Below are 144179 nucleotides of genomic sequence, written 5' to 3'. Positions count from 1 at the left end.
TTTCCCTCCCTTTCCTCTCCCCTTCTCTTGCTAACATTTCAGAGATACCAGGTTTCTGTTGCAACAGAAAACACACATAATTACATAATCCTACATAGTTCCACCTTTTGATTACACAAGCTCAAGTATTTTACAACGAGAGGCTCTGATGGTACATATAACAGAGTGTGGAGTGAAGGTGGACTTGTCTTTGTCAATGCCTTCCATGTTGACAGCCAGAGGCCCTGTTTCAGCCTAATTGTATAGAGGGCTGGGCCACTGGGTCTATACTAGTGCTTAAGGCCACATATGGAGCAGCCCCCGAGCTTTAGCTCGCATTACTCTATATAGTAGCGACTGGTGACTAGTACAGGAAAAAAGGGGGATGGTGTTTCCGGAGGTCATTGGATCTATGCCAAGTGTGCGTGTGCGTGTATGTATGTATGTGTGTGTTGAAGCAAATGTAGACTCGCCATTGTCAGAGGAAGCATGCTTAAATGAGAAATTGGAGAAGACCAAGACCAATTCTCCCTGAAACACTATCTCGTGTGATAGCAGAATATATGAGACCCTGCTGATGCTTTACATACGTAAGAGCCAAATACTGTTACACAGGACTTGCTGATAGGATGCTTTTTCCACACAAAACACAGGGCTGCCTTAGTAATAATACACCCTATGTAAAGGTATACACTATGCAAAGTTCTGTTCGGTGAAATTGTATGTTTGTGTGTCTCATTGCCGTCATTTTTGCCATTTGAAACTGTAGCTACTGTTTAAAATCGGTGAACATATGATGATGAACAGACCAATACAAAATATTTTTAATAACTTACATAAAAGGTTCCAAAACAAGCATTTATTGAGTATTTAAGGTCTTTGATGAGTAAATAGTGAGTTTGTGATTTTGGTTGGGGCAAAAAATGCTCAGGTGTCGTTTAACAAGTCTTTTCACAATCCTGTTATTTTGCCTGAGAAGGAAACACACAGATTTTCCTTATAAAATGGCTTGTGGGGAAAAACTGTTTAAGGCTGTTGACCCATGACAATTCACAGAACCTGAATAGCATAGTTTTTACACTGTAACAAAAAACTAAATGATCTCACATATAAATGTCCATATAGGTCAATTGTTTCACTCCAAAAATACAACCTATTTGGTTCTTTTTACACCCCTCCTCTAATAGTAATACTCACACTACCTGTCAGTCATGTAATTGAAGAAAATCCTGCTGTTTATGAAGCTTATAAAAAATAAATTATTGTCAGAAATGGTAAGAAATGGTAAAAATGTCTCTAGTTTAGAATTCAAATAAGGGTTAAGGTTAGTTTAGGTGTAAATTAAGGTCATTAAATTACATTTGCCATTTTCTTGTTTTTCTTTGATTACAGTAACGTTCGGTTTGCAGATTTGACGCTCAGTTGTGAGTCGACTACAAGAGGAGTCTCCTATAGTCTTATTCCATTTCTAGAGGTTGCATTTCCACTGAACGTAGCAATTACTCGTTTTAAAAGACAATAAAAACAACCAATTTGGTTGATTGATGTTTTCAGTAGTAGATCAGGCTAATACAAACCTTGCAATTATTCCATAATGTCATACTGGGTAGGGTTGCTGTCCTCTCATTGTGTCCTCCCAGCATGATGTGCTGTTTGCCAGGCAAAGAGATTGTAGCCAGGTTAGCCCTTAGCCTTGCTTTGCTATGTGTGTTTAGCTCGACTTTGGTTGTCAGCTGTCTCAGTTCGTTTTTGAGGGCACGCCTGGTGAAAAGAATGCTTGTCCTGTAGCGGATTGAGCTCCCTTTCTGCGAACAAAGACACAGGAAAAGCTGCAGTCATGAGGCATACAGCAACCTGTATTTCCATAACTAGAAGAGTGTGCTGGTGATGTGCTGCTCTCCAGTATCGACAACAACATATTTTCCTGAAGTCGCTGTCATGTTTTGCCACTTGGCCAGCTTCGACTAGGGTTTTCTCTAGTGGGCTGAGTGTGTACATTTTAAGGCAGAATATAAATGTGTCAAAACTGTTACGAAACAGCTTTGAGAGTTTTAGAATTGACCTGTTTTACCGCCCTGTTTTGGTTATGATGAATTATCTTTTGAGGAAGGATGCAGCAATGCTTAAGCTTCACAGTCTGTCACTTCTGTGTAATGAACTGTCATAGTTCATCTATACCAAAATAAATAATAGTTATAATAGTTTACAATTCTAGAGCCCCTGTAAAAGTCTCATTTATTTGCCGTACCACTTTGGAGATGGAGAATTTTGTTCCTGTACATGTATAAAAAATAACATTATATTGAAAACATTAAATCCAGGATAATCCCAGTGGTTCATCCTTCAATACATAACCTACATTTGTTTTATAGTATCTACTGAAAAATAATGTCATAAAAAAAATTATGTAATAAAATGTAATAAAACAAATACAGAATCATTTGTTACATCACATGTGTTAAAATGAAACACACAAGAAGGATCCATTGAGTTTATTTGCTAAGAATTTCAAGCTTACAAAAAATGTCCCACAGAAATGTGGAGAGAAAGGAATATGAAAAAGAAAAAATGAAAACATGAGGGTACTGAGTTTAAAATGAAAACATAGTAACATACTGTGCAGCTCTAGCAGGAAACTGAACAGGCTGTAAAAGAAGAATACACACAGTGTGAGGCAAAAACACATCAGTATGAATCCAGAACAATGCAATGAAATGATTCAAAATTGTCTACTAGGCAGAGTCCAATGGAGAACGTCACATGAGCTACTGGTCAAAGGTCACATGAGAAGCTGGAAGCTCTGACACGTCCAAGAAAAATGTGCTGTTTCTATTTACCCCTATAGCGACGTCAAGAGTGCCATTGTTGAGTGCCTGGAGGATCTTCCTAGCAGGAATTGCGCTCATGGCTCTAACTGGTTTGAACAGCTCAGTCACAACAGAAGCAATAGCCACAGTTTATGTCTCGAATGAATCTACTCTTCCTAAACAAAGAGATAATGAGAGGAAATGTGCCATGTCCTTTAAGTAATTCTCTGACAGTCTTGGTTTTATGAAGGTTCAAATGCTCAAACGCTCTTTTATTCTATCTGTCTCTCTCTTAGACGCTGGCAGTTAGTGCATTCCCACACTTAAGACGTACCACTGCTCCAGCCAAAGGCTCTCAACCTTTCTGGCAGTTCAGTGTAGGGAGTTTGATGAAGAGATTTGTCTTGGATTCAGGCACTCCATTCTGATTTGCCTCTGACGAAGAGTGCTACTTCACCTTAATGAGCGTTAGAAGAATAAGAAACTTCAACCCATGCATGCTTTGAAATGCTTTCCCTAGGTGTTCATTTCAGCAGGCCCAAAAGAATGATAGCAAGGTCAAAGGGACATCTATTTTAGCTCCGCCTAACTTAACCTTTGACATGGCCCTCATGTTAGAAGGTAACAAGAAACAGCTTGAAATCTGAGGTCTTGTTGCCCCATCAGGCCATTCCTTTTCAGAGAACCCTCTCAGGCGCCTTGGGTCCTTGGGTAATGTTTCACTGATGAACCTGTTGTTCTGAGGTTACGAGGCGTCAGGCAGGTCGAAGTTTCCTCAGAACGCAGCCCTCTCAGACACTGGGATCGTGCTACTCAGATGATGATAAAGTCCCTTGCGCACTTCCTCTGCCTCTCCACTTCCTTTCCTGTCACTACAGCCTACTTACTGGAACAGTGTAACAGTGTGATGCAGCTTTCTCTGAAAAAGAGGGGCTTTTGTAAGCTTTTGTTTTTTTCACCCTGTTGCAGACCTTTTTTTTAAAAGGCACTTCAAATAGACCATTGGCAATGAAAATTCACTGGTAAAACGATTCTTCAAAGAACTCTTTCTTTAGAGGTATTTGGGTAGTTGTTTTTTCCCCCCTAGCACTCGTTCACTGGTGAATAATTCACTGGAAGAATCTGTGGTTCCTCTGCTGGGATCACAGGGTCCCTCAGAATACAGTCTAAGAAGCAAAAGATAAACAGGGTGAAGGTGACGATAGGTTTGCTCCAGGTCAATCAGTGAGCAGTGTCTCTGAGGACTGCTTCTAACCCCTCTGTGTGACCTTTCACATTCTCCCACACATCACACCACCATGAGCAGTTTTATAAAACAGGATCTGATTCATTTTCAAAAAACTCCTTTATATTCCGAACACCTTTTTTTCATTGTCAGTGTGGTGTGCTAAAGAGATTCATTTCTGTGGCATCATTATCATCACATGACGCTGTAAAAGTCAGTATTTGGATTAACATTCAGCACGACTGCACATGTAGCACATATGTACACCTGGCTACATTTATCAAAATACAGTAAACAGTTTTTTGTCTGTATGTATTTTGTATTATTTGTCCTAATTTAGTTTCTAATCTGGTCTCTGAGTGGTCTAGTGCACTGAGGCGCTGCCACTATGACCAGAGAAATGCTGGTTCGAAATTCCAGTTCTTGCCATCAGCAGCCAGAATCAGAGAGAGCACAATTGGTCTTGCTCTCTCAGGGGTAGGTTGATGGCACTTTTCCCCCACATTAGGTGTTGTATCAGAGCTGGGGAGCCATGCTCTGTTGTATCGGAAGCATTCTGGCTACCTAGAGATGCTGCATCAGTGGCAGTTCGAAAAGAGGCAGTGGCTGGCTTCACATGTGTCTTCACCCTCCTAGTGTTAGTGATAAGGGGAGTTCACATGAACAGGGATTGGGTAATTGGTCTTCCAATTGGGTAGAAAATGGGGTAATATTAGAAATAAATGATTCATTATGTAAGAATTGGTATTTTCTGGTCCCGCGCTATCCCAACACGCAGGAAGTGGGATTTGCACTTTGAGCCACCCTTACAGGTCATGCTTTACACATGTATTTCTGGACAAGCTGAAAGAAACAAAACCGAAAGAAAAAAAGAAGCATGTGCACTGAGTTATGCAGTTCTCATGAGCCCTGTCCTGCCAACTTCACCTTGCTTTCTTCCTTGTTACAGCATACCAAGCCTAATGTGGGAGATGCTATTCCTGTTGCAGTCAATGGAGCATCACAAAGATTTTAAAGCTGCCTTTTTGAGGCTGCTATTTTACGGTATTTTCATGGTGCAATAGCATGTTTTAAATTTCCAAACTCTAGCTAATCTGCTACAAGTTGACCTCTTAGAGTGAGTCAGGGTCTACTGTGAATAAACCTGGGGTGCAATTGCCTGTTCAGCTGTGTTAACTCAAATAGCACACACCTCTTTCTTTTTCTCTCTCTCACTGCTCAGAAAATGACTACTGACACTGGAAACGGAATTAGCGATGAGCCTTGTGGTGCTGAGAGAAGCGTTTACAACATAGAGTAAAGGTGGCAGTAGAAACTTTAGGCCTCATGAATATTCTTTGCAAGTGTAGGGTGATTGTGTGCTTACTTCGTAAGTGCAATTCTGTCTGTCTCTCTGTCATTCTGTCTCTCTCTCTTTTTCAGATAAGACCAGACGAGTTTTAGAAGAACAGCAGAGTACTGAAAGGCCCTGATGATCAAAGCCTCTCATTACGTTGGGACTCCCGTGTGCTTGTGTTGTCTCTGGCAAGTGTACCTTCCACTCATCCTCCCACACAGGTTCTCACATGGCATTTGCTCCGTCTTCTTCTCATCCTGTTTCAATTACGTCATGAGGGCTAGTCACCCAAAACAGTGTGGAGAAGGGTGAGTAATAGTCATGGAGTACACACAGCACCTTCCCCCCAAACCTTCTTTCTTGTTTTCATGTTAGACTAAGGACTGAAAGAACTCCAGAACACCAAACATCTGACCGAATCTGTCAGCTCTGCTGACCCGCTGCTATAGAGTGTGAAGGACATCATCTGCTGAAAACCTCTTCAGTCCACTTGTATTTATATTTGTACTCCAGTTTACAGTACATTCGCAACACTCTTTTTGGCAAGTTTTGTTAGCAGGTGCTGCCTGTGTCATGTCAGAGCCTTCAAAAAGCTCTGTCTTTACTGTCAAAGCCATTTCAGATGACATTTGACTCCAAAATGATTATAAAACCATATCATTTTAAAACAACGTTCATGCTGAAAGTAATGGAAAGGGACAACGACACAAACAAGGAGGCCAGGAGCAGTGTAAGAGAGAAGCACACACTACTGTCGATGAGGTCAGCCTATGAATGCAAAACAAATTTACCTTGGTACATTCTCTAAAGTTGTCTCTAAAGCATGTTATTACAGACACCCTCTTTCAGCTCCAGTGTCTTTTGTGTCCACAGAAATTACAGTTCCAGTCTGGATTTGATGCAATTTCAAAAAGACTACATTTTAAATGCTTTTTGAAATCTTCTGGCTTTAAATGTTTTGAACAAATATGAATGTTTTCTTTATTAGTATACAATGGCAAGTTTTGCCACTGGCCTTCGTTTCTGAACACCCTGCAAAAGTCTGTATATTGACTGTCTCAAGATGTTAAGACGTTTGGCAATTTAACAGAAAAAAAACACCTTGTTTGGTCCAGACCTTCGGACCAAAATAGCAGGTGGGAAAGGTGCCTCAGACCACAGTCCGGACCCAAGAACCAAAATGCGGTGTGACCTAAAAGAGGGTGGTCACGTTTGCAGTGTGAAAACATTTGGATGGTTGGGACTTTTGGACCAATTACAAGAAGTTGTGGCGGGCTATAGTCACCTTTTAAACAATAGTAGAAGAAAATGAAGTAAACATGCGCCAGTAGCGCATGGGGAGAAATTTGGATGAACAAATCTCTTCTAAAAAAAAGGATACCTGGCAAATTGACAACACCCCAACGTCATATGCACACCCTTCTACAAACCAATCCATGGCAAATATAGAAAGATGCAACCCAAGAAGGTGACAAAGACGGGACGTCGGTATATCTTTAGAGTCCTCACAGCGCTGTGAAACCAAAACTAGCCAGATCAAATGTATACAATGTACAAAAATAAAAATAAAAAATAAGAAAACCTTGGTCTGGACTTTCAAGAGTGAAAACATCAAAGTAACTGTGAGAGATGGGTCATGTAGTACCAATGTCTGCAATCAATTGAACTGCTTTGAAGGCTCTAAAACAAAATAGTTTAATATCTCTGCAACTTCACTTTAAAATCATTTCATCATCAATTGTTTATAGACAGCTGAAAACCTGAGCTTGACTACTTTACAGCGTCACATAGATTTATAAATCAAGGCCAGAAGGAGTGACGCCATAAAAGAGCCACTTTTGGACACTAAATATCCTTTCATTTGTGTTGTTCCCAGTGTGTTTTTAAAAGAAACATGCAGTGCAAGGTTTTGTCGGGCACAGTAGGTTTTTTGCCCTTCTTGAACACACTCACTCAGTTACCTTTGTTTGCATGAATGAATCATCCAAAGCAGGACTATAACAAGACCTACTGTCACCTACTGCCTTTCTCCACTCTCTCTCTTTTCATCCTTCCCTCTCTCTTTCTCTGTGCTCCAGTTCCTCCCTTGTCTCCTGTGCTTTTGGGGCTGAGCCTTGGCGCAAGCCGCGGATGGATGCTGTGACAGACGGAGAGAGAGAGAAACAGAGCCACAAATAGACCCGTCCCGCGGGCCACAGGGGAGTGATAGCCCCACTTCTGCACGCACTTGCCTCTCATTCCGCCTGTGCCCCGGGCCAAAAGAAGTTAGAGGAGAACCGCTGGGAAATTAAATTTGGAATTATTAGATCACCATGCACAACACAGCCAAAGACAGACACTCATGCATAAACACATTTTTTAAAATAGGCTGAGTCCAGGTAGGAGTGTTTCTACTCTAGTTCTGTCAACTTTTAAGGACTACTTTAATACTGTACTGATTCCTAATTCATGTTTGTTTTTTCTGATACAGTAAAATATTTGCATATTGCCAAACCTGTATTTCGCCCTGGGAATAAATATAGATCCCCTGTTTGACAAGTACTAGTTTAGTATCTAGAAGGGGATTATAAAGTGTTAGAGGAGCAAAAAAAAAAAGCAATTGAGTATCACCGAAAGCAAAACTCCATGTGACGATAACGAGGAGATAAAAAGATCCCTCGGCTCTCTTCCCTGCCGGAAACAGACAGTGCTGGGATTAGGTTACCCCTGCTCTGGGCCTCAGAGACAGCAGCACACCATGATGCTGATCCAGGACCAGTATCCTCATTCCAAATTCCAGGCTCATCTAGAATAGTGGGGAATAGAATATAATAAAATAGCAGTTCCTTTATTGACTTTAATTGAAGAAAATGAGAATATGTTATAGATACGACAGAGATACTGGCTCCAAATGAGAGCACGTTTAGACTCAGCAGACTTATCTGTGTCTGGCAGGTCATCTGGAGCTCCTGCTGAAGGAGGATGATGTGGGAGCTACAGCCATTAGCAGTGAATGATAAATCTGCAACATGCCAGTTGTGTGTATATTGTACAGGGGACCAGATCATGATTGACAAGCTAACTTTCTAGCATGTCATTCCATGTCACATATTGTTGAAAGAAAAGTGTGTGCATGTATGTGTTCGGTTTCACACATTCCAAGACAAAGAATGTTCTGACTTGATAGGAAAACCAGAGAAACTGTGATACTCTCCAAAATAGGAGGGAATAAAATGTTGCTTTGTGGCTTTTTTTTTTTTTGGAAAACATACTAAGACATAATGTTAATTGTTTAAACCATTTTTCTGATTAGAAAGTGCACTGTCATTTAAAAGCACAATTACAAACAAGCATACATCCAGTGAAGGTTTTTCAAATGTGCAGATTCGGTTACTGACCTCTTCGTGAATTCCGGTCACTGTACTTGTTCAGTTCCACCAGCAGCTCATCTGATTTACTTTAATGATGAACTGATTAGATAAACAGGTAGGACGTCTGGGAATCATTAAAGAGTGGTATAGTTCGAATAATGAGAGTTCGGTACATGGAACTTTACACAATGTAAACCTCAAACACTGCCTGTCTCCTCCTTCAAAAGAAAATCCAACCTAAGTGAAACTGAGCTGTAAAACGAGCCCATTCCAAAAGCCCAAAACTGTTACATAACAGTCGTAACTTGTTATATTTCCGCCATAAACCCAGGTGAAGTTGGCAAAACGGTAAAACATGGCAGCGACTTTGGGAAAATATCCTGTTGTATATACCGAAGAGCAACACATTACTACCAAACTCTGCTAGTTATGGGAATACGGGTTGCTACATGAACCAGACCTTGACCTTTCCTGTTTGAGTGGGGAGGGGGAGCAAAAGCCAAGGGGGAGTAAATGAGAATCTGCACTAAGCTAAAAGCTAAAGCTAGCCAACTCTAACTTTTACTGTCTCTTCTCTTCAGTGTTAAACTGGAGCTAAACACATATCAGAAGATACAAGCTTATTTTTAACTAGTAAGAATCAAGAAAGCCAAAAACAGGGAAGTGGGTGGGAGCAAGGCTAAAAGCTAACCCAGCTACAATCTCTACAATATCTTAAGACAACAACACTTTTGCAGACTTTTGACCATGGTACGGTGGTACTGTTCTTGCATAGGTTGTTGCTTAACCTATAGGTAACAAAGATTATAATACACATGGGACCTCATGTCCTGACATTGTAAAAAACAAACTTGTATGCATTTGCATCTCTGTCTGCCTGTGCTGTATGAGATGTGCTCTTCTCACTCTGTTTGTTTGGTAGGCGAGTCGTGTTCTGGCAGACTGGCCTCTCTGACTAGACAACACAGCTACCCTGTCCTTGAGATGGCCTTACATTTGCTTGCACACACACATATACACACACACTCTGCATCCTCCGCCCTGTAGTCTACCACGTGACCATGCGAGAACCCCACACTGAACAGGCTTTGTGTGTATGAGAGCACCTACTTAGTGTCTGGCTCTTATAAGGGCTGTCTGCTTTAGCAAGGTAGATAAGATCGAGGGTCGTGTCTCAGGTTACCATGAAAGGATTAAAAAATAAACACCTGAGGATTCGAGCCAATCTCTCTTTAGGCAGATACGCCTCTGCCGGAGCTGACTGTATACCTGTGTCACTGTGGGTCTTAGAAATGATACTGTGGGAGCGAGCTGGAACCCTACATTTAATACATCTGTGCATACATGTGGGCTGAAGAACATTAATAAAGAACTTCATAAGGAAATTAAACATGTTCCTAGCTGTTTTATGACATGGAAGTATGGCTGTAGTAAAAACCGATAATTAAACTTGGTAGCTGAAACTACAATATTTACAGTAATTCCCAGGCTGGTGTGTGAGTGTGTTGCACCATTAGGTGGGTGATTGGCAGGCAGGCTGATCGCTGAGGCAACTTGGCCTGAGGCTGGAAAACTGACAGGGCAATCCAGAGGGAAGGGAGGAATATTCAGCACCAGCAGCAAGCGGCTTCCAACCTGCCTTACTGTGCATTATTAAAAGCTTCCACAGTACCTGCACACTCGCCACAAGATGCAACACGCTCACACAGAGAAGAAACACACACACACATACACACATATTTGTGTAGCTTGTAGGGTAGAATGTAGGGTCATATATATATTTCCCATATGTACTAGACAGCATGTGGAAGCATCTATATTTAATACGATTACCCCAAAAGGAATCCCTAATCCTAAAACTAAAAGGAAATTATTTGAAAAATGGGTCATGTAGCTAGCTTCTTTAAAAAAAGCACATATGAAGCCAGGACCATTTTGTTGGTGCAGATATTGCAGAACGTTGTAAAGTCAGGACATTATTTTTAAACATTGCCATTACCATAAAGTTAGAATATTATGCAGGACATCGTCAGAACTATAAAGTCAGGACATTTGTCAGAATGAGAATGTCAGAACATTGTTTAGGACACAAAAATAAGTTCAGGAATTTTTTCAGGATCATGGATGTTTCAGGTCATTGCCAAGATGATAAAGTTCAGAAATGTTTCAGAACCTTGTAAGGACAAGAATCTGTTTTAAGACACACTATCAGGCTAATAAGGTCAGGACATTTTACAGGACAATATCAGGACAATAATGTCTAAATGTGTTCCAGGTCATCACCAGGATGATAAAGTTCCAGTAAAATCCAGTATACATTTCAGGACATCAGTAGGACAAAAAAAATCTGAATGTGTTTTAGGATACCCTCAGGATGATAAGGTCCTGAAACATTTTCAGGACATCAACAGAAAGATAAAGTCTGGACATGTTTCAGGACATCATCAGGATGATATGGTCAGGCCATTTTAGGACATTGTTAGAACAATAAGGTCTGGACATGTTTTAGGATGTAATCAGGATGATAAGGTCAGGACATTTTTCAGGACATTGTCAGGATGAAGTCAACACATTTTTGCCCTGAATATATATAAAAACAAATGCAGACACAGACAGCTACCATACACACACACACATGCATTCATAAGAACAAGTACAACGAGCTCACACTTCAATGCACCCAGACAGATACACATATGCAGACACACACACTTTCATGCCCTTCCCCCATGCATACACCTGAGCAGGTGTTAAGATACACATCCCAGATACAGCTGCAAATGAAGTGTGAAGAGGCAACCAATTATAGACATGCATGTAGCCGACTAATAACTATCTGGTGCAAATCCAAGACTTCTATTGCCTGTAATATATTATACACAAACGCATAAGTTTGTCATCAGCCCTCTAATTAATGCAGAATAAAGGCTATCTTCATTACAAGGTTTATGAGGGATGTCTAGACAACTTCACATTCAAGCAGCCTATTAAATTATATGAGGAGTGGTATAAGATGACACTGCAGCCTCAATGTCTACTATTATTTCCTGTTTGCATCCTGCTCTGGAAAAGAGGCCCGTATTGACGTGTGTGTGTGTCCCAATGGACATCTGAAATTACCAATCAGATCAGATGGCACATTTACCTTCACTCTACCTTCCCTCCTCCTCCCTTCCTCAATGTGTGACGCCGCCCCCAACCCCAATCCCAAATGCCCCCAACAGCTCTGTCCTACATTCTTCTCTTTCTTCTATTTCACTCTATATTTTCTTCTAAAAAGGATTTTTTCAGTTCTTTGACAGACAATGGTTATGTATGTTAAATAGGCCATATCAAAAGGAACTATTTGTTTGTTAGCAGTATGTGACAGTAGTAGTAGTGTTATAAGTAGTAAGAGTAGCAGGAACAGCTGTAGTAGTAGTAGTAGAAATAGTAGTGTTGGTGGTGTTGGTGGTGATAGTAATAGAAGTACTGATAGTAGTAGTAGAAATAGTAGTGTTGGTGGTGTTGGTGGTGATAGTAATAGAAGTACTGATAGTAGAAGTGGAAATAGTAGTAGTTGTGCTATGAGTAAGCTCCCCTGCCAAAAAAGTAGTTACCTTGTGTCAGACTAGCTGCCCACTCACCAGATTGACCACCAGGCTCCCCTACCACCTGTATCAGACCATCTGCCCACTCTCCTGCCACTGCTATCTGCCTAACGACTATGTTTAAATTGACATGGACTCTAATTATCTGCCACTATTATTATTATTACCACCATTAACCATTATTACTTTTATCAGTAATTTAGTAGTAATTTAATTTAGTAGTTCAGCCCAGAGGAGGATGGGTCCCCATTGAGAGTCTTGGTTCCTCGCTTGTTTTTTTTCTTCAGCTCTAAGGGAGTTTTTGGCATGCTTACTGGGGGTTTTAAGTTTTGTGTCTTATTGCTCTCTTTTCCTCTTACTGATTCTGTAAAGCTATTTTGTGACAACGGCAATTGTGAAAAGTGCTATAAAGATACGTTTTATTTGATTTGATTTGACAATGGCCTTTAATTTGCCTAAATGCAATCACTCCTTTTTGCCAATCATTACCTTCTCAATCATCCTTGCACAATGCATCTGCAGGACCCTGCATTTAAGACAAACAGATCTTACTACCACCTTAAACACGTAAGGTGACCCATTTTTTGACTGGGGGCTTAGTGGGGGTAGTAGTAGTGGTGGTGGTGATAGTAGTGGTGGCAGTCATAATACACACCAAATTCGACAGTGTTAACAGTGTTAGCACAACTGTACTACTAATGTGTGTGGTAGTAGTAGTGGATGGTAGTGGTTGTGTTGGTGGTGGTGGAGGTAATAGTAATAGTCATAGTAGTAGTAGTGGTAATGGGAATAGTTTAGGTGGTGGTGATAGTAATAGTCATAGTAGTAGTAGTGGTAATGGGAATAGTTTAGGTGGTGGTGATAGTAATAGTCATAGTAATAGTAGTAGTGGTAGTAGTAGTAGTAGAAGTGTTGGCAGTGTCTAAGCCAAGAATTTATTTTTTTTATGGTAAGAGTGAAATAATAGTAGTGTCTGGACTATCTTTTCTTATTGTTTGTTATCTCCATGATGGGGAGGGACCCTGTTGTATGCATCTTTTTAAAGAATAGGGTTTTTGGAAGCTTTTTGGAACTGTTTAGAAAGCGTTTTTGCTGAGAGCGTAATGTATACGCACTGCACTAGGGCAAAGAGGATGGGAAATCTATCACCTATAACCTATCCTCGCAACAAGAAGGAGAAGGATAGGCATTGTACAATATTGGTTCTGTATTGTTGGAGTATGTGCCTTATAGAGCAGCACGTTTTATATTTCACCACTTGGGACATTCTGACCCTCCCCCCGTTTCAACCCTCTCCTCAAACACACTCCACTCTCCATTACCCTCAGCTTCCTCCCTGCTATCATCTGATCTTCCACTGAGTGAGAGAAGCACTTTCTGCCGGCCAGACTTGCCCTATCAACCACTGGCACCATGTGCAGCTCTAATTCAGCACAATATGTACACACAGTGACACATACATAAACACGTATATACATACACTCACTAACTCGCCCTCTCCCTCATACACAAATCCACACACACTTCCAGATACCGCAGAGCTATTTTGTGTAAGGAAAAGGCCTCTCCATCTATTTGTCTTGAAAATCCAAAGAGCAGCTTTGGTTCTGCTGCGGCAGCATGGCATCAGAAACTCAGCAGCCGGCACGGTTTATTGATCACAGATCAGTGTTGATAATTACTAGTTTTCCTGTGAGCTGATTAGTGATACGGCTGTCCTGTTTCTCCATAGGTTTCAAATCAATTACTTATAGACTCTGGATAGATACACCAAGTTACACCTCAATTTTGAGACACAATATTTGTATTATTTTAGACCACTGGAATCTATTTTATTAATAGAAACATTTATCATTTATTAAACATTTAAACATACTATTTCTATTAATTAAAATAGTGTTTATAATTGAGGATATTTAGATCTAATCTAATCACACAATACAAAAAAACATTTATTTGTATAGATACTGAAACAGATACAAGTAAACATAAATACAGTGAAATGTAAGATGAATTTATCATTGAAAAGAAAGTATTTGAGATCTTACAAGCTAGTTTAAAGAACAAAACTTGGTACCAGCTTGATTTTACCTTGGCAATTCCACCATCAGCTCACCTGGTTTAACATCATTTAGCGCTGATTTAATCATTAGATAACACCTGTAATCACTAGATTCCCATGAGGAGAGCTTTGACAATGATTTAAAATTAGTGTTTTATTGAGCAGATCAGTTTCTACTGCTTAGATACTGCTTTTTTTATTCTAATTCTAAGACTTGTGCAGCACTGTAAAAGCAATAGGCTTTTTTAAAGGGTTTAGGTTTATATGAGAAAGTTTCCATATTTATAGTTAACACTGTTACTATTGTATTGCATGAATATTACATATCACAGGAATACACAATACATCTTAAAATCTATATAACAATAATATACCATTTAAGTGTGGGTTTCATTACAGGCCTTCAATATAACAGAAGAGTGAATAATGCTTATGTAAGTATATTTTCTCCTTTACATACAGTACATTCCTTCAAACCGCAGCCAATGGATTTTAATCAGTATGCGATGTTTTTGCATACTACAAAACAACTGATTAAGATCAATTAGTCTGCTTACAATACCCTATTGTCTAGAGGGTTTCATCAGCATCATTTGTCTTCAAAATGAAGACACAAATTTTTAAAATGAGGCCTTGAAAGTGAGCAGTGATGGACATGACCGGCAGAATTGAAGTGGCATTTTATTTGAAAGGAATCAGAGAGGAAACGACTGTAGCTGTAGGAAAATAATGGTGAAAAAAGTAAGCCATCACCGTAGTGTCAGTTGTCACAGCTTGTTTGCTTCAACTGTGCTTGGAACAACAAGTGACAATTAGTTTCAATATTCTGTATTAAGCCAATCAATTTCATTAAACCATCCCACTCTATTGTTCCTGGTGCTGTGAGACTGATCTATCTGGTTTACGCTCTTGTGTGCTCTATATTATTGCTTTGCTTCAGAACGTTATCTTATAAGTGCACACTGTCTATCGATCCTTCATTGAATTCCTGTATGGCTTAAACACATAAATTGGAAATTATGTTCACACAACAGGTAAAAGTGACCCAAAAAAACACACCTTTCAATTCCAACTTGGGCCATTTTCATATCCGGTATTGAACTCTGACATATATCTGATATGCTGCAGTGTGACTGAACAGCCAGATCAGAATTCATGTGACTTTTCTGGCAATCTTGCTCGACATTTACTGAGGAGAAAGGAAAAGAATGTCTAAAGACAAGGCCGAACGTGGCCACAGGAGGATGTACCTGCAGCATCAAAGGAAAATAAAACCCCTAAAAATGAAGTTTAAAAAATCCAAGGGCGCAAACCAAATAAGTGACCCTGGCCGAATAACGTACACTGTCAACCAGTGGAACTCCTGAAGATGAAACCGAAACTTATTGTGCAGCATAGATTTTCTGTGCATGTGTGTCAGTTTAGGAGCATGAACTCTTCAGCTGAATGTCAGATATGGGTCCCATTAAAAATAGTGTGAACAACCTAAAACAAACTGCGGATTTGGTGAGAAAATCAAATTTGGGCCCCTGTTGTGTGAACGTAGTCTAATGCCTGGTTTATACTCGATGCACTGCCTGGCTAAAACAAAATCACACATCCAGACACACCCCCTAGTGTGTCAAGACAATGGAGACTTTCCATACATTCTTGAATATGTGCCGCAAGTTAGCATACACACGTCTTTGGCACGAGGAACACACACTTCTTTCCGTCATCATTCGTGCATCACTGGTCATGGAAAGTATAATCCAGCCTTAAGTGATTACTTTTTCGTACTGCTTAAGAGGAGAATGGTCATGATATATTTCCAGAAAGGTAAGACATTCAAGACATCACAGGATCACTCGAGCAGTATGATAATCCTCATATATTGCCCTTATGATTATAAATCTGCCCAGTGTCTCCGCCAGACAAGTGGGCTGTGTCTGCAGGACTGTGGCTGTGTTTTTCCTGGCCTTCTAATTTCTACACAAAGCTTTACGCAGAATTCATCTTGTATGACAGACAAGCGCACTGTTTGATTTAGACTGGTTTTACCCCACTTAAACCAAAAAGAAAGCAGACTTGGAAAACCATGGAAGAAGAAAAGCTGGCACTGAAACACAGCCTGATGTTTGAGTGGAATAGAGACTCTTCAAAGCTTTGAGGCGTCTCTCTGAGTTCCAGAAATCTATTTCACCTCACACTGAGTACATCTATTCACTCCGCACCCCCTACAATGAACAGTGATATTTTACACAGGCATTAAACCCTACACAGTTAGATGCCAAAAGGGTTCTTTTGAGCGGTGCCATAGAAGAACTACTTTTGGTTGCCTAAAGAGCCTTTCAGTGGAATGGCTTTGTAAAGAAATACTCCAGCATTTTTTATCTAATCTCTAGCTGCTGCATCTGTAGCACACAACTGATTACCACAGACAATATTTTCAGTGCTTCTCTCTGGACTTTAATAGGAAACCTGCTGACTACCCAGACCATTTTCTTATATTGTTATTATTAGTGTGTTCTGAATTAATATCTTATTAAGTTATTTTACAGTACAGAAAATTGTGTCTAAACTATAGATTTATATAAGTTTTAGTTTGTAAGTTTGAACCATGCCTTCATGATAATGGAGAAACAGAGTGTATGCATGAGGAATGAACCCTTCAGGCGGCTTCTGCTTTGAGCTAGAAGGCCAGATCATCTCTGATGGACCTAGAACTGAGAGACATGACTTAGTTAATGGAAGGTGACGGAATGGATGGTGATGGGGTGCGGAAACTTTGGCACACAAAAGGTAAAGGTGAAATCTTATAAGATGCTGAATTAGGCTATGCAGGGGTTTGAGACTGTACCTACTCAGGCTAAAAAGCAGAAGATCCCTCCTTTAAAGAACCATCAAAAGATTTTTTATTTTAAAATAACTTCATTTTGGGAAGACAAACATGCCTGAAGCCCGTCCTCCCAATCCATCTTGGGCTCAAGAGAAATTTGTACATATCTAAAGCACTAAAACACTTTTTTAGGATTCGTACAATTTACTGTTTATTTAATATTTTTTGACCCTCGTACATATGCAAAAATTATTGACGCAACCCAGACATGCAGAAATCAAACCGTTTGAACAGTGTTACCAAACAACCAGTGAAATTTAAACCCAAACCTACAATTAACCTACTACACCTACAATTAACTCCAACCCTTACCTAATCTAAACTTAACCTACTACACCTACAATTAACTCCAACCCTTACCTAATCTAAACTTAACCTACTACACCTACAATTAACTCCAACCCTTACCTAATCTAAACTTAACCTACTACACCTACAATTAACTCCAACCCTTACCTAATCTAAACTTAACCTACTACACCTACAATTAACTCCAACCCTTACCTAATCTAAACTTAACCTACTACATCTACAATTGACTCCAACTCTTACCTAATCTAAACTTAACCTACTACAGCTACAATTAACTCCAACCCTTACCTAATCTAAACCTAACGTACTACACCTACAATTAACTCCAACCCTTACCTAATCTAAAATTAACCTACTACACCTACAATTAACTCCAACCCTTACCTAATCTAAACCTAACCTACTACACCTACAATTAACTCCAACCCTTACCTAATCTAAACTTAACCTACTACACCTACAATTAACTCCAACCCTTACCTAATCTAAACCTAACCTACTACACCTACAATTAACTCCAACCCTTACCTAATCTAAAATTAACCTACTACACCTACAATTAACTCCAACCCTTACCTAATCTAAAATTAACCTACTACACCTACAATTAACTCCAACCCTTACCTAATCTAAAATTAATCTACTACACCTACAATTAACTTCAACCCTTACCTAATATAAAATTAACCTACTACACCTACAATTAACTCCAACCCTTACCTAATCTAAACTTAGCCTACTACACCTACAATTAACTCCAACTCTTACCTAATCTAAACTTAACCTACTACACCTACAATTAACTCCAACCCTTACCTAATCTAAACCTAACCTACTACACCTACAATTAACTCCAACCCTTACCTAATCTAAACTTAACCTACTACACCTACAATTAACTCCAACCCTTTCCTAATCTAAAATTAACCTACTACACCTACAATTAACTCCAACCCTTACCTAATCTAAAATTAACCTACTACACCTACAATAAACTCCAAATCTTACCTAATCTAAACCTAACCTACTACACCTACAATTAACTCCAACCCTTACCTAATCTAAAATTAACCTACTACACCTACAATTAACTACAACCCTTACCTAATCTAAAATTAACCTACTACACCTACAATTAACTCCAACTCTTACCTAATCTAAACTTAACCTACTACACCTACAATTAACTCCAACCCTTACCTAATCTAAACTTAACCTACTACACCTACAATTAACTCCAACCCTTACCTAATCTAAAATTAACCTACTACACCTACAATTAACTCCAACCCTTACCTAATCTAAAATTAACCTACTACACCTACAATTAACTCCAACCCTTACCTAATCTAAACTTAACTCTTACCCTGACCCTAAAAACCCTCAATCAATTCCTTTTAAAGAAGCTCCACAATGAAGAAAAGCAGCATGTATGTACATAGCAGACTGTGGTTATACAGACGCTGAAGTGTGAGTAGTACCATAGAAGTACCCATCTGTATGTCTATGAGTAGTTCAATATGTATAATTATCTGCAAAACAGCGCCACCAGTGGACGAGAGATCCTTTTGTGAATTGTAAAATATGTACAAAATATTTTCATGAAAATGTTTTGTTTGTCTTGAGGTACACATTTAGTTTTATATGTGCAAATATGTGCAAAAAGATCTTGTCACCCAGTCTAGTCACCCGTCCTATAAATTTAATCTCTACCTTGTTCACAACAATGTTTTTGCAACTCACCACCACCCTGTTTTATCCCAGTAGTCTTAAACCTATTTATCAGAATGGGGTCTGGACTTCTACTACAAAGTAAAAGCCAGACAAACTACAGCTTAAAGTTTTTCCACTTTTTCCCACTCTCTCCTCTTACATTTACATAATGCTGATGGCATGGTCCGAACCCATGTTGTGGTCATGTTTGTATTGATATTTACATTTTATGTTTTACCTTTATTGGCCTTTGTTTTAGTCCACATCATATCCATATTAGGAACTCTCAGGCCTAAGCTGGAATTCACTGTGAGGCAAATCAATGGCATTTTCAAACATTGCCAATGTCATGCCCAGTATTTTCACTGGACTGTCTGAATTATGAGAGTCATGAAGCAGTCGAAATATAAATATTGCTACATGCATACTAACGCTACTGTGCACGGAACTGACATCAGACTGGGAATCTCACCAAAATACACAAAAAACAAAAAGCTTTCACAACTGAGGAGATTAAGCTGCTTTGATAGTGCTACAGTAGAGTTTGAGTACCTGGTAATAATAATAATAATAATAGTGTTCAGTAGATTTACTTTCATACGTCATTTAAGTACGCAAAACTGTTTCGCAAAACCTCATTGTTGACTCCTAATGACCTCAATAAGTTAAGAGGATCAAGTAACATCCCTTAAATCCAATACAGAATACAAACATACTGAGTTTGGAATATATTTGTTCCATATCTGCCTTTTCCAAAGATGCCATTCGTTTTCCTCAGAGAAATCCAGATTATACCTGACAGATCTGACACAGGCATGACACTTTCACTACCTGAAATATCTTGTTTAATATCACTAGAAATCAAGGAAAATCACATAAAGCAAGAGTTAATCACTCCCTTTAACTCCTTGCCACCTATCCCTTTCTCCATCTATCAAGAGCCCCTCCCTCCATCTCCATCTGTGGGGCCTTCACCTGTGAGGTTTAAGTGAGGACAGCTCACACATAAACACATACATACAAACACACACCATTAACGGCAGTGTGAAGTAATTTACGACAAGGACACACAGGGCACAGCCTGCACGCTTGTGTCGCCAAAAGTTTATGAATCAAGACAGATACGTGAAGGCCTTCTGAAATATTTAGGAGGCTCAGTGCACAGATGTGATAGGAATGACGATGGCTGGAAGAGTGTAAAAAAACAGCACTGATTCCTGGATGACATAAATCAGCCCCCTCCTTTTCCGCTCAGCCCGTGAGGCTCACTACAACGTGACTTCCCACCAACATTTCTCCAAAAAAAAAAAAAAAAAAAAAAAACAGCTTGTGGCCTCAGCTGCCTTTGCATTCCACCCAGGAACACAGAGAGAGAGGGTGAGGAGAGAGAGAACGAGAGAGCGAGAGACTGAAGTGAGAGGGTTATGAGAGAAGGTGAGAGTAATGAGAGAGAGAGAGAGAGAGAGAGAGAGAGAGAGAGAAAGAGATGTGTTAAGGAGAGAGTGACATTGAGAGTGACAAGAGAGTATGAAGGTGACAAGAAAGATAGATAGATAGATAGATAGATAGATAGATAGATAGATAGATGAATGGACGGACGGATGGACGGATGGACAGATGGATGAGAGAAAGAGAAATAGTGAAAGAAGAGAGACTGAGGTGAGAGGGTAGATAGATAGATAGATAGATAGATAGATAGATAGATAGATAGATAGTTGAACGGACGGATAGACGGATGGACGGACGGATGGACAGACGGACAGATGGATGAGAGAAAGAGAAATAGTGAAAGAAGAGAGACTGAGGTGAGAGGGTAGATAGATAGATAGATAGATAGATAGATAGATAGATAGTTGAACGGACGGACAGACGGATGGACGGACGGATGGACAGACGGACGGATGGATGGACAGACAGATGGATGAGAGAAAGAAAAATAGTGAAAGAAGAGAGACTGAGGTGAGAGGGTAGATAGATAGATAGATAGATAGATAGATAGATAGATAGATAGATAGATAGAGAGACAAAGACAGAGTGAGAAAGATAGACAAATGTGAAAGAGACAGAACAAAGAGAGCGAGAGAGAGAGAGAGAGATAGATAGATAGATAGTTGAACGGACGGACAGACGGATGGACGGACGGATGGACAGACGGACAGATGGATGAGAGAAAGAGAAATAGTGAAAGAAGAGAGACTGAGGTGAGAGGGTAGATAGATAGATAGATAGATAGATAGATAGATAGATAGATAGATAGATAGATAGATAGTTGAACGGACGGACAGATGGATGGACGGACGGATGGACAGACGGACGGATGGATGGACAGACAGATGGATGAGAGAAAGAAAAATAGTGAAAGAAGAGAGACTGAGGTGAGAGGGTAGATAGATAGATAGATAGATAGATAGATAGATAGATAGATAGATAGAGAGACAAAGACAGAGTGAGAAAGATAGACAAATGTGAAAGAGACAGAACAAAGAGAGCGAGAGAGAGAGAGAGAGAGAGAGAAAGAGAGAAAGAGAGAGAGAGAGAGAGAGAGAGAGAGAGAGAACATAAACTAAAGTAGGCCTCTGTTAGACTATCTCTTCTTTTCATATGACATATTGTTTCTGGAGTGAGGAAAAGCATGTAGCCTTTGTGCAGAGGGATCTTTAGTAGTAGCTGTGTTTTCTGTTCATACACACTCTTCATATACACAGACAGGTTAAATAAAGATCACACAGGCCACAAAAAGCCACAAAAGCCACTCTGAATCCTTTATTTGAAAGAGCATTAAAAAACAGCTCTCAGAATACAGACTGGAACGTTTCTCTCGAAGGAGGACTGACATATGGAGGCTTGTAGACTGCATGGTGGTTTCCACTTGTACACATGTCTGGGAGGCGCTATGCTTTGCCTGCAGGCAAACTTTACATCACAGACTAAAAATGTGCAGAGAATGAAGACTCAACCCTAACTTTCACATTCACATGCCAATTTTAGGACTTGGAGCAACAGCTCTGACGCACAGCTATAGGGGAAGGACAACATTAGATGCTGCCAAGTGCCTATGCCCACATGTGGAGACATACTAATACTCATGTCTGCGGTTGGAGCTATAGGCAGCTGGGCGTACCTCTGGAGACCTACAGGAAAACAGACAGTCCAACCCACCTGGAACTTGTAATCCCACGCAACTAATTACACATGGCAAGTGAAAAAAGGCCTATGTGAAGCACAGTTTCCTTTGAGACTTAATCTAGAAATTCTGAGACTTTATTCAAATGTTCTCAGAGCACTTAGACCTTCAGTTTCCCGCCTATTGGTTTAGACAGGGATAAAACTGCAACAATCAGATAGTAGTAGAGATACTCACCAGCTGCCTTTACTGTGAATAGGGAATTTGTGATGAATGGGTCAACAGATATTTAAAAGAAATCACTTGGAATAAAATTTTACAAGAACAGTGCTCAAAGTAGGCCAGTATGCACTGATATGCAACAACAACACTTCGATATTTCACCTTCTCTTCGTACCAGGACTTTCGTACTCACATAGATTTCACTTCTACATTTGCATTTACATGTAAGGCATTTAGCAGATGCTCTTCTCCAGAGTGACTTACAAAAGTGCTTCGCTAGTTTGTATAGGCTAGGATCCAAAAGATACATCAAGCTAGATGCTGCCAAAAAGAAACATCAGTATGGATACCTAGATACACAATAGTCAATATCTCTGCTGTCCACTAAAAAACCTGTATCTCTATTTTTGCCCGTTTTTAGTTTTCTCTATGGTTTGAGCTGCTCTGTACACTATGTAAATAATTCTGGATGAATGGACTAATAGAAATGCTCTAAACTACATGGAATGTAGTTATTATTTTACATTAACATTAACATTTTACATTAATCAGTAATCAAACACACTGCATTACACACAGCATTAAAGCCTGTAGCACACCTGTAGGAACCATTCTCAGAGGAATCTCTTGTAGGCGGTTCTTCACAGAACCTTTTTAAAATGGTTCTAAATAGCACCAAAACAGGATACACTGCTGTCCAAGATGTCCAAGAACCCTTTTCTGTGTTATACAGGATGTTTTGTTTTGACAGTGTCTGTAATTCCAGAAAAAAAACCCCACAACAACTACAAATTAGGATGAGACCACCACTATCAGCGTGCATCTCTTGCCTCAAGGGCCATCTCATTAGAACCAGCCAGCTGCTTCTACTATTTTGTGCTTTCTCTTTGGTCCTTAAAAGCGAAGGCATGTTTAGAGATAGTAGAATGAGAAACATGGGTGATGCCAGAGGCAGTCTGAAACATCTTCCACATGATAGCAATGAGTGTAGTTAATGTAATCTATCCAGCCATCAGCAGGAGATAATTTGGTCACTCTGTAATTCCCCTCATGTCCGCAAGTTGCTATGCCAAACACATGGCTTTATCAGGGCTATCTAAAAAACCTGTGAGCTTTCAGCTTGATTACATAACTCCTGGGAGTGGATTGGCATCAACAACAAAAGAAATACCTGACTGGAAATTTAGGCAAGCACAGTTCATTGAATTGTGTTTTCATGTTTTCATGGCAACTATTGCTCTCTGGAGTTCTTAGGAAATGATAAAGACCTCCAAAAAAAAAAAAGAAAGTTTAAAAGATCTCAGATACCTCTGGATACAAGCAGCCTGAGCGTGCTGATAATTTACTCTCAGCATTCATAGGCAGACGTTACATAACCGGCTCGGGCTCCAACTGTCCCTTAACAACAACTTTACATTTACTTAACATTACTGGTGTACTAAGTAGCTACAGGAACTCTTACTGGTGTATCTTTCCACAGGAAACTTGAATGTATGGTATTTGCTTACCTTCACACTAAGACAACTGAAGTATGTTATTTTAGTCTCACGTCTCTGTTTGCTGAAAAAACAGCTCCAAAGAGAGGACATCCTGAGGATACCGGCTGTAGAACAACTACGGTAGACCATAAGTCTTTCCTTTAAGCATTTGTGAAACAGAACTAAAAAAAATACTGAGGAACTTTTATAGGTAGGCAGATGTGGAGGTGCATCGAATAACTTAAGTAGTTACAGTTTGGTAATGTGAAACGTGTCCATAAGTATTTAGACAATGATGCAATTAAATTAAATGCAAAAAATGCAAAAAAATAACATTTTCATTTAAGCAATTGAAATGTGACTGCAGGCTAAAGTGCAGACTTTCACCTACCGTCATTACAGTAATTTATTACGTAGTTCCTCAATAAAAAAGACTGTCCTATCAGCTTGTCTTATCAGTTTTACTGAATCTGAGCAGAATGTATAGCTCCATACGCTTTCACAACTTCTATCAACAGATCAAATCAGATCAACAAAGTTCCACCGGCAGCCCTACATGCCATAACACTGCCTCCACAGTGTTTGACAGTTGTGGTATACTTCGAGTCATGAACACTCTCTGTCCTTCTCCATACTCAAATTCATTTAGGTTTCATCTGTTCCAAACAGCCTTGTTTCAGAACTGCTCAGATGGTTTCTAGCTGTCTAATCAGACCGCTCTGTTCTGGAGCGTTGGTTTACAGTGGTTTACATCTTGAAGTGTATCTAAGTCCAGGAAGGCTCCTCTTGCATGTATTTTCTCTTGTTGATTTTGATCGTGATAGACCTTATGAAGGTGCTTTTCCCCTAAAGTCTTCCCTGCCTTTTAGTGTTGCTGAGCTCAGTGCTTTCCTTCTTTTAGAAAACTATAAAAATCTGTTGATTTGGCCACTCCTAGTTTTTGTTTGTTTGTTTTTTTCTTTACTTGCATTGACTCATTTTTGGACTGTTATATTGAAGGTTGCCCTGAACAGATATCTTGTACAAATTCCACACTTGGAATCAACCCCAGACCTTATGTTTCCTTATGTAATAATGCGAGAACAGTTTGCACCTGGTCACAATACCCTGTGAAAATAGAAGAACTGTAAAAACGTCTGTAATTCCTTTACATTTAATGCAATGTTTGTTGTGAAACCTCTTGAATTAAAGCTGAGAGTCCACACTTAAATTACATCTACATTGCTTCATTTCAAATCCACTGAGATATACAGAGGTATACAGAGGCAAAATGCAAAAATAGCACCAGTATCCAAAAGCTTTTAAAGACCATCTTAGGTCACAGTACAGAAGAAGCAATGTCATTTAGCACTTACAAAAAGTGCTTCACTTGCAAATAAGTAAAACACTGGAGATGTTAAAGATCATGGCCTAAATGAACAGTATAATTACAAGCAACAGGAAAAAATATTTCTGAGATTTTAATGCCAACACATCTGTCGAGCTATATGAGAAAACAGCCTGGAGCTTGCAGTAGATCAGCTCTGCACAATGCCTGCAGAGAACAGGCAGGAGGACAGCAGTGATAAAAGCAGGCGCTGGATGAGCCTGCGTGCTCCGGTGCTGGTAGTCCACAGGCAGGCTGGATGTGGCCGGGAAGAAGCGCGTAGCGCCCCCCACCAGCAGTAGCGCTGCAGTGCAGCCAGCCAGCCTGCCAGCTAGCCTCGGCGCGGTCACGTGGAGCACGCAGACACCGGCCAACCTACTTCCATACGCCTCAAAACTCTTTTACATAATGTTTCTAATCCCGTGTGTGGCGCGGTGCCATCTCGCCCTGAGAGGACCCCGGCCGCGCGCGCTCACTTCAGGTCACTCCAGCGCGCCGCGAGGGAGAGAGGCTGCAGACCGAGCTCCAGCGCCTCTCTGCTTTCTGGACGGACCGAGCTGGACAGCAGAGAGGGAGAGATGGTGGCCAGAGAGCTGGGTTTGGTCACACATCCCCGAGGAACCGGCCTGGGATTGCGGCCAGTGTCTACAGAGGCCTTGGACACACAATCTACGAGTAAACCTGAGGTTTAATGAATTACTGTCGACCTCGCGCGACGATTTATTTGCCATGAAAATGATCTGTACACATACATGTTGAAGTTATTAAATAACCATATATGTGTATAATATAACAATTTATTAGATTATATATATTTTTGCAGGTAGTACTAAAGTAGCCTATTGTAAGGGCTTGGTTTGAGGAGGGAGTGGGAAGGGATGCCAGTTTCCTGGAAAAAAATCAAAATGTAAAACTCCACATCAATTGGATTATTGTTCTGATACTTAAGATGCCTATAATGACTTTTAAATGCAAATTTAAGATTTACATATCAAGTCACATTGTATGAGCTGTACATTCAAAATGATACTGATCGAGGAAGTAATAACAGGTAACAGGGTTCCCGGGCTCTGCAAGCTACCACTGTTGGGCCCTTGAGCAAGGCCCTTTACCCACACTGCTCCCCGGGCGCTGGAGTTGGCTGCGGAGGACACATTTCGCTGTACAGTGTACACTGTACAGTGACAAATACGTGCACCTTTACATCCATTCATCCAGTTTTACAATTCTACCACTGTATACAGTGTTTGTGCAGCATAACTAACTATTGTAATTGTCTGAATTTACTGTAGCAGTCTGATATGGATTCCTGTAGAAACTCTTGTAGTATTACTGTAGTTCTTTCCATTTAAGCATGGACAATATGACAGGTTATAGCTTGATGTTCCTGTATTCATCTTCTATGAAGTAGGTGGAGAAAACGAAAGAAGATTCCTTTACTGCGAATTAAAACAAGACCGGTTCAAAGGTCGGAAAAAACATAGCATTGTGTTAGAAATCTGAGTATGGCCTTCTACGAAGTTACACAAATAATGTATATTATGAACATTAATGAATTGATAGACCCTCTTAAACTACTGACTTAATGTCAGGCATTTTCATTGAATAATATTTACAAATAATTTGAGGCATTAAATATGTTTGGAGTGGAAGAAAGTTTGAACACCCCCTATGTAGTCTGAGCTTTGGGATTTTCCAGGTCTACACTGCTTTAATTTTTGAGTCTGACAGTTTAAGACAAAGGAAGACACTCTTTACACATGCTTTTACATGAACGAGTCATGAAACACATTTCTGACAGGATCATTAAAGATGACTGGTCCAAAATACTTTCAAAGCCTTTGATGGCAGAGAAAAAATAACACTGCTGAGAACCATTTGACTTCATTTGAAATGATAATGACGCCGTGATAATACAATTACAAAAAAACAACACCCATACAAAAGAGAGATTAGAAAAAAACTACAATTTATATGAAAAAGAAATGTTTGAGGTGCCAGCAGGTCGCCTAAGGGATTTTATTTTCTGCTGAGAACACACCCCTGGAGCTCCTTCCTCAGGAGAAGATGAGGACTTTCTGCAGGGCCCTCCTGATGTGCAGCTTCTCCTCGGGCCGGCTGTCTGGGATCATTCCTGCACTGCGCTCGGCACTCAGCCGCACACCAGGTCTCTTGTGCCTGACGCCCTGCAGGCCCGTGTGAGTGATGTTCCGGCAGAAATCCACTCTGACCTCCAGCAGGCTGGTGCCATGGGTCACCACCGCCTGCAGTACAGTGTCCGTCACCCGGCAGCAGTTTTCCAGACACAGCTGCTGAAGCCGCCTGCAGCTCCGGAGCACGCCGATGACATCGTGATCCGTGATGTGTCCGCATCCGGACAGGGTCAGAGACATCAGGTTTGGACACCTTAAGAGAGAGAGAGAGGCAGGTGAGAGGGTGATGAGAGAAAGAAGAAGAGGGAGAAAGAGGGACCTCAAGAAAAGGGGACAAATGTAGAGAATCACTGGGAGAGAGGCAGCATTTTGCCTATAAGCAGAGGCGCATGTAATAAGAAATTACACTGGGCTGCACAACTCAACAATTCTGCCAAAATACTTTATTAATAAATTTTTTAGGGCCCCTGTCAGGCACAGATCCTTAAAATCGCCCATCTACCCATTCGACATCCCTGCCTATACGCAGAATCAGATGAGAATAAGATCAAGTTGAGTGTATGGAACTCTACGTAATAGAGGGTATACCCTGTAGCAATCACTGAAGTGGGCCTGTTTATTTCACCTCATCGGATATGAGGGTTGTCAGATTGTATGGAGAGATTATGGAATTCCAATAATATACGGAATTCTTTCCATGTATGGAATTGTGTGGAATTACTTCCTAAAGGATCCTAATCAAATCCAATCATCGTGGGGTTAAAAGTTTAGGTCCCTACTGTATCATATGAGTGGTAAGTATAGCGTTGTTTATAATGCTGCTGTCAATCCCTGCTGTCAAACTGGGGTTTAATTTCCTACCTGGGCCAGAACACTGCACTATATCAATGAGACCTGTTGGATAAGTCTCCTAACACTACATTTACATGGAAGGCGCTCCGGATGAAAGCATCTGCTAAATACTATAAATGCAAATAAGCTTCTACAGCTTTAATACCCTGACGAAAGGGCATAATAGATCTAGAGCAGTCATGCAGGAGTAACTACAATAGACTGGTAATCATCACAGACAGAACACTGTATTTTAAATAGTGTAAGTAGCTGAGGAGTGTGTTTGCATGAAAAATAAGTGCCTGAGGAGCTTTGGCTTGGAGTCCGCCTCTCTGTGTGATGTATAGTTGTGAAAGACTACATTTAGTGTGTTCTTCTTTTGTCCTCATTTTGAATGTGAGCGTATCTGCGAGTTCTTCTCAGTGTGAGAACACTCTTCTGAATTGTGTTTGTTTGTTTTTTTGGGGGAGCTTTTTAGCGAGAACAGGCTCGTGAGCCGACTGCATGATGAAAGCTCTGGGTTGATCAGTGGAGGCATCAAGTGACAGGCACTCCGGCTCAGACAGGCCTGATCTAAGCCAGGCGTCAATGGGACTGTAAATAACACTCACAGTGACATACCATCTGATCCCTCTGACAATAGAGACATTTCAGACAGTAACCTGAACTAAGCACAGAGATAGCGGTGGTTCACATGAGGTTTCGGTGTTGAGCACAAAGGTTCTGCTGATGTTTGACTATATAAAAAAAAAAAAGCCCCATTAGGTTTGTACTAATAAAGCTGGTCTAAGTGACATACGTCTTATCAGTGACCACAAAATGTGTTGTTTATAGAACCTAGTAGTGTATGCTTCCGCCATAGTGGTCAGTGGAAGTGCTGCAACCAGCTGGTGGACTTCCACAGGGCTAGTAGACACACACTGACAAACATAAACACAGACACACACACACACTCGGCTGATGGCTGCAGCTTTAGGATGTCATTCACGTTTACTGATGTGGATTACATAAAGGCTTACATAATCTTACCACTTAACCACATGTGAGGCCAGCACATTCCAGTAGCTTCAGAGTGTTATGGTACTGTCCCAATAACCCTGGACGCAGGGCGGCGCACAACACGTGCCCCTCCTCTTATTACTACGGCTGGCTACTGATGGCACCAGAAAGCCCAAAAAGGGGTTCTATCCACACAGAGAGGAAGGAGGAGTTTAGACTGACAAGGATCTAAAGCCGGGGGGATTTTTTAGGTTAGACAGGGTTCATCCAACTTGGTTTTGGTCATTGTCCTGTAGCAGAGGCTGCGCGTTCATGTGAGCAAAGTAAACAAGGCAGATATACGTGCCTCGTTCCCCAGTTACATAACCATGCCCTCCTCTCTCATGGCACTGCCCTCCTTTTGTTTTGCTCTCTCTATCCTTTTTTTTTTTTGAAGGCACAGGCATTTTTCCAACAAAGCAGCCTGACCGTCAGGCAGTTTCACACTTACGTCACTCAGTCTCATTTGTTCGCTCATTCTCTGTCTTTCTTTCTTTCTTTCTCTCTCTCTCTCTCTCTCTCTCACACACACACACACACACACACACACAAGCACATAGTATCTCTCTCTAGATCTCATTTTTACTGAATTGTGAAAAAGAGGCTTGGTGTGCAGGACCAGAGCTGACTAATAATTTCCAAAACACACACTATGTATGTTTTGTTCTTTTGGGTGGAGGCTCAGTAAAAACACACTGTACCTGGCCCATTGCATCGCTGTTTGTACTGTATGTAGCTTCAGGCCGACCACAGCTGAATGCAGCAATGACTAAAGGCCACACCAGTTGATCTCCTAGCGCTCCTGTTTTGTTTATTTATTTATTTTATTTTTTCAATATTTCTAGATACAATGGTGATGTAACACACCTAATGCCCCGTAAAGGATGTTGCTATGGCCTCTGGAATAACTGAAATACACGGAAAAGCACACAGGCTGCCCAGCTCGGGGCCAAGCTAATGACCGGGCCGAGCCAAGAGTATCACAGTACAGCTGTGTGCAGCAGATGACTGTGGTCGAACACAGTTAGGCTTTTTATTTTCTTTTTAAATGGTCTGTTTGGAGTCATGTCATTTTTCATTTGACACATCGTTATATAATATTCATCAGTCATTCTCTCTGCGGTTCCCTGGGTTGGTCCGCAGCTCCACATCACATCAAAAAGTATGCCTGCCTCCAAGTAATATTTGTGAAACAATAAGCAGAGTCAAGCCACATGATCCAAAACACAGAGGAGTGCATTTGGAACTGCAGTCCTTGCATACTGTCTACTGGTCTAAACTGATTAGCAGGACTGCGGTGAAGTTGTTAAGCAACAGTCAACTAAAGGGAAATGGATGTAGACACTGTTATGAGGAATAAAATTGGATCTCTACATGAACTTAATAACACCATCTAAAGCTTGCTTCCCAGGGCACTCAATGTTTTATAGATTTTCCTTTGCAGATGAAATATGGTGCCGTAATGGTATTAGTCTGTGTGAGTATGAGAGAGTCAACGAGAGAGAGTCAACGAGAGAGAGAGAGAGAGAGAGAGAGAGAGAGAGAGACTGACTGCGACACACATGTGCATTCCACCCGCGTCAACAAAGGGCCGATTGTAGGCTCCTCCTGCCAAATGTAAATCTTGGGAGGAGAGCAGGGTGGGGGAGGGGCTAGACACTGTAGACACATCTCTCCTCTAATTCTTCTTTCTCTGCCTCTCTCCATCCCCCTCATTCCAGTTATCTTTGGCAATGTTTCAGACACAGAAAGCTATCCTCATCTCACTCTTGCCCTTCTGCGACTCCACACAGTCAGCAGAGGGTGTGGGTCTCTCGTCTTTGAGTCACAGCTGCACTGTGGGAAGTTTTTTTTGTAGGCCCATCCAGCGTCTGGAGCTTCAGTGGAGAGATCAGTGCTCCTCTGAAGCCATCATCTGTGACAGCACGATGAAGCTGAGCCACAGAGTCTTACAGTGTCTCCGGTCATTACAGTCTGCCTAGGAGAAACTGTGCAGAGCCCTCATTGAAGCTCCAGTGGCTAATTCATCTCTGAGTACTGCATGCTGCTCCTCGGACCTTCTGGCATTCAAAACCATGAGAGACTCTAGTCTATTCTACCTCTCAGAGTTAAACAAGCTGGAGAAGGGCAGGACCTTTCAGTAGCCTTCTCTGTGCCGACAACATCTCCTGGATTTTCAGCATGCTTGTGATTAGATTTTGGGAGAGAGCAGAGGAAACCGTTAGGCCGTTTCTGGGGGATTACATAGTTGAAACGGACCAGCTTTCATGCTCAAGTCATTTTGAGTTTCCTCTCACTGAAGTGCACACTCCATTCCAGCAGACACTTAAATGACTTCCACGTGCCGCTCCCATTCAGAGGTGCTCCTCTAAGACGCAAATTGATTGTTGAACGCTACGGCGGAATATGTTTATCTATACCCGCAGGCAAAGTCGCTTGTTTACCATCTCGCTCGTTTAAAAACGAAAGAAATGAGTGGCAGCCATTTGCATCCTTCTCTCCAAAACCCTCTCGAGGAAAAAATAATTGAGTTCCTGGGGTGATATGATATGAATCCTTTTTCCCTTCTAGAAAAAGAGGGAATTGGCATCCTGTGGATTTGAGTGACAGTCTAAGAACTACTTGTTGGCACAGAGGGGTCTGGGGTGTGTAAAACTGGGCCACAGGCAAAATGTTACATTTGCTTGTCAGTGTCCTTCCATCAAAATGCAGTTATTACTCACCTAAATAGACACCTGAGATTTGTCATTGCGGGTATTCTAATGCAGTGCATAAATATGCATTAGAATACCTGTAATATGTCCTGTACTAACACACTCAATTTGGCTTAGGCATTAACCTACACTATGTTTAAGAGTTTGTGGACGCCTCTTCTCAAAAAAAGTATTCAGCTACTTTAACTTGCGCAGATGTGCAAATACACACACACAGCTGGTCTAGTCCCTGTAGAGAAGTATTGCCAATAGAACAGGACTCTCTGGAGCAGATATTAATAAACCTATTGGCACCATGCCTAATGTGGGCTATATAGTGGTATAAAGCCCCCCAGCATTGAGCTGTGGAGTTCTCTGGAATGATGGTGCCCCATTCAATTCTTTTGGGATAAGTTGGGAATGAAGTAGGGTAGTGATCATCCAACCTGTGGACTTCACTAATGCTCTTGTTGCTGAAGGCAAGCAACATCTAGTAGACAGAAGTTACTCAAGATAAACTCCCTAAATACCCTTGATTTCAAAAGATTCAATAACAACTTGGTCAGGGACAAATCTGTCTACCTAGCATTTGATGTGTTCCCAGAGCACAGATTCTTGAAATTGGCATATATCTTTCTTCAGCTCCTGTCTCATTTATTTATGAGTTGTGTAAACAATGCATGAAGTGTAAACAGCATGTACAGATGTAAGAAAGACTCGTAAGACATTTAGTCTGACAACTAGTGCAACGAGAGACTAAAGGAAAAATGCATACCTCCAGTCACAAAATCCGATCCGTAGGTGGTTACTAGAGACGCATTCGAGATGCATGGAAACCCCTAATTGAAACGGCTATACATCTTACTGTCTACTTTTGACCAGACCACTAAAGATGGATGTTATTACCCTACTGTCTATAGTCCACTCTCAAAAGCATTCTTCAGTAGCAACTATAGTGAAGTTGGACAGACTTTACAGAACACTGAACACTACAGAATCACATCCATCCTTATAAATATGTAGGGGTTTAGAGTTGCTACACCACACTGATGTTCCACTTAAAGCAGCATTATGTAGAATTCTACCTGAAAATAACAGCTTCAAAATCATTGTGATTCTCCACTAACAGGCAGAACGGCGGCGTTGTCATTGGGCTTGACACGCTGCTAACTGCAGTATACAACTTTGGAGAAGCAGCCAGGATAACGCTCATGAAAACTGTGTAAAGCTACATAACCACAGTTATATAAGTGTAAAATCCAGTCATTTGTTGACTGTACCATGTCAATTACTGTACACATGCTTCTTCACTTTCAGTGCAAGTTCTGTATCTCTCAGCTCGTCCTGAAAAACGTGTCCTTTACTTGTGGCTCAAAGCGTTAATTACACTTCCTGATTGTGGAGGAAGCCCAGGAGCAATAAATGTCAATTTCTCCATAATGTTGCTTTAAACATCAAATGTTACCAAGCTAGACTATGTCAATGAGGTATTACAAATGTTATAAATGCCTTAGAAAGCAGTTGTTGTTTTCATGAAGAACCATCTTTTAACCAATTAACTAAATTTGGGGCACAGCAGTTAGACAGGGTTGTGGGTTTGATATTCAGATTCGGCAAGCTGCCATTGTTGGCCCCTCACCCCCCCCTGCTCCCCAGGCACTGCAACAATGGATGCCCACTGCTCTGAACATGTTCGTTTACTGTGATTGTTTGACCACTAGTATGTCCAACACAAATGGTGAATATGGATGTCTTATGACCGCTTGTCATTTCTTCTACAAACAAAAAGTGGTTCTTTCATGGATCGCTTGAAGAACCCTTAGTAGCACCTTACTTGTTAATAGTCTTGCTAATCAAATACTAGGCAGGTTGGAGACAAAAACAGATTTGTCAGAATGCTAATGTTAGCTGACACTACCAAAACTCTACACCACAGGGTGACCTTACTCTTGCATTGAAAATTAAGCATTTCTTCAAAAACACAGCTGAAATTTTCCCCAGATAAACAGCATTTCAGATATCGAATACATGTGAGAGAAGGCCACTCTTTCTGCTACTGCTATTTTTACCTTCTCAACACCTGCGAGATCAAAGGCGTGACGAATGAATATGGGGGATGAAGTTCAGACCAAACAAAAAAAGCACTCACATGTGGCAGACACGCTCCAGGAAGTGGCTGACCAGCCTTTCATGCTTACTGCACAGGTCCCTCTGGAATGTCGTCTTCATCCAGTCTTCAATGTTGCACACTTTGACCCTGCTGGAATGCCAGCAAATGTTGAGGTGCCTGAGAGACGGCCCCAGAACAAAGTTATCCCTCCTCAGCTCACACGGGGAGAAGAAGTGGAGCAGGGACCATAGCCGGGGGTCCAGGAAGGCTTCTCTGAGACGAACGCAAGTCAGAGAGAGGTTCCTCCGACTGTCTTTATCCAGGAAGGAGAAGAGATGAAGCAGGCACTCCTGGTTAAGATCACTGAGATGCATCATGAAGATGAAGAGCAGAAAGTCCAAGAAAGGACTAAACGAGTCAATCGAACCAAAACTGAGATCTGGGCCTGTTGACACACTTGCACAAACTCATGCACACACACACACACATACAGCAACAGCACCAGAAACAGGGCTGCAGTCTGCTCTGCTTAGCCTGGATACATGATTGCTTCCCAGGCTTCCCCTCACACACAGTAGCCCTGCACATATAAGGTCGTCAGGAATGGGAGTTATTTTGAGAGGACAACAGCAGGCATAGTCAAAAATGGAAATGTGTAAAAGCATGTGCTCTCGCGCACACACACACAGTGCTGCTCCATCTGTCTCTCCTGTCTGGGCAGGACTCAGACAGATGTTTGGACGGCAGCGGCCTGTGTTTATCACTCACAGTAGAGGCTTTTTATCAGGGGAGGGATTTCACATTCACACACTCAGGAGGTGGGTGAAAGATGGAAGGACAGCAAGGTCTACACCAATCAAGATGCTTTCCCTTGTGGCAGCCTATATTAGGCTGATCTAGGGGTCATAAAGCTATGTTAGGCTTTCCTAGAGCACTTCGGCTGCAATGTAGTTATGAAGACATGACATTATACAGAAAATCATTGACGCATATTGCTGCTGTCCAATGAAAAATTTGTATCTTAGTCCATTTTTAGTTTTCTCCATCATTTGGACCCTGTAGCTGCTCTGCACACTCTTACTTGAATTCAGTTTAAAGTTGAGAATATTTTTGCTTGCTCCTGTGAAATCACCATTTTGGAGATACATGATTTTCATTGGACAGCGACTATATGCTGTAATGTATGTTAATTTCACTTAGCAAGATTTTATTTTAACTGTACATATAGTCAACAAATGGAAATCAAATGGGCTCACTTTGATTCTGGTTATACTGAAAATAATAATAAATATTTTCCCTAAGTCCTACACAAGTCCTGCACATGTCCTGGGCTAAATTTCAAATGTGGACAAGGATAATAATTTAAATTATGAATTGATTATACTCACAGTAACGGCTTGATGCTCTTATCCAGAGCAACTTACATTTGAAGCATATTATACAGGGGTTTGGAGTGTTGCCCAAGAATTCTTGGTGTACTGATGTACCATGGGGGACTTGCCTGGCCAGGGAATCAAACTCTTGCAATGCTGTTACCCACTACCCTACACTACACCAGCTGCTTATCCTCAAATAAATGAAAATGTATGAATTTTAATCAATTTTATCTAAACAAATAAGATTCTACATTTGACAAAATCAACAAAAATAGTTTAGTACACTAAGAGCAAACATCCAGACTACTGGACAATAAAGAAAATGTGTGTATGTTGAAATATATCCACTACTTTTGCATGTAAAGCATCTCATGGACTTGGCTTAAACTCATTCACTCTTCTGCTCGCATTTGCTCACTCAGTTCCTCAATCACTCCCTCAAAGGCCCTGTTCACACCTAGCATTAACATGCGTCCTGGCTGATTAACATGCGGCCAGGTGTGTCTCGAGGACTCATTGTTATTCAATCACTTAAACCCCATTTAGAGGTGGTCAGAGGCGCATATGGCCACATGGTGTAGTGTAAATGCCAAAGCGTTTAGATGTTGTCCCTGACAGCAAAGCACCACCCGCATCAACAGTGTCCCTGCCCCGGCTGTAAAATACATAATAACAATGAAACCACACCGTCCACTTTCTGCATGAGTTAGCTGAGCACACCACAACAGCTTACTAACAAACTAAGAACCACTAAACATTTCATTTAAAAACTAAAGCAATGTGCGCCTTGCCCCTGCTCCAGGTGGTCCGAGTAGACACATATAAAATACTAGGTGTGACCGACTATGCGTATTGACAGTCATTTGTGATCGGATCACCCGAGACGCATATTAATACTAGGTGTGGCCTTTGTTCAGCACAAGACTAAAGAAATAAATAAAGTGACTAAATAAATAAATAAATAACCAATGGGGAAAACAGTGCTAACTGAACTCTGACAACAGCAACGATCCTCAGAATCAGTCCTTTCTCAGAGGAAACATGCTCCTGAGTGGTGACCAGACGTGCAAGGCAGTGTGGTTTAACCTCAGTTCAAAATGTTCCCTAAATCACTATAATCACTACTACTAAAGTAACAGTGCAATTTGCGTAAACACCATTTGTGCTCACACTACCTGTTGGTGAATTGTGAGATTCTACGAGTGTGCCGAGTTCTCAGCTGTGCACTGAAGTCAGCTGTCAGCTGCCAGCTGCCTTGCCGCCCATGCTGTTCTTGATGTGTCGGAAAGTAAAAGCTCACTAAATATGGATGAGAAGTGGGGAAAAGTAAAGGCTAGATTGTAAGACCTAATCAATAAACTAAACATGTAAAGTCATTACTAAAGTATATAGAACTATATTTTCTGTAACAGGCCTGCATTCTACCTTCATTACAGCCAGCTGACCAGGTTAGCAGAGCTAAACTCAGATTAGCTTTTGTAAATTACAGCAGAAGCTTTCAACTTTTAATGGTTCCCTAGAAGACCTATATAATCTAAAGTAACAATAAATGTTTGTATGGGTAAGCTCAGCAAAGCTCAAATTATTTATATACACCAATCAGTCATACTTCCATCTGCTGAATATTGCATAGGTCCCCCTTGTGCTGCCAAAATAGATCTGACATTCGAGGCACGGATTCTGCAAGACCTCTGAAAGCGTCCTGTTGTATTTGACATCAAGACGTTAGTAGCAGATCCTTAAAGTCTTAAAGTTGTGAGGTGGGGCCTCCATGTGCATCAATGAGCCTTGGGTGCCCATGACCCTGTCGCCGGTTTACCGGTTGTTCTTCCTTGGAGCACTGTTGCTAGGTACTGACTACTGCATAACCCAGGAATACCCCACAAGACCAAGCTTGGTGTTTAGAGATGTTCTGACCCAGTCGTCTAGCCACCACAATTTGACCCTTGTGAAAGTGGCTCAAATTCTTACGCTTGCACATCACCTTCAAGAAATGACTGTGCACTTCCTTTCTAATATATCGCACCCCTGCCAATGGAACAAGATGCCATTGGAACAAGATGCCAATGGAACAAGACCATCAGTGTTTCTTACTTCATCTGTCTCATAAGAGTTTTGAGCATGTGTTTGTGTGTTATTCACTTTATGTTAAACTATGTTAGCCATGCTATTTATGGCTAGCAACATAAATTGCAAAAAAAAAAAAAAAAACAGCCTTCTCCCACCATTAGGGGCTGGACCACCCTAAAGAAAAAAAAAAAAGCTGACACTTAATAAGTTGGCAGCCCAGTTAAGTCTATTGTGAGTCTTGTATACTCTATATTATTTATAGTCCTCTTGTGAACATGACTTGCATGGATTGTTTGGTAACCATACAGCCCAGTGGGATTAATTGCTTTAATGATCTGTGTGTCTGTCGTCACTATATGTCCAGAAGCATCCAGACACCCACCAGCATGAAGTATAAGGCCCACCAGTACTGGGCTGTGAAGAAATGGAACTGCGTTCTCTGGAATGATGGCGCTCCATGAAATTCCTTTGGGGCAAACTGGAGTGGTGTTATTAGTGGCTACACGCAATCAAAAAACCTAACCGCAACGTTTCAACATGTAGTGTAGAACCTTCTCAGAAGACGATCACTGCAGGAAAGGGGCACTGCAGACTTCATATGAAGAGAGGTGCAGATGTCCTGGACATGAAAGTGTCCAGAAATCCATCACAGCCGCAATGAAGCGCGCGTGTGTGTGTGTGTGTTCATTTGCTGACCCTCTCTTAGGCCCATCTGATAGCATTAGGTGCACTGGTACGTGCCACACAGGCCTTGACGAAACATTCCCTGGGAGACGCGAGATTACAGCCTGTACCCAGTGACTCATTCTCACTGAGTCATGACGTGCCGAGGCAACGAATGAGGCGGCAGCACACACTTGAACACAGGGCAACGTGAGCTTATCGGCAAGCAGCTCCTGGGGCGGGGGGAGTGTGGTGTGTGTGTGTGTGTGTGTGAGTGAGAGAGAGAGAGAAGAAAAACAGAGAGGTGGGTGGCAGGGGCTCAAGCTGTATACTTAATGAGTGAGTGTAGTGTTGCAGCCTTAGACAGACACCTGTGTGTGGCTGGAGAGAGAGAGAGAGAGAGAGAGAGAGAGAGAGAGAGAGAGAGAGAGAGAGAGCACATAAGCCTCACTGAGCAGCTGTTCCTCCTCATAACATAGAAGGTTCTGTTCCTCCAGCCTGTCAGGGAGGCTGCCTTAGTGGCACGTGAGCAGAGGAGCCCCTGTATTTGTTCTGGCTCTAAAGGCGGTCTGTGTGCGTGTATGTAGGCGAGTAGCAGCGTTTCACATGAAGAAAAAAAAATGCAGGGGATTTAATGGCTCCCTACCACTGCTGCTTTGAGTGGTTTACATCATCAAAGCTGCACGTCATTACCATTCCACCGTGAGTGCTATGGAAATGAGTCCAGTCTTCAGACAAAAGAAACACTAGTACGAGCGATCAAACACGCGCACACACACACACACACACAGACATGTACCTGTCACTGTGTACTAAATGTTCCGCGTGAAAGTGGAACATGGGACTATACAAGGGAAACGCTTGCATCAGCACTGCACACATCCTGCAGACTCACCCGCACGTGCGGTTTGGAACACGAAGTACATTTCTAGGGTTGCCACCTAATGACGACACTGGCGTTGTGCAACGCAGCGATACGACATCGAGAAAACCTGCAGGTCTGTGTAACACCCGGCGGTGTTGTAACAGTGGAAGGTCATGGGCAGCGTTTGGCCCTTCAGGGACACTGTACACGAACATGGCAAACCCGTTTCCAGATTTCGTCGCTGTCGGTCACAAAACAGGTGTCTGAAACTGTGCTCTGTTCACTATCTAGTGCAAAACGATGAGTGCACTATAATTGTTGACTCCCTTCACTTCTTTACGATGCTTTTTCCATAAGATAGTGCCTTATACGGTCATCTAGATTTTTGTATGTAGGGGCCCTTTACCCTCTCTGCTCCCCGGGCGCTGGAGTTGGCTGCCCACCGCTCTGGGAGTGTGTGTACTCACTGCCCCTAGATTATTAGTGTGTGTTCACTACCACAGAGGGGTTAAATGCAGAGGACACATTTCACTGTACAGTGTACACTGTACAGTGACAAATACTTGCACCTTTACCTTTTACCTTTATTAGTGAATAGGGCACATTTTCAGACATAGCTCTTGTATCTCCAAAGGTTTCAAGATGAGGCCGGCTGCCATCACCAGTGTTCTGAGCACTGTTTTTCTTTCCACCACTTCTCACACAGTCCTACGTCTAAATTCTGACTTATTTTATCTTATTATCTCTGATCAAAGCATTTTACTACTAGTCGACCAATGTATGACTGTATCCCAGCTAAGCTGTCAGTGTGAGGCTTCGTTGTTGGTGAGTGGTTAGCGGAAGCCTCAGCCTCAACTGGCCCATGTTTCAGTAGAAACAGTGACTAAAGTGGCACCTGCTTTTAGATCTGTGTGAAAGACATCAGTAAACACTAGGGTAACTTGTCCAATTACCATGATGCATTAGTGCCAAATGTAAGAAAAACAGCTGAACAACAAGAGCAGCTGTTTCACAGGTGACAGAGGATGTCTAAGCAAGGCCTGATTAGGGTGTCAGCATGAACCATCCCTCCACAACTACACAAAGAGCACGGTGTGAAACACAGGGGGTCCTGAAGGGTGGGGAAGGGCTTTCCAATACTGGCCTCCCTTCAGCTCCAAAACCTCTCCACAATTGAACTAAGCAAACAGCTAGCAGTTGCGCTTTATTGGATTTTGGGAGTGGATTAAAATATGTACTTCGGGAGCTTTAGAGCAGAACGGAGAATGACTTTTTGGCTGTTAACGGTTCTCTTCTAAGACTTCTTCGATTAATCAGCAGAAAATGAAATTGTTCTTAAGGGTTCATGTAATGTTTTGCAGATGTGCCACATGGGCTTATGAGTTGGCAGCCAGACAAAATTGAAGGCTAAGGACCCTCTGATTGTCATAGAGTACCTTCACACAAAGAAAGGAATATTTGTGCTGTTCAGTGCATAAACCTCTTATTACAAAGACAAACACACACGTGAGATGTACAGTGATGTTTAACCACAGGCACTGCTCTACAGCCATTAGGGGAAAAAAAAGAAAAAGAAAGTAATCTGGTCAGATAGGTTATCTTTAAAGTGGGCGAGTGCATGTGTGACATCAAGAGATTGGTACAGGCTTGAATTCCGGCCCCTTACAGTGAGGGTGTCCAGTGGCTGTTGCATGCTGTTGGGGGGCATTTTGCTGGCATGTTTTGGGACCACTTATGTAATTAGAGAGAAGCATCACTATGAATCAGCACAAAGTTGTTCTGACTGAACATTTTTATTCTAAGACATCTGTTTTGATGGGAGTAGTCTCTATCAGGTTGTCAGTAAAGGTCACTAAAGGGTTTTAGTGGTTATGAAAATAACCACTGAAAGTAAATCAATGTAAAAAAAAAATAAATAAAAAAAAATCAAAAACTCACCAGGTCAGTTTCCTGGAAAGTGATTAGTCCTGGTCATAGAGGGCCAATTTCCTAGACAGGTATTATACCTAGTCTTGATCTACAGAGCATACTGAATGCTAAAATTAGTCTAGAACTAGACCTAATCCCAGTCAGGGAAACTAGACCAGACTATATTTTCCTCTAAAAGTGGAAAACACAGAACTCTGACTCATTTCAGAGTGCTGTGTAGACCAGCAAACCCTTTATGTTAAGCAGCTGATTTGCGAGGAACCTTTTTACTCAGCTACTTTTTAGTAATTAACATTTAGCTACTAATCCCATATGAAGACTGGGGTATCTGCTGTAGTGGACTGATGGTCTTTCTAGCAAGAGATTGGAAATGCTAAAGTGGCAGATTTGTAATTTAAGTTTCTATTAGATCTGCATCTAGACATCTTTGTAATTGGTTGCTTTTGAGGCTCATCATTTCATTTTAGACAAAGAGTGCATCAAAAAAAAGAGAATAGAACATCCTCCAGTTTTCTTGCTGTCAGATGCTGGACATAGTGAGAAGTCCCAGTGCAGTTCTATAAATTACTTACTAAAGTAGTTTTTGAGCTGCTGTTTTTATAATATACATTTTATAATAAATATACTTGTGTTTTTGAACCAGAGTCATTATTTAAACTTTAGCCTAAATCTGTAAACTGGTATAAAAAAAAACTTTTTATTACTACTCAACCCACCTCTGCAAATACCTTGCTACAAATTAAATTTCACCATTTACACAATCCTGCATTTCCAAGAACACTGGCCGGAAACAGTCTCTGACTCACTTCTCCCAAGATTTACTTTCAAACAGTTTCGTAATAGTTTAAGGGAACGTCCTTTTGATTCATGGTTGGCAAGCCAAGAAAAAATCTAGAGCAGATAAAACACTGATTATGACCAGGACTGATTAATGAAACTTCAGGTCAAAGCCTGACTGTTTCCCAATCCAGTCATTGATGGAACCGGACAGTCTGTATACTGTGACCTGGTACAGCTGTGTGGAATAGAACAAGAACAAGAACAAGAAGGAAACACGTCTGCCAATCACATTCAATCACCTCATTCAGACAGACAGATGAATTCAACAAAGTTAACACACAAAGTACAAAATCATAACACTCAAAAATTCCATTAACTGGCATCTTTTTTTACTTTCTCTGTAAGTGACAGCATGAAATGATGTGTTCTCACATGTCATTATGGTAGCATCAGGTTTAAAATCATGGGCTATACTCTCATTAAAACAGTATAAATAAACAAAACATGTCCACACATGGAGAACATTTCATGGGCTTGCAGACCCTGGTTTTAAGTCCTTTTCACATTTATGAGGTGGTGCTGTGTAAGAGTAAACTACATGTGTGCCATACAACTTTAACAAAAATGCAAATATTAATGTATTTCAAGTTTTTGAATACCAACAAACAACAGGAACAAAATATTTAAATGTCAAAACATTGTTAGTTTACTTCAATTATTTTCTTTGCAAACTAACTGAGCTGGTTAATTTGGTGTCCAGTGCCTGACAGAGACATTATCGGCATAATGGTTAGGAGAGACCAACAATTCTAAAATAAAATAGTAATAAAAAATAAAAAAAATCTTACCATTTACAAAAGTCCTTGGCTCGGTCATTCCAAATGACCCACTTTCAGCAAGAACAACGCATTCTCCACCAATACAACAATTAACTTTGGACTCTGAACAAACGCAATAGGAATGTTTCCTTAAAAGATAAGAATCAACACAGCAGCAATTAGATTTTACTGAGGTTTTTTCTGTTGTTGGTATAGGTGAAATGACAAGTGAAGCCAAGTGTGGACCGGTGTGCACGTGAGGTGGGCTATCATTCTGAAGGCTTCTTGGTACAGTAAGGCTGATTAAAGCTTAGGCTCAGTCTCTGTAATGTCCTGCTTTATCTGCTCTGTGTAAAAGAGAATATAGGCCTTTGCTTTGGCCACAGTCTCCTCACTGACCAGAGTCACAGTGCTGTCATTGAAGTGATACCAGCAGCCTTTGTTGTGGCCATATGCTGTGTAATGACCTGATCCCACACTGCATGAGACAGAAAAACAGAAATATTAATAAATGTAAATGTATGTACCTACTAAACTACACTACCATGTAGCACAAGTAGACATGTGAAGCAGTAAGGCCTCATGATGCAATATCCCCACCTTTTGGTCAGATTAGGGATATAACAATGACATGTATGCAAGGGAAATGTCCCCTTATCCAACACAGTCTAATTACAATAATGGCAAAAAATAAAATCAGGTGACAATGCATTCAAACAATTACATTTTTACATTTTAAAGTCTAAACTCAAAGCGCCAAACACGCTTTTTCTTACCCAGATCCATGATGCACCACTACTGCAGCAAGGTTATACAGGCCACTTTCAGGCAGACTGTTTTCAGGCTGAAACCACAAACACACAGATGGAAGCCAAGATCAATGCACATCTATATAAAATGAAAAGGAAAACAAAAAGATTAAAGGACTAAGTTTAGACAGACTACATGTCTAGCTCTCACCTCCAGTAAATAGCGCTTCATGTCAAGGCCTCGCAGTGGAAACTCCACATAAGTGTCAACCTTATTTCTCAGAAAAGCTGTCCAATGGAACCTCTTTAGGTGTAAACACAGCACCTGGAGCAAAATAGGAAAGCATATTAGCCAAATTGTTTTCGTGGCATCCTGATAAACAATAGTAAAGCCCAGTTATTAAGTACTGGAACAGACATTCCTACCTTAGGCAGTTTCTGAACCCAGAATTTCTTGGTGGACTTCTGTCTCTTTTTACACTTATGGCACATGTAGAGCTCGGTTTCATCAAGCTCCTCTAGGTCAGTGAAACTAGAAAGGCAGTCTGAGGAATATAACAGCAGAAAAAACTGAATTTTAGTTACTTCTCATGTCAGCAAGCCACAAGATTTATTAACCCTTTCGACCCCAACAGAAATCTGGCAGATTGTGAATCACTGACAATCAGAGGCTAATTTGTCACACAGTACATAAACTAGACATTTGACATTAAATGACAATTACAAGATGATTTAGTTAAAAAGGTAGGTAGCACTTCTTTAAAATAAACTCATAACCAAATAAAAATCAACACAGAGCAGGGAGCACAGAACTGAATAGAGGAAAGTATGACAAGCTCTGTAACTCTCATGTCTCAAAAGAAAAAAGGAAAGTAATTTTATTTTAAGTTATTCCTGCATCCAGTAAACTAGCTAAAAACACACTCAACACTGAAAAACTGAGTTTAATATACTGAATCTCAGCCTTGTTGGGCCATCCACTGTGTAAAACTAACTGAGAACACAGCCACCCATTGCTGTTACAGTGAAATTCAGAACAGCAGGCAGATGGAGTCTAGAAGGTTAATTTTCTGTTACACTGAAAAAGAGGTGCTTACGGTATAAGTTGCAGATTGGCCCTGGCTCTTGGTCCTTTGTCCGTTTCACTCTAAACTGGCTGGGAATGTCCAATGACAGGTCTGGACAACAAACATTTTAATCACTTAAGTTTTTAAATATAAAAATTAAAAAAACAATATAAACAAACAAAAAACAGTGAAGGTAAGCCTCACCTAAAAATGGGTCAAACTTCCTGGACTCTGTGCCACATATCAAACAGTTGACTTCATTCTGCAGCACACCACCAAATACTGAGGTGACCACTGTGGGAGTCCCATTACTGAAAGATTAAAGAAACAGGCACAATCAGTTTCAACACCATTCTAAATGATGACAGTGTGTGTGGGTTAAATACCTGGGCTCGGCAAGCTGCCACTGTTGGGCCGCTGAGCAAGGTCCCTAACCCTCTCTATGATGGCTGCCTACTGATCCGGACGCTCACTGTCCACTGTGTATGTTTTGCTTACTTATTGTTTGTGTGTGTTCACTGCACGGATGGGTTAAAGGCAGAAGCCAAAATCAAATACCATCAAATAGCCAAACACAAATAGTGAATATGTCTATCTGTCTTGCGAGTCATGTGTGTGTACAGTTGGCACAGAAGAAATATGGGCTTTTTTGGGAACTCTGTGAGGCAAGGTTTAGGTCTGGTGTCGTGAAACCTCCTATCCCCATGGACACAAATATGTCCTAGTAAGCAGTTGCTTTGGGTCGTTGCTCACTGTATTGGTTCCTAAATGGTCCTTCTGTAAGATGACCACAGAGGGGATCGGATGTCACAACACCAGCTACTAAAACATGACTGATCTAGTAGCCATGTGGATCCATAAGAGGTTGAGAGATACAGGCTCAGTGGAATTGAGAAAAACAGACACAAAAAACGATTTCAGTACACAGCCACAGAGGGAGACGAATGAGTGAAGTTTACAGCGAATCCTGTGTCCTGTGGTCATGCCACAATAATTGTTATTGTTGTACACTATATGAACATGACTTCAAACCCTCATCAACACTGCCCATTGTGTTTACTTGCATGTTTGTTTACATAAAGACAAACATTACCAATATGTTAGCCAGTTGCGCTAAAATATTATGTTTCTTCCCTGTCCGAAGCGGGGCACAAGTCTATGAGCAGCAGCGCCATCTATCGCAAGAAGAAGACTAACACATCAATAACAACGCATCCATGCACACCGGTGAAGACGTGTTACTAATAGATGTTTTCTCCCCCAAAAACTGCATAATTCCAAATGGATGGATGAATTTCTCAGCTCTGTGTGGAAACATTTTGGATTTAGACTGAATGAGAGCCCGTTAACCAGATTGAGCCAATGCTCAATCTATTGTGGCAATACAATGAACCCAAAAGCTCATCTAAATCATAACCACCCCTTTCTCAGTTGCAGAGTAGCCTTCATGACTGTTGGTTTTTATAGGTGCTTATGTTTGACAGTGGAAAAATTAACACGCTCACTATAGTGTAACTCGCTATATAGCCAGAGATTTTTTGGAATTAATTAAAAAAAGCCATTACTGAAAAGTTCACTGCTTATTAATAGGATGGAAATGCATGAGTATGCTATTACATTCAGTGGGGTTAAATGGTCTTAAAATTGTCAAGTTTTACAACAATTATTTCTGGGAACAAATCGTGACAGGCCTAGTCATGACTGAAGTGGAGTGGGTTTGAAAACTCAAAAAGCCCATTTGTATCGCTATAGAACACATACAATCAAACATACACAGCACCTTTAAATAAGACAGTAAGCACTACATCCAGTACGTACATTTTCTAGCACTTCCCCAGAACCTGCATTGTTTAAGGCATGTCTACCCGTCTGCCACAGCCTCTCTTTCAGAACAGGATTACTCTGCCATATCGCTCCACACAACTCAATGAACACGCCACAACACAGCACTGCTGTTTCAATACGCCCAACAAATCCACTTAGGCTGCTTCTCGGACTGGAGTGGGCTTCACTCGTTCAGAATGTCTAATGCAGTACTGGTAATGTAATCACAACAGGATGGCTCTGCTTCCAGCATCAGGTTTTGCTGGAACAGCAGTTTATGTACAGGACAGGGACAGCCCCTTGTGCAATGCAGTGTTAGCTTTACAATTATTAACAAAGGAACAAACTTACTAAATGAGGGACGCCCTGCTGAGACTTCCTGCAGTTCTCCACTAAGCAGTACTGATAATTGCAACTGTAATAACTGCTCATTACTAATCATATTTCTTACAAGTTTATAATGGGTAAACCCCCACAAAAAAAAGCCCTAAAAAACAAAAAACAATAGTGTCTAGCTGCTGCCATGTGCATGTGTCTTCAGGACTTACATGCAGCATTTGCCTTCAGGGGTAAGGTTTGGTCTGTCAGAAAGCAAGCTAGGGCCAGGCAGCCCATTCTTACTGCCCTGCAGCTCTCTGTGGAGGTGATCCAGCAGGTACCGCAAGAACTCATGAGCATCCTGCTGCTGGTAGCCCCTGAAAAAGGTACACAGTACTATCACTATACAAGCATTTCAAATATACATTCATTTATCAAATCACAAACCCATTAGATTGTTTCTAATTAAATGTATAAACTTTTAGAAATGCACAAATTATGACAATGAGCATCTGAACAAATGATTAAAGTTAAATGATTCATTTGTGTGTGTTTGAGTTCCACAAAGAGCTTGGAGAGATAGAAACCATTTTACAATAAAAATTGCGGACATCAGCAATTGCACATTACCTACTTGAGTGCCATTTTTAATAAAATAACAGTTAATATAAGGACGTTAAAAAGGTGAAAATAAGGCAGCTTTTGTTTCTCAATCTCAGAAGGCAGTACCATCAAAGGAGGCAAAGCCTAAAATAGATTTGAGAAATACTATTGCACTATAGCGTAACTCCTAGAATCACAAAGACAGACAAAGGAGCTTAAACTAGTGCAATTCGTTCACTTGAACATTAGTCATGTTACCTGAAACTTGGCATTATTTTCCAAATGACATAGAATAGGGCATCTGGGCTAAAGGCAGTCTGATTCCCCTGCCAAAGAGAACACAGGGTTTTCCTGAGCTCCTCTACCAGGGACCTGTCAATATACACAGGAAATGTGTGTCAGTTCAGAAAAAGAAAAAAAAAACAACTTATTTTAACAATATAATTACCCACATCACCCACACTCTGGCATAGTCATGTATTTTAGTCTATAGGGACTTATGAAAGATCCTACACAAGCCACAGGTTCCTTAAATGAAACTTGTGACAATTTGCGATTAGTCAAGAAAAGCACACTGTTTGGTTGGATTTCTTCATACTGGTGCGATTTCACACTGTTGCTAAATTCTGAGCTTTGGAGATGCCCAGAGGCTGACAGTCCCTCTGGATTATTTGAACCCCTCAGCCAGTAAATGGCTAAAGGCATGCTGTTAGGGTATGACTGCAGTAACTACTACACTGTTGACTCATTCCAGTAACTATTGCAACAAAGGCAGGTAACGATCTACAACCAAACAAACACTTCTGGACTATTTTATAGCAGTGACTGTGAAGGTAAAATTAATCACCAGGAAACACCGCAATACACCAGTGGTGTAACAGATCACAGATAATGAGTCGAAATTCACCATTATAAACAAAGCAGTTCAAAATACTCTAAATCTGAACACTAAAATTAGAGTTGTTTTTTTTTCCTGATCCCAAAAATTATCCAATTCGTGACTCAAAAACCTTGATCCGATTCAAGCAGTGTGTTCGCAATCTGTTACATCACTACAATACACCAACAACAACATAAGCCTGGTTCACAAAGACATCCACGAGAGAGGACCTTACACACTGCTGTCCCCCTGGCTTCTGGTGTGGTACATTCTTCTTCCAGCAGTTTTCCCGCTCCGCAGCGCCACTGCTGGCAGGTCCTTAAAGTAGCAACTGAATTCTGGAATGTTACTGGAGGAGGGAAAAGGGTAATATTTAATTAGGGTCAACAAAACTTTTTAAATTTAAGTTTAAATAAATGTTTTTTCAATACCTAAACTGCTGCAAAAACCTGCATTGGAAATATTTTTTCTGGGAATAAGACTGCATATATGTAGTGCCATGCATCCAATTTCCCCTCACATTCCAGCAAACACAAAGGCTTTCGTTAGCATAGTGGGTAAAGAAGCCCACTGCAGAATTTACGACATACATGCAATTAGAGATGGAAACAATCAAACTTTTTTATATAAATAAACCAAAACTTCTATCAATAAAACTAAACTGCTCTTTTAAATTAAATGACATGACGTAAAGTGATTTTATGGGAAAACATGAGCCTGATGGAATCGAGCTGATGGGCAAGAAAAATCACAATTCTTTTTTTCGGCATTTTATTTTATTGCTTGTTAATCTTTGCTAGCTTATGTTAGAAAAGATAGAGCCAAAACCTTTAGACTTGCAGGCTTTTGGTATTTATTCGTTTTATACAATAGCTAAGTCCAGAAGTTGCCAAATACTGTTAAAGCTTTGGCAAAGTTTACTTTTCCATGGATTAGAGAAAGAAAAGGGGAGCCAATAGAGGTATCTAGTGCAGAATTAGTGTTCTACCACATGCGTCTTTCTAGAGCCAGAACAGTACGGGTTGTACAAGTACACTGCTGCCCAGGCAACAGCACCCTGTGCCAGAAATAGCCTTTAAATTGGTACTATACTGTCACTCAATTACACTGAATAACAGGCTTTTATGTACAGAGTAGGCAGTGCTTTTCTACCAAACTAAGTGATGGTACATTTATTGCAAGACACATTTTTACCCAACTGATGTCCTGCTTCTATCTTAAACTGAATGACTGATGTGAACTCTGGCTTATACCACCGGTATGGTTTAACAGTCAGGTCAGCTAGTAGGAGTCTGGCTGTGGTCAGCAGGCAGTCAGCCCAATGCTCCTGGCTGCTGCCCAGCATCCATTACTGGCAGCTGACTAGCTAGAGGCCATGCTCTCCATCTGCACAGCTCCGGCAGCTCCACAAGGGAAATGGGTTCATTTTGGACACAGCAAGCAAGGCCACCCACTCCCTTCTCGCCTCGTCACACATGCCTTGGTGCCCTGGGCTCAGGACCAACAGAAGCCCTTACCTGAGGGACTGGAGGATGGCATTCATGAAACATGTGTTCCCCAGGTTGCGCAGACCAGTGGCACACAGAGCCGGAGAACCATGCTGAAAAGACAGGAATAAAAGTGTTTTATAGTCAACACTGTTTGCAAGACTAAATGATCAAACAACAACTGTTTTAAAGCAAACAATAAAAATAGTTTTGCTCTCATTACAAAATAAGCACTAAAATTTACTGTACTTTAAATCTGAACGCTCAGTAAACCAAATGAGTGAATGCAGTCTGCTGAAGAATTCTGAGCAGGGTTTCACATTACCCTTTACACAGTTTAATAAAGTGGTTACGCAAGTAGGAAGAAGCATCAGTTTTGCCAGATCGTCTAGCAGCACAGCCAAGAACAGAAAATGTCCCTTACAGACTCAGTGACTCTTCATTGTTAATATGTTTGTGTGCGAGAACTTAAGACACTGTGCAATGTAGGTGGAGCCATTCTGAGGACCCACAATATCAAAAATAAAGAATCACAGACAAAATGTCTTTAATATTCTAACATTGAATGTAGCATTACGACAATAAGGGCTAGAGGGTATACCAGTATTAGAGGAGTTTTTAAACATCTCAGTGCCACTGCTGGACTGAGAATAGCCCACCACCCAAAAAACCAAAAGACTGTCTAATAGAGTGGACAGTGAGTGGACACAGTGTTTAAAAACCACACACACACACACGATCAGTTTAAGTATAAAAACTGACAGTTAATAGACAATATAGATTAGGTTTGGCTGAGTTGGGAAAAAAACTAAGTGGGCTGGAGAAAGGCCTTCAAAAACTGAACTCAGGTGTAGTCCTACCAACACCCATTAATCCCAGATAGCTAATTATATAAAGCCAAGAACAGCATCTTCAACAGTGGCTTTATTTGGGGATAAACATTTATAGCAACTGAATAATGGTGTAATATATTAGTCATCTACTTATTCAGGGTAATATTTAGCATTTTACAATTAATAAGTACCCCCCACCCAGTTTCCATGAAACAAAACTGCAAACATCAGCAACTTCATGTCATTAGCAAGTCAGCATGGACGCTAGAAAGCATGAGGTAAAATTTACAGACAAAATCTCTAAAAAGTAAATGTTCCCAACAGGCTACATCCTTGCACTGGCTCAAATACAATTGCCTACTCTGATTTCCAAACCTCATTTTAACGATGCACTGGGGACCATTTACTACCCACAACACTTAAATAATGTCATTCACAATCCAACCAATCCAATCATGAGATTCTGACAGTTCATCTCTGCAGTTTAAGACAAACCTGCAAACTTTTAGTATAAACTTACACCATCCTCTGGCACCCTGTCAGGAGAGGAACTACCTGAGAGCTTTCTTTTTCTCGGCCTGTCAGCATTCATCACAGAGCTGAAACAGAAGATTGATAGTGACGTTTAGATACAAAAGGTCATGAACTTTTCACTTATCAGTACACCACCATGCAAAGCTCCATTAAACGGAAACTGGACTAGAAACCAGATTTACACTGCCTTTCATTGTCTGAAGTGGCTCTCTATATTCAATTAGATTCGGATTAGAAATTTCTGAGAGTTTGCAGTTGCTAAAAAATATTTTCAAAGAGGGCGTAAATCAAGGGCACAGTAACCTACATAAAAAAAAAAAAATCAAAACCACTGAACTCAGATAGTGAATGAATAAAGTTCAGTCTGTCCTACTTTATCACAAAGCCGCATCAAACTACAATTTGCATGTAATGATTTAAATGTTGGTCCAAATTATTTTCACGTAATAAGAGTGTGCTCTCCTCCAAGAGAACAATCAGAGCTCCTCAAAGAGAACTGCCAGTACTCACTTTTCTAAGCTCTGAAGATGCTCCCTCACCCGCTGAACCTGGCCCAGTTTGGTATCATTCACCACAAAGTCATCACATCTGTAACTGAACAGCATTCAACAGGAAGATCATGATGAGGACAATACATTCAATATTCTGTAATATTGTATAATTCTAAAAATTCTATCATTTGTATGACTGCAATGTAAATGTTACAAACCAATATGTGCTATAGCTGCTGCAGTCCATACACACAGAGTGCTGCTGAGACTTCTCCTTCTCTGGCTTCCTTTGACCACTTGATGGACTCTGAATCTCTTCAAAATGCTTCTTTGCGTGCCCATTGACATACCTTACACAAGAGATTTGTTCATTTATTAAACCTGTGCTGCAGATTATCTAAATAAAGGTTAAGATATTAGTACTTGTTATTTTGTGTCACCACACCATCATTCATTGCACTGTAAACAATTTGGCTGTGAATAATGAATAAAATGAGAGCATAGACAATTGGGGAACTTATGTTATCAGTGAGTGAGCACAAGCAAACACTTACCTTCCACAATGCACATTCAGGCAGGTAAGGCAAACCCAGGGACTTTTGTTTGACCGGCAAACTGGACAATTCAAAAAGAAAAGTGACTCAGAAATAAATCTCTTTTGGACAACACAACACTCGGTCCACCACCTTCAAGGTTTATGTTGCTACATCAGTCAAACTATTATTAATATGTTTATTTTGTTGATAAACAAAACAACAAAGTAATTAAATACTATTATAATCAAATGCTGTTGAGGACTCAAAATGGCAACTGATAATTAAATAATTTTTTTTTTAAAGAAAAAGAATACTTTCACAACATTGGGCATAATCATAAACGAGAGATCAATACATCAATAAACAATATGGCAAACCCTGTAGCCTAAAATGTTACCAGCGATTCAAGACAAACATTCAAGATCTCAGTAATGCAGTTTTTCCTCTAGTAGCAAAAATTATGTTTTTCAGATATCAACTATGCTATTTTCACTTATGATATCAGATCTACGTATAAAGCCATTCTAACTAGTCACATTATTAAGATGACATTTGCTCAATATAATTTTGATTAGTTATCTATGTTACCTTAGATTTACACTTCACAACTTCTTATGGATAATTACACTTTAGTCAAAAATCAAACCAAAGATATTTACACTTATTCTACAAGCAGATGATGTAATTCCCAAATATCTAAGGTATATCAAGGTATAAACACCTAGCTCATACACCATCCCACAATAACGTTTGACAACCTGACCACTGCTTACAAGATCTGCTTCTTTAGCAGGAGGCCTAAACTAAGAGCTATGGCAAGACATTTTAGCCTAAAATGCCATCAGCGATACAAGTCATATATTTTTTTTTCTTGTAAATGCTCAAACTTAACATAATTTAAGACAAACTATGAAATGTTTCCTAGTAATCAAATGAGATCTGCAGAGCTATAAATCATTGAGACTTGTAACACTGGCAAGACGACATATCATATGTAATGTAATTCTGTTCAGTCATGTGCAGAATTACATTTCTACTGAAAAATAAATAAATAAATAGTAGAAGCTGCAAATCCAGATAGCTACAGTGTAAAAACCCCACCTACACACACACACACACACACACACACACACACACACACACACACACACACACAGCTGTATAACCCATAGCTCACACCACCACGCCACCATGTCCCCTGATGTTTTGCAACCCGTCCGCCCCCTCAGCAGGCTATAACAAGCATAACCTAGAGCTAAAGTTCTTGTCTCTGAAAGTTAAGGCAATAAAGCCATGATTGAGTAGGAGAAGATTAGTTTCCTACTGAAACATCCGCATGAATCACTAAATATATTTTTAATATATTTAACGAGCGCTCTAAAATACTTTGATTTACTATGAACTTTGTAACAGCGCCGTCCACTGGGATTCACCAGCATCGCCAGAAAATCAGAATTAGCTAACAGAAGAAAAACAAACCATCTGGTTCTACTTTAGTCAACCACCATGTGTAAAAAAGAAGAACTACTGCTATTTAAAAAGTTACAAACTGGTTAATCCTACTTTGGCTATCTTAGCTTAGCTCATTTAGCACTAGCCAGCTCACCGGCGAAGTGCTGGCTAGCTATCCTAGCTACCGAGCTGGCTAGCAGCATGTTGATGTAGTAAGCTGGTGTCATTAAAAGCCAGTTCACAAAAAGTCAAGAGTTTAACTTGACAGCTTAACCTTAGCGATCACACGTAGACATTAACTAGCTAACACAACTCACCGGTACAACACCATGAAGAGGGTGATCCGCTGGGAAGCCGAGCTGGATCCACCGCCACACACACGCTGGAGCTGAGGTGAGGACACTCCATCAGAAACGGGCACTGTGGTGCTTAGCTAGCTAGCACTGATATTTTACTGCAGCGGAGCAAAGCAGCCCAGCCTAGACACAAACAAGGAAACGTCCCGCCTGCTAACGTTAGCTAGCTGCTAGCTAAATTGCTTCACTAAACAAAGTCAGTCTGTGCGGTGATCTTTTCGATATAAAAACAGTAAACAGTCAACAGAGAAGAGCGCAGCTAAGCTAGCTAATTGTGCTAGCTGTGCTAACTCGACCGGTCGCTAACGCGTTAGCTAGCTATCTAGCTTGTTAGATAAAAGGTCTGTTTCCCAGCTGCATGATCGGAAACGCAGACCTGCCGCAAAAGCGCCTTCGTTTCAACGGGTTCGCGGTCGCTGATGAACATGAGAGGAATGTAAAGAGACAGGCCACTGGTTGCTCGGCCTGGCCGCTTGGTGCTGCTCTATCTTTCTGTAGATGAAGTGAGCGGAGAAAGCGGAGAAAGCGGCTCGGCTGCTCTGGAGGAAGTGGGCATGCAGCGCGAACGCATGACGTCAGAGGTTCAGTTGGGTCGTAGGGTCTAAAGGCGAGATAAATTAGAGGCTTCAGTCTTCTCTGTTAAAACGACCAACCATTTTCTGAAGATAAGGCAGCACGGAGGGCGAAATGCCTCATTATCTTGTGGGGACGGCGCTTTAGGAAACGTGGGCACACGTTACAACGCTTGGTATAACTAATCTAGCTGTCAGAGTCCATCAGCTGTTTTCTAAAATTCCGTAAGTTACAGGTGCCTTGAAATGTGTAGACGTAGTTAAACTGTGGATTTTGCTTAACATTAAAACATTAAATCCGTTTATACGCAATGAATGTAAAAATAAATAAATTTTATATATATACATAGTTATATACATTTATATTTATTTGTGCATAGCTTATATATCGTGGCTGTCCAATGAAACCCATGTCTCATCTCCATTTTTTGTCCATTTTTATTTTTATCCATGGTTTGAACCCTGTGGCTGCTCTGTACACTGTGTAAATAATTCTGCCTGAATGGACCAATAGAAATGCTCTAAATGTGCTTGGATTAAAATATTTTTGACATTTTCCATTGAAAGTTAAGAAGGTTTTTTCCCTCCTCCTGTAAAGTTGCCATTTTGGAGATACATGTTTTTGTTTAGTTTTTTTCATTGGACAGCGACAGTATGCACCTATGTTCTTCACTCACGTTTACACCTGTGTTAATGTGACATGCCAATAAAAGTGAGTTGATTTGTTTTGATTTGATCATCAGATAAACTATGGATGTAGCCTGTGCCAAATGGATGTAGCCTGTGGAGTTACATGGAAAACTAAACACCCCGGGTGAAAATAGCTGTCACTGTGAACAAAAGTGAGGGGACGATGATCTGTAAAAGTCATAAAATTAAAGATAAGTAGTTCTTTTCAACAATGTGAGCGATATTAGTGATTAATGTTTGTTTTGTACGATTTTAGAGAGGGCATGTTTGGGCACTCCAAAAGCTTCTACCAGGGTGTCATTAATTGTAATATCAATGACTTTTTCAGTCATTGTACAGAAAGGTCAGGTGATCGGATTGAATTTCGAAGATATATTCATTCTCTGACTCCTCAATCCTCGTCCCTACAAGGTAGGCGCTTCTAATCAGCTGCCCAGCACTGATTACAGTAGTTGTGGATAGTTGAGGTCTGAAGCTGAAGATTTTGCTTTGGCCACACAGTCCCCTGATCTAAACATAATCGGAAATCTGTGGTTAGGCCTCAGAAGAGCAGTGCAACCCAGGTTAGCTTTTCCTCCCTTAACTATTCACCATTCACCAACAGACATTTTAATAGGGGGGCCCAAACTTGTGCATGCCAATGAATACTTATTAAGAGTAAACTAAAGCCTCACTCATTTTTTTCACCTTTTTTGTTGTCTTTATTTATCACCACTTTCATTGTCATTATTGCAAATCACACAGGTAACTTGACATAACTTTTTTTCTTAAAAAAAATCTAAATCTTGTAAATTCTGTGACACATTAACCTGTGGTAAACTGAACCTATGAATCTTTTTACTTTTCCTATTCCTTTCCTGAAATAATAAGGGGGGGGCTTCATTTGAATGATTATACAGTAAATAACTATGATTGGAATAGATGGTACAGATTACAAGGAAACATTTACTGGATATAAAAAAAAGAAAACTGAGTGAGGGCTAATTGGGATTACATTAATTACATTAATAACATTATTAATTACTTTCTTTTTAAAGAACTTATGGAGAGTTATATGAACTCTTAGCAAAACAGAGTTGGCCATTATTGTCAGAATAACAAACTAATAATGGATATGCTTGTTTCTGCAGGATAGTTTTAGTGCCAAAGCTGAACAAAATGACCTCTAAAATTAGAATCCATAAAGTGACATCAGCTTTAAACATCAACTTGCATTCATATGCATATCCTAAAGGTCACTTTGCTTGTGTTCCCACATGTACTGTCCAGTGTGTCCACTGTAGTGATTACCCGGAATCTGTCTTAGCATATTCAGGTAGTCATGCTGACTCTAGGTGTTTTGAACTACATTATTTTCTCTTAGGCCATTTCAATCCTTTCTCTCTGAAGAGGTAATTCTGGTCCAGGAGCACTCGGGTCTTGGATATCCTTTGAATCTTCTTTGGCCTTTGCTTTGCTTGTTTGAGAGGTAGGCCTATTAAAACATAAAATCAAAGAAGATCAGAAATTGGGGAAAAAAAGAAAATTATAAAAGAAAAACTACATTTACTGTCAAATTGACTATTTAAGTTTTTTAAATATTAAAATATCACTAACGTTTTCTTCAATGTAAGAACAAGCACGACAATGAGAATGATGGCTCCAATAATGCCTAAAGCAACTCCCAAAATGATACCTGTAGAAACAAAGACAAAGGTTGTGAATAAGTAGTCATATTAGACAGTCTCTTTATGATACTGTGCAAACATTTAGGCAGTAATCTGGGTAGTAAGCAATAACATATAGATGCCTACCGACTGGTGTGACAGATTCCACTTCCTCCTCCTGTTCTTCACCTTCATCTATTCAAAACACACACACACACAGTCCTTAGAGCTTGCTTATAAAACATTATACATTTATTTCAACTTATTTTGAAAGTTAAATTAAATTGGTGTATTTCATGCTCACCTATTATTCCAAAACATGTTTTATTGCAATGATGAATATCCAGGAAGCGGTTTCCGTTTCCCACACAGCCAGTCCAGTAGAAGGTCTTGCACTTTCCATGAGCAGCATCGTAGTAATAGCGCAGGTAATTTCCAAAACAGTCCCCCGGAGCCTTAGGCAAGTGGCAAGCTTGGGATCCTGGAAAAAGAAGTTTGAACTTGAAATGGGAAAATACACTGTATGCTATATTATTACTGTGGTGCTATTTTAGCAGCAGTAGTGAAGCATTGATCTGTATATTCATATTCAATATAATAGTAAATATTTTAAAGATATACTATTCATACCATGTCCTCTAAAAAAAACCTAACCCAAACTCTTACCCTGACCCTAATAGTAAAACCCTAATTTAACATCAACCCAAAACCAATCCTAATGCTCACCTTGGCTCTAATCCTATCCATAACGTTGACCTCAACTCAAAAACCAAGTCCTACCCCTCATCCTGTCCCAAATCCTAACCCTAACCTCAACCTACAACCTAAAACAACTCTCACCCTGGCTCTAATCCCAAAACTAATTTCAATCTCAACCCAAAAACACAATCCTAACCCTAACACCAACCTCAATTTAAAACCTAATCCTTAACACCCATCTCAACTCAAAATCTAATCCTAACCCTAACACCAACCTCAACTCAAAACCTAATCCTAACCCTTACCCTGGCTCCAATCCTAACCTCAACTCACAACCTAATCCAAACTCTCACCCTGGCTTTAATCCTAACCCTAATCCTAATCTTTACCTCAACCCAAAATCTAATCCCAGCTCTCACCCTGGCTTTAATCCTAACCCTAATCCTAATCTTTACCTCAACCCAAAATCTAATCCTAGCTCTCACCCTGGCTCCAACCCAAAACCTAATCCTAACCCTTACCAAGGCCCTAACCATGACCCTGTTCTATCCAAAACCAAACCCAGCCTGCTTATCACATCTTGTTGAGGATGTTGAGACAGTGTGTATTCTACTTGTTACATGTTTAGTGATTTCTCAGGTTAACATCTACAGGCCCAATCCAATTGTTCAAGTGAACAGCTTGAACGGACCACTCAGAATAAAGTGTCAACATTTCTTTTGCCACTAGGTGGCAGATTTGGCTTGTGCCAAAAAAAAAAAAAAAGAAAAGAAATCTTGAAAAAACATATTTTCATCTTGACTGATTCAGTAATTGTGTCTCAGAAGGACACATCAATTAAATTGTTCACCAGACTGCTATATGATGTATATTTTCTATAGAGGAAGGGAAACTCACTAACTGCAGGGTAAAGAAGCTCAGCTCTGGCTGAACAGTTTCTCATGCAGAGATGCTCAGCAGTGAAGCGGTTTTCATTTCCACCCTCTCCCGTGAAGCGGAATGGATAGCACTTGTCTTCGGCCTTGTCGTAGTACAAGTAGACGTATACTTCTGAGCCCGTCCCCTCGTCTTTCGGCAGGTCACAGATAGCTGCAGTTGGAGGGAGTTTTTCCACAACATGTCATATCAAATGAAGCCAAGTCTCACTTTTTTGTTTAATGTGCTTTCTAATGTAGTAACATACCCTTTACCCTGAACTCCCTCAGACTGAACTGGAGGCCTCACAGGTAAAACTAAAACTGGACTGAACTAAATTCAAATAAAATAAAGCGAAATAAATGAAAAACACTTCCAAATACCTTATTTTCCTGTTCTTCAAACTGAAGTGTAGGATTACTGACTGCACACTTGTCTTGAATCAGTAATGTTTAACTAGTTTGGAGACAGTCCACACCTAGTTTTTATTATGGTTGTAAATTTACTGGGCAGCATGAAACTCAGCTCTGGTTCTGGGTATAATAACATTCGGCAGGGTTGTGGTGTAGTTTTTGAGTCACATTTTTATCCAAACACACTGCCTAGCTTTTGATTCCTTACATTAAGTTGAATCAGTCCACTGACATATCAGAAATGTAGTGATATCTTAGAAGAAGTGAGAACATCATATTTTCAGTGTGTTACTGAATGTTCAATGGCTGTTCTGTATACTCTGTATATTGATTCTACAAAGATACTGTAATAGCTAATGTTTAAGCAATTATTTATAATACAAGATAATACAAAATTATATACTAAAAGGACATTTTAATAGTGCATCTTGGAGAATGAATGACTTGGCTGTTGTCCAGAAATATGCCATTGTACTTAAATGTACTGTATTTGACAAACTGTATTTAACAGTTTCACTGTTTGTCTGCTTATGTCTGCAAACCTGCTGATTTATTTAGGGAAACTTGACCTTAAACTCTAAATGAATGCTATTCAACTTTTGACCACAATTGCCCTTTCCTCACACACTTTCATTCTGTATAGACTTGCTCCAGTCAAGTAGTACACAGTTTTGTTTTCTCAGTTTGTTTTCTGATTCAGCTCCTTTAGTTACTGATGTGACTCAGGTGTGTGGGAGATACGTAACTATGCAGTGCAATTGGGTTTTCAAGATTGAATGTGGGGAAACCCTAGTTTAAACTTTAGCTTAGCTCAATCCCAGTAAAGCAGACAATCCCGTTTTGGGCGGGAACAGAACATCGTAAATTGTACAAACAACAACCTTTGTTCTCAGTGCTGTGGGGTTTCAGTATATGAGATTTAAACTTTTGTTTTCTCTGTAGTTGAATAACACATTTGATCATATTTGTTTTGTTGTTTTTTTTATTTCTCCATACTTTAATACCGATATTAATTAATTGCATTATTTTCTCTCCTTTATTCTGTTGAAAGACAGTTGAAGGTAAGGCCCAGGAGTCAGGTGGGAGTGATACTCATAAACTCACTGAAGTCATAACGGACATTGCCCAACCAATTGTAGTCATATCTGCACAATGCAAAATAATAAGTATGCTACATTTTCAGATGTTTAATAACGGAAAATTGATATACTGTTGTATCAAAAATAGCAACATTTTCAAATGTAATGGTAATTCACTTTCTTCATCAAGTTTTAATGGCCTCCAAATAAGTCAGACAGGGAGTAGAGAAAGGATTGCTTTTCAACACAACACTGAAATAAAAATACACACTCAGATACAATGTGTCTGCTGAATAGCTTCAAAATGTGCCTAATTATTTGCGAATCCATTTTAATAATCTGTATGGAAATATTAGTATGTTGAGGAAAATATTTCAGAAACTTACATGATACTGTTGTCTGTCCTTTGGAAGAGTAGAATACAGCAAAAATTAGCACAAATATGCTAAGCTCCCTCATGGTGGTGGTGTGATCTGTGGTGATGCAGCTGAAGTGAATGAGGGTTCATAAAGTACAGTTGAAGAGGGGAGGACACTCTGACCTTTGTACCTTTTTGTGATAAGTACACAGTCACAAACCTGACTAAGATGAGGGAAGATTGATTCAGCTTTGATAAATCCACAGTGGCAGAATGTGTTTATGTAACCTTGTGTCTAATTGGATAAATCTGAGTATTAGAACTGCAGTCGTCTGCAGTCGTCTTAAGCCTGTGCTTTTCAATAGTCTGATGTATTTTACCGTACAATAGATGGTCCTGTTTGAATGGTTTGTTTAACCCCGCCCTATTTCCACCCTCACACATCCAGTCACACATCTGAATATTGACAAGGTTAGTGGCGACAGGGCACAGGCCAATGTCTTTGAACCTACAGTGGCGTTATGGTCCATAATAGGCTCGTTTGCTGGAGGCAGATTTTAAAGCATTATGGTCTTTAAATGGTGCAACTCCAAGCTCTCAGAGTCTGCTTTTCCCTTCCTTTAGAGTAGAGAGTGTAAATTATAATAGATTTATAATGTAAACATTCTTCTATTCATTTTTATTCTCCTCACTCCAGTTGATAATTACCATCATATCAGTGTCTTTCCTTTGTTGTTTATTTTCTAGTGTCTAATTAGTAATAATAATATTAATAATAATCCTCCGCATTATTATTATTGAATAAATAATTGTATTATAATAAATATCAAGTCAAAGTCACAGTCAGTCTATCTGTTTAAAATATATATTTTCTTTATTCATCTAATTCGACAAAAAGTAAACATCCTGAGTCTCTGCATTCCTTCTATTTACTTTAAATGGTTCAGTCCGCCCTCAAAACAGGTGTGAGTTCTCCTTGTGAGCAGTGCACTGTAAGTTGGGAGAGAAGCATCATGTGGCATTTAAAAGAGTGTAACCTTTTTCAAGGAGCCCAAAATCTCTGGTAGCACCCCTGAATACAATAGCCACCCAAATAACAGGGAAGCGATCATGTGCATATGTATGTCACCACTGGAGAGCTTTCTAAACATCTTATATGTAAATGACTGGTGTTAGTCAAACCGTGAACTGACCTATAAAAGTGTCATTAGGATTAAAGTGTTACAGCATCTGTAACAGAACGCACACCACCTGCCCAACTGCTCTGAGTGATGAATCAGTTATGTTGATAGTTTTTGACCACTTTGTTGTATATTTAGTATGGCAATGTGCAGCTTTGGTCACAGCCAAAGGATCTTATTTCTTCTTCTTTGTTTAACATGAACTCTCAAACATTAATCTCTGATAAAAGACTAACCCCCAATGTTCCTCTTCATCAGTTTCAGCTCTCATCTCTCTATCTCAGGTGGATCCATACTGAAGTCCTAAAGTCTTATCTTTTTGAGGACTGATCCCCACATAGCAATACTGATACAAAGTGTGAAGTGGTCTCTATTTGATACAGTGTAAAATGTGAAATGAAACAAATCAGTGATAGTAACACTGCTTACTTTCCTTTTGCCACTCCCTCTGCTCTCATGCATACATAGACACACTGACATACAAGCATACACACACCCACACCACCATGGAGATACTTATCTTTCTGGCAATGTGTGAATGCTCTGTAATAGCAGGTCATACAGAATTACCTCACTCCACTTTCTGTCCGTCGGTTTCTGTGGCAGATTGTTTGTTTGTTTGTTTATAATGTTTTTATCATTTAACATGATATTTTAATATGAATGTATATCTCACATTTATACCTAATACTTTTAACAGATTTACACTACAGATTCCAAGATCATCAGTTCAAACAAAAGCTGCTGCAAACCATAAGGTTTAGCCACACTGCAATGGTTTGGGTGCCGGAACTGTCACCATCAGCAGAGAGGGAATAAGTTTGGATGGTCAGTAACAACCCAAGAACCACCAAGCATTAAGGTCAGATGAGAAAAAGATGTTTGGAGGAGGAAAGGCAAGGCATTCAACCTAGGAACACTGTACCTGTGCTGTAACTGTTAAGCATGGTGGTGATGGCATTATGCTCTGGGGCTGTCTGGACCTGGTACATTGCACAAAGTGGAGGAATAATGAAGAAGGAAGCTCTTCAGCAGAACCTCAAACAATCAGCTAGACAGTTGAAACTTAATTGAGTGTTCCAACAGGACACTGACTCCAAACACACTTTAAATGTGGTTGTGGAATGGATGAAGCAGGCTAACATTAAGGTTTTGGCAAGGCCTTTCCAAAGTCCTGGTCTCAAATATGTGAACTGTGCCGGGTCTAAAGTCGGGTCTGTTCCGAAAAAGCAACCGATTTAATTGACCTGAACCAATTCTGCCAATAAGAGTGCTCAAATATCCAGAACCAGAACTCTACCAGAAACTTATTCAAAAGCATCTGCTCAAGATGTCACCTGCTAAAATTGAGTTCAGATCCCCATCTAAATAAATAAAACTTGTTTTTTCAATTATTTTATTGAAGATGTGTGTTGCACACTTATTGCCATGTACAGGAGCACTTAAACGCAGGGAGGTATCACCTGGTTTTGTATCATTGCCCGTCCCTTTTTTTTTTAGCCCTGCCAGGGAGCCAACTTCTCTGCAATGGCCGGTAAGTGGCCAGCGTGTAACTCCACCTCGTTCCTGCCTGCCTTTTCGTGCCGCCACAACGGCAGTGTTTTTAGCTCTTACCCACTTTCTGTACCCTAGTAAAACCTCACCCAGCTCCCTCCGTAGAAAGCGACTAAAGTAAACTAGTCTATTGTTTTCTACTGTTTGTGCTGTAGGCGTCTGCTGCTCATCCACGATGCCGCACTCCAGCAGCAGCAGCACCGAGCCTGCGTCCCCCAGTCCACTCTCCTTCCCCGCCGCTCCGCATGGACCTGCCGGTCGTGCTCGACCCGAGGTAAGACTTCTCCAAACTCGCTCTCCGGATATAGCGTTTTGCATCAGTGTTTGTCTGTCTTGTGGCTAATTGGCTTCGTATGAAGTCACGGCTCCCAGACTGCCTCAGCTTGGGCTCTGTGGATGTTCCGTCATGGCAGTGACGTCATGGCTGGACAGCGCGCACATGTAATGCTTAGTATAAAAGGCAGCTCCTATTACACTGTGTTATGATTTCTCTTCTGAGGCACCTTAAGGGACGAAGATCCAGGCCACAATGCTCTCCACTCTGTTAATAATGATTCTAATAGCTTTTCCAATGTCCTCCAATGGTAAGACTGTTTTTATATATAAATATATTTAAAGGGGTTTCAAGCTTCAGCTTTTGCTAGTTGTATATCACTTATCAGTGTATTCCTCATCATTTTAATAAGGGTAGTACCTAAAGCTATAGTTTACATAGATTTTTTGCTGTTTTAATATATATATATATATATATATATATATATATATATATATATTAATTTAATTTAGACTATATCATATGTTGCTCTCATTAACCTGCAGACTGGCATGGGCTAGCTGTGCATGTCTTTGGTTTAAGTGGCCCATTGTATTTTTTGTGAGTTTATCTAAATTGAGATTATTGGCATCTCAACATCTCACCCTAGCTCCTCACAGAGTTAGGAATTGGGTGTAGAGGCAGTAACCATGGAGACACAGTTGTTAGACGTATCACTAAATTTAGACTTTTCGGGTGCTGAGACGAGATGCTGCAGTTTGGACTGTTTGTAATTTGCTACAATCTAATAATAACTGATTAAGACATTATGGTAATATCTATGGAACCAAACTCATTAGCATGTTTTATTAGCAGGCTTCTAGTGCAGTGCATGGCCATTGTTGTTTTTTGTTTTTTTTTCAGTACAGACAAAAACTTGGTAGCATCTAGTTCAAAACAATCACTGCTGAAGGAAATTAATTTGTCCTGCTCAGTCAAAGAGTCTAAGTGCTGACTTCTGACTGTGAGGCTAATATCATGCTTGCACAGTTTTCCAAGTCAGGTGAGAGAAGCCACAGCAGCTTCAGACTAAACAGTCAGCACACAGAGTGGGAGAGCTCTGTGAAGGAAAAGGTGTGTGGGTTAAATTGCTAAGGATGCTTTTTATCACTTCCTTTCGTTAGGACGTTTGGTCTGGGGAGGAGCTCATGTTAGACATGTAATGGTTTTCTTGTGCAATTAGAACATATGTTGAGCTCTGCACCTTTTGAGAGGACTGGTCTCAGTGTGAATGAATGCTGACTTGTGTCTAGCCTGTCAGTTCTTTTTTCCCCAACAGGTATATGAGCCTAATCTGATACAATCTAAGGCATACCTAGGCATATGTGGACATAGTATTGCATATATAGTCCTGATGTATCCAACTTCACTTCACTTTCAATGGAAGTCAGTGTAAAACAACATTATTTCTATAGTCATCAAGTCATTTTGAAGCATATATATTGGTCTATTCATTACTTTAGGATATCCAAATAACTGCCAGATTGAGATTATGTCTCAAAAAAAAGCAAAGATTTAAATTGTTGTCCAGTAATGACATGCATTGTAAACCAAACCTTATTCCTTTAAGTGTTACCAGTTTAGATTTGTCAAAAGGGAACTGCCTTGAGTGGACAGCATCTCAGCACTCAGATTAAACATTCTCCATAGATACCCAGTAATCTCTCTGTGGGGAAGACTGGGTGTCAGACGCACAGCTTGAAAGCTGGGTTGACTGAAATAGGTTGGCACTGACCAGAAGAGCAGGCTGGAGCCAGAGAGAGCGTTGTGATGGTGCAATGCATTCTTTCAGCTGATTTAGGACTCTCTGTGTGTGTGTGTCACCCTGTTAGAGCACAAAGAACAATGAGAACCCTTTTCAAAGGATGTGATCTTAACTAACTATGGACTGTTCTTAAAGTTCAAGGTGTTTTACTGACTGTGTTATTAAATGTGTTTTATTCACTACATGTCTCTCTTTGTCTGTTTAAGGTGGAAAGTGGGCATACAATGGTAAGTAAATTGCTAAGGGAATTTATGTTTTATAAGTGCATGACACTGGGGCTGAGCGTTATGGTAAAAAATATATATCACAGTATATAAAGACATTTTCCTGATACACAATAACGATACATGTGATCACAGACAAAATAAATCAATAGTGACAGATTCTTAAAAACTACTATTCAAAAATACTCTCCCATACTGCGTACAGGGTTTCTTTTTCTAAATCAGTGCACTTCATCCACTTAAACTGTTTGTAATGAAACTTGCAGTGTTGTTTAGTCACTGACAATAACCCAGATACCTTAGAAAAACATATTGTGTATCACAATAACAAAATTGGTCACAATACAATAAAATATTGTCATATTGCCCAGCTCTACATTAAGCAAACCTGATGTCCAAAAAAGTGATTTTGGACATTTTTATACTGTACTACACTTGACTTGGGTACAGGGTAATAGGGGACGATAGGAGATGACAGTATCATGCTTCAATCTTTACTTTTATTATTCTTACTGTTTTATTCTTATCTGTTATATTAGTTATGATATATGATTCTATCAGCACACCTGATCAAAACACTCTTATGTGGTGGTACAGTGACTTTGTATCAATAATTTATAAGTAGTTTTGATGAGGATGGCTCCTCCCTTGTGAGTCTTGGTTCCTCCTAAGGTTTCTTCCTTCTTCCAGCTCCGAGGAAGTTTTTTCTCGCCATTGTGGAGGGTAACATTTGTCTAATGTTTTGTTAATCTCTTGTCCTATTACTGGATTCCTGTTAAAGCTGCTTTGTAAAAACATCAGATGTAAAGAAATAAATTTTAATTGAATTTGTCCCATATAGGGCAAAAATAGTGGTCTCTTTTCTTCAGTTCTAAGTATCATTTGGTCAAAAGGCATTGCTGAATCACCTTCGCCTTCCTTTTGTTGGCCTCAGTCCACCATCAAATTCAGAGAAAGCTAATTTAAATGTATCATTCCTTACTGGAAATGTGGAATTAGTTTATTCTGAACGCTGCATAGTTTTGCAAATGAATGATGCTAAAAAGAAAGTGTCTATAAAATGAGTGTGCTTACTCACTCTATCACTGATGTAATTTTCCCAGTTATCTACCTGCCACTTTAGTGAAGCATACACAGCCCTGGACACTGCCCCTCTGCATCTGGCCTATTATGAGAATGGCTGTTTTAATGTTATCCCTAGCATTGCTAAAATGGCATGCCAGTGCGAGACACTCACACTATTTTGGTTGCCCTAATTTGGCAGGTATTAAAAAAAAGAAAGGAAAAAGGAGCTTTGGGACTAGAGGGACCTCATACTGCAGCATCTGACCCTTTTCTGACCCATTGGCCCCCTAAGACATTAGCATTATCTTCAACATCTGTGTTGTCTCGTTTCTGACCCTGCCACAAGCATGCCCTATGTCTAAAGCACACTGCGTCAACAAAATCTCACGTCTCCGGATTTTGCTAAACCATCATTTTTTTTAATGAAGCCAGGACAGCAAAGACACATTTAGAAGCACTTGCATGAACTATGGTGCAACTGTAATAAGTACAGTCTTATGCAAAAGTTTTGGCACTCTTGGCCAAATGAGACATTTTGACATTATGTTTTGAACAGCCTTCAGAGCTATTTATACAGAGTATTCAATATTTTCAGCTAATCCTAATCCTGCACAGTTACTGTGAAAGTTCTGTCTTTCATATAATAACTATGTGCAAATGTTTGGGCACCCTGCAAAAAAGGACTCAGTAACTTATTTTTTTGGCAGAAAGCACAACTTGTAAAGATTTTGTGTGGCACTTAAAAGTCTTGCAGTTGGAGTCTTTTTTAGTTCAGAGATATTTGTGGGTTGTCTTAGATGTACAGTATGTTTAAGGTCTAGGTCAGGGGACTGTAAGAACTATTCCAAAAAAGCATCAGTTTGGGTCTCTTCAGTTAGTCTATGGAGGTTCTGAGGCATGTTTATGATCATCATCCTATTATAGAAGCCATCTTATTTTCAACTTCAGGCTTGTAATAGATTATTTGACATTTGCATTTGGGATTTACTGGTATTTTGAGGAATCCATTTAGCCAATTCCACAGGTGCCTACACAACCCCAAGGCAGGCTTCTGCTACATACTTCAAAAGTTGAGTTTTGGGATGAGGTCACAGGTAATGTTTCCTTTATATGACTCTTCTATGAAGATTGTGTTTTGCAAGCAAAGCTGCACAGTGGAATAGTGTACCACCCTCTTGACTCAGCTAAACCTTCATGCAGGTCTTTTTCATGCAGTGATATGGTGGTCTTACCAGCATACAAGCTTTTCCCTTGTACAAGATTTCTTAGTCTTCCAGATCTATTCTTGTACATCCACCGTTCCTCTGAACTGTAATTTCTTAATAACACTCTGCACCATAGAAACTGCAAGCTGAACATGCTTGGCTATCTTCTTATAGCCTTCTTCTGTGTTAAGACACAGTTTGACGGTATGAGAGATTGTATAAAACTGGAAAATTGATTCAGCTGACAGTTCGTAATCACAGTTGGTGACGTGCCTTAGGTCTGTTCTCCTCTTAATCATCATTAAAGCTCAAAATACACTGTTTTCCATCTCAAATGAATGATCTGTGTTAATATTCGAGCAGTGGTTACCATAGTTAGCCTTGTTTGAGGGCAATTTTGAATAACACTCCAGAAACCATAATTGAGCTGTGATAAAGAACTGCTGTAATTATTTTATTTTGAGAAATATATTGTTCCCCTGACTGCAGGGCTCTTGACTCTAATTTAGTTGGTTCCCTAGACTTGAAACAGAACAATGTATAATTACTCTTATATTATTATATCTTTAAATTATCTAGTGCTGCTTATTGTGCCCTTTTAGAATTTTAAAAGTTGGCTCCTTTGTGCTCCTTTGAACTAATTTACACAAAGACTTTCACCATGAGAAAGATTTTGTCCCCATAAGTACAGAAAACCTTCCATCTCATCAAACCCAACCAGACCACAGCATCTAAGAAAGGACTCAAAAATGTGCACCTCAGAATTCTACCACTTACAAAGTATAGATGCAGATGACTAGATCAGAGCACTATGTATTTTTCTTTTCTCTACCATATCAGAATTAATCTCAAAGTTTACAATATGCAGATTATCTAGCGTGTTCACAATATATCTTGAAGATAAATTGGAATGTACTATGTAGCAATATAATTGCAATATGGCACTTTTATGTCCAATTGTCCATAACAAGTTGTCCAATTTATGTCCAACTGTCCACAACAAAACAAATGAAATACAGCCATGCCACTTTTCATTCCACTTCTGCATAGAGTTTGAGTACATGAGGGGTTGTGCTGCTGGAATAAGGTCCAGCACAGCTCCCCAGGAACACACACTTGGGGGAGCATCTCTGCTCTCATCATGCTAAGCTGAGCTGAGTGGTCCTCTCTGACCACTGGCCCTGAGGCCTCTGTGGTATTCTCTGCTGACTCCAGATGAGTCAATGCCTCTTTTCTTGCATGCTGTGGGGACAAATAACATTTCATTGCCTCAAGACTTTTGGAAACTAAGCCCACAGAAAACACGCAAGTAGCAGGTGGTTTTGTAATTCTGAGCTCATTAAGCTGTTATATCAGCCATTTTGTTAGTTTTGACCTAATATGACTATTAGAAGTGTCCAGATATACTCAGCCCACAGTTCATCGATTCATGATACTGGGTTCACGATTCAGTATGCTTACAGTATTTTGAACAAAATCTGAATGAAGAAAACTTATCAATGCATTCAGTTGTTGCATTATCCAGTAGTGGGACAAGAACTGGGGGGGCAGCGCTCTGAAGCTGGACATGACATGGGTTGTTAACTGAAGAATTTAAATGGTGCAATTTTATTAGCTTACTATTTACACTGTTTTTATTGTATGAGTTCAACTCAACTAGACTACTAGACTAAACTAGACTAGACTGTTAGACTGCAGTTAGACTGTTGTGCCACTCTAGAGCTGTGAGATTACACTACATTAAAGCACAGTTCTGAGTAAATTTACTGTTTCCGTTTTTCTTGGACATAGAAGTGTACATGGCTTTACAGCTCTAAAGTGGTGCAACTGTCTAACTGTCTAAGGAAATGCTCTGTACTCAGCTATTTAATCATTTTAGGTTACCATGCCTTCACATTTTTTACAGTGCATGATTAACATTGTCACATTGCAGTAAAGCCTTCAAGCCATACTTTCATGCATAGCTGTTCTAGCGCTATATACTTTCATAGTCCTTCAAGGTGTTGGCATCATGCGACACATTTAGTCCACAGAGCTGCCTACGATTTTGCTTATGCGTAGGAATCGCAGAATTCATGACACTATGACTATGTAGCATAATGCCATTCACCATGAGCAGTGCTGTCCATGCCAGAGGGCAATGAGGCTTGGCCATGAGCAGAAGATGTGATTACAGTGCTGAAACTGACCTCAATTAAAACGGCAAACAAACTGGACAGTGAGTAATTATGACCAACCAGAATGTGTTGCTTTTAATAGTGACAGTTTGTCTGCCCTCAAACTTCCATGACCTTCCTTGAAAGAGTGTAAATTCACAGATAGTCTCACACTCTGCAGAAGCACTTGCAGCTCAAGGCTGCCTCTTCTCTTATTGTGACCTTAGACTTTACATGTTCTCCTCTTATCGTCTATTTTCGGAGCCTGTTAAAAACTAAGTGAAGGAGACGTTTACTTCTCTGTTGTTTGTTAAGGAAAACATGAACTGTGAAGAAGCATGGAGCTGCCAAGCTACGGCTTTTCATTGCAGCGGTTATAGCAGTGGCTGTCCGCAGAAGTGCGTGTCCACATTTCGAAAAAGAAAGAAGGCTTTTATACAGAGAATGTCAGCACTATCACTGCAAAGCTTTGATGACCATTCTCTTCTCATCCAAACTGACTGAGCAAAATGTTGCATAACATAGAGGAAGGCTTTGTGATGGAAAAATTAGAAGCACATAAGCTGTTGCAACACTGCTGTATCTTCGGGTTGTCTTAGATCATTTTGCTCCAATAGCAAACCTAGCAATTCAATGAAATTACCAATTTCCTTTTAAACATCAGATGTTTGTGGTACTGGTTCTCCTGGTAAGTGACTGCATGGGCCTATAAAAGTTGACCAAGCAGACAAGATGGTTTATCCTGTCCTGCATTACGTGGCTCTTTTTTTGGGGGGGTAAACACTGAATTATACAAGCCTCTCATTTAGTCTCTGTCTGCAACATAACTAACTACAGACTCTTTTTCTGACACTGGCTGCTTCAGAATTAGTGCTGATAGAATTAGTTTCTTAAGGTGATTTTTGTATAATGACCGAGGTTGGAATTTGAGTCATCTCATAACATCTCATAACATAATGCTTGTATACACAAGGTTGTGGCAGATACACACTCTCAGTGGCCTAAACAAACCTTTGGGGACAGCCTGAGAGAAGCCACCATGAGAAACACATGCAATTTTTGGGAATGGCATTGTCCTGAGGGCACTCCTTCTGTGGGGCGGCATTCTGTAAACATTTGTATGACACAGGCACCTTGAGCCTTATCCAAAAAGTAGTTATGGGTAGAGCAGATCTTTCAGAAGCCCAACAAAGGCAAAGTTCAAAAGGACAGCATTTTAGAAAAAGTGCCCAGTCAGAGTAGTTCACTAAATTGGTACATCTAAAATTTAGAATAGAGAGAGATGTAATGCATTATGGCAAAGGATGAAGCTTTTTGGTTTACTGTCTTTGATTTTAGGGCCTAATGGAGAGCATCACTGGCCCAAGCACTTTCCATACTGTGGAGGGGCATTTCAGTCTCCAGTAAACTTCCAGCCAGATATGCTGCAATATGATCCAGACCTGTTCCCCATCCAGCTCCAGAACTACAACCTGTCCAGCAAAGAGCAGCTCACTTTAAGCAACAATGGACACTCTGGTAAGAGCAGTCTCTTCTAAGAATATTTACTTGAGGGCTTTGAGTGGTTTCAGAGGGCTAATTCACTACCACTAAGGGTCGGTGGTTGAATTTAGATTCCGAACATGCCGCTTTGCCCACCCTGGCAGCGATGCATCAGTTGCAGTTTCAAAAGAGGCGGTGGCTATGCATGTATTGGTGGAGCCATGTGTTACTTTACCCTTCTAGTGTCAGGAGCAGTGCTAGTTCTAGGGGAAGTTATGAATGGGCGAGTTAATTATCAGTGCCAAAAATTGTAAGAAAAAGAAAAAATATTCAACAAGCAAATTACAAACAATTATGATTTATATTGTTTACCTTGTGATATATTCAAATGGTATCAGTTTTTAAATTTTGCAACCCCAAGCTAATGCTAAATGCTTTCATGCTAAATATATTCTTAGACTTGACTCCTTCACTACATAGACAGAAAAGCAACAGGATTAACCGTTGTTATACTAATGGGCACACGTGCAGCAGCCACAATGCTTAAAATGGTCTTTCTTCTCAAGGCTAATTCCTAGCTGAACATGGAGAAAATGACAGGAGGATCTTTCTTGCATGTCGACCACAGCAATTTACTGTAATCACCCTCTTATTACGATAACCGTCCGTGTACGCAAAAGCAACAACCAGCTCATATTTTGGGCAAGTAAAATATGGAGTGTTCCTAGCCATGACTCACGCTGCAGGTAATCTGTTAAACAACGAAGCTCAAGCAGCCTCTCTTAAGGGCTTCAGCCGTCGTAATTCAAGTTTAAAACATGATATTAACCTGGCGAATGATCGTAAGGAAAATACACAATTCCACTCGTTATATTATATCTGTCATCTTCTTTCTACTTAGCAAATTGCTTTTAATTGCCTGCAAGCCTAGACGTCTCTTTGAACATAGACACGTTTTGTTCAGACACAGGCCGAGATATAGCTATAAACACATCAGACAGACTGACAGACCTTCGGGTGTTCAGCACATTGTGTCTTGCCTCATCACTGCTTCCTTTCTGCATGTGATAGGCAGCTGAGAACAGGCAGGCGCTTCAGTTTGGCATGCCAGGTGAGGTCCTGAGCGTGTGCCACTGACAATGAAAAGTATGAGCCCCGGGGATGCTGATGAAGCACTCTGTGCACTGCTGGCTGTCCTGACAGGAGCTTGGCTAATTGCATCAGTGACGCTGATCTCAGAGCAGCCCTGTGGTTTCAGTGGCCTGGTGTGTTGAGAAAGCAGAGACACACTCTCTCTTAAGCACAGAATTTAGGAGGTCAGGGAAACAGTAAAAATGAAGTGACGTGACTTTTAATAGTATGTTCCGTGTAGTCTGAGTAAAGAGTCTGAAATTAGTATATTACATTTATCCATGATGGTATATTAGGCACTTTTTTACTGAGCATAAATGTCTGGATTTTTTTTTATATTATAAACCTGCGGTATGTCATATGTAAACTCATATGTTTGCACTCAGATGAGAATTCAACCTCTAAGGCTATCTTCAGGATTTATTCTGTCTATCTTCAGGATTTATTCAGGTAGCCTAGATTGGTATTCTCACTCTTCAGTACAGCCAAAATACTGTTCCCCAGGGGTCAACTTTTGGCCCATATCTGTTCTGTTATACATTACTACTCGGATTAGTGACAGATTTGTGTGGTATCTCTTATCATTGCTATATTATAATGATCATTTCAACATATATCCAACTGTCTTGATATCTTTTTATGGATGAAAATGCACCACCTATAAGTAAAATATATATAATAAAAATAAATCTAGACAAGACAGAACTGATCTACCTACTAGAACAGCACTCGGTGGACATACACTGGATGTTTTGTGATAGTTAATCACATAACAGCCACCTCCAGGTCCTTAGTTTCAGGAGAATACAGTCCTTCCTGACTGCAGAGGTAGCTCGAAGTTCTCGTTGCAAGTCTAGTAATCTCCAAACTTGACTTCTGCAGTTTCCTCCTTGCAGGTCTTTCCTCAATGATATTTCTTTTATGTGAGCATGATGTGGCTCATCTGGTCCATAACCCCAACGTTCTCCCATGTGGAAAAAAAAAACCTTGGTAATCTATCGGTCTGGAAAGGAGCGTTAAATGTTAATGTTAACTGATGAATCGGACAGCCTCTTGATGCCTTTGCATTTGAACTTCACCATATTACAACATTGCTGCTCTTTCTCAAATTATTTTCCGGAACTGCCCTCATGTGATTTAAAGCCCTGAAACTGTCTACAAATCCAAAAATGTACAATCATCTGCCTACTTGATGGCAATGGTTATATTTCACACCACACAACAAGACCCATTTAAGCCTCAAGTGTGGCTCGCCTTGTCCTGCCATCCCTCATTAAAGACAAACCTCAAGACGCTTCTCTGTACTGAAACTAAGATGGTAGAATGAACTTCCCATGGCTGTTTAAACTGCTGAATACCATTATGTTGTCAGATACAGAATAAATATTCATCACTTTAAATTGAATTTTATACACTTTTTGTATGTATTTAAATACTAGCACTGACTCTTGTTTCTGGGTGCATCTTTAGACTTTTTGCACTAGAATCAGGATACGTTATCTGTGTGTAAGATAAGATAAGATAGTCCTTTATTAGTCCCGCAGTGGGGAAATTCTCACAAAACACCCTGGAGTACACTGTCTGCTAAATGCCCTAAATGTAAATGTAAGGGTTAAGATTTCACTGAAGGAGGTGAACTCGGTTTTTCCATTACTCTCAGGGGGGACTATTAAGCCATCAGACTATAAAGGGTTTTATTTCATTTTGGCTTTATGTGTGTGGTTTGTGTTCACAGTGCAGCTGACTTTGCCATCCCATATGCATCTGTCTGGCCTGCCCCATCGCTATTCAGCAGCTCAGCTTCACTTCCATTGGGGCTCCCCAAATGTGCTAGCTGGCTCTGAACACACTGTCAATGGCAAGCAGTTTGCAGCTGAGGTGAGATTCTGTGCTCTCGCTCTCTCTCTCTCTCTCTCTCTCTCTCTCTCTCTCTATTTCTCTCTCTCTTTCTCACTGTCTCTTTCTCTCACTCTCTCTTTCTCTCACACACTCAGATGCACACACACACACCCACAAACACTACATTTTTGATGCTCACATAGAGGATTTGGAAAAGGAAACAGCTGAGTTTTAAATTGTTGGCATACTTTTCGAACCATACATCCTTCGGTAGCGGCAGATTGTGCTTATAACGCATTTAGATTTCATAATTGGGTGCTTATTTGGGTGTTTGGTCTTGTGGCTTGGATACCATCGCAACCCATCCTTATGTTCCACCAAGAGACTAGGCTGATTTTAGGCTCACAGCAATTTAAGGCTGAAGAAACAGGCACTTGCATGTCTAAATATTTTTTATATACAATTTGATGTACTGCGTTCTTGTCAACCATTCTTCCGAACTGCACTTGTGTAAGTGAATTACACCTCGGATGTCCCTTAAAATCACACTGTATGGTCTGGCAAAGACTTTTGGCCTACCCTGTTGTACTGAACCGTGCCACTGAATATGAATAGACAAATGTGTACACTTCACTGCCAGTGCTATGCAAACCGAACTATGCTAATAATATTTGAGAACATTGGGGCATTGGAAACATTGAAGAAAAAAACTAAACCGTATATTTACTTTTGTAGCTGAGTGGTGTGTACAAGAGTGTCATTAAGAGCGTCATGTCTTTGTCTGCACTGTAATATAGTTACATATAGTTACTAAAGTCATGTTTGAGAATCAGTCTACACTGCAAAAATGGTAAATTTGAACAAGGATAAATTTATGTTAAAGATATATTGAGATATACAGATATTTAGGTCTTTTTTTATTTAAGAACAGTGTAAACTTGCATAAATTAGCAAGTAGTTTGGAATAATAAAGGTAATCAGTTTTTGGTAATCAATTTTGTTTTCTTCTCAATTTTTAGATAGCCAATTACTTAACCCACTTAGTAATCTCCCCCCAAGTAATGTTACCCCACACTGAAAGGGTGAGGACTACCACATGCCTTCTCCGACACATGCACAACCAGCCACCGCTTGTTTTCAAACTGCCATGGATACAAAGTCACCGAACAACCAGTGCGCTTGGAGGAAAGCATTCGTGCTGAAATGATGTGTGGAGAAAGAAAGAGAGCAAGGCCAATTGTACTCTCTCTGGCTCCAGCTGCTGATGGCAGGCAGCATGACCCAGGATTCAGCGCAGTAGTCCGCTGAACCATTGTGTATGATATTTTATAAGTTTAAAAACTTTGTATAAGCTTTGTATATGGCTGTTCAGAGGCCTCGACCGAATATTGAACTTTATATGGATGATGCAGAACTGTGCTGGTGAATTGCAACACAGATAGTAAATATAATAAATGAATCCAATAAAATACATTAAATTGGCCGAACTGTTTAAATGAAAGATAAAAAAGCTTTAATTACTATCCTTAAGCTCGGATGATTGACATGCTAATAATCTCAATATGGAGACAGGCTCTGGCTTGAAAAGAGGATCCACTTCTAAGCTCAGAGGGACTAAAGGCCTTAAAGACAGAGTGAGTGCTGGTGTGTGTGTGCGACAGGATAGTGCAGACTGTGATCTTTCTTTATGGGTTCATTGCTTCTCTTCCCAAGGAGAAGTCGGGGCATCCTGTGGTTTGATGTGCGTTTCTCTCTAGACACATTAAGGACAGAGGCATTTTCTTCCCTCTTTTTTCTCTGTCTTCATGACCACAAATTCTGGTAGCTCTAGAAGACATTCCGCTTTGAAAGGGGAGAATCATGTTCAAATGAGCACTTCCCCGAAGTAGAGAAATTGTCCCCCATTTTCCCATAGCCTACACCCAGTCTATAAATATACTGGGTGTAGGCAATGTCTATATTCCAGTACATGGTTTTGTGTTTGCATCAAAGAATTTGCCTTTGCTGACACAATCCATACACAACTTTATAAGCAAGCCTTTTCTGCTTTTCAGGCCACTAGTCCATCGTTTCAAATGCTGGTTGGTTTTCTTGGTTCTTTGGGGATCCTGTCCTTTGTTTATGTTGGTTTCAGCTCTCTGCTCATTGTGGTACTTGTGGCGGCCTTCACAAGTTCTTTTTTTTCTAGTGGCAAAATAACACCCACCTGCCTCTTTCAAATCAATTATCACCCACACATCGGCATGCTGACGATCACATGCCAGAAAGGAAAGTCAAGGAGAGAATGTAATAGCGGGAAAATACATTTTATAAGCAAAATCAAGGGTATTAAAAAGGAGCCTGCCCCCTTTTGGTACAGTTACTGTCTCTCTAAAATTTACAGTAGATGTTGAAACATTGTTTGTTTGTATTCAGTCCCAAGAGCATTAGTGAGGTCAGGTGCTGATGTTGGATGATTCAGTCTGGATCACAAACAGCACTCCAACTCATCCCAGTGGTAAGGAATGGAGCTCCATCACTCCTGAGAACACCGTTCCAGTTCTCTACAGCCCAATGCTGCATAGCTTTATACCCCTGCAGCCCAATGCTGCATAGCTTTATACCCCTGTAGCCCAATGCTGTGGAGCTTTATACCCCTGTAGCCCAATGCTGAGTAGCTTTATATCCCTGTAGCCCAATGCTGTGGAGCTTTATACCCCTGTAGCCCAATGCTGAGTAGCTTTATACCCCTGTAGCCCAATGCTGCATAGCTTTATACCCCTGTAGCCCATGCTTGGCATTGGGCATGGTGATGTAGGATCATGTATATTTGTTCGATAGTGCACCATTCCATTGGAAATGCTGTTCTACTGAGATTATATATTTAAAATTATTTATGCATTTAAACACATTCAATTGGCAACATGTGCACATGTGGCAAATGACTGCTATATAAACCACCTCTTTTCTGGTCTTCTAAGATGCATGTTGTACATTTCAACTCTGGCAAGTATCCCAACATCTCCATGGCCCTGGACAAGTCTGACGGTCTTGCTGTGCTGGGTGTTTTCATTGAGGTGATGTCATATTTCAGGATATTTGAAAATTAAGTAAAATAAGTAGTCTTTTCAAGTCTTAAATCAAGTGAGTTTTCAAGTATTCATTTTTTATGTAAAAAAAAACGTTTATTTCTTTGAAAACATAGGTAGGCGAGTTCAACCCTGTTTTTGAGAGGTTCCTCAAATATGTCAATGGCATTAAATATAAAGGTAAGTAATAAGTAAAAAAATGGCAGTATTTAGTGCTAATTAAATGCATTGCTCTGTCAGTGTTATACTACAGTGGGGAAAAAGTATTTAGTCAGTCACCAATTGTGCAAGTTCTCCCACTTAAAAAGATGAGAGAGGACTGTAATTGACATCATAGGTAGACCTCAACTATGAGAGACAAAATGAGAATCAAATAATGGTGGAAAATAAGTATTTGGTCAATAACAAAAGTTAATCTCAATACTTTGTTATATATCCTTTGTTGGCAATGACAGGTCAAATGTTTTCTGTAAGTCTTCACAAGGTTGGCACAAAGCATTGCTGGTATGTTGGCCCATTCCTCCATGCAGATCTCGTCTAGAGCAGTGATGTTTTGGGGCTGTCGGCAGGCAACACAGACTTTCAACTCCCTCCAAAGGTTTTCTATGGGGTTGAGATCTGGAGACCGGCTAGGCCGCTCCAGGACCTTGAAATGCTTCTTATGAAGCCACTCCTTTGTTGCCCTGGCAGTGTGCTTGGGATCATTGTCATGCTAGGTCCCCCCGTGTGGTTCTTGGATTTTTGCTCACCGTTCTTGTGATGATTTTGACCCTACGGGCTGAGATCTTGCATGGAGCCCCTGATCGAGGGAGATTAGCAGTGGTCTTGTAGGTCTTCCATTTTCTGATTATTGCTCCCACAGTAGATTTCTTTACACCAAGCTGCTTGCCTATTGCAGATTCAGTCTTCCCAGCCTGGTGCAGGTCTACAATTTTGTTTCTGGTGTCCTTCGACAGCTCTTTGGTCTTCACCATAGTGGAGTTTTGAGTGTGACTGTTTGAGGTTGTGGGCAGGTGTCTTTTATACTGTTAACAAGTTTAAACAGGTGCCATTAATACAGGTAATGAGTGGAGGACAGAGAAGCCTCTTAAAGCAGTTGTTACAGGTCTGTGACAGCCAGACATCTTGCTTGTTTGTAGGTGACCAAATACTTATTTTCCACCATTATTTGCAAATAAATTCTTTAAAAATCAGACAATGTGATTTTCAGATTTTTTTTCTCATTTTGTCTCTCATAGTTGAGGTCTACCTATGATGTCTCTCATTTTTTAAGTGGGAGAACTTGCACAATTGGTGACTGACTAAATACTTTTCTTCCCCACTGTACATACCGTTTATGGTGGGACATAAATAAATCCTCTGCTGTTTTCACTATAATATAATAGACCAAAAAGTGCAAGTACCAGCGTTCAATGTCCGGGAAATGCTGCCTGCTCGTTTGAATGAATATTACCGCTATGATGGCTCTCTCACCACACCACCCTGCTACCCGAGTGTGCTGTGGACAGTGTTCAGGCAGCCCGTCACCATCTCACTCAGACAGGTATGTTTCAGCACTGTCGAACATGAAAGCAATTGCAAGGGCTTGTGTAAATCTTTTTTAACCCCCCTAAAAAAAACTTTATACTTTATATTAAAAAAAAATAATATTTCAGATTAGGAAAGACATTAAAGCAAGAACCTTTGGTCAATTATGGCTGCTTTCCAATGAGTGAAAGGGTAAGGGTAGGGTGCTGGAAATGACTTGAGTACACCTAATGTTATCCTAAGCTTTGCTAGCATGAATATCATAGCTAGCATGAAAGGGTTGATTAACAGCATAGATGTGGTTGCTCTTCCTCAATGAGGGTGCTGAAAATGACTGAAGGACATGAAATTTGAAGCAAATTTTGTTCAGTTACAGCTGCTATCCATGGGTGAAAGCAATAACTATTTGTTTTGTCATTGTTGTTTATTAATGCTTTGTTAATGATTTTAATATTATTTGTCTTTGTGTATGTTTCTGTGTTTCTATGAACCATGTTGAATTGTCAAATTTACCAGTTGCATCTGTTGCATACAGCTTATTTTCACTCAAATAGAATGGCTTTAACCAAAAAATATAAAAAGAACCGAAAACCTGCCGAATAAAACAATACTTATGGTGTGGTGCTATATATATATATAAAAACAGTCTGTGTTGTAGCTCTTCATAGAAATATGGAACTTTTAAGATTCTTGCTAATGAGATAACTAGTATGAGGTAAAAGCTATGTAACCGTGGCAACTGTCCCAGCATAATGCTATATTTCTGTTTTTGGTATGTGTTTACAGTACCTGGCACTGGCCACTGCTCTGTTCTCTTCGCATGCTCAAGAGTCTGCTCCAATGCCTATGCTTGGCAACTACCGTAAGCCACAGCTAATGGACAACAGAGTGGTGTTGGTGTCCTTCCAGGAGGGTGAGTAAAATATGGCATGCTCACTATGTTCGGGAAGCTTGTGGTAAAATGTCACCTGCTAAATGGCTGTATGATTTAATGTTTGGTTTGACATGGCGATAAAGCATGGTCTCTGATGAAAGACAGGCTGTCAATATGGCTTTTCCTTGCTCACTGCTTATACGTTGTTATATGTCTGACCAGCTGCGCTCTTTCTTGTAATCTTTGTCAATGACCTTTTTCAATTATAACTACCGTACCTTCAGATGTTTGGAGGTTTTTTAATTAGATGCTTCTTGGGACATAAATCTGTCTTTCAACCCCTGGTTTTAGGCAGTGGTTGCCCACCACATAAGTTTACTCTAAATGCCATAGACTTTAATAGTATGAGAGAACGCTTCAAGCTGCTGTCATCACGAGAGATAAAGTCAACACACATCGGCATCATTCTGTTTGATTTCTTTCCCTGCAAATTAAGAAGCAATCTGCCAACATAGCTTGCTTTCCTCTGCTGCTTATGGTTCCTTCTGCTTCCACTCGTTCTTCTCAGCTGCATGAATATGTCAAACTGGTAAAGAATGCCTGACATTCAGCTCTGCTGCTTGCCTGACCTGAGGCGCATGGCTCAAAGAAAGCCTCTCTATTCACTGTTACAGTGACTGACCTTCTTTACAACCTGTGATTGGTACAGGCTGGGCGCTGCATGGTACTCTTTCAGTGGCATCTCCCCTGCAGAGGAGGCTGGTCATCCAACAGCTGCTGCAGGGAGACCTTGCAGACTTAGCGGATGAAAAACTCCACCAACTTTTGCCAAAGATCAAACACAAGCCCTGGGCACCTAAGAAGTGGAAGGCCAATCAGAGCCACCAGCAGAGCCAACAGCAGAGAAACAAGGTGCCAGGCACCAATGAAAAGAATCTCTCAGTCTTGAAGAACACCCACCTAAGCTCCAATATGGGGAAGCTCACTATAAATGAGGATGCACTGTGTTTTATATCCATGGAAAAGAATGTGTCTTTTCAGCTGCAAAGACATCATGCAAATGGTGAGATGGTACATGCTCTGAGAAGAGCAGTCTTCCCAGAGCTAAACCTTAGGAGCTATTTAAAATGCAAATCTGACTTGGACCTTCAGACCATACGATGTCTTCTGCGCACCAGACCTACAGATGAGGCAGCTGAGCTGGAGCAGACCCTGACCAAAGCCACCAGGACGGAAAGAGAGAGATCCATGACACCATACCGTGGCTCAGCATTAACCAAGCTGGCAGGACAGACCCAATTTACTGCCCTAAAGAATGCCCACAACATGTTCCCCTCTAACCACAGACTGGAGGCTGCAGAGTTTGAGGACTAGGACCTCACTGAGAACCAAATTACAGCCTACAGAGCACATTACAGTAGTAAGCCAAGATTTCAGGTTAATTCTTACATCACCAAATCTCACCAATAATAGCAGAATTCCGGATATTTATGTAGCTACAGACGCACAGAAATTTTATACTATGCAAGAATAGCACTTCAGAGCAGTCCAAGGCTGCTTAAAGAATTTCTCCCAAGTAGATAAATAGCACACTACATTTACTAGTGTTGTTCAAATTGTCAAAGATAAATCCTTCCATGTATGGAACATGCTGATGATTTATAAGGGATAATCATGATACCCATGGGTGTCGACCTGGATTATGTTTATTCATGCAGTGTAAGTCATGCAGTGACAATTGAATTTGGTGCACATTAGTTTAGCCATAACTTTGGCAGGTCGCCTGTTTTCTCCGGCCGCCTGTTTTCTTGCTCAGGCTATTTCTTGCTCGTTAAGTTCATCTCATTATTCGCCATCGTCTTTCAAACTAAAGATTTTCATAATATTATGAGTAAAATACACAATTATGATGAAATTAGATAAATTATTATTTAGCTCTAAATTGATTTGATAGTAGTGTCTTAGGGTCTTAGTGTAAAAACTTTATAACTATTTAAATAATCTTCCTAGATAGTATATCTAACAAATCTTCCAACAGCTTGTAGTACTTATTAATAACTTTTAAGACCATTTACCGCTATGACGACTCTTCTGCGTATGTATCTGCCCTGAGGTTGCTAGGTACATAGAAAGTAGCCAGAAAATTACACACCTCGCAAATATATCATTTTTACTGCGACTGCATTTACACTTTACCCCATTTGGGTTTCACTGCAGGGAAAGAACCAGCGAGTGAACACACACTTTCTGGAAAACAGCAAGGTCTTTCTGGTTGCCGTATCAACACTGCACCTTAAAATGGTTTAAAACTAAAATGTCAGCAATTTGTGTCAAATTGTTGCAGTTGTTTTTAGACTGCCCAACAGTTTCATTACCTTGGGTCTTTCTGACCTTGGAGCTAGAATTGCAGGGGCATTGCCCACATTCCTAAACTTATAGGGGCCCTGAATGACCTTTTGCCCCTCTTTTGTTAACACCTATGATGAAACTTATCATTTTTGTTCTCAGTAAACACTGTACAGTGGCAAGTGAATTTCAGGACCTTCCAATTCCAGTCTGGACATAGAGTAGCTGTTCTGACCGTTAGTGCACATTGCATGGAAATATCTAGGCCAGAGTATTTAAACATCACATACAGCAGTGCGAATATGACATTTTGCTGGCAAGGAAATATTTTTGCATTTTATTGGGAAAAGCTTACATCTGCGATGGTAATTACACAGTAAAGCGGAGACATGCAATATGGGAAAAGGCAGCTAAAGATGAAAAACAGTGGTGCTTAAGCTTTTAAACATTCCCGTGTTTTGCAGTTTATGGCTGCTTTGGGCGTGAGTTTAGACCAAAGTGAAATCTCTAAAGAGGGACTGTTTTATGGATTGACACACTTTTTATGTGAAGTTTCTTGATCATGAACTGTAAAATAAATGCTATACATGAAGCACTAAAACTGCACTGGTGTTTTTTACAATGGCGGTTTTTCTGAATATATTTAAGTGTGTTTTACTTGTTAAGTGCATGAGCATCTTTTGAGAATATAAAATAATCCACTGCAAGTGTTTTGTAAATGTTTATGTATTACTTTTTACTGTACAAATTACATACCAGTTAACTCATCTTTTCAATCTTAAACTTAGAATATCTTTTTTCTCAAATGTTCATTCTCTCATATCTTTAATCTTTAATACTCAAATTGCTCTTCTCTTTCTCTTCTCTTTCTGGTCTTTGCTAAGATGACTTCACTTGGATGAGCTGGGGTATGTTTAATGTTGCAATTCATAAAGGGTGGAAAAAGTACAAAGAAACTGTACTTAACTTTAATGTACAGAGTGAAATGAGTACTGTATCTCAATCTTACTCAGGTAAAAGTAGTAGTATCAAGCCAAAATTGTCCTTGGCTGAAAAACAAAAAGCTCTCATACTGTATAAATGAGACTTAATTATATTAAAAGTAAACATTAATAACAGAAATAAAATTATTTGTATTTTCAGGGCTACTCGTCTTACACTATACTGTAAAAAGGGCCACTTAAAATTATGAAGTAATTGACTACACAGTGTGTTTAAGTTAACTCAACTTAAGCCGTTGTCACATATGAACCTCGGTAAATGTCCAGAGAATCAGGTCTGGATCTGGATTTCCCGTGGTCTCATGCCTGTGTAACGTGTGCAAAAGGCACAACATAACCCACTGTGAATTATCCTGCTCAATTCACACATGGGCTCACTCAGACATTACCCGGACTGACAACAGATCCGGACATTCGCTTTTACACGTACAGATCCTCTGGGTAATGTCTGGAACAGTTCTGGGTTACCGTGCCATGTCTGAACTGGGCTTTAGTTTAGTCAAAAGTTCTGCATCTCAGTTCGGTCAACAATACATATTGATTTGAGCTGACTCAAAAACGTTAGTACATGAGCTTCAGCTGAAATTGCGTAAGTATTTTGTAATATTTCTCCCCCTAAATTTACTTTTTATGGGTTTTACCCATAGGTTAAAACACCCCCCTCCCCAATCCATGATGTTCCCAGACCTGGAGGTCTTTAACAATGGAGCGCTGAGGCCTTCCTGGGATTTAAACTTATGATTTCCTCATACTCAAAGAGCACGGTTTCATAGCTCTAGAGTAGCACAACCATGTAACTGGCCATTCATAAAGAGGCACAAGAACCATAAGTTTGTATCCCATCCAAACCACCCGCCATGGTCAAGGGGTCTGAGAATAGGAAGACCCCTCTCATGTAATATTGGTGAGTTCTAACCGGCTGATAAAAAGAAACAGTAAACAACTGGGAGTGAGAAACCAGTTAAAATCTACTAATATACAAAATATTTAAGCAATTTCAGCTGCAGCTCATTTACTAATGTTTTCCGACGCTAAACTTAAAACTCGTCTAGAAGTTGAGTTAACTCGAACAAATGCTTTGTAATCGATTACTATATATATATTTTTTTTTTTTTTTTTTACAGCGTAGTATCATTGTGGCTGCATGGTTTAATAGAAAAAATAAACAAATGAAATGTCAAAATGAAAATATTTTTATCTTGGAAAGGTGTTTTAGTAAGAATACACGCACATTTAGTTTTAGTAACACTTGAACATATTGTCCAAAATAATATAAGTATATATTATTAAGTATAGTGGCAAAGTACAATTACTGTTTTCCACCCCTAGCAACACTCAGATTGTGTGTTTTGTGCATGTGTGCATGACTTTCCCTAGTCTGCACATCTTTTTCTAACTCTGGATTACAGATCTAACATCTTCATTCACAGTGATAGTCCTAATACACTATCTAAGAATGAGTAAGAGGCAGCCCAGTGACGCGAGGCCAGTAAACTGCGTCAGAGAGCTGTCCCTTTCTCTGGTGATGCTGCAGCTGCTGAGGATTTCAAATTCAACATCCAGCCAAAGCATGTTAGTGTAGCTGTTACTAATTTTAGATATTATGCTGTACAATCAAATTCTTATTACATTACTTAACTTGTCAGATCATTAGTCATATAGTACCGCAGTGGCCTTGGGTTTGTCTCGTCACATATCATTATGACATGTGATGTGACTGTGGTTGTGTTACGATCATAACAACTGATGTTTGAAGACCGTTTATCTGGAACAGGCGGCTGTCTCAGAGGAGAGAATCATGACATTAATCATGTCCAAATCACATATCTTTTGTTGATTTAAAGATTACAAATGAAGATGGTTGGCTTGCAAATTATAAATGGTTTGATAATAATAGGAATGCTGTGCGTAACCCAGTGAGGTCAGTAGTGTACCAGCTATTATTCAGTTAAGCCTTCTTAGAGACACATGGTGATTTTTTTTAACGACAGTGTAATACAGAGCTCAAATGGAGTCTGCTGTTCTTCGGATCTTTTGGCGTAGAATTTGAAGACCTATATGGTACATTCGGTGCATTTGAAATAGTTTTTGGAGAACCTGTAAAATAAAAATAGAAATACAATGGATGAGAGTTTACATAATAACGTGAGCCCAGTAAGAGTGAATACAAGGTTTTTTGTTTTTTTTAAGATGATGTTTAAGAGCAGTTATCTATAGAAAATATGCAGCACTGAGAGAAAGAAACTACACCATCATTTCTGAGTTTTTTTGTTTGTTTGTTTGTTTGTTTTCTTTGTAAACATTTGGATGTTATGAACCTCATTTGGACATATGTTGCTCATTTCAAGGATCAGTGTATTAACATGGCCACAAAATAACAGTGGTTCATGACTTTAGATCCACTGCCCTGCCCTTTCGACCCAGCTGATGAAGGCCTAGATAATTACCAGGTGTGTTGGGGCATGGAACTGTGCAGGGCGGTGGTCCACCAGGACCTGAGTTGAGAACCGCTGGCCTATTACATTTTGTAGTCAGAGAGAGCTCAGTTGACGTTGTTTCCATTAGGGGGGATTAATTCCTCCTTGCCTGTCATCAGAGCTGTAGTAGCAAATAGGATTTAGGTCAGGATTAGAGATTAGATGTCTTTTATAGTAAGATTTGTGGCTCAGATATATACATCTTTACAGTTCCGCTGATATGATACTGTTTGTCATTTTAAGCTGTATTTTGGTGATGTGTTTGATATATCCATGATATAATGGCCAAACACCTTATTCCTAGCAGCCAGACGTGACCATTAACTTCTTTAAAAATTACTTCAGTTTTTTAATCTATAAAAAGTGAATAAATAGTACGTTTCCTGTCTGGAAATATGTTGTTTGTCTGGTTAACTTTTACAATACCATATAAAGTTCTGTATTGTGATCAGAAATCACATTTCTTCTTCCCTGGAATATTCTTTATATTCTTCCATTCTCTGAAGGACTGAGGTTTAGTTAGTAAGTTGAAGTCTCATGTAGGCCAAGCTGGTGAGATCTCTGTCTGTAAGCTGGCTAATGCACTTTTATTTTGAGAAATGCAGTAGCTACCTGAGAACTCTTAGGATCTTGCATGATGTTGAATCTACACAGGTTAGGACATGCATGAAAGATCCTAAGATTAAGTGTCAGAAAGCACCAAGTTTCTATAGACAAACAGTTACTATTTAGAACTGAACCATTTATACTGTGGATGATTCAGTTCTTAACAGTGACCGTAGGTCTGTATACACTTGGTGCTCTACTTATGACTAGAAAGACATATTTTTCCAGACTCATCCAACTTGTTATGTATTGATGTAATAATTGGTTGGTGCAGCTTATGCAAATTCTACCCAGTTTAGGAGATCAGAGGCAGAGCCAGAGGTAGAGTAGGTAGTGTATTTTTCCAACCATATAAATTGTAAGTCTGCTCACTTCAGTTTATCTATTACTAATGTAGAAATGAGGTTCATACATCACTATCCAAATATGTCTAAAATGTTTCCATGTTTAAAATGTTCTCTTTTCCACTTACAGATAGTGTGCTCATCCCCTGTTCAATAGTTTGTAATCCTAGGATTTACACATAATAACAGGCAAACTAGTGTTATCAGCTTCTAAGGAACTAACCCTGCATTCATTGATTTTACAAGCATACTTTGACATCCTTCACATCCATGCCATACTGTGTGTGACACCCATGTACTCACACACTCAGACAATGCCAGTCACTCTGTACTGTTCTTACAGGTTCCCTGATCTCAATAGTGATGGCCTCTGGATTGGGGCTGCTGTTGCTCATTGCATTGTGTTGGTGTCTTTTAAGGAAAAGGTAGGTGGTACAGTCACAGATGGTACTGAGGTTCATGTAACCTCTAATGGTGAGCCACTATAAGCCATTTTAAACAAACAGGCCACTTCAACATATACCTCTAACAGGGTGCATTGATATTTCTAACTAATAAGATAGAGGCTGACATATTACATCAAGTACCCACATCACAAAGCCAGACATTACAACTGCACAGCTGTTCAGACAGAGACAACAAAATGTCAGTGACTCATGCTTAGTTATGTAAAGCTGACGTGAACACACTCCTGGACGAAGCTCAGTTGCAATTAATAAAACAAACGACAAATATATAGTGAATAGATGCTTATTTTTTGTTTTCGTTCTTTTTTATGACAATGCCTGTGACATATTAGATCATGCACACTCTTAAAATATGGAGGTGCTTCAAATTGTTTATTTAGCAATGCCATAAAAAAAACATGTTTTTAATATAGATTTGGAGTGTTTTAAAGGTTCTTTAGACCTTTAAAAGGTATTTCACTCTCATACATCTCTATTAAAAGCATGGTTCTTCATGAAACCAAAAGTGGTTCTTTTTTATGGTATCGCTCAAGGAACCAATCGAAGCACCTCTGTTTTTATAAGTGTGCTATGTACTATAATTAAAGTTAGAATATTATTGGAATATTACTTTAATGCAATATGTACAGCAAACTGTACATATTTAAGGGCCTAATACTGTGTGTAGGTAGTGCAAGACTGTGTGTAGGTCTCCACTAAGTAAGATAGAAATAGGGGCATCCGTCTCTGTCACGCTGTCTAAAATGTAAAGCATGTTGAGCAGAGATGGACACCAAGTTACTGACACACGATGGTCAGCATCACTGTGACTGACAAGATCTCTCTCTCTCTCTCCATCTTATAACTGAATCATATAGACCATTAACCTTTACGAGCTGTGTCAGCAACATCTCATGGTCATCCACATGCCTCAGCTGTCTTAAAAGTGCACTATATGGACAAAAATATTGGGACACCTGCTTATTACTTTTTTTCTTCTGCAGTCAAGGGTTTAAAAAAGTGCATCCTGCCTTTTTTTAAGTAATTATGTCTACTGTACAGGGAAGGCTTTCTACTAGATTTTGGAACACTGCTGTGAGGATTTGATTGCATTCAGCAACAAGAACATTAGTAAGATCAGAATGTTGGATGATCACCACCCCACCTCATCCCAAACATTTTAGATGGAACACCATTATTCTAGAGAACACAGTTCCACTGCTCCACGGATCAATAGTGGGACGACTTTATATCCTAGTAACTCATGTCTGACATTAGGCATGGTGCTATATGTTCTGCTTATACTTCTCTACAGGGACTAGACAAGCTGTGTGTGTGTGTGTGTGTGTGTGTGTGTGTGTGTGTGTGTGCATTTGCGCACCTGTGTCAGCAATGGGTGCAACTTAAAGTAGCTGAATATGTTCATCAGAAGGTGTGTCCACAAGCAATTGAACATAAAGTGTATCCTTGTGATTACAAAAAAACGTATTTGATATAATTTGACGTGAGGAATTTTGGCTTATAATACATAAGCAGGTGCCAGAGGGCAAGGATAATAGGTAACTCTATGGTCTTTAGAAAGTGGCATGCACAGCAACAACACGCTTTTCATGAATTAATGTGTGAAAATATGTTTCCAGGTCAGAAGCTGACCAAGAGAAGGTTGGCCCTGACGGATACAACCCTGCAGAGAAACAGGAGAAGATCTCAAGAGTGTAATCCTGTCTTACCTTCCCCATCTGAAGACCTGTGCAATGAAGCATCCGCAAAATTAGGAGCAGAGTCTGCGAGAAGGACAGCAACTCATTCAAGTTTGCGTTCCAGAACTTCTGGGTTCGGGGCTGATTGGTGGTGTGCGTGTTTCTTTAGAGCAGAGGGGTTATGTGTTTTAATGGAGTGCTCTCACTTAGCTGAACTGGTTCCCTCCAGCCACATTTCAGTATTTTATTTTTGACTTAAGCCACCAGAACCCGTGATTTGTGCATGATTCCGAAAGGAGAGGCAATGGGAAATTTTCATTTCACACAGTATAGATGTATGTCCTTCAACTTCAGCCAAAAGCCACCGCTTCCTGCATTTACTACCAGTAGCCATCGCATGCTGAGGGTGCTCAACCACTGTATGAGGGCAGTGTTTCTCAGACACAGTTCGGACAGACAGTGCGGAGCAAGTGCACCAGGATAGGGGTCAGCTTGGGATGCCCTTCCTCTGTGGTTTACCCAGACCATGACATCTGTGTCTCTTCATCCGGCCAGACGTGGTGGAAAAGCACAGCCAGTGTCCAAGCAGAGAGAGCACATTACGGTTCTCTGTTGATCCAGGGTGGCCTGAGACGGGTAGTTAGGGCGGTTCCACCCTGTATTTACTATTGTGCAGCTCCGCCGATTAGAATAATGAGAGGGCTTCATGCAAATGGAACACAATTCATTCCCACTGAACGTGGCACAGAAATGGCTCATTGTTTCTTCGCCTGCATGTGGGTTGACCTTTCAACCTGCTCTCCCCAGCCAATCATGAGGCAAACTCCCATGCACACCCATTGATCCTTCTGAACAGAATGCACCTTCAGTGTATTCAAAGATAGAGCTGTTGCTCAAAGCTCCATTTGAAAGGAAGTTGTACAAAGTAGAACTATAAAAATGATACTGCTGGAAGTGTTTCATTTATTAATATTTTTATCATTTCTGTTGTGCAGTAATAGTGTAGCATTATACTTTACAGATGCTGTGAACTCTATGAATCTAGCACGGCTTGTGGTAGATTGTGGTTTATTTTGTCATGCTGTTTGCAAAACTAAGCATTTTACATCTTTTGCATAGTATAGACTCTCATTAGGTAGATTATGTGCCTATAGATTAGGTACAGTGTGCCACTGTGTGAGTGGCTTGGATGCTAACTTTGGTCTAAAAACTTTTCTCTTCATCTGGTCATGGTTTTAGAGCTTGAGAAATGCAAGCATACAGGACATGAACTACTAGGACAGGCATATTTGGCAGAAAATGTATGGAATACAGTTCAATAGACGGAAATCTGATGTATGGCCATATATGCACATATAAAGGATTATGTGTGATTAGTAAGTGCATATATATATATATATATATATATATATATATATATATATATATATATATATATATATACTATACTAAGTATACTGTTGTGTATATATATATTACACAAAATGTAAAATTAGAAAATAAAATAAAAAGTAAAATAGAAATGTTCCAAAATTACGATTATATCATTTTACATTGATTTCCATTAAGAAGTTAAGAAAGTTTTGTTATATATGTCAGACATTGTAATAGGTGACAAATGTATGCTTGAATAAAAATGTGTCATATACTTGAAATCTAAATATCACCAGATATCAGTTACCAATGTGATACACTGTTATTTTATCTAGAATTTATTAACATGTATATATATATATATATATATATATATATATATATATATATATATATATATATATATATAAACCCAGACAGAAAGTGTGCTCAGAGTTTATTATTGGTCTTCGACAGGTGACCTCTTTACCTTTTCATCTAAAACTTATAGCCTTGTGTCACCACACCAAATAGTAACTTTTGAGAGTAGAAGTCAAGATGAAAATCTGATGGAACCAAACTTACTTCTAAGTCATGACATGGCAAAGCTGAGCTCGGTAACCAGAGGGTGGAAGATGTCACCCACAGTGCAGTGCCAGTTCAAGAGGAAGAAACAATTACAAAACAAATTCGGGCAAACACTGTCGCAAAGGATTTGTAAGCTGAGTTCAAGCTGGGACATCATGTCACGCTCTCAGACATCATCAGCATGAACGTCATGATGAAGTACTTCACTTACGCTGTCTGTTAATTTTCGTGTTGTTTTGACTATCTGAGCATGAGGTAGCCCAGTGAAGAGCTGTCCTGAGGACTGTCATTCTTTGGACTGATGTGTTGAGCAGCTCTCAAGTGCAGGGTCTGCTCTCTGTCGACTTAAAGGGAGCTCTTGTGATTTGATATAATGTACTACTGAAGTCCTCGTCTTTTTAAAGGGAATGGAAAGGTCAGAGGTGTTGGGGGTGGGCATGCTCATGAGGAGGCTCGTTTCTACTAGACAAAGAGCATGATTCTGACCACGCGGTTCTGTCCCACGATCACTCTTATCTGACATTCTCGAAGTGACCCTTGGCTTCAGAAAGAGGTCAGATACAAGTGCATTAATCCACACTTCAACTATAAATAAGCATGAGCTTAGGGTTGTTCATGGGTCAACCACTTTTCTACCATATTTCTAATGGTAGAACTGAAGAATGAAGATGAAGCTTCCACCAGCCAGTGATACTCTTAACAGTAAAGAACAGTAAATTAACACAGCTTTGAAACTGTTTTCATATACTACTTACTTTACATGCAATTTTAGACCCAAAGATCTTGCTTAGATGTTAATTTAGGATGTGTTCATGAGGGGAACAGGGGAATAATCTTAGGTTTACTGTTTACATGGTTATCTGTCACATATGGGACAAATGTATAATGGAAAAGTTCCTACTGCAGTCCAGTGCATTACACTTTCTCTCATTTCTTGTATGTACAATACCCTTCTCATATGTGCAGTATATGTTGCCCCTTCCCATGTGCTTTGTGTTGTCTGTAGGAGTTTGCTGCTGTAGTAAATGAATGTCATTGTGGTTGCAGCTTTGTGACACAAAAGAAATAAATACATTTTAAATAGGAATTCCTTGTATTCTGAATATATGATAATTAACCAAAATGAAGTCAAATTTGATAAACTGTACTCAAGTAATACAAAATCTGAAAACTGTTTTTATGGTATATTTTTAATAATAAATACATAACAATGGTTTTCAATACTTTGAATTATTTAAAAGCACAATACGTCATACCTATAATAACAATAGTTTTCGACCTGATACTTTTCTTTACACCAGCTAGTTTTTTCTTATGACACCTCAGATTTGACTTATTCTTTCAGATTTTTATGTTTTGAGGATATTTGAGGACATATCTTTAAGATAAGACAATCCTTTATTAGTCCCACAGTGGGGAAATTCACATAAAAAAGTCTGCAAAAAAGTAACTGATCTTACCAAATTTTGCTAAATAAATACACAAACATGCTCATAACCTAAAACTTTTGCTTCTGCTTATTTTGAGAATGTACTATTATTGATTTTAGATTGACTAAAGAATAATATTTCATAAAAAAATGATATGCATGTTCAGTAAGACATATACATTGATGTGAGCTTAAATAAATCTTATTATTATCTAAAACAAATAAAACACTCTCTAAATGTTATTTTATTACAATTTCACATTTAGTCAAACTGTACCGAATTAATGGCATCTCTAACTTCCACTTGAACAGTAAGTAAAAAAAAAGTAAAAAAAAAAAATTATTAAAAAAAGACTATATTCCTTATTAAGGTAAACAAAAAAAACTTTAATGCAACTGTAGTAACATTATTTATTTTATTTTTTATATTTATCAATATCAACTTTTTTTTACTTTTGTGATCGATGGACCTTTAATCCCTTCAGTATTTGCTTTGTTAAGGTTGACAGCAGCAGTTCAGCAGCAGTCAGAGCGCGCCCCCTACAGCAGACCACTGCTCACTGCCCCTTTAAATTCCCATTTCACTTCCGGGGGTTAAAGTGCAGTAGATCTCACTGTAAAGCTGTGCAGGAGTCTAGTTTATTCATTTTAATAAGGTTATTTTATCATGTATCACTTACCAGTGCTGAAGAACAGGCGGACCCTGTTGGAGCGGGCAGAGAAGTTTATCTCTCATGTGTATTTCACCGACTGTAACCTGAGAGGAAGGTGGGTTGTGTTGTTTTGCCTATATAGCACTATTATATTAATTCATATTTATTTATATTAAGTCAGCTAGCTAGCTAACGCTGGGGCTGTTTTATGCTTAACAGCAGTGTTTAGTCAGGATAAGCTTGTATTTCGAAATGCAAAACCAAAAGCAATGATCATTTCAGCTGTGGGCGCATGCATGCAGCTCTTTTGAGTGAGTTGCTCTGGATAAGAGCACCTGCTAAACGCCTTAAATGTAAATACTGTATATATGTATATATTTATATTATACAAATATATAGATTATATGTATTTTTGTTATTATTATTATTATTTGAAAAGAGTTACTGTGGCTTTTCTGTCAGATACTTTGGCCCTGTTGACTCCTCTTCTTTATGGCTTACCAGCATTGGTCTTAAATGATCATTCCTTTCAGACTTTATGGAGACACCTGTCCACTTGAGTCCATCTCAGTGTTCCAGACTGCAAAGCGCATCCCCTACTCCGAGGCAGTCCAGCAGAACTTTCAGCCATGCCAAGTTGGTGATGTTTTTGGACCCACGTAAGTTTACAGTTTACACTGAACCTGACCTGTCTCTCAATGGGATCTGAAACACCTCATGCATGACATTTGGTTTTTATGACAGATGGTGGACTTGCTGGTTCAAAATAGCCATGAAGATCCCAGGTGCCTGGAAAGGGAAGGAGGTTCATTTGAGATGGGAGAGTGATGGAGAGGGAATGGTATGGCGAGACCAAGAACCAGTTCAGGTAAATGATTTTTGAATAAATGGGCAACAAAGTCACAGGCTCAGACTTTACTGGATGTATGAGAAGACGTGTATATCGTCTATTTATGTCATTACTACCAAATTGAGCAGTGGTACATTACACTAGCACCCCCTGCCTAATATTGTGAAGGCTCCATGTACCGCCATAGTAGATCTGAGCATTCAGGGCATGAACTCCACAAGACCTCTGAAGGTGTCCTGTAGTATCTGGCACCAAGACGTTCACAGCAGGCCCGTTATGTGCTGAAAGTTGTGAGGTGGGGCCTCTATGGGTCGCATCAGTGAGTCTTAGGTGTCCATGACCCTGTTGCTGGTTGATAGGGTGTCCTTTCTTAGACCACTTAGATAGATAGTAGATACTGATACTGGCCACTGCGTACAAGAAAAGACAGCACGACCTGTTTGATGTTTTTGGCCAATTCATCTAGCCATCACAGTTTGGCCCCTGTAAAAGTCGCTCACATCCTTAAGCTTAATAATTAATTCATTAATATTTTTCTGCTTTTAACACATCACCCTGACTGTTCACTTCCTGTGTAATATATATAATAGATAAAGCTAATTAATGTTTTCCTGTCTGGTAAAGTTGGTGTATAGTACAGAGGTGTGTGTGTATAAAATATTTTTTATTGGTTATACATTAATTATATAATGTTTTATAATTATATATACACAGTGTGTGCAGAATTATTAGGCAAGTTGTATTTGAGAGGATTCTTTTTATTATTGAACAACTATGTTCTCAATCAACCCAAAAGACTCAAATATCAAAGCTTAATATTTTTGGAAGTTGGAGTGGGTTTTTTTTTTAGATTTGGCTATCTTAGGAGGACATCTGTTTGTGCAGGTAACTATTACTGTGCAGAATTATTAGGCAACTTAATAAAAAACAAATATATTCCCATCTCACTTGTTTATTTTCACCAGGTAAACCAATATAACAAAGTTTAGAAATAAACATTTCTGACATTCAAAACCAAATCAGTGACCAATATAGCCACCTTTCTTTACGATGACACTCAAAAGCCTTCCATCCATAGATTCTGTCAGTTGCTTGATCTGTTTACGATCAACATTGCGTGCAGCAGACACCACAGCCTCCCAGACACTGTTCAGAGAGGTGTACTGTTTTCCCTCCCTGTAGATCTCACATTTCATGAGGGGCCACAGGTTCTCTATGGGGTTCAGATCAGGTGAACAAGGGGGCCATGTCATCATTTTTTCTTCTTTTAGACCCTTACTGGCCAGCTACGCTGTGGAGTATTTGGATGCATGTGATGGAGCATTGTCCTGCATGAAAATCATGTTTTTCTTGAACGACTTCTTTCTGTACCACTGCTTGAAGAAGGTGTCTTCCAGAAACTGGCAGTAGGTCTGGGAGTTGAGCTTCACTCCATCCTCAACCCAAAAAGTTCCCACAAGTTCACCTTTGATGATACCAGCCCATACCAATACCCCACCTCCACCTTGCTGGCGTCTGAGTCGGAGTGGAGCTCTCAGCCCTTTACTGATCCAGCCTCTGGCCCATCCATCTGGCCCATCAAGAGTCACTTGCATTTCATCAGTCCATAAAATCTTAGAAAAATCAGTCAAGATATTTCTTGGCCCAGTCTTGACGTTTTATCTTATGTTTCTTGTTCAAAGGTGGTCGTTTTTCAGCCTTCTTTACCTTGGCCATGTCCCTGAGTATCGCACCCCTTGTGCTTTTTGATACTCCAGTAACGTTGCAGCTCTGAAACTGCAAAACTGGTGGCAAATGGCATCTTGGCAGCTTCACGCTTGATTTTCCTAATTTCACAGGCAGTTATTTTGTGCCTTTTTTTTTCAACACGTTTCTTGCGACCCTGTTGGCTATTTGCCAGGAAACGCTTGATTGTTCGGTGATCACGCTTCAAAGGTTTGGCAATTTCAAGACTGATCTCACAATTTTTGACTTTTCAGAGTCCTTCGAATCTCTCTTCTGACCCATTTTGCCAAAGGAAAGGAAGTTGCCTAATAATTAAGCACACCTTATATAGGGTGTTGATGTCATTAGACCACACCCCTTCTCATTGCAGAGATGCACATCACCTGATTTACTTGATCGGTAGTTGGCTTTCAAGCCTATAGAGCTTGGAGTAGGACAGCATGTATAAAAAGGATGATGTGATCAAAATACTCATTTGCCTAATAATTCTGCACACAATATATATATATATATATATATATATACAGTCATGCCCGAAAGTATTCATACCCCTGTCAAAGTTTGACTTAAATTTACTTTTATTTAACCAGAAATTATATTTTTGCCTGGAAATGACACAGGCATCTCCCAGGAGATAACACGATGATGTACAAGAGGCATCATTGTGGGAAAAAAAATTTCTCAGCTTTTATACACATTTGAACAAAAAGTGGCATGTCCAAAATTATTCATACCCTTCTCAATAATTAATAGAAAAGCCTTTATTGGCTATTACAGCAATCAAACGCTTCCTGTAATTGCTGACCAGCTTTTTGCATGTCTCCACTGGTATTTTTGCCCATTCATCTTTAGTGATGAGCTCCAACTCTTTGAGGTTCGAGGGTCTCCTTGCCATCACCCTGATCTTTAGCTCCCTCCACAGATTCTCAATTGGATTCAAGTCAGGACTCTGGCTGAGCCACTGCAAAACATTAATGTTTTTGTCTGCTAACCATTTCTTCACCACTTTGGCTGTGTGTTTTGGGTCGTTGTCGTGCTGAAATGTCCACTGGTTCCCAAGGCCAAGTTTCTCTGCAGACTGCCTGATGTTGTTGTTGAGAATCTTGATGTATTGCTCTTTTTTCATGGTGCCATTTACTGCGATCAAGTTCCCTGGTCCATTGGCTGAAAAACACCCCCAAAACATTAGGTTCCCACCACCATGTTTGACAGTGGGGATGGTGTTCTTAGGGTTGAAGGCTTCTCCTTTTTTACGCCAAATGGTGCACACATCATTGTGGCCAAACAATTCAATTTTTGTTTCATCTGACCATAAAACAGAACACCAGAAGTCTTCTTCTTTGTCCAGATGAGCATTTGCAAAGGTCAAGCGGGCTTTTGTGTGCCTTTTCTGGAGAAGTGGTGTCCTCCTTGGCCTGCGTCCGTGGAACCCAGCAGTGTGCAGTGTCCGTTGAACTGTCTGCCTTGAGATGTCGCCACCAGCAGAGTCCAGATTCACCAGGATGGCCTTGGTGGTGATCCTTGGATTTTTCTTCACCTCTTTCACTATTCTCCTGGCCAGCACAGGTGTCACTTTTGGCTTCCGACCACATCTTCTGAGATTTTCCACAGTGCGGAACTTCTTGTATTTTTTAATAATACTTTGCACTGTAGCCACTGGAACTTGAAAACATTTTGATATGGCTTTATAGCCCTTTCCTGACTTGTGAGCGGCCACAATGCACAGCCGCAGGTCCTTAGTGAGCTCCTTTGTCTTAGCCATGACTGTCCACAAACCAACTGCAGAGAGCTGCTGTTTTTCTCCTGTTGAGTTGATTAAAACAGCTGTTCCCAATGAATCAGGGTAATTAGGATGCTTTAAAACAGCTTGGACTATTTGGAATGGTATAGAACTTTGGATGTTCCCATATACTGTGACAGTTTTCAAAGGGTATGAATAATTTTGGACATGCCACTTTTTGTTCAAATGTGTATAAAAGCTGAGAAATACTTTTTCCCACAATGATGCCTCTTGTACATCATCGTGTTATCTCCTGGGAGATGCCTGTGTCGTTTCAAGGCAAAAATATAACTTCTGGTTAAATAAAAGTAAATTTAAGTCAAACTTTGCCAGGGGTATGAATACTTTCGGGCATGACTGTGTATATATATATATATATATATATATATATATATATATATATATATATATATATATATATATATATATATATAAAACATTATGATATAGATATAATGTTTATTTATTTATTTGTCTTAATTTTATTTCCTTTTTTTGTGTACAAATTCCATTTGTTAATTACATAAATGTCCATAGGTAGCGTTGAATTGGTTGGAAGAAATACTTAATTAAAGATCTTGGAATGAAAAGACAAAAACATTGTGCCATGTGCAAATGTGGGTAAATTTATCAAATAAACATTTGCAGAATAATATAATTGATGTGTGTTTCTTGTAAAGGCTTTGTATAATATAAATTTATTTCCACAGCAAAAACAACAAAACATATACTGTATATTCTATGTATGTATATATGGAATGTACATTGGTTCTGACAGGGATTGACCAAAGATGGTGAAAAGACCAGTTACATCCTGACTGAGTGCTTGACAGACAGTGACCCTCACAGGTTAGTGAACCTCATGGCTTACTGTTTTCCCACGCTTTCCCCATTCACATAAGGGCACAATAGTGCATCAATCTAACAATAAAGATCTTTTGCCAGCAGCAATCTCTGATTCCTTATTTGCTCTTTCTGAACTGATAAATGTTATAGCATCACGCTGTTTGTGGAGTTGGCGTGTAATGGACTTTTTGGGGCCGGACAAGGCTCTATGATTGCTGCCCCTGACCCAAACAGGAAATATAGTCTTCAGAAGGCTGAGCTTGTTGTTTTTAATCGTGAAGTGCAGGAACTTCTCACTGACTTTGAAATGTTAGTGGACATTGTTAAGGTAAGAGAAAGGGTTAAGGGTTAAGAAAAAAGGGTGATCATTTTTAAAATGCTGGATTGACATTTAATTAACCCATAATATGATGTACTCTTGTAACTCAGGTACTAGGTGAAGGAGAGCAGCGTGGCTATCAGGCTTTGTTCACAGTGAATGAGATGGTGAATCTTTGTGACCCAGCCAATGCCGATACTTGGTCTTCAGCCCGGAGTCTTGCCCAGAAGTTCTTCAGCCAGAAGAATGGCCAAAGCCAACACATTGCGCATGCTATGGGCCACTGTCACATTGATTCAGGTCTTACTGCAGTACCTTAGAGCAACTCAAGCATGTATTGTAGTTAGATTCTGTGATTTCTGAGCTCCAGTTTACAATAACTTAACTAATAGATCATTCAGGGGAAAGAAGATGGCACTTATTTACACATAGTGCTGGTGGTTAATGTTTTTACAGCCTGGCTGTGGCCATATGAGGAGACAATCAGGAAGTGTGCCCGCAGCTGGGTCACAGCAGTTCGCTTGATGGAGAAAAACCCAGAGTTTATCTTTACCTGCTCCCAGGTAAGTACATATTTCTCTCATTCTTACCAAGATCTCTAAAAAACCCTTGTGTATTATACACCTACACTTGTATTGGTTTGTTTTGTATAGGCCCAGCAGTTTCAGTGGGTGAGAGACTGGTACCCAGGCCTGTTCTCTCAGATTCAGCACTTTGTGCAGAAAGGCCAGTTTGTTCCAGTTGGAGGCACATGGGTGGAGATGGTGATTATTTTATGTAATTCTTTTTGAACCATGAGAGTGGTGATAAAAAGAAAGCATTTATTACAATAACAGACTAAAAATGTTTTGCATGTCATTTGCAAGTGCATGTCTGATTTTTCTGAATCAGGATGGAAACTTACCTTCTGGGGAGTCCATGGTCAGACAGTTTCTAGAGGGACAGAACTTCTTTAAGGCAGAGTTTGGACAATACTGCAAAGAGGTAAAGCCGTTTTCCTTATTATTAAAATCACACAGCTAATCACCTTTCACTTTATGCTTTTGAAACTTGCTAAATGAGCCATGTCCATCCCCTTTTTCCTCCTTATGAAAGTTCTGGTTACCAGACACGTTTGGTTACTCGGCTCAGCTTCCTCAGCTAATGCAAGGCTGTGGAATCTCCCACTTTCTCACTCAAAAGTTAAGCTGGAACCTTGTGAACACATTTCCAGTAAGACCTCCCACCGTTCTTTCATGTTGAATCTATAAACAATGCTATTGTTTTTACACATACTTTCACCATTATTCATAATATTAAAACACAATGAATCTTCTCTCCTCTCAGCACAACACTTTCTTTTGGGAGGGTATCGATGGTTCCAAGGTGCTGACTCACTTTCCTCCTGGGAATTCTTATGAGATGAAAGGCAAAGTTGAAGATGTAAGCAAACATTTTCCATTAAAAAGAACTAATATTGGTTCCTGCTAGAATATAATTGAACTCCTTGCACTTTGTCTGTCTTCCAGCTAATCAACACAGCCAAGAATAACAAAGACAAGGGGCGTGCAAATCACAGTGCAGTGCTTTTCGGTTTTGGGGATGGAGGTGGTGGTCCCACCCAGCTGATGCTGGACCGACTGCAACGTGTGCAGGATTCAGATGGTCTCCCCAGGTCATTTCCTTCTTCAAATACTGTTTCCTCTAGAGTAGGCATAATACTGTTTGAAAACAGGAAAGTACTGGGTGCAGCTCTGCACAAATGACAATAGTAGCATTTAGCATTGTGGATTTTGAAAGATTATTTTTTTTACTGTCACTTTTATTTTTTTGTTCTGACTGAAAATCAGTTGAACTGGTACATGTATTTGATTTGTCAGGGTCCATATGTCCAGCCCAGATCAACTGTTTTCTGAACTCCAGGCTGACTCAGGCCTACTGTGTACCTGGTCTGGTGAGCTATTCTTGGAGCTGCACAATGGCACTTATACCACACAGGCAAAGGTTTCTGGCCCTCTACTAGAAGAACTGTTGACTGTAGTTCCTGCTTCTCTCAGTCTTGTGAGTTAAAGTGACCAAACTGTATAATTGTGTCACAGATAAAGCTGGGAAACCGTCGGTGTGAGGCTCTTCTGCATGACGTTGAGGTGGCCAGCTGCCTAGCTCTCTGTCAAACAGCAGGTTTCTCATACCCAACAAAAGAGCTCCAGAAATTATGGAGGTGAGTCCTTCACTGAACCGTTGTAGCTGGCATCAGTCGAATGTTTTGAAAAGCTCATGAATCTCATTATGTGCTTCTTTTCTTGCAGACTGCTTCTGCTCAATCAGTTCCATGATGTCATTCCTGGCAGCTGCATTGAAATGGTGGTAGAGGATGCGCTAGAATATTATAAGGGTAAACTTTCAGGGTAAATCTTAAGGGTAAATCTTAATTACACCAAGCCGCACTACTTGGAGTGCTTGGACTTTTTGTGACTTTTAGGGGGGTACAACTTCTGATAACGGATCATATTGGTGTTATCGATGTTATGTTTATGACTTGGTGGTGGTTTTCAAAACAGTTGCTGTCAGGTTCAAACGCATTTTGCATATTTGTGTTGTTATAGTCATTGTTTTGTGTTTAAATGGCAATTTAAATGGTCTTACTATTTATTTACTATAGTTAAACTGTTGGTAAATAATTGGACCCAGGGTTTTAGAGCTGTTCAAGGTTTTTGTCTGTCCTCATTGCATTTTTGTAATATCAGTAAATATTGCCAATATTGGCTGATATCATTGGTTGGGCTCTACTGCACGGCTGCTTGTAGCTATAATCTCAATTATACAATGTTCCTGGTTGGTAATTGAAAACAATAAGTTAAACCTAAGTAACTGTTTTACATAATAAGTCACTGAAAGTGTATTTTAATTGTATTGCATTCAAGAGATTGAAAAGACAGGATCTGGACTCCTGCTTTCTGCCTGTAATGCGCTGAGGTCCAGTCCCGGTTTGGAAGTGGGTTCCAGTACTGCCATTCTCAACACACTCCCCTGGGAACGCACCGAAGTCATAGCATTAAACGAAGATGGCGCTGAGACCAAACTAGGTAGTTGAAAGCTAAGACAATGAGAACCTTTATTCACATGACCTTGTATTTGGACTGGCTGAATTGCTTATTCACTTAAAATGAAAGAGTAGATGATGTATGATTGTCAAGCAGTGCTGTTTAATGAGGCTTATCAGCTCTGCACCTGTTTTGCTTAGCCTTGGTGAAGGCTCCTTGTGTGGGTGTAGCGCCAGTCACTGCGTCTGCTGAGTCTGCGTCTACAGTGTCAGTAACAGTGCAGGTATTATGTTCTGAAATACATTTTTCCATCACAACAAACTACTGTTTTCACCTACACACTAGAGATCTGAGGCCTGGTTTTCTCAATTGCAGGCTGATGGTTCAGTCCAGATGGAGAATGGCCTCCTGCGGGCTGTCTTGGACAACATGGGTCGTTTGGTGTCCCTGCTTTTAGTGCAGACAAACAGGTAAGGTCAGAATCAGAATCTCTTTATTTCACCAAGTATGTTGCACATACAAGGAATTTGTCTTGGTGGGAGCAACACGTATGACAGGTAACAAAAACACAGAACACATTATTTACAATATTAAACTAAAGGAAGGTCATACCAAATGGCACAAGACCTCTCACTGCAAGACCTGAGTCAGATGTACACACAATCCTGGGGGGGGGGGGCTCAAGGCATGATGTTGTATTAACGATGGTGGTGTAAAGGTGAAGTAAACTCCACAACTGTAGGTCATACCAAATGACCAAATGTCCTTATCAAACTGCAGATGACGTTCCTCTGCATTCTGTTTTTGTTATAGAGAGACCATATCTGAGGGTTGTTTTGGAAACCAGTTTGTGGTGTTTGATGATGTTCCATTGTACTGGGACGCATGGGATGTGATGGACTACCATCTTCAGACCAGGTCGGTAAAATTACCCTTTTGTTAAAGCTTCAGAATTGTTTTGATGGTACATTGATCAGTAAAACAAGAGAATGGTGTCTCTATCATTGCCACTCTGGGTCGGGTGCACTGGCTGCTATTAAACTTTGTTAGAGCAGGCACAAGACCGCTCACTGCAAGACCTAAGTCAAATTTATTTACAGTCGTATGATATTACTGTGTCCGTTCATATGGTGACTGTTCTGTAACTATTTACTTAAGCTTATCAACATATGCACATGTACAGCTGTCCAGAGGGGGAGCTCAAGCATTTGTATTTATGATGGTGGTGTGAAGTCAAATACACTCTGCAACTGTAGGGGCAGCCCAGGAGCAAGAGAGACCAATTCTCACATAACACTGTTTTCAGTACACACCACATCACCAGATACTACTTGTAGGGGATTTTACAGGTTTGTTTTGTGCTGTACAGTGCAGGTCTCACACCTTCTGTTTTCAGGAAGCCAGTAGTGGATATGACCCAACCTGTTGAAGTGGTGAACGCTGGTGGGCTGCGAGGTAGCGTCAAATTTTCCCTACGAATCAGTGGAAAAAGCAGCATAACCCAGGAGGTTATACTAGATGCCAACTGCCCATACATCAAGTTCCAAACAAAAGTAAGGGCAACACAGTAAACTGTAACATAACTGAGAAGTTGTTAATCTCAGAAATTGAGAGCAAAGCCTTATGTATGGACTTTTCTTTTTCTCTTTTTTAGGTGGACTGGGCAGAGGCCCATAAGTTTCTGAAGGTGGAGTTTCCTGTGCAAGTGCGAAGTCCCTATGCCACCTATGAGATCCAGTTTGGTCACCTGCAGAGACCTACACACAGAAACACCTCCTGGGATTGGGCTCGCTTTGAGGTGCATATAGAATATATAGCCATACAAATACATTGTGTACAGGTTGTATAATGGTAAATATTTTATATAAAGTTGCAAGATTAAAACTTACAGCGTGGCAAGCATGCTTTTGGGCAAACCCTGTCAGAATTTCTTGTTCTGTTAATCTGGCCTTCTCTAACAATGATTGTCAGAAAGCCATAGCCCTAACAAGCTAATAAAGATCTAAGACCTCCATAAAAGGTCCCTGAGAGTGCCTGAAGAGCACGGTGCTGTTGCCCTTTTTTTCTAAAAATGTAAAAATTAATACAATAATCTTGTGTTTGAGCTTTAACTTCTTGCCTTTTGCTGGTCCGATCTACTATTTCTACTATTAAGGGACACATGTTCACCAGAATTTTGAAGTGCACTGTATGTGAATTTGAAGATTTTTATGTGTGATTTTAAATTCAAACCTACAGGTCTGGGGCCATAAATGGGCTGATCTCTCAGAGCATGGTTTTGGCGTGGCTCTTTTAAATGACTGCAAATATGGCTACTCCGTTCATCAGAACGTCATGACTTTATCCTTGTAAGAATAAACACTTAATCACACAATCAGCATATTTTATGCTCTTAAGACTCAACATTCCACCTGTTTATACTGCTGCTTATAACTGCCCTCAGATTACGAGCCCCAAAAGCTCCTGATGCCAATGCTGACATGGGACATCATCAGTTCACATATGCAGTGATGCCACATGCAGGTGGGCCCATTGAAATGTGTAGGGGGAAAGAACACTGTGATCCAACCGTAAATAGGCAAAAATATAAGGAACTTTATGGCTTTCCAACAGGCTCTTTCCAGGAAGCGTCAGTCATACAGCATGCATACAACTTGAACTTCCCGCTGCACCTGATTCCTGATGTCAAACTTGCCCAGCCCCGGAGTGCGTTCACTCTAAATACATCAGCTGTCATACTGGAAACGGTGAAGCATGTACGTAGGCTGGAAATGACCTTACAGTGACTTCTGTTAGTTTCCTACCTGTTAGCGCTGAATCTGCTTTTCTGTCTCCTGTAGGCTGAAGGAAGGAAGAACGCTCTTGTCATTCGCCTGTATGAGTCCCATGGAAGCAGCGTATCCGCAGTGCTGTCTACTTCCCTTCCAGTGCAAGAGGCTTGGCAGTAAGTTTTATTAGTGTAGATGCATACTGCATCCCTTTAAAGTACTTTTTAAGTGGTCACCAACAAGATATGTGTGTTTTGTCCAGTATAAATCTGACAAGAATCCTGTAATTCAAGTAAAGGAAATCTTTATCTTTAATCTTTTTTTAATGAACACACACTTGCACTAGTGAATAAAAGCAGTGAGAACACACACCTGGGGCGGTGGGCAGCAACCTCAGCGCTAGAGGGGTAATGCGCCTTACTCAAAGGCAGTCACTTCCCGACCTCCTATGTTCGGCCTGTCCAGGGCACTGAACAGGCAACCTTCTGGTCCGATGCCCACTTCTCTAACCTTTATGCAACTGCCCCGTAAACCAGTGATCCCCTAGTAATTGTAGTTATAGAAGCTCATGACATGGCAATGAAATCTACAATGGATTTGGCTTCAAACTATGCTGTTTTGGTTACAGTCACATGACTTTTCAATCCAGGTTATCTTTAGTAAATTGGGAGAATTACACTTAGTCCATTAGAAATCAGTCAGTAAATCCATTACAACTGACTACAATACAGCTTTCCTCTTTTGACTGCAGCTGTGACCTGTTGGAACGCCCTGATCCCACTCATCCTGCTGTACTGGCTGGTTCGGAGATCTCTCTTACTTTTAAACCCTTTCAGATCACCTCACTCCTGTTACAACTGCAGTGAGCATGGAACGGCTGGCTGGTGACATTTTAAAAGGATACTTTTATAGTAAATATGATGCTTTTTTGTATATTTATATTGTGTTAAATGTTATAATGTAAAATTTTGCTTTTGGAATTTCTGTAATGGTTTTTAATTTTTTACTAATAAATTGTTTTAGCATTTTAAATGAAGGATTGTCTGCAGTGTTTTGTAAATCATATAAACATGTTAACTACAAATCTCATTTCATGAGGCAGGATACAGGCTTTAATAGACAGATTAAAGTATAAAAATACAAAACCGTATCAGTGGTCCCACACCATAGTTGATGTTAGCCTTTTTCAGCTTTCCTGATGCTTTGGAAATTTGTTCAAGAAAGCATCTCTCTTACTGCACAGTTTCGCCCTGAAATAAAGGTGCTTCAAATGGTTCTTTGAGCAAAGAACCACTTTTGAAAAATAACTATTTTCTAACAGAGATGTTTGAGCGTAAAGAACAAACATCAAGTGTAATGTTCCAACTTTAAATTTTAAATGTCCTATACACTCACATCTCTAATACAAACATGGTTCTTCATAGAACCAAATGTAGGTCATCTTTACTACTTTTTTACTAATATCTAACATGTAGACCACTTTTAAAATCTGCTCTTAAACTGCTGTACTGCTCTTCCTCCGAGATCTAGTTGTTTTTTTAACTGTGGTGTTGATTTCTTGTCCACTCTGCCTTCTTGTGCCCCTAGTCTTGCTTGTCTGGGGCCCTGAAAGAAACCAAAAAACAGAAAGGATTTCTGTTAGTAATGTTGGTTACTTCGACTAAAGTGGTGAAAATAAATGAAAAATCTAAGTCTGAAAATCACCTGTGACGCTGATCTTTTTGCGTGTTATAGATTTTTTGTTGCAATCAGCTTTTTCTGCATCAAGTCCGTTCTTGTTCCCATTTTGTCTTCTGGTGCTGGTCCGTCTATTTGGCACATCATCTTCCATTTTTACTGTTCCAGAGTCTTTCTTCAGAGGCTTTTCCTTTGAAACGGTCCCAGTCCGCTTCTTTTTTGCGGCCTGAAGAGACAAATGATATAGTACATGTGCAGCAAAATACATTTGCTTGCAAGTTACTGCATGAAGGACGTGAAGCTCACCTTTGTTGTATTCGTGTAGTCGTGTTCACCTTTCCGTCTTCTACTCTTGGAAGATTTGGAACCTAAATAGTGAACAGTAGCTTCGATCAGTATTGACTAAGATTTCTGTTTGTCAGCAACAACAAAAACAACTACTTAGTAAATTACCTTTAGGTGCCATTGGTCCAGGATCACCCTAAAAAGCATGAGAAAGTTAGTTATTAATTATGAAGTCCTATAACTAGATCTAAAAGGTGCTTTAGTCAAGATTCAATAAATATCACTTCTAGTGGTGAAACCATGTTTTTCTAGCAAAAAAGACTGAGATGAGGGGTGAAGTAATGGGGAGTTGAGATGGGGGTGGAGTAATGGGCAAGTGAGGAGATGGTGGTTGAGAGTGTTTACAACAGGTTTTCTCAGGCACCTAATGCACATATGATGATGTAATTGCTAAACTTACGTTCTACATATTTCACAATTTATTTGAAGTATGAATGGGCAGGGAGACTAATACATCTTTAATTTATGAAAATCACCTTAAACCATATGGTTCTTCCATTGTGATCAGTTCTGGAGTTCATCCCATCCACATAGTAACACTGCAACCAGGCCTCAAATTCTGTAAAATCTGCCTTCACTGGATCATAACCTTTTCCACCTAAAAGATTGTAGAACAACTAATAAAATGATAATGCTCAGATATATGTTAATACAGTTTCAGGTAAAGAAGACTTCAATTGCATGAAGCTTTTGAGTCTCAAACAGTCTGCTTGACAATGCAGTTAATTTTTTGCCCCAAACATCTACACACAATCGTTAATAATTATGCAATAGAAAAATGCTATTAAATTGCAGACGGTTTTTGTTTTACTGACAAAATTAGGTTATTTAGATCCACCAATATCTAGTTTTTTTTTTTTACTTGAGTGCTGTGCTGTAAAAAAATATCCACAAATCCTGATGCTGCCACCACCATGCTTCACTGTAGGGATGGCATAAGCCAGGAGATGAACAGTGTCTGGTTTGCTCCCAGACATCATGCTTGATATTCAGGCCAAAAAGTTCAGGTTAGATTCATCAGATCAGAGAATCTTGTTTCTCATGATTTAAGCAGCTTCTGGGTGCGGATTTTACTAAGCCTTTTACTAAGGGGTGGCTTCTGTCTGGCCACTCCACCATAAAGGTGTGGTTTATGTAGCACTGCCTGGATAGAAGGTTCTCTTATCTTCACAAGCATACACTGGAGCTGTGTCACAGTGACCCTCGGGTTCCTGCTCACCTTCCTGGCCAGAGCCTATCTTCCCGATCACTCAGTTTGGCCAGGCCTAGAAGGATTCTTGGTGGTTCCAAACTTCCTCCATTTATGAATGACTGAGGTCACTGTGCTCTTTGGGACCTGTACATTGTTCTGTACCCTTCTCCAAATACATGCTTTGACACGATCTTGTTTCTGAAGTCTGACAATAATTCCTTCGACCCCATGGCTTTACATTTGCTCTGATATGCACTGGCAACTGTGAGACCTTATATAGGCAGTTGTTGTCAATCTCCAATAATATCCAATGAACTGAATTTACAACAGGTGGACTTTAATTAGGTAGTAGAAACATCTCGAGCAGTATTGGTGAAAACAAAATGCACCTTATATCAAATCAAAGGGTGTGCACACTTGTGTACATATGATATTTTACATTTTGATTTTGTGTAAGATTTTGTGAACTCAATCAATTAGTAGAATAAGTCTTTAACATAAAACGTGGAGAGGGTGAAAGGGGTGTACAGACTTTCCAGCTTGTCAGCTAGTCTACTTTAATAAAGGATTGATTAGATAAACTAGGTTAATTTATGCATACACACACACATTCCCACTCTTACAAAGATTACACAAAAGGCATATTTTACCAAGGTTAATCACCTCCAGTGGCACAGTGTGACAGAGAGAGAGGATGTCTGGACTCTCAGTTTTCATGTTCCTCTTCCCAGCTGCATCACACTTCTGAACATGAGAAAGAACACAGCTGTTAAGAAGCACATGACCATCATTTCTATCACAGAGATAGTTCCACCTCTACCTCTGCCCCTGCCTGTTTAACATCCTTTGCGTCTTGATCTTCTGGCACGAGTCCTTCTAGCACAGTCCTTGCCTTAATGAAGGGAGGGATGTTTACTCTGAAATGGGAGCGGACAAAAATGAGTCTTTGTTCTCAAATCTAAGCTGCACATGTTCAAGGTCTAGATTGTCAGCAACATGGGTCAATGCATGCATCTCAGTGATGAAGTGGCCAAGTTGTTTGTCAGAATGAGAACCATTACGTATTTTTCTCGGTGGAAATAACTAATGAAGTAGGCGTCTCAGTGGACACCGAGCAATGAAGTCAGTACCTGTACAGAATCTCTGCTCGCAAGTAGTTCCCAATCCCGTTGAAGTACTTCTGATTTAACAGAACCTCACAGATGGGCCTGTCGAATGCCTTGTCTGACAGGTTGGACAAAACATTCTGCCTGAAAGGAAGAGAACATACCAAATGCAGTATCAGCATGATAATACATATAGTGGCTTATTCATTGAATTCAAGGACGGGTTTGGCCATTTCTGTATAAGTAAATGGTTAAGCTCAGTCTTTCAGACTGGTCCTGAATCCTGGTACCTTTTAAAGGAACCACAGAAAGCTATCAGCCTATAGAAACAGCTATGGATAATTATGTTCCTTGATGGCTGAGATAGTGGTTCAAGGTAAATCTGTTAAAAAATGTCATGTAAACTCAACCATGGTAGAGAGGTACAAGTAGGGCGCTGCAAGGCAATCAGAACTTTGCTTTGCTTTCAGATTTAACACTATTTTACCACTGTTAACATTACATCTAAAATTCTTTAATAAAAACTTGGGGATTCACTTGGGGTTTGGGACATTAAAAAAGTCTATATTATGTTTTAGACATGGCAACCTCCAGTTTCCAACACCATCACTGTAAAGTATCAGTTGAATGTACCATTTCACATTAAACTAGTCTGAGTTATCTTCTTCTTCTTCTTCTTCTTATTATTATTATTATTATTACAGTCTGTTTTGTTTTGGGCTTTTTTAAAAAATCAGTGCAATTGAACTCGGTAACTGTGGCTACCAACTTTTGCAGTCCCTACCTGAAGCGCTCATACTCAAACATGACACATGGTCCTCTGTCTCGTTGCCAGGTCCCATTAGGTTGCCAGCTGCCAAATCTGCGAGCGTCTACGTAACTCAGCACTCTCTGAGGGTCCTCCCTGGTGTAGAATTGAACATGGGCATGCTTTGGGAGGTCCTCCACAGTTGTGAAACGGAAATAACCAGACATTCCAAAACGAAAGACCACATCCATGGGCGACTGCTCTTCCTCTGCTTTCAATTTGCTTTTCGTGTCACTCTTGATGGGCGTGAGTGTGAGACAAACTTCCTTCCCTCTGGACACTGCACTGATGCGATATGCATCGCTGGAAAAGGGCACTTGTGGTCCTTTGCTGACCTCAGACTTGGCAACAGCTCCAGTGAAAACCACACCTGTACACACTTTGTTCACAAACAGGCTGGCCAAGTGGAGCTCGGGACCCTCTGGCATTGTCCTTTGGAGACTATGGGTAAAAAAAAAACACATCAAATCTGACAAGAACTCACAGGTCATTAAAGCAGCAGTATGCTTTAATGACCATAATTCTCTTTTACACCACTCACATAAATGGTGTAAATGTGCATTTGCAAAGATGAGAGATACAGAAGCAGCATCTGAAGTGAAAGAAGCACATGGACTAACAAGGTAAAGTAATATTATGGGAGTTTACACCATAGGTGGAGCAGGGGGTGGGTTATAGGGCTGAAGCCCTGAATGTTTTCTCCAAAAGCCTCAATTTGTTTTTAAATAATCAAACTTTTTAAATAATTTCCCCCTCAAATCTATTGATCTGTTGTATTGTGTGTTGTTCAGTGGATCATCTTAGTGAGCAAGCTTGCCAGTAGGTAGCTAAGTAACTATGGATATAAGAATCGACTGGTGAACAGCAGAAAGATGTTGTTTCAGGCGAGTCCACCGAGAGTGGGTGATCACAACCTACTGTACTGTGTGTGAAAATGAATGTAAAACTAAGAAACAGGAAATAGCTTTTCACACATCTAAAGATATCTACAATAGTTTGAATGTAATGAAGTTAGTTAAAGATAGCACAGTTACTGTGCTGATAGTAGATAGATTAAGCAAACTTAGATTACAGCATTTTATTAACATTAGAAGGGAAGGAGCAACTCCAGTTAAAAGGGAGTATAAAAGGAAAGAGTGCACTTAGGGAAGAAAAGCTAGTGGAGAGCGAGCAAAGATGGAGTGGACTGAATGAAGATGCTTGACAGTAATTTGAGCAGTTATTGCAGTATTTCTGATAGCTCTCAGCATTTAAATGTAGAAAGTTGCAGAAACATGCAGAACAAAGACATTAAACAGAAAGTCAAGATAATAGAGAGAGAGGAAGAAGGACATACATGAAGGACAGACAAGGAGGAGAACAACAAGAAACTAGTGAAAACGACCTCAAACGAGCAAGAGAGTGAAGAAGAGTAGAGGTGAGGCAGCAAGACAATTAAAATGTATTGAGGTAAGAACGGTCATGGAGATTTGGGCTAAGCCCCCTGTCCCCATTTCACACAAATATGACTTAGGTTACGCTACGTTATGCAATTCTCATCTTGTGCAGCTTCACCAAAGTTACAGAGTGCAGTAGCAGCAGGTCAGGCCTGGACTGGCAATGACAGAGAAGCCATTCTTTCTAGCACAGGTCAGTGTAAGACTATTTTTTAAGGTCATGAATTATATTGTTCTGTACAGTCAGCTTGTGATCACAATGTTTGACAGCAAAAGTTGATTTCTTGAGATCATAAATGTACATCTCATGATCTCGAGATAAGCTTTTTTTTGTCACCATCACAACTCATGATCCAGACTTGTTCTTCTTAAGAAAAAAGTCAGGATAATGAGGAAACAACTTGTGTTATTTTGTGATCACAGAAAATTGTATTAATGGGATAACTTTATAGAATATTCATGGACTTTCTGGACATTCATTCATTAACAAACAAACAAACAGCCACCTCACCAGCTACTTGTAGGGGCAAATGGCCTACACGGAATCACCACGGCCTGTTTTTGGGATGATCCCAGTTCTCAAAATTGCAATTTTCTTATTTCGTAACTTTATGTGTATGAAATCGCTAAATGCGAATATTTGTTTTACTACACGGTTATAAACGCGCGGCATTTAGCTAATTATCTGGGCCGCATGCTTTATTATTTTAACATAACTTTATCGTATAGCATACATAACTACATCTAGATACATAGAAATAAATAAATCGCTAATCAAGGAACTATTTTAACGCCAGCCTAAAAGCCAGCTCGCAGCACTGCAGCCAAACACGCGCCAGATTCCAGGAAGCGCTCAGTTGTCCTCACACTGCTGGATCTGCGAGCACGCTTTAAGGTGGCTGAAAAATCCTGGCTCGCAGTTTTCATGAGTGCAGCATAATTTCCTGTGCCAGGTCAAAAGGGCGATGCGAAGTTGTTACACAAGAGTCCAGCAGCCTCTCAGTGTGCAGAGCAAGCTTCCTAACGTGAACAGGAGCTAGCTAGCACTAGCTGTACGGAGTTAATTCTGGAAAAGCAACACATTGCTTTTGTTATAGCCTCACAGATCACAGACAGTGCTCCATAACACCTCCTTTAAGATTTAGCTAACGTTAGTAGAAAACTACACACTTACCTGCTGCAAGATGAGCTCTGTTTGTATTATCATGCGGTTATGTTTACGAAACGGAAGCGCAGGGGCTGACGGGAGCTGTAGTTTTATTTTTCCATTTAACTATTAAGCTCTCAGGAAGCTTTGATCTTCTGACATAAACAGCATTACAAAATAAAGCCACACTCTGGAAACCAGCATAAAGAACTTAATGCTGAAAGTTAGATTATTTATTTTTGTAAACATTAATAAAAATATACAAAAATGTACAAAATGTTTTTTTAAAGCACACACAGTGAATCTGGTTGAAGGAATCAGCATGGATGCAAGCGGGTGCTTTGATGCTTGTAGCAATATTATACATTTAGCAAGACAGCTTCATATATTCACATTCTGAATTACTTATATAGCCTACATCTCCTACTTGTACAAAACTGAATATTACTAATGCGCCAAAGAACATTAATGTCACATTCATTCACACAGATGTCCCAATCATAAAATAATTACACGACAGAAAGAAAACTTGTATTATACAGTATACAGTACCGTGCAAAAGTCTTCTAGGCATCTAGGCAAACTGTGTTAAATAAATGATCAATGAAATTAGTGTTTTCTGACTTTTAAAAACATATTACATTACAATAATGTCTAGCTTCAAATTTCTTCTTAAATGATCCCAACTGTCACATTGTTCCCACCAGCAGCTCACCTGAATGTAGTTACCATCCAATCATTGTGGATAATAACTCCAATTAATACAAGTACATCTGCATTATGCCTTTAAGCCCAATTGTCTCCCAACCATGGCCCGGACACATAAAATCACTAATGTCATTATTTGTGAGTATTTTTTGTATTTATTGTAATTTATTGTTCTTTTTGTCTAAACTAAACACTTAGTAGCCCAATAAACAGTTTTTAAATGTAACCGTTTAAGGTGCCTGAAACATTTGCACAGTAATACTTCATTATAATTATCAGGGGGTTTTTTTTATATAAGGAAAATGCATGGTTGATTCACTGCAGTGCATTCATCATAGCTTGAGCTTGTTTGAGTTCTAAAAAGCAAGAGACAAAAGGATATAGATTAATACAGATTAATTAATAGCATACTTCTATACACCAATTAAACCAACAACTAAAATCTTTAAATATCCAAAACTGGAAAAAAAGAAGTCTAACAACAATAAATGCTCATTCTTACCTGTTAACAACACTCTGAACTTGTCTGCACTGACAGTGACTACAGTTGTTTCTGTGGAACCAGACTCTGGGTGCTGAGCCTGGAGCCTAAGCTGGACCGTGGGCTCGTTCACCTCCTTCAGTTCACTGGAGCTCAGAGTGTAGTCCACCCTCCAGTTCACTGCCTCCAAACGACCCACTGAACACACAGTGAAGAAGACCATTTATGCCACACAGGTTCACCACTTCTCAGCAATTGCTTACTGACAGGCAACCAGCAGCATGCAATTATGACTTGAGATTATGTCCAGTCTATGTAGTTTCATTCCCACAGTGCGCGATACTTACAACGTAGACTGCTCTCCTTCAGCTTCTCTTGCAGAGCTGCATGCTTGTCCTCATAGGACTTACACAGTCCTGTGGTGTGCTCTACAAAATATACACACTCAATCACTCACCCAGTAAGGTAGTCGAATACAAATCTCTACACAAATAATAATAATAATAATAATAATATTTGTGAATTTCCCCACTGCGGGACTAATAAAGGACTCTTATCTTATCTTATCTTATCTTATCTTATCTTATCTTATCTTAAATCCACTTCACTGCTGAACCAAATGTACATGTCAGTAAGTAGAGACAATGTTGAGAAGGTTGAATTTGAGCAGTGGTTTCCAACCATGGCCCTGGAGTACCCATCCTGCACATGTAAGCCAACTAATCAGGCTTTTCCCAAAAGTAAAATCACACATAGCTGCAATACAAAGATGCATTTAGGGAAAGTGGCGTCAGTTAATTACAAAGTCGTTCTTGAGGTCGAGTTTGAACTCATCGGCCGATACACAATACAGATCACATACCTTCTCGGTTATCCTTATATGGAAGACTACCTGGACCTGGACTACCTTACTCGCTGAGAGATGATGACAGGTCAAAGGCACCACAGTTACTGTTTGCTATGATTTGTGCATCACATCTGTAAGATACTCTGATTCTGAGTATACCAGCAGTACGGGAATCGGGTTCAGTGAATGGAGCGGTCCTGTGGATCATACTAATTATCCGATACTAGATCCAGCTAATTTTGTCACTATCGGGACCAATCGAGTCATTTCGAGATATCCAATTCTATTATTGGATGAGACTGGTGACAGTCTAAGCCTTGCATCTACTATTGTGAACTAAAGAAGCACACATGAGATCTTGACAAGCTGACATGTCTGGGCAAGGGATGCATCATATTAACATGATAACTGTTTCTTTAACAGTTCAGTTCCAGATCTTACCCTTGGGCAAGCCTAGCTGCTGAAGTTCACTGGACAGAGATTCACCATCAACGTCATGCTTTGCAGCACTGGAAAGAATAAAGCTCAGCACCGCAACACTGGCTTTAATATCTCCACTCTCTGGAACACAAACACACATAGTCCTTAAGATAATCATGTCTGTCATAACAAACATACACCACCACCACAACAACAACAACAACAACAACAACAACAACAACAACACTACTCACCAAATTTGGCATCAGTGGTCAACTTTGAGACTTTGTCATACTAAAAATAAATCATTATACAGTCAATAATCCAGAGAGCATACACCATGGAATAAATGTGTGTGTGTGCGTTTGTGGACACTTACATCAATGCCTTCATCAAGGAGGTCTTTTATAACCTGAACGCAGAGTAGTTTCATCTTGACGCTCGACTGAGGAGCGAGGAGAGAGAAATTGAGCATGGTGTTAGGGGTGATCTGTATGTGAACAGACAGGGCTTACATGAAAGGCGTTAAGTTACTCAACTATTCGTGCTAATGTGCTGATTTCAGCCAACACCCAGTCCGGGCAGTCCAAATCTCCACAAAACCGGAACCGCTGAAAGAACAGAGGAGCGAGAGACTTAATGACAGTTCTCAGCTAACTCAGCTAACACTGCTACAGCCGACACCAATAAAACCGCCAAACCAAGACACTATGGATCCACAACACACTGATCTTCACACGAAGCATCAAGAAGGCAAATGAAATGTTGAACAAGTCTCCCACAAAGAAAATCAAACATAAAATAACAAATTAGTCACCATGGTCTCCTATAGCTAGTCCTCTCAGGCGCTGCTCCTTCTTCTTCTTCTCCACGCTGGCTGACACGGCTCCGTTACCGCCACCTAGTGCTTAAGTAAAATAAATAAATTAATGTAAAAATATTGAAGGGGTTTTACTTTTTTACTAACTAATTTTACATAAAAAAAATAACATTTTCATGCCAATATTAAAAAAAAACATAGGAATTTAGACAAAGGTTTTCTTGAAGGATCCACTATTTCACTAGACACAGTCCTCCTGGTGTGTCCAGCAGGCTTTAACTCTGTGTGTGATTGATTTGATGATTTAAGAGCTCTGAACCAATATTTGATCAACTTTGTGGTTCCAGCGAAACAGAACCACAAACTGATTTGTGTTTATTTACATTTACATTAGACCATTTTTACCCCCTGGTGAAAAGCAGTTTGACCAATGGTTACATGTAGATGCAGGTGCATGTGGATGTTGTTGTGGTGGACAAAATGGACAAAATCTGTACATATAATGTGTGACGACTCAGACCAGACATTTTATGCAATTTATGAAATCCCGTCCGAAACCATTTTTCCCATGGGGGAAAAAAGAAACGGCCACTGCAGGTGTGGACGACATGGGCAGCCACCCAGAATGGCATCTTGCCTGGGTACTGTGAGCTACTACCAGGCCAAAAGTCTCCCACTGAGATGTAGAGATGGGCAGGGTGTGTCAGTAATAAAACCTCATGCTTCAACTTTTCATCTCTCTGACCTGGCTATGTGCTTCTGTCCCTGTTGTTTGCCTCCTCCCCATTTCTCCGCCTTTTCCTTACTGTATCCAGTGTTATTAGTAGCTAGCCCCACCCCTTTTGTTATTATCACCATGTGTCTTTATTTTAGTCCATGTGCTTGCATTTACAGCAGTCTCTTCTCAATCCATGTCTATGCCAGGTTAACCTCAGAGACAGAACTATTAGTACCTGACAATGATAATAAGAGGGGCAGAGCTATATAGGTTACAAGTGAATTTAGGCCACCCTATGGAAGCCTAAAGGTTAGATAAGCAGGCTTGGGAGCGGAAGGTCACTGGTTCAATCTCCAGGACTAACATGGCAGAGGTGCCATTCAACCAACCTAACCCTGACTTCCCAGATGCTGAGGTGACTGTTCTCACAGCCCTTATCACTAATGTGTTCAGTGTGCATGTATTCAGTGCCACATGTGGGTTATATGTGGAGGTTGAATTCAGCTTAAATCAACCCCTGCAGTAAAGAAATACCACAATGCCTCTGCTATAAAAGGGAGAGTTTGAAATAATTCAAATGCATTCTGCTCAATTTTTACTAATTAATAAACAGAACGTTTTTTCCCACTACTTTAAAGTAGATATTTATTTATACATACATACTTGAACCCATAATGAAATTATTAATGATCTTAAACAATGATTAAATTATATATAAATAACAACTAAATCTGATAAATGAAAGAAATACAAATTAGTTACATAGAAACAAGAAAATCAGATTAAGAAAGCCCACCTCCTTGGGGATTATCCATGCACTGCATGCAATAATAATAATAATAGCAACACAGATCCGTACGTTTGAAATTGTAAGTCAACTTTTAAAGGCAACTCGGAGTTTTGGGGGTGTAACAGTTTTGTGTAAATAGGACAAAAGAGCTTTAGTGCAAAGTGTTATTTGATTTATTTTAATTAATAAATGGTCAGAAGGTCAAATAGACTCTTCAGTTTAAAAGAATTTGAATTTTTATTTTATTTGATGGTTCAGGCTTTTAAAATGTTAAAATTAAATCACAACAATTTACAACAATAAAACGATTAAAATAAACCATAAATTGCGGCTCTGCACATGCGCACAGCCGCCAAGAAGGCTGCGTCAGCCCGCTTACCCACCCACCCACTTTAGCTTCAGTGGAGAAACGCAGTGTGCGCAGAGACTACCGCATCTAGTCGTGATGACCGCTGAGGACAAAATGAAATTAATCTACCAAGCTCTTCTTTTTGGCTCATGTTTTCTACATGTTTTTTGTTCAAAGGAGATTCCTAGATTAAACCTGCGACAAGGTAAGACTCGCTTCTCGCAACGACGGCTGTCTTTCAAAATCAAGGGTGGTAATAGAGTAATATATATTTATAATAATATATATAGAAATATATATTTCTTGTTTCTTTTTTCCACAGATACTTTAGGACAGCAGCTTACCTACAACAGAAATTTAAGTCACACAGTCTTGTTCCTTCAAAACGGATCAGAAAACCTGTTCATTGGTGGATTAAACTATGTGTTACAAGTAGATGCAAGCAATGGTCATATTTTGGAGGTAATAGATTTGGCTCCTACACCTGAGAAGAGATTTGATGAGCAGAATTCAGAATATTGTTGTGTTAATGACAAAAGGGCTGTACTTACATACATACTTGGTTTCATTTGTGTGTGTGTGTGTGTGTGTGTGTGTGTCTGTGTGTGTGTGTGTGTGTGTGTGTGTGTGTAGAACTTCACCGTCACAGCTAACAGAGACCCAGTTTGTGATAAGGTATCTAATTTTTGAAACATGTTTTTACTCTTGGTCATTTTTTCCATCATTTTTTCTGTAATATACAAATTAACAAATTACCCAAAGAGAGATTTGTCTGTGCAATACATGTGTTTTGATCTGTAAAACAGTAAATAACACTCAAATAAATAAGAAACTACAGTTAATAGTAGGATCATGGAGCCATTTAAAATTATTTAAGCTATATGCTGACATGAATAAACTCACTACTGTTCGTATGAATGTTATTAGTATTTATTATATTAATATGCAGGCTGTCCACAAAGGGGGGCCTTGAGTTGTTCACCTTCCTAAAACTATTGAAGAGGGGCAATGCCAGCCCCAAAACTATAGAGTGGGGAGCAACAGCACCACAAAATTGAGGGTGTTGTTGCTCATAAATCAACATATTTCAAAATATGTTATTTTGAAAACAGGCAACTTGCCTCAGCTGAACCTAAACTAACATGCGTTGATGTAAATGTAAATGAGCTTTTGTTCCAACAGTGAAATAGTGGTCATAAAGAAGGCTGCACAAACACTTACAGTAAATTAACAAGGTATAATAACACAGGAGGTTAACTATCACTAGATACAGTGCTGTCTACTTCACTCACCCCCACATTCCTGAACATAAAGGCGCTTCAGATGGTTGTTTGAGTTCTTTATGGAACCACAAGTTGGTTCTTCTATGGCATCTCTCAGAGAACCATTTGAAGCATCTTTGTTTTTAAAGTATATGTAAGATTTTCCTAATCTACAGCAGACAGCAGAAGGTTTTACACTCTACTCATTTTGTGTTTCATTGTGCTTTAAATAAATTATGTAATTTTGTTATTATGTGCCTAGTTAAGTGGGCAATATTGTCCCTGTATGACCTTTAGTAGACCCAACATATAGCTTAATGCCATAAATAATTAATTATTCATAAACTTAATGCATTCCTACTTGATCCCTGCTCTTGTTTTAACATCCCTCATTTAACTAACCAATCGTCTGTCATTTAATTATTATTAAGTTCAGAAGCCCCAGTAGTTGTGTGTAAAACGTGTTCCCGTCATTCCAAATGCCTATTGATGCCATTATAACTACAAAATTACAAATATTTAGATTTAATATTTAGAGCAGACAATAAAATAAGTAAAACAGAGCTGGAATATTCTGCAGTAAAGAGGAAAACAAGTGTGAAGCACAGACTGAGTGTGATTTCCCCTCGTTTCAGAATTCTTGTGAAAATGCGATCACAGTAATTGAAGAATTCCAGAACTGCCTTTTAGTTTGTGGTACAAATGGAGAAGATCCAAAGTGCTGGAAACTGGTGAGTTGAACATCTTTGTGCATCTTAAAAAATCATACGGTTAATTTCATGCAAAAAAAACTCCAAAATCTCCAAAATACCAATTTCATAGCAAAAGGAAAATACTCATAGCAAAATACTTCCTAACTTTCAATGGAAGTCAATGTAAAAAGATTCATTTTGGAACATCAATATATATATATATATATATATATATATATATATATATATATATATATATATATATATAGCTGTCACTCATCCATATGCTGTTCAAACTGTGTGCTCATTATAGTTTTATTGAATGTCTCTCTGAAACAATTCTTTGCCCCATAGCGTCCCACAGACAGTAATCACTCCAGTGAGGCAGAGGAATATAGTGATGGCGTTGGTATCTCTCCTTACACATGTTTACAGAACTCTGTGTCTCTTGAAGTAGGTATGTGAAATGCTTGGCTACTTGTCAAATGTGTCAACAAGATGCTTAAAGACATCAAAACCCTTCATACTCAATTTGTCTTTCATCTTTCATCCTCACATTTTCACATTGTATTTTATACTCATTTGCAGGATATAGGGGGAACCAATAGCTTTTTTGCAAACACAAACTTTTGAAGAGTCCTGCCAGATAGTACATCTAAAAGCTTTAGCCACAAAATACTAGACTAAGACCAGAGAGAGGAGTAATACAGTACAGTCCAGAATGTTTTTTCATTTTCCTGTAAAATGACTATTTTTAAAAATCTAATCCTGCATTTATGTTGCATTTCTAAACGACTGCACATATTGTTACATTACGTGAGCTCTTATGGCTGTTTTTGTTTCTTTACTGTCTACTGTCTGTCTTTGTTATGAAAATAGTTCTTTATGGAACCAAAAGTGATTCTTCTATCACTTCTACATCTCTCAGTGACCCAGTGTAATAAGATCCATCTCCATCACATGTGTGAGTGTGTGGAATAGTTAAAAATAGATTGTGTTAGTCCAGGTTATTGCTTGCACTGCTTTTTTTTTTTCTTTGGCAAGCTGTGCCTTGACTCAGTGCTGGCTTCTGCAGTCCTTTAATGGCAATTTAGAGAAGTCATTAAGGGGTGATAGGGCAAAAACAAAGAAACTGACAGTCTAGAGACAAACGAATGAAAGCCAAAAACAATAAACCACAGGGGCATCTTTCACAAGTGGCCTGGCTCAAAAATGCAGAACATGACCTTCCAAGAATGTGCTTTGAAGTATTTGAAGTTAAGGCCTACATGGCCTACAGTGGGTAGGTATTATTCCCTAACAGTGCTGTACTGTGTCTGTGTCTTGATCAGATGGGGACATTTATGCTGCAGCTCCCCTTTACAAAGACGGGACTTCACTGCAGTTCCGCAGGAAAGATGGAAAACAGACCAGTGTGTGGATGTATGACCCATGGATTACAGGTATTGCTCTACTTGTGAGGTGTGAACTCTTTTTGAAAATTTATGTTTTTCTTCTTTTTATTAAGCAAATTTGCAAAAACAATCTTAAAAGATTTCCTCATTTGACCATATCTCTGTAGACAGCTGCACAGAAACCCTAACAAAGGCTTTGTAACAGCTGCTTAGTCATGAGTCTGTTTTCGGCCGCAGCTATTCAGTAGGTCACAAGGTCATACGCTTCTGACGTCACGGCTGTATTTTGATGCGTGTAATTGTTTTAATAAAGCCATTATTGACTCTAGCCCTGTTGTCCCCTCCCAGAACCAACCTTCATCTCTGCCTTCTTGGCCAGGAGACCAGAGGAACCAGTGAATGAGAAGATTTATGTTCTTTTTCGAGAGAAAAACTCAGACAGCAGCCCAGAGGCAGACCCTTGGATCTCTAGAGTGGCTAGAGTATGCAAGGTGCAGTATGGAGCACTATTCTGAGATTTGCATCTGCATTTCATGTCTGATTGTTGGTAGTTTAAATAGGTTGTGCTGGCCTGGAATATGGCTGACAGGTGTTTCTGGTCTGATTTAGCAGATCAACTGACATTAAACCCTTAACCTTTTTTTTTGGCCTTCTCCATGACATTACAGTTTTGTTAAATGCACCACAAAAACATTTATGGTTACCCTTTATCATTAAAAAATATATATGTAGTCATTTTACTTGCTTCCGAATAGAATTACTCTAGAATTTCTCTATTTACTCAATTATTTATGCTGTAAGGCACTGTTGGACATGTTAGCAGTCTGGGTGAATTATGCCTTTGCACAAAGCACAAAAAAATAAACACTCCTCGATGGGGATTGGAAGGCATATTGACTGACCTTGGCCTGTAACATTAGAACACTGATATCTGTTTTCACAGATGTAGCAGGACCTTTAGGTCTCATTTGTTGTGTGTCTTTGCAGGCTGATAAAGGAGGATCCAAAAGATTCTTCCAGAATATTTGGACATCCTTCCTAAAAGCACGTCTTGTGTGTGCTATTCCTAGTGAGTCTCTTTACTTCAATCGCCTTCAGGATGTTTTTGTGCTGGACTCTGAGGACTGGAGGGACTCGCGGGTCTACGCCCTCTTCTCAAGCAGCTGGTAAACATTGCCCTGTGTGCATGGACATGGTTTACTAGTTACTGCTAATTAGTGTCACTGCAATAGGCAATCACAGTATTGTTTTTTTTAGGAAGCTACTCCTCCTACAGTTTTTGAGATATCAACACCATTCCAACTCTGTACGTTCATCCTGATCTGTGCTTGTATACAGCAATAAGTGCAATAGTTTTTGGACAGGAAGTGTCCAAAAATATTGTGGCCAAAACACTGTCATAGGAATGCATTGAAATGTGTCCATAAACGTTTAACCCAAAAATTCAAACTCCTCTACAGGTACACGAGTTACCAAAATCTTCCACACACCACACCACACTCACCATAGCGACACCTTAGCAACCACCTTGCAATGGATTAGCAACCAGCAACTGTACCATAGCCACACCCCAGCAACCAACTAGAAACATCTTAGCAACCAACAGTAATACCATCGCAACATCTTAGCAAACACCTAGCAACGTCTTAGCAACCAACAGCTATGCCATAGCAACACTGTAGTGTGTCAGTGTTTTTTACTGCACAGCATGGTTCTATATACTTTGTCTGTTCACTAAAAGTAGTTACAAAATAACTATGGTTACTAATAAAACACCTTCTACTGCACTGGATGAAGAACTTCTGCTCTGTTAAACTGGTGCAAAAATCCATTAACTCTAATGGGCTCCATATCTATGTGACCTTGTTAATAAATAGGAAAAAGTGCTCAAGCTGCTTCCTGTATTAAAGATCTTTCGTTTCAGCAATGCTACAGATGCAATGCTTCCAGTTTAGTCAGAATTCCAAACTTCTGGAAGGACATTATCGAATTTATATTGAGCTTTAATTAATCCATTAATGCTCTAGGCTGGGCTTCCCAAAAGCATCTTAGTGCAATGATTCAAGCATCATACTGAACACTCACCTGATACAGTGGTATTAACACTTGTTAATATGCTTTTGAGAAACTGGTACTTGCATTAATGTTGTATATTGTGCTACAGGAACTCTACTGCAGTTTGCATATATTCATTAGCTGAGCTTGATGGCATTTTCGAGAATTCCAACTTTAAAGGCTACAATGAAGACATTCCCAGCCCAAGGCCAGGAACTGTAAGTATTTCTTTCATTTTTTTGTTGTTGTTTTTTGCTTAATTTGAATGGTTATGTAAGGCCATGGAAACAAAATATATCATATTTTAACTATATCATATTTATGAAACCTTTTCCATGAAAAAGGCATTTTTTATATCAGTCAAATCATTATATTCCAGATCATGCCCTCAACAGTCCGTCCTCTCAATCTTTCCATATCTGTGAAGCATATTATATCTGTCTCAATGCGTATGTCTTATTGTGTCATGTTTTTGCCAGCGGTGAGTTATTCTTTCCACTCTGTGAACAAGTGTTATTAGTGGTGTTATTAGTCCCTATGTTAGTTCCTCATCTGAAACAGATACATAGAGAAACATGCAATAGTTCATCAAGGCTGTTTATTTTTATCTGAACGATGTCCTCAGTCTCATTTGACCTAAAGATGTTCTGTTTTTATAATAAAAAAAAATGCACAGTCCTTTTCAAGTCTTGGCAAACCCATTGAGCTTGACTCACAATGGCGTTTGTGATCTAAGGAAAAGACTCACCCCAAGGGTATTGCGGAATTCAAAATTAAGTAGATGCATTGTTTATCAGGGGTGCCAGGTCTTGTTCCTGGTGAGTTCAGATTACACATTACACCTCTGAAATTAAGATGCCTCTGTAGACAGCCATTACCCGGATCAGACATGTTAGATTAGGGTTGGAGCAAAACTCTGCAGGCTGGTACATCTACTTAGGCCAAGTTCAAAGCCTGCTTTAGCACTAGCACTAGCATGTTTGGTGATTGCAAAAATATTTTAAGAATATAAACTATTTTTTTTTGTTCTCGGTCGCAAACATCTCGCAACACTTAGTTACATTTAACAGTAAAGTACAAGAAATGTACTTTTTAAACTAAACTTTAAAATAATTGTGTGTTTTTTTCTTTTTTTTTTTAGTGTGTGGAGGACAGTAGGTCTCTGCCTACGTCTACCATCAACGTCATAAAACACCATCCGGAGATGATTGATTGGGTCCACCCCATACAGAAACACTCTCCTTTCTACACCAGCAATAACAATTACACCAGAATAGTAGTGGACAGGGTTGAGGCAGCAGATGAACAAATGTACAATGTGTTGCTGCTTGCCACAGGTATGTAGTCCTTTGCTGTCTCGTATGTGATCTGTATAAAACTCCTCATTAGTGAAGCCTGACCTTAAGTCCTAATAAGCTTATGCTCACCTCTGACAGTGCTTGGGACCTGGATATTTAATTCCTTTAAATATCCACGTTCCTAAGTGAACTCTCACCTGGTAACCAGATCATTTGTATAGTATGAATAAGCTAGAATAAATAAAATTAATCAAGCCAATAGTATGTAGGATATAGCCAGAGTGAAAGGTTAATTTGTGGACCTTGGTGTAAAGGGACGTGGACCAGAAGCCACACCCGAGTGACATCACTTATTGTGTAAAAGCAGCACTCCCTGAAACAAGTTACATAATTTGCTATAAAAATGACTTCTGTTGTTTTGGATTTTACTGAAAGTGTCACAGACTTACAAAAATGTATTAGAGAGGACTGATATCTAAAACAATATAAATGATTTGTGAAATCTCTAAATCTTTTTCGTAAGATACTTTTGGGGAGTTATTAACGAATACAAATGTGGAATTGTTTGGCTCAATATGCCACTCACCACTGACTCCTAAGCAGGCTGAAACAGATAAGAAGATGAGCAGTGAATACAATTCTGTTGTAACAGTGTTAGTCACTGTTAATACTATAGAATACCTTTTTGCTCTGTTAGCAGTACATGTAATCTTGTGTCATGGTCAATGGAGAAATCAGGATAGTGAAAATATGCTGGATAACTAATGACTGACGTAGTGATTAAAACGGAGGTCACTGCCAAGAAATGACTCCTTGATTCTTGACATACTTCTGCAGGCAAGGCAGGCTAAATAAAGTAGTTCGTATTTTTTTTGAGCCCATTGTTTCCAACCAGATCTTATTTTTCAATTGCAGGAAAGCATGTTACAGACTCTACTTACTGTGTGTGTGTGTGTGTGTGTGTGTGTGTGTGTGTGTATATATATATATATATATATATATATATATATATATATATGTCTGTGTAATATTTCTACATTTGTGTATATGTTACTTAGTTCTTTCTTACCAGAAAAGGGAAGATAAAGTGTGACACTTGTATGTATAAGTGTAACATAGCAGTAGTTGATCTTAACATTAAGGGCCCTATCTCACACCCTCCGTAAGGCGCGTCACAATGCTCATTGCTATCTTACACCACACCAATCGTCTATTTTCATGCCTTCCACTTGTGTTGTTTAAATAGCAACAGTGCTTGCGAATATATCTACGCCGATGGGCGTGGTGGTCTCGAAATGAGGCGTGTTCAGGTAAATTTCTGTTGTATTGCTATCTTGGCAATGCAAAACCCAGGTACACACACTGACTGAAAACAATCCAGACAGATGTCAACAGTCAATGTTCATTGCTATCTTGGCAGTGAATTGCATGCTCAGTGTTCACCTCCGCGCAGCAGTGCACAAACCCATAGCGCATGCCAGTTCTCCCAGGCTGTGCTCAATTCACCATTGAAATAGCAATCTGCCAAAGTCAGACCACACCTGTCTCTTAAAGGGAATGGCAAGTGACACTGATTGCTTTATTGCATGTTACGGCCAAAACACACCCATGATTAATTAAATGACTTAGTACATGCCTTTTGCGCATTTCCAGCCGTGCAAGGCGTACTTTTACCATCGATACGATAGCAAAGACACTGACAAGCCCTAAATCAAGCTGCACAGTGCACGGTTGATGGATCGCCTAAGATCGCAAAATAGGGGCCTAAAGGTTGAATGATTTAAATAGGGTTTAAATAGGGTTGGTCTGGCCTGTCTGAGCTAGGGATGCTAGGCATATCATTTACATTTAAGAGCACATAACGTCCTGCTCTTAGTATACAATATTGAAGATCTAATAAAAGACAGTTATGCTTTTATGGTGCTACTCAGACCAGTTATGTCTGTTAGCATGATACCTCATTGAAGCCAGCCTCAGCTTTATTTGTCTGTATGTGTGTGTTTTCTCCATGCAGACACTGGTGTGATCCATAAGATTTTGGAGGATGACTCTAAGGCCTTTATCATTTCTGAAACAAGTCTTCTCCAAGGCCCAGCTCCCGTGCAGTCAATGAAATTAAACTCTGAAAAGGTATGGCAAACTTGAAACAGTATGTCCTTGCTTAAAAAAATGTGGGCAAACAACAAGTTCTACACTGTAATACTGTGTCTGTTTTTGTAATGGACACCAACCAGCTGCAATATTAATACCACATACGTAATATTGAGTAGGTCCCCCCTGGGGCCACAACAACGGTTCTGGCCATTTGAGGCATGGACTCCACAAGACCTCTGAAGGTGTCCTGTGGTGTCTTGCACCCAGATGTTAACAGTAGATCCATTAAATCATGTATGTTGTGAGGTGGGTCCTCCATGGATTGCATCAATGAGTCGTGGGTGACCATGACTCTGAACCACTTTTGGTTAAGTACTAGGCATGACAAGACCTGCTGTTCTGGAGATGCTCTGACGTCTGTCATCTAGACATCACAATGTGACCCTTGTCAGAGTTGCTCATTTTTAATGCTTTAACACATCAACTTCAAACACTGACTGTTCTCTTGCTACCCAATGTATCCCCCCCTTGGCAGATGTCACTGTAGATGAAGATAATTAAGGTTTTTTGCTTCACTTGTCACTGGTATTAGGAGGGGGGAAACAAAACTACAGTTACCATACCAATATATGTAAATCCACCACAATTCACACAATACCATGCAAATCCAAACTTAAACAACTCCAGTTTAAGGTTTCCAGGTGAAACTTGCGCTTGTGAAAGTCTTCGTCCAACATGTGAATGCTTTGTCTATAACTTGCCACATGTATTCCTTTATATGACTGCATTCACCTAACCATAAAGTATGCGGTACCATGACAGTTCTGTACAAACACACGTGTCATCACAACTGTAGTAGCTAACCAGGAGTTTAGGTTAAAACTATGTTACTGAAACATTTTCAGTCTAAATGATGTAGTAAGTTATAAGATGATTAGAAGTGGAGCTGTGTATTAACTGTTCCCATGCATAACCTCCACAGAGAAAGCTGTTTGTTGGATACCCTGGGCAGATGTCTGTCGTAGACCTACAGAAGTGCCAGGACTACAATACTTCATGTCAGGACTGTGTTCTTGCCCGTGACCCGTACTGTGCATGGACTGAAAATGGCTGCACCTCACAAGTCAAGTAGGTTTTTGGAGCTATCTACTCTCATTTTTAAAGATAAGAAAAATAAGATTTTAAATGTATTTGAATTGTACTGTATAATTTCTAACTCTAGAGGTGGGATTCAAAACCTTGCCACTGGGGAGACACATGTATGTCTTAAAAATTCAGGTATGCTTTTGCACTTTTGCTTTTCTGTTTGATACACATTCCTTATACAGAAGGCCGTACCGTCATTTTGTTTGTTCTTTTTTCTTTAAATTACTTAACGATTTGCCTTCCCAGCTCTGAGAACAGTTGTGAGAACCAAGCGAGATACATCGTCCTCATCAGCAGCGCCCCAACCAATAGAACACACTGTTCCCGAGGGCTTCCCATACTACCTCTCCTGCCCCATCGAGTCCCATCATGCCACCTACAGCTGGGTGCATGGGAATTTTCACAGTCCTTGCCAGCAGATGCAGTCCAACTGCCTCCATCTTATACCAGCTGTCAGTGCAGACGACTATGGAGAATACACATGTGAGTCCAGAGAGCGGGACTACACCAAAGAGGTCAAAAAATACAATTTGCGTGGTCGCCCTGAGCCGAGAGCCTTAAGCAGTGCCTTCAAAAAGACAGCACAAAAGGAGTGGCTAGTGGTTTTTGCTGCTGCAGTTCTTCTCTGCTTTCATCAGTGAGCCTAGAGAGCAATATGTATGCCTCGCTTTAGTTAAGCTTTTTGGATTCTCAAGACTGTCCAGTAAAACAATGCCGGTGGAACATGGGTCTGTATGAATTTCCATTCAGTTCATTAAACTACACTCCTTTGAATAAGTTATATAATTTGAGGTAAAAGTGACTATCCATCTATTATTTCTTGACTCATATACTTGATTTAGAGTGCTAAATGGGGGGCAGCATGGTGGCAATGCAGGTGGCACATGTGTCGCAGAGCTCTGGGAGCCTGGGGTTATGGGAGTTTAATCCCTGCTCTGGTTACTGTCTGTGAGGCATTGTGTTCTCCCTGTGTTTGCTCGGGTTTCCTCCAGACACTCCTGCTTTTTTACCAGAAAAATACAGGGTATTTTGCCCTTAGATGTGAGTGTGGGGGTAAATGGTTTTGTGTGGACTCTGACTAGGACAAAACAGATTAGTGGATGGATGGATGGGTGGACAATTAATGGGAGAGTGCAATTAATATTTAAACATGTTCTATTACGTGATGGACATACACCTTGTGATGCCATCAATTATTGAAAGAGGATTACAAAGGTGGTTGACTATCAGCTAAAGCAGAGTAGTTTATAACAGTAACAAGTATTTTTACCAAGTTAAATGTTATAGGTAGGTTAATCACCCTGTGTTTGAAGGGATGTGGGAATGGTTCCGTTAACACACAGAGGAAGGCCTAACAATGGAGTTTTTGAAACCAGTGTGAATTCTACACATGTGCACACATGCCCCACCCCACTATTGCAGAAATGCAAGACCCAGTCCACAAAGGGAAACATGGCAACAGTTCACAACTTGCATAATAGCTTGTATTCTGACAGTGCAGTCTCCCTACTGCAGCATGTTGGTACATAGAATGCACTAGTTTTAGTTTGCTTTAGGAGCAAAAAGCACTTCAGTCTGAATTAGCAATGTCTAAGGCTGTGTCGGGATGCCCTGAGTAATCTCTCTTAAGTCTTAAACAGATAAGAATAGAGAGCCAGATTAGAACTTTACAAAAGCTGTGACTAATTCGATTTTACTGTGACCTTGATTCAGTCATTGATGACTGGCAACTGCTCATATCTTCATTGTATTAGCTGTACAATTAGTACCTGAAAACAATCACCTTAGAAGAATAGCTTGGAGGAAATGCAAAATGATTCATTCAGTTGAATGTCCCTGAAGACAAGGAACAACTTCCTAGATATCTGAACGTTTCCTTTGTTCCCACACCCTGGGAACACTTAAAATAGTACATATGGGGACAACACAGACAGACAGTTGTTCAGGACTGTCTGTTTAGTGACAGATGTCAGCATGTTGTTAAATTATGATGTTATTTGGTCTGGGGTCTGTTGTATGTTTTCTATTACAATTATTTACCCCCTCCTCCTCCATATGCCAGAGGATGAGACCACATTTTTGTTTTCATGACAGCAACAGCGACGGAGTCAGTGTTGGGTACTAAAGAATTAGGTTACTAACAAAGAGCAAAATTTAAGCAATTTAAAGTAAACTCATGCCCTGAAGTACTAAAGAAGAGTTTTCTTTTATGTTTAATATATTTTTAACTTATGTTTAATATTGTATATATTTTGTTATGTTTAACATATTTAACATATTTATTGTGTTTAATATTAATTTTTTTCTCTTATGTTAAATGTTATGTTTTTTCTTTGTCCTATTATATCTTTTCCTTATGTTTAATTACATTTTCTTCTTTAATACTATGTTTTTCTTTGTTTCATATTATATTATTTATATTAAATCATCTTACATTAAGTCAATATACAATATGTAATATTCCTTATTTTTATTTTTGTTACATTATGAAATTGCTTAAAACAATTACATTAATAGTTTAATATTTGACACTGTCTATTTAAACTTACCACAGGCTAAAAATGGTGAACACTTATCAACTAGATATGGTAGATATATGTTTGTAGTAAATAAACTGTATAATACTGTATGCCAAGCAGCAGAAATCAGCTTAATGATAAATTTGGAAGTCTTAAGCCACTCAAGAGTTCACTCCTAGTTCACCCTATGGCCAGCAAGTCTTTTAAATGATTAGTTTGTGTATCAGATCCTTTTTGTACTGTGTAACTTTCTCTCATGAGTGCTCCTGGATCTTGAATTACAAGGTTGTTAATGAGTAAAAATATAAATATTGATACATCTATATCCTGCAGACAGGCCTGTGTGTTGAAATAGCATCCCAGCAGTAAATCAACAACAGCTATTTAAACTGTAGCTACTAATACAGTTTAACTAAAGTTACATAACTTGCCTCTTTTGACCAATGAGCTTGTTATTTTGTTGTTTTGTTTAGGTTGCCAGTCTAAATAACTAAAATCAGTTCAGTCACAGCAGCCATTTAGCTCAAATGTAGCAAAATTCATATTTTCACCTTGCAAAAAACTCTGCAAAAAAGATTGAGAGACATTTATCAGTGTAGGAATTGTATGTAGAAGAAACACATCTGGTCTTAAATGCCTAGTTTACTACTGGCTGTAGCTTAGACCTGAGCTGTGTCCAGAACTGTACATCATTCACTATATAGTGCACTACTTTGGGGATCCATCATTTTGTAGAGCAGTATAAAGTTTTGTTTCAGTATATATTTCAGTATAAAATATTTGTAGAGCACTATAAAAATCCTACACTACTCTGTAATATTTTAGCAAGGTAGGGCGGGTCCTCATTGGGACTGTCCTATAAAAAAACTCCATAATATGCTGCGTTCAAGTGGTGTCTGAAACTGGAAAATATATTTTGTACCACTTGTAAATTACTCTCAAACAGCCATATATTTCAGTGTTGGTGGAGACTCAGTGTCCATGTTTTGTGATATCCTACAGATCTCCATGCTTAGTGGGTGGATTGTCACTAAACATGAATGGAACAAAATATATTGTTGGGTAAATTAACACAACATAACTTAACATAAACTATGTGAAATAAAAACAATTATTTAACCCTTTGTTTTAGTGTTACAGAGTTTTACAAGGAAACATAAATAAAAACAACAACAATAATAATAATTGTTACAAGTATTGATATGGTAGACGATTTGTGTATTCATTGACAAAAAGTACCTGGTAAAAAAGAGACCATGCACCAGACACTGCAGGCAGGTGGACTAATGTGTTCATTTTACACTCATAAAAAAGGGAAATAACATACAATAAACACACATATGAGTAAAAAATACCATACAGCCCTGCTTTATACAAAGCTTGCTTAATCCTGTTATTTTTATCCTGATGTCTGGACGTGACACATTGGCACTAATGTGATTTCTGCTTGGCCTTGGCTATTTAAAGGTCCTTTTTTTAGGAAGTGAGAATTTTTGGCATCAAACTAGTATTGAATTACAATGTCTGTTCTCTATCTCCACTTATAAATGTAGAGTGCACTTTATGCTTCAAAATACTCCCAGCCAAATCTACATACACCCAAATGCAAAACAGAACATTTGTTGTTACTCCCCATAAGAAAGGGCTACCTAACACTGACACTGCAAAGCCTCATGTGAGCCACATTTTAAAAATACTCAAATAGGCCATGTCTCACAATATAAATACAACATGGCAGTATGTTGGCTTCAAGAAATTATTCTTTGTCTATACTGACCCATAATGCCTATATGGTATAATATCAACACTCTGGACATAGACTGTGAGCAAAGCCAAGCTCTGTTTGTCCATGTGGATTTTTTACTGTTTAAGCAAAAAGTTGTATGAATTATATCAGAATAAAATATTTGTCTGATGGATCTGAGAGCACTGCCTAACACCAGATGGCTGGTGGCCTATAAGCCAAAAGTGAGCCACAGATTAAAAATATGGCAGTATGTTGTCCTATAAAACATTTTGTTTTTAACATAAAAAATAAAGATTATCCAACACGATTTGCCTCATTACCAGAAACATCTGTTTGCCCCTAAACAGGCTATTTTTGTTAATGTGCTATTAAGACAAAACAGATAAATAAGCTCTGTGTGTTTTTCCTGTATTGTGCCCTCAGAACTGACACACCTGAGTGCGTTACAGTGTGGATGGGCGGGGCTGAACTGTTGCTGACTGAATAGGCGAATATATGTAAATAAGTATTGGGAAACCCGCTCATTTATTGTTTCTTCTAAAAATCAAGGGTATTGAAAAGAGTGTTTTGTTGGAGTAACTGTCTCTACAGTCTATGGAAAGATTTCTACTAGATTTTGAAGCATAGCTACAAGTATTTGATTGCACCACTCTGAGCATGTATGCTCACTGTGTGTGTTTCACTAGTGTGTATGTGTGTGTGTTCACTGCATGGATGGGTTAAAGGCGGAAGCCAAATTCCATCCGTCTGACACAAATGATGAATATGGTTGTTTTGTCTTGTCCTGTCTTGCATTCAGACAAGAGCGTTAGTGAGGTCAGGATGTTGGCTGATCACCATCCCAACTCCCCAGCTTTCCCCAAAAGTATTGGATGAAACAGCATCATTCTAGAGAACACAGTTCCACTGCTCCACAGCTTAGTGCTGGGGGGCTTTATACCCCTCTAGCTCACACCTGGCATTAGGCACGATGGCAATATATTCAAGCCATCTGGAACAAATCTGCTAATCCAGATTGTTCGATTCTATTGGAAGTATGTCTTAGCAGGGACTAGACAAGCTGTGTGTGCATTTGCACATGAGTGTGGTTGAAAGCATTCATTAGAAGGGGTGTCCACAAACATTCGGACATGTACTGTGTGTCTGGCCTGCCATTGCACTTGTCACATAGGGCGCCCTCTGCAGGTCTGATTAGAATTTTGCAGTAAAAAAGATGCTTAAAAAGCACAGATTGTTTGACTAACAAGAATATCGTTTTATCGATATCGTATCGACGCTTTAGAGTGTCCTAGGAAGGCGAGACATAGCGGTGAACATAATTTCACCAGACACTAAAGAAGCTGAATTAAATGCACCCCTTGACTCAGGACTCAGATTCAGGTCTTCAGGCCTTCTTTGTCTCTCTATTAGTGTGTCCCAATTCAGAGGCTACATCCTATGGAGGCTGTATTTAAAGACCGAATGCATCACAAGTGCACGACTAGGCTGTCCCATTTCGTATGCGTACGAGAAACCCCGTCCTTGTTTACCATGGCAACGAAGGATCCGACAGATGGATCCCTAGCCAGGCATCATATCCCGAGATCCATTGCATCACGGCGAGCATGTCAATAAAAACTTGTTGTTATTGTGGTTGTTTTTTAATGATGATTTCATGAATATCTATCTATCTGTTTATCTATCTATTTATATCTATCTATCTATCTATCTATCTCTATATATATATATATATAAACTACAAAATTCGCAGCTTCATCTCGTCTCATGAGGCAACAGTAGGGGCAAGAACAGCAGTGCTGTGACGCTAACAGGAAATCTGCTGTAGACCGTCTCATTTTGGTTCGGCCTACACCGTCTACGTAGCATATGCTGCCCTTGATGGCCACACCCATTGTTACAGCACTTAGTGTGCTGCTTGATACTTTTGCCCTTAAGGTTGCTGATGAGCTCTCAAAGCAGCAGGATCTGTTGTCATCTGTTGCCTGTGAACATTGGTGAACTGACTGATATACTAAAGATTCAGTACATTGGTTTTGAACTTGCTGCACTTCAAGCTCTGGTTTGCCCCTTTTCTACTCCTACAGACGAAATCTAACATGATCAGTAAATTTTCAGGTAACCAAGCCCTTCATGAGTTGCATCAGACAGGAACATGAACAACAGATTGTGCAGGGCAGTGCTTGTTTCCAGAACCACAGTGCTGTATCATCATCTGCTCTCCTTCATGCTGTGCATAGCTTTTGTTCTTTTTTTTCTGCTTTGTTCGTGTCAAAGGCTTGAGGGTCAGTTGTGCCAAACCAAGAAAAAGCACAACTCTGCAGAGTAGGTGGTGGGAGTGGGATACAGTGAGTGTAAAACAGCTGAATTTATACTTGACTGTGGTTTAGTCACTATGAACAGTTTTCTGGGGTATTTGGGAGTGTCCATGTCTGCACATATTTAGTGTTTTTACTTTAGTGTTTTAATCATTTCTTTTAGCTTCAAGAGTACTTGGAAGTGTGTGTTACTATCAGCAATTTGATTTGCAATCAAGACAACTTATTCCTTTCTTGTGTATGTGTATTTTAGTGTGGTTGTTGGGGCGCCTCCATAATGCTTCTGAGAGGAAAACACACAGACCATACCTCCTACACAAGGCAACTGGAAAGGAATCAAAGCTTTTGGTTTTGAGATGTGAGCTGTGTAAAAACTAAACTCTTTCTTTGTGTAGTTATGTTGTGCAGTTTGTTAACCTGCAGTTTTTTTGTATATTTATTTTTGGTTATACTTGGTTTTACTTATGCATATATAAAAAAGGGCAGGGCAGACATATGCACTGTGTGCATCTAGGGAGGTTAGGAAAACTTGCTCTGCTTTCCAATTGCCTTAAAATCTTAATGTAACAGCTCATGTTTTATGTGCACGTTTAAATGGTGGGTTATTTTAAAAGCTGGCAGAGCTGGATCTGAAGGTGGCTGGGTGGCCCTCATCTGGCAACCAGAAGAAGACGGCCTAAGTGCAACCAATCCATGTGGTAGGTGGGCTGGAAGTGTCAGACTTAATTTTGCCTTTGCTGGATGGCTTCAGACCTGTGGTTGCTACTCGTAAGTAAATGCAGGTTGAGATTTTATAGCAGCAGTCATGCAGTATCATGACCGGACGTAATGCAAGCACACTACTTGAATGGGGGAATCATGTAATCAGACTGCAGGTGGGGGTGTAGGTGTACTGCTTTCTGTTGATCTTTTGTTGCTTTCATGTTGTACACAGGCAAAACAGAGATCACTCACTGTGACAAACAGACCATAGCACCAAAGCACCTGTTGACTTTTCAGAACACAACCCACCTCTGCTTTGTCTCCCTCTCTGACTGCCTTTGTGGCTGTGGGAGGGACTGTTAAAGTAAATAAGTCATCTATATTTATATAGCATGTTTTAAGAGCATCTTACAAAGTGCTTTACAGGCAAAATAAAAATAAATAAATAAATATAAAAGTAAAAAAAAGTAAACAAATTCAAGGTATCAAAATGTCAACATCATCATCAAAGTTCAGACATTCAGACTCTGAAAGGAAAAGTTGGTCAATGTTTTGATGCCAAGAGTCTGATGTCAGTAGGTAGATCATTCCACAGTCTGGGAGCATAAAACTGCAAAAGCCCGGCAACCTTTTAACCTTGGTTTAGTTTGTGGAACAATCAATAACCCTTAATTGGAGGACCTCAGACATCTTACATTATTAAGTGGACATAAAAGCTCGGTAATGTAAGCTGGGGCATCATTTTCTGTATCTTACTGGCAACTAGTGAAGGGAAACTAGCACTGGGGCAATATGGTCCCAAGTTAACAGATGAGCAGCTGCATTTGGAACATGCTGCAGTCGAGACACATCTTTCTGACATAGACAGGTAAAGAGGACATTACAATAGTCCAACCGGGAGGAGACAAAGGCATGGATGAGTATCTCGGCGTCCAAAAAAGTCAGGAAGTGTCTGGTCTTACTGCTGTTTCTAAGCTTAAGGAAGCAAAATTGAAGAAGCTTTTTGAAATGACCAACAACATTTAGATGGGGATCGAAGGTCACATCGAGATTTCAAACAAACAGCCTTGCCTTTAACCCAGCATGATCAAGGTCTGACTGCACTCTTTTGAAGACATCCTCCGGACCCACAATAAGCACTTCTGTCTAGTCCCCGTTCAACCTGAGAAAGTTTTGAGACCTCTTTAATAGCTGGGACACAGTTGGTAAGATTGACCAATCTCCCAATGTCGTTTTGGTTTAAAGTTAATACAGTTAATAAATCTGAGTATCATCAGCATAAAAATGAAAAGAGACCTTAAAACTGTGAATTAGGTAAGGGAGCATGTACAGTGAAAATAATAAAGGACCCAAAGTTGAACCCCGTAGTACCCCAATGGTAAAAGACGCTAATGCAGACATCTTACCCCCAGCAGAGATCAATAGGAACAAAACCACTTTAGTGCCATCCCAGAAATTCCAACCCCTTGATGCAATCTTTCTAATAAAATACCAAGACCAATGGTATCAAATGCTGCACTAACACAGCTTCTAACACAAAAGCTTCACCCTTTTCACCAAATATTAAAAGATTGTTTACAACTCTGAGCAGAGCTGTCTCTGTGCTATGCTTAGTGAGAAATCCAGATAAAAGTATTTGGTGCATTGTCATTTTTTTAACACTGTCCCTCCATTTTCACAGGCTGTGTGAAACATGGCCATCTGTAAACTGTTCCTGCCCTATATCATGACAAATTAAGAACATAAAAACTGGAGTGATTCCAAGTGTTGATTTGGAATTGGGTAGCTGTCTATGGGAACTCTCATTGTTGATGAAGTAAAGGAGGCAATCATTAGGCTGAAAAATCAGAGGGAAAGTGAAACCTTGGTACGTTCTCAAAATGAAGGAATGCACTGGTGAGCTCAGTAACACTTTTACATAATCCTTCTATTTTCACAGGCTCTGTGAAATGTGACAATAAACTGATAAGCAGTTTAATGGCCAGGCGGGGCTTGTACTCCGGAAGCCCAGCCCAATGACGGTTAGTGTGAATAGCACAGATTAAATGAGGGAAGATAATTATTGATTTAATCTCCACAAAGAAGACCTGGTGGATAGAGAAGAGAGGAGCCAAGGAGCCCCTTGCGTTCTCTCCCACCTGGGATTCTTTCTCTGAGTTCAACTCTGAGACTCTGTCCTCTTATCTTGACCAAACTGTCTTTTAAACAAGAGTCTACCCAGCTGAGGTGTCCATGTATTAACATCCCTCGAATGAGCCCTCATCCCCTCTTGGGCCATGCTGTAAAACCAATTAAGATAAGGGTCATACAGGAAAGATAGCAGAATGAAAGCTTTAAAAGTGTTCATTTTATATTTGGTAGCCGTCCATGGGGAGTCTCAAAATGCTGTCCAGAGAGATGTTGGTGCAAGTAAAGGTGGCCGTCATAAAGCTAAAAAATAGCAGAAACATTAGGAGTAGCCAAATAAAAAAATTGGTGTATTCTTAAAAAGAAGGAATGCACTGGCAACCTCAGTACCACCAAATACCCTTCACAACATCTAATAATGTCGAGAACATTCTCAAGGAAATGTGTGTCATTGTCACAGTCAACAATCAAGAGACATCTTGAATTTAAATACACAGGGTTTACTGCAAGATGTCACCACTGGTAACACTCAAAAACAGAAAGGCCACATTAGACTTCTAGAGACAAAAAAAAACTGGAATTAAATTGAGTATGGAGAAGAAAAGGAAGGGTTCATGATCCATTGCAATACCTCATCATCTGTCAAACATGATGGAGGCATTGTTATTGTATGGGCATGTAAGGGATTCTGCTGTTTATTGATAATATGACTGCTAATAGAAGTAGCACAATTATTTCTGAATTATATAGAGTGCTATGTTTTAGAGATAATAGGATGGCACTTAAGAGTACAGATGGAAAATGACCCAAAACATGTAGTGAAAGAAACCCAAGAACGTCTTAAGGTAAAGTAAGGCACTGCCCCTGTGATCAGATGATCACTGGTTTGATACACAGTATAGTGGCTATGCCTATGCCAACACTGAAACTATTGGGGCAGTGGCTCAGCGGTTAGAGCGCCGGGATATCAATAACAGGGTTGTGGGTTTGATTCCCGGGCTCAGCAAGCTGCCACTGTTGGACCCTCTCTGCTCCCTGGGTGCTGGAGTTGGCTGCCCACCGCTCTGGGTGTGTGTGTACTCACTGCCCCTAGTTCACAAGTGTGTGTGTGTGTTCACTACCACAGATGGGTTAAATGCGAAGGATACATTTCGCAGTGCAGTGTACAATGACAAATATATGCACCTTTACCTTTTAATATTCTTAACTGTCAGTCATCTGACCTCTTTTGAGCCCAGTTGAGCAGCATTTCACTTACTGCAGACAAAACCGAGGACAAAAGCCCCTTAAACAAGCAGCAAGGCCTCCTCATAATTATAATGATATTTTGTCCAATTACTTGCGTGCTTGTGAAAATTAAGAAAATAGAGGGACCACGTCGATAACTGTTACTCCTTGTCCGGCTCTGTTCTGTTTTCACCATGTCCTCTCTGTCCTTTTGTTTGTGTCTGCCATGCTTCCTGGTCTATGTGTATATTCTTGTTTGCCGCCCGTCCTGCCTGCTCCTCTCTGTGTCCAGATGTTCTCAATCTCTAGCCCTGGCACTCTGTAATCCTTGTAAGGGATGTTCCTTGTATATAAGCAGACTCTATCCAATGCAAGAATTGTGGCATAATGTCAAAGCTGCAGAGTCCCACTGGGGTGAGCCGAACCTCTTAATGTGACACCCTGCTACATACAGTGGATCATTTATTACAAGTATGGACCACATCAAAAAGACCTCTTGGTCACTGGTTTTCCCCTTAGCTCCTGCACTCAGGAAAGCAAAATCAAAGCTAATTGTAACCACTAATCCTTAGCTGTGTCTGTAATTATGGTGTCTGACTGTAATAAGTGACGTTATGACTGGGTTTCTACAGTACCTCCCCCATTCCACTTTGTTATGTCAGAGCTTGAAGTGCACTTTGTTACGTTTTATGTTTTTTTTTTTTACTTAGCCCCTTTGCCTTAGCTAATCATTTTGTCTCCTAATGTATTACAGAGCTACAATTTTACCACAGTGCCTTTCTGCAGTAGATTGACACACTTAAGTAAAGAGGCTAATTAGTACATGTTTTTTTTTTTGTCAGACTGTTTTCCTGCCAAACTGCCTACACTGGCTACATTAATGTGCTGTGTTTAATTAAACTAAATGCACTTCCGTTTCGGAAGGGCCAGCTCACCATGTAATTGAGTAACTTTAGACCTTTGCAGACTCAGGTCCTTCTTAAAACAGGAACGACCTTTGTTCAGGATTTTGGATCTTAGTCACAAAATGGGTAAACTAGTTAAGTGTAAAACAAATTGCGCAAGAAGATCCACCTAACAGGATGTATACACACACACACACACACACACACACACAGCACCAAACAAAAGTGCAAAATTGTAGAAAATACCTAGAACCCTTACTATATCATTTTCAGAAATTTCAGTATGTAACTTTTATTCAATATTGTGCATATTGTGATATAGGCCTACTTTGTGCATGCAGTAATTTATTCTGAAAGACTTATTTTATGTTCTTGTTTTGTTGTTTCTGTTTTTTGCCTTCAATGAAAAATGTTTAGGTGAGAAAGATCTTTGACCATTAGGGACCGTTAGGGAGGAGCATTAGTGTTTTAAATCTAATGTCGGCAGCCACAGAAACCCAGTGAAGGGAACACAGTACTAGAGTGCAGTAGCCAAGCCTCCATATAGCAAGTACCTGAAGTTAATTATGTTCTGGCCCTGGATGATGGATCTTTCTCAGTATAGCAGGGACACTGTTGAATCGTCTGTTAGTTATCAGACTTTGCAGGTGTGTTTGTCCAGGGAAATCACCAAACTGTTGAAGCCTTTCCAGGGCAGGGAATTAGTATCCATGTCAGCTGGAGTCTCATGCGTCACTGCGGTGCTGAAAGCAGTCCAAGAATAACCCACTATTCAGGATAAGAGTGGGACTCATTTTCAGATGTGTTTTATTAAAAATAAAATTAATAATAACAATAATAATCATAAATGTTCTAATTCAAATACTAAAAGGACATTAAAACTCCTACTGATTACTATCACCCTCTGCATAACTAATGTACATACACACAAAACACAGGTAACAACTCACCTCCTACATGCACTCAAAATACAAAGACTTACATACCCTTCACAGTAGTTGAAAATTCATAATACAAGTAAATATTATTATCATGTAATTTGAAAAGAAGACATGTAAAAAAAAACAACAAAAAAAAAACAGATGTAGTCTAAGCTTGGACATAAACTAACCTGGGCTTATACAGAAGTAAACAGCACTGGCAACAGCTCTACATCTCAAAATGATAGAGCTCATACATCTCTTAGATTGCTCAGATCACTATGATATTACACTAGCAAGCTAGAAATGCATTTCTTGAAAGACAGGCAGTGCTTCCAGGACAAGAAATTCATCTTAAAAGGTTTAAAAGGCAACATATTTGCTGGTGAATAGCTTACAGTATGAAATACTGTATATATATATATATATATATATATATACAATATTCTACTGGTCAATGTTACCAGGAACATGTAGTGTCCATGGTTACACCACCCCTCCCATTTTAGTATCTGACGCCATCTAGTGGAACTTCTTCAAGTCTTACAATGTGTAACATTAAATGAATGGCATGTATTTATGCATTAGATGCAGTTTACTTTGGAGAAATGTCTGACCGAAGTAGCTTCAGCGTTGTGAGGAAAGCTCACCCTTTTTTAACACAGTTTTTAACACCTCCACCTATTATAAGCATACAATTCAGTGGCTGAGATGTTGGTGTGCCTTTCCTTGCTTTTCCTGTTCCTTCAGAACAGTGGCTTGGATGCCGGTACAAGCCATAACTCAATTTTTACTAATAATTTTACTAAAACTCAAGATCATTGTAACACAGTTGTTTATAGTAGAAATTCTTATTCCGGATACAAGCTATGAAATTCTAGTAATAATATCAAATCTAAAGATCTGTAAAGCTATTTAGACTGGTCATACTACCAGAATGCCATCCTTGATGTCATTTTGACTATAGTCATGTTACCATTAATTTACATTTAAATTTTATTTTTATTAGTAAAATGTCAAAATAAAGATATAATGAAATTAAAAAAAAAAGTTATTTCTGCAGAAATACAGTATGATAGATCAACCCTGCTTTATTTGCAAAGATAAAGCAGTTGGGAAAAGCAGAATAAGGAACAAAAAATAAAAAGAGACAAATGTAGCAATTTATATTTAAAAATTATCAGTCCAAACACCAGCACAGTAAAATATAAATACATTTGCTTAAATATATGCAGAAATTAGAGCTGGGCAATATGACGTTTGTTATTGTGATACACATTATGATTTTTTAAGAAAACCGAGGATACCGTCAGTGCAAAGAACACTGATCAACTGCACGTTTCATTACAAACAGTGTAATTAGACTGGTTTAAGTGGATGAAGTGCTGCAGATTACTCTAGTAATCTAGATTATACTCTAGTAAACTAGTTTATAAGAATCTGTCGCTACTGATGTATTTAGTCTGTGATTACATGTATTGTGATAAATATTGTGTATTGCGGAAAATGTCTTTAAATTTGTGATTTGTGATTATTTTTACCATATCACTCAGCCCTAGCAGAAATGTGTTTGTATAACAAAATAAATACATTTATGCATACAAACTATTTTATTTTGAATGAAACTTGAAACTAGTTTTTGTACTACTTACTAAAAGTTACTTGTATGGTACAAAAAGTGAATAAAAGAATTAAAACTACCAGTGCTAAGAGGATTGTAATCAAAAATACAATTAAATGCCAAAACTACATATACTATTCATGTTTTATTTTACCCTATATTAGGTTAATCCCTACTCTCCCCTATATTAATGTTTATGCCTCCAGTTGGTGTTTCAGATCAGTGGGTGCAGCACTTGTCTGGTGACCTGTTCGGTGCATAACAGAGCCTATAGCACATTTAGGGCAAACAAGTAATCACTGAATTAAAAATGATATCCAATAAGCTTGGCACTATGTAAAGGTTCAAAGATTCAGATTGTACGACTCTATTTAAAACATTAAAGTCATATATCATAATAACAATATTAGCTAGTTAAACATTTTCTTCATGATTAAACCGTAGTATCCACAATAATGATAGCTAGCTAGCTCCTCATGCTAATGACCTAAAAACCTGACATTATAAGATAACACCCCATTGATCCTGTAAAAGGAAATTGCAGTATCACGGTACTGTAGCTAGTACATATTGCACATGGGAAGACATACATTATTAGAATAAATGCAGCAAAAGTTACAGAAGAGCTATTAACAACAAACAAGAAATAAAAGCAAGCCAAAGACATAGCTAATGCTAGCTAGCCAGCTAAAATCTTTAGTCACAACCAGGCATTTTGGCCCAGTAATGTAAAGGTAATTTAGTTCATGCTTTAAAATAATCAATATTCAGTTAGAACTGATATGTGCTGCCAATAATCCCTCAGAAATGCTTTCTCCTTACCTCAGAGGCAGCGGTTAGCTGTTAATGTCTCTCTGGGTCTGGGGGACTGCCTGTGTGAGCGAGCTCGTGTGTGCTCTGTCACATGATCACCCGGTCTACTATATATACTATTATACTATTATACCAATTATACTACTATAATATTATACTATTATACTATTATACTAATAATACTACTATAATATTATACTATTATACTAATATACTATTATACTAATAATACTACTATAATATTATACTATTATACTAATATACTATTATACTAATAATACTACTATAATATTATACTATTATACTATTATACTAATAATACTACTATAATATTATACTATTATACTATTACACTATTATACTAATAATACTACTATAATATTATACTATTATACTATTATACTATTATACTAATAATACTACTATAATATTATACTATTATACTAATTATACTATTATACTATTATACTATTATACTAATAATACTACTATAATATTATACTATTATACTACTATACTATAATACTATTATACTACTATGATATTATACTATTATACTAATAATACTACTATAATATAATACTATTATACTACTATAATATTATACTAATTACACTACTATAATATTATACTAATTACACTACTATAATATTATACTAATTACACTACTATAATATTATTATATTATTATACTACTATAATATTATACTGTTATACCACTACATTCAAGGCCATTACTGCCAACGTTAGGAAAGACACTTTACCATTGATCCAACATAGTAATGGTATCAAAATTTCAACCTCAACTAAAATGATGATAAAATCAATGATCTATCAACATCACCTTGCTATCTGGATTTGCAATAGCTCGTATTTATTTATGGAAATATGAATTATTATGGGCCGAATTTGTCTCGATCGCTCCCTCTCCTGGTCTGCTGTGTCTCCTACAAGCTCCGCTCATCCCGTGATGAGAAATGTGTCTCTTTTTGTCTCTTTTATTATCTTGGATGAATTTAAAAACTCGTCCACGTGACATGGTAAGCATGATTAGCATTGTTTCTGTTTATAAATAATATAATTTAATTTTAGTGACACTTCATTTCCCGCATTTATTTGGTAGTAGACTGATAACTTGCTAACCTTCTGTATCTAGTTGTTCTGGATAGTGTATGTATTACTAAACCCACCCTATTCGCTCGCTGTTGACCCCACACTATGCAGAATATGGATGTTTAAATGTTAAATAATTGAAATTCTGAAATGTGTTGAAAGTTCTGGTTATTTTTCCAGATTTTTTAAAGATGACCTTTTAAGAGACTCAGCAGAGCCAATACAAACAGATTTGACAGAGGAAGCAACATTTACAGTAAATGTATAAAGAAATACTGCGTCCTGTTTTCTGTCTGCAGAATGAATTGGTACCAAATCAAAGTGCGAGCCCTTCCCTATGGCCTTCACGTGGTGAATAATAAAATGTTACCTGTATGTGCACACGTCTGGCACTAGATGGCAGTGTGCGCAAAGACTTCAGAGACTGTGAACTGGCTCCAGTGTCCAGAAGGAAGTGGGTACAGCCTAGGTCTCTAGAGGAGGGGAGGTGGTTTGTCCAGTTATATAATCCAGATTGCACATAGTCTTCACACATTAAGGCTTTTGAATATCTATATGGGCTACAGTCAGACTTTTAGTTTTACTGCATTGTATTTGTGCTGTATTCTGTAAAACATTCTTGGTAAATGTGCCAAATGATTGAAGAGTAGGATAATAAATAGTTTTTATTTTGTTGAATTTCAATCAGCCAATTATACTGCCTCCAGTAGATATTTACCACTCAGCAGGTTGATTACTTTTCTTCTTGCTATGGTTGAAGTAAGTTTGGGTTTACAGTATATTTGAAGGTTAAATGAAGCCAATATATATTTTCTGTGGCTGAAAGGGGCGTGACTGATCAATTCCAAGATGCAATTGAGATTTGTGGTTGTGTGTTGAGCACAAATAAAGGGAATGTCTCAGAATAATAAAATAATAAAAGTCCATGTATTAGCTATGTATTCCCTTTTTTTGCTCAACAACAAATTTCCAAGATGGAATTGTGCAAATAAGAAAGTGCTGGTTATAGAAAGAAAGCACATTTTGCCTCTATGTAAATGCTCAGAATGTTTAAAAGAACCAGTGCATTTTGTGAAGCTTAAAAACAGATCATAGTAGAAAATCATGAGCAGAAAATTATTTTATTCATTACAATTTGTTTTATTTTGTAATGCCCCATTTTGTCTGTAACTTGTAAAATGTTTGATATCTTTACACTTATCTGTATATCTGCACTTTGTTGTATACTGCATGATTATGTATGTTTGTGTGTGTGTATATATATATATATATATATATATATATATATAGTGTATTCACATTATTGTGACTGTAGGACTACAGACTTGCTAGATTAAAAAGATAAAAGCTGCTGCAACTGTTGCCTTTTTATTCTCACTCAAAACAAACATAAAAGGCGAGCGAGGGGCAGCAGTCATGTGATGGAAGACGAAATAATAAACAAATCATAAATTCATAACTCATACATTTTCCATGG

At 39.5% G+C, this 144179-nt stretch overlaps 8 protein-coding genes across 11 annotated transcripts; 3 read left to right on the top strand and 5 right to left on the bottom strand.

Annotated features, from left to right (window-relative positions):
* Nucleotides 1–25262: 25262 nt before the first annotated feature.
* Nucleotides 25263–37156, bottom strand: fbxl22 (F-box and leucine-rich repeat protein 22). The gene is made up of 2 exons (XM_072670798.1): nucleotides 34307–37156; nucleotides 25263–27848 (listed from the first exon to the last, which is right to left on the bottom strand). The coding sequence occupies exons 1-2, from the start codon at nucleotides 34642–34644 to the stop codon at nucleotides 27500–27502; spliced, it is 687 nt and encodes a 228-aa protein (XP_072526899.1). The 5' UTR covers nucleotides 34645–37156; the 3' UTR covers nucleotides 25263–27499.
* A 3594-nt stretch (nucleotides 37157–40750) lies between these two features.
* usp3 (ubiquitin specific peptidase 3) lies at nucleotides 40751–54411 on the bottom strand. Its single transcript, XM_072670787.1, has 15 exons — nucleotides 53860–54411; nucleotides 52109–52169; nucleotides 51773–51904; nucleotides 51574–51657; nucleotides 51050–51128; nucleotides 49727–49809; nucleotides 48445–48558; nucleotides 47588–47701; nucleotides 46957–47103; nucleotides 44789–44895; nucleotides 44615–44695; nucleotides 43944–44062; nucleotides 43729–43842; nucleotides 43545–43612; nucleotides 40751–43246 (listed from the first exon to the last, which is right to left on the bottom strand). The coding sequence occupies exons 1-15, from the start codon at nucleotides 53948–53950 to the stop codon at nucleotides 43072–43074; spliced, it is 1569 nt and encodes a 522-aa protein (XP_072526888.1). The 5' UTR covers nucleotides 53951–54411; the 3' UTR covers nucleotides 40751–43071.
* Nucleotides 54257–82589, top strand: ca12 (carbonic anhydrase XII). The gene is made up of 11 exons (XM_072673385.1): nucleotides 54257–54334; nucleotides 55251–55312; nucleotides 63161–63279; nucleotides 65290–65310; nucleotides 71072–71251; nucleotides 74082–74224; nucleotides 77146–77241; nucleotides 77370–77433; nucleotides 78639–78796; nucleotides 79567–79693; nucleotides 80364–82589. Exons 1-11 carry the CDS (start codon nucleotides 54257–54259, stop codon nucleotides 81026–81028), a joined length of 1713 nt encoding a protein of 570 aa, XP_072529486.1. The 3' UTR covers nucleotides 81029–82589.
* Nucleotides 55845–60384, bottom strand: LOC140549913 (inter-alpha-trypsin inhibitor). Its single transcript, XM_072673679.1, has 6 exons — nucleotides 60299–60384; nucleotides 58403–58594; nucleotides 57111–57287; nucleotides 56954–57001; nucleotides 56757–56835; nucleotides 55845–56634 (listed from the first exon to the last, which is right to left on the bottom strand). Exons 1-6 carry the CDS (start codon nucleotides 60369–60371, stop codon nucleotides 56520–56522), a joined length of 684 nt encoding a protein of 227 aa, XP_072529780.1. The 5' UTR covers nucleotides 60372–60384; the 3' UTR covers nucleotides 55845–56519.
* Nucleotides 82590–92542: 9953 nt separating the features above from the next.
* Nucleotides 92543–104940, top strand: man2c1 (mannosidase, alpha, class 2C, member 1). Its single transcript, XM_072670744.1, has 26 exons — nucleotides 92543–92712; nucleotides 93131–93256; nucleotides 93342–93465; nucleotides 97731–97801; nucleotides 97949–98126; nucleotides 98228–98417; nucleotides 98574–98680; nucleotides 98771–98881; nucleotides 99009–99101; nucleotides 99213–99329; nucleotides 99444–99539; nucleotides 99626–99771; nucleotides 99977–100100; nucleotides 100196–100317; nucleotides 100406–100491; nucleotides 101021–101182; nucleotides 101341–101423; nucleotides 101516–101610; nucleotides 101954–102058; nucleotides 102537–102693; nucleotides 102795–102938; nucleotides 103379–103488; nucleotides 103584–103663; nucleotides 103754–103896; nucleotides 103981–104084; nucleotides 104660–104940. The coding sequence occupies exons 1-26, from the start codon at nucleotides 92612–92614 to the stop codon at nucleotides 104772–104774; spliced, it is 3090 nt and encodes a 1029-aa protein (XP_072526845.1). The 5' UTR covers nucleotides 92543–92611; the 3' UTR covers nucleotides 104775–104940.
* A 57-nt stretch (nucleotides 104941–104997) lies between these two features.
* On the bottom strand, nucleotides 104998–111695 carry neil1 (nei-like DNA glycosylase 1). 4 transcript variants are annotated; one of them, XM_072670770.1, is made up of 10 exons: nucleotides 111647–111695; nucleotides 109013–109477; nucleotides 108253–108372; nucleotides 107943–108039; nucleotides 107773–107866; nucleotides 106407–106528; nucleotides 106039–106066; nucleotides 105892–105953; nucleotides 105613–105811; nucleotides 104998–105513 (listed from the first exon to the last, which is right to left on the bottom strand). In XM_072670770.1, exons 2-10 carry the CDS (start codon nucleotides 109462–109464, stop codon nucleotides 105404–105406), a joined length of 1284 nt encoding a protein of 427 aa, XP_072526871.1. In that variant the 5' UTR covers nucleotides 109465–109477; nucleotides 111647–111695; the 3' UTR covers nucleotides 104998–105403. The 4 variants fall into 4 exon arrangements, with proteins under 4 accessions (XP_072526871.1, XP_072526878.1, XP_072526864.1 ...); XM_072670777.1 differs by lacking the exon at nucleotides 111647–111695 and adding an exon at nucleotides 110984–111387; XM_072670763.1 differs by lacking the exon at nucleotides 111647–111695 and having other exon boundaries at nucleotides 107955–108039; nucleotides 109013–109998.
* A 127-nt stretch (nucleotides 111696–111822) lies between these two features.
* Nucleotides 111823–114971, bottom strand: commd4 (COMM domain containing 4). Its single transcript, XM_072673678.1, has 8 exons — nucleotides 114893–114971; nucleotides 114615–114686; nucleotides 114455–114520; nucleotides 114330–114369; nucleotides 114097–114216; nucleotides 113156–113236; nucleotides 112830–113006; nucleotides 111823–112683 (listed from the first exon to the last, which is right to left on the bottom strand). Exons 1-8 carry the CDS (start codon nucleotides 114893–114895, stop codon nucleotides 112643–112645), a joined length of 600 nt encoding a protein of 199 aa, XP_072529779.1. The 5' UTR covers nucleotides 114896–114971; the 3' UTR covers nucleotides 111823–112642.
* A 1818-nt stretch (nucleotides 114972–116789) lies between these two features.
* Nucleotides 116790–139591, top strand: sema7a (semaphorin 7A (JohnMiltonHagen blood group)). Its single transcript, XM_072670705.1, has 14 exons — nucleotides 116790–116957; nucleotides 117075–117214; nucleotides 117386–117427; nucleotides 118650–118745; nucleotides 119061–119163; nucleotides 120038–120148; nucleotides 120449–120591; nucleotides 121088–121266; nucleotides 122265–122373; nucleotides 123297–123492; nucleotides 125468–125583; nucleotides 126530–126675; nucleotides 126770–126825; nucleotides 126940–139591. The coding sequence occupies exons 1-14, from the start codon at nucleotides 116849–116851 to the stop codon at nucleotides 127332–127334; spliced, it is 1941 nt and encodes a 646-aa protein (XP_072526806.1). The 5' UTR covers nucleotides 116790–116848; the 3' UTR covers nucleotides 127335–139591.
* The last annotated feature ends 4588 nt before the right edge of the window (nucleotides 139592–144179 follow it).

The sequence above is a fragment of the Salminus brasiliensis genome, chromosome 2, assembly GCF_030463535.1.
Source record: "Salminus brasiliensis chromosome 2, fSalBra1.hap2, whole genome shotgun sequence".
In the NCBI taxonomy this organism is placed as follows: Eukaryota; Metazoa; Chordata; class Actinopteri; order Characiformes; family Bryconidae; genus Salminus; species Salminus brasiliensis.
This window is presented reverse-complemented; position numbering and strand designations above follow the sequence as displayed.

Coding starts and splice junctions, on each gene's coding strand:
- fbxl22 (XM_072670798.1), bottom strand. CDS start 34,644: ATGATGCATCTCAGTGATCTTAACCAGGAGTGCCTGCTTCATCTCTTC. Junction 27,849..34,306: donor CTGGAGCGTGTCTGCCACAT/GTGAGTGCTTTT, acceptor CTCTCTCTTAAG/GTGTCCAAACCTGATGTCTC.
- usp3 (XM_072670787.1), bottom strand. CDS start 53,950: ATGGAGTGTCCTCACCTCAGCTCCAGCGTGTGTGTGGCGGTGGATCCA. Junction 47,104..47,587: donor AAAATAATGCCAAGTTTCAG/GTAACATGACTA, acceptor TACCTTTTTCAG/GGGCTACCAGCAGCAGGATG. Junction 44,896..46,956: donor CCTGAAGGCAAATGCTGCAT/GTAAGTCCTGAA, acceptor TTAATCTTTCAG/TAATGGGACTCCCACAGTGG.
- ca12 (XM_072673385.1), top strand. CDS start 54,257: ATGATCGGAAACGCAGACCTGCCGCAAAAGCGCCTTCGTTTCAACGGG. Junction 54,335..55,250: donor CTGATGAACATGAGAGGAAT/GTAAAGAGACAG, acceptor AAATGGATGTAG/CCTGTGGAGTTACATGGAAA. Junction 74,225..77,145: donor GCAAGCAGTTTGCAGCTGAG/GTGAGATTCTGT, acceptor TGGTCTTCTAAG/ATGCATGTTGTACATTTCAA.
- LOC140549913 (XM_072673679.1), bottom strand. CDS start 60,371: ATGAGGGAGCTTAGCATATTTGTGCTAATTTTTGCTGTATTCTACTCT. Junction 57,288..58,402: donor GCTTCTTTACCCTGCAGTTA/GTGAGTTTCCCT, acceptor TTCTTTTTCCAG/GATCCCAAGCTTGCCACTTG. Junction 56,836..56,953: donor GGAATCTGTCACACCAGTCG/GTAGGCATCTAT, acceptor TTGTTTCTACAG/GTATCATTTTGGGAGTTGCT.
- man2c1 (XM_072670744.1), top strand. CDS start 92,612: ATGTATCACTTACCAGTGCTGAAGAACAGGCGGACCCTGTTGGAGCGG. Junction 100,318..100,405: donor GAGCTCCAGAAATTATGGAG/GTGAGTCCTTCA, acceptor CTTTTCTTGCAG/ACTGCTTCTGCTCAATCAGT. Junction 103,897..103,980: donor TACTGGAAACGGTGAAGCAT/GTACGTAGGCTG, acceptor TGTCTCCTGTAG/GCTGAAGGAAGGAAGAACGC.
- neil1 (XM_072670755.1), bottom strand. CDS start 109,527: ATGACCTGTGAGTTCTTGTCAGATTTGATGTGTTTTTTTTTTACCCAT. Junction 108,373..109,012: donor TTTGAGTATGAGCGCTTCAG/GTAGGGACTGCA, acceptor TCTTCCTTTCAG/GCAGAATGTTTTGTCCAACC. Junction 105,954..106,038: donor TGGACCAATGGCACCTAAAG/GTAATTTACTAA, acceptor TTCACTATTTAG/GTTCCAAATCTTCCAAGAGT.
- commd4 (XM_072673678.1), bottom strand. Junction 113,007..113,155: donor GAAGGAGAGCAGTCTACGTT/GTAAGTATCGCG, acceptor CTGTGTGTTCAG/TGGGTCGTTTGGAGGCAGTG. Junction 112,684..112,829: donor GTTCAGAGTGTTGTTAACAG/GTAAGAATGAGC, acceptor CTTGCTTTTTAG/AACTCAAACAAGCTCAAGCT.
- sema7a (XM_072670705.1), top strand. CDS start 116,849: ATGACCGCTGAGGACAAAATGAAATTAATCTACCAAGCTCTTCTTTTT. Junction 121,267..122,264: donor GCCCTCTTCTCAAGCAGCTG/GTAAACATTGCC, acceptor ATTGTGCTACAG/GAACTCTACTGCAGTTTGCA. Junction 126,676..126,769: donor GGCTGCACCTCACAAGTCAA/GTAGGTTTTTGG, acceptor TTCTAACTCTAG/AGGTGGGATTCAAAACCTTG.